Source organism: Lygodium microphyllum, chromosome 8 (assembly GCF_053477565.2).
Source record: "Lygodium microphyllum isolate KBCC chromosome 8, Lygodium_microphyllum_v1.1.10, whole genome shotgun sequence".
Taxonomy (NCBI): domain Eukaryota; kingdom Viridiplantae; phylum Streptophyta; class Polypodiopsida; order Schizaeales; family Lygodiaceae; genus Lygodium; species Lygodium microphyllum.
In genome coordinates this window covers 65,702,301-65,846,479 of record NC_141142.1, presented here as the reverse complement: position 1 = coordinate 65,846,479, position 144,179 = coordinate 65,702,301, and the positions used below count along the sequence as shown (strand labels likewise).

General features: G+C 41.6%; 1 protein-coding gene across 2 annotated transcripts; it reads left to right on the top strand.

Moving 5' to 3' along the window:
- The first annotated feature begins 40,051 nt into the window (after positions 1-40,051).
- Positions 40,052-98,646, top strand: LOC148032403 (putative histidine kinase 6). 2 transcript variants are annotated; one of them, XM_087683051.1, is made up of 10 exons: positions 40,052-40,322; positions 41,416-43,091; positions 43,239-44,216; positions 45,627-45,743; positions 72,072-72,193; positions 73,027-73,252; positions 93,891-93,999; positions 94,325-94,826; positions 95,986-96,628; positions 97,560-98,646. In XM_087683051.1, the coding sequence occupies exons 2-10, from the start codon at positions 42,732-42,734 to the stop codon at positions 97,770-97,772; spliced, it is 3,270 nt and encodes a 1,089-aa protein (XP_087539177.1). In that variant the 5' UTR covers positions 40,052-40,322; positions 41,416-42,731; the 3' UTR covers positions 97,773-98,646. The 2 variants fall into 2 exon arrangements, with proteins under 2 accessions (XP_087539177.1, XP_087539178.1); XM_087683052.1 differs by lacking the exon at positions 40,052-40,322 and having other exon boundaries at positions 40,351-43,091.
- The last annotated feature ends 45,533 nt before the right edge of the window (positions 98,647-144,179 follow it).

Below are 144,179 nucleotides of genomic sequence, written 5' to 3'. Positions count from 1 at the left end.
TCGGCACTTCTTCTCTCTTCATCCTAAGCATGGCATAAAAAACTCTCTTATGCTTTTTCTCTACCTTCGGCTCCAACCCCAATGCCTTCTCCAGCAATGCTAAGTTTAAATGTACCTACACTTGCTTGGCCTTTTCTCCCCTTCCCACCATCACGGTACCACACTCTTAGTCTGGGTTGTATGTCCTGAGGAACTCCACACATTTCGTGTGGTCAAGCTCTTGTGCAAACTTCTCAAGGTACTCTGTGAGGTTGCACTACTTGAAAACTCTCTTGGTTGTTTCCTCCTTGGCCACCACACCCTCTATGTTATGGATGGTTTGAAATTTGAGCTAGTTGTAGGTGCAGTTTCTTAGGGTGATGCGATATTGTGTCCTTTCCTCCTCCGTGAACGGGAGTCGGTGGCACGGTCTTACTGCGGCATCTTTCATTCATATCATGAACCCAAGTTTTCATTAGTGCTTTCAAAATAATAATTTGCTAGAAAAGAAAGACTATGTGTTTATTGAATGAAAGAATTAAAATCCAATGTAGATTCTTCCCTTCAGATCTGACTTTTTTTCCCTTTATTTCAAAGTTCTCGTGCCATTTTCCCTACCTCGCTCGTTTTTTATGTGTTTATGTGTTTGCTTGATTTTCCTTGGTTTTGGTTTGATTCACCTTACCCCCCTCCCCTTTTCCAGCTTGAGAAGAATCCTTCCTAGGATTGAGGTCTAGGACTTACCTGCATAGGAGTCAAGTATAGAAATTGGGATTGTACTCTAACTGAGCTTCGTGGTCTAGATCAAAGGGTCGAATGCCTACGTGTGTGATGTATGTGAGAACATCTGTTAGGAAGTCACCGGAATCGACATAGCTAGCAATATGTAACTCTTCCTCAGTCAGTAGGCGATCGAGGTAGGGGTGTCCTTTGATGTGCTCTTCCATGGGTCAGCCACAAAGAGTGGTTAACACTCTATATGAGGTTGGTGTGATGTAAGTGGGGTTGTACTCTGTTGTTTTGATTGCACAACACTGCTCAGCATTGGTCATTATTTGGCATCCTTCAACTTCCCATTGCAATCAAAGAGTGTACCAGTGCCTTAAGAATGGGGATTCAGTATCAGCAAGTTTTGATAATTCTGCAATTTCTTGGTCAGTAATGGCAAAAGTGGTTTTTTTATCATAGGACATGATGAGGCGCTGTTTGATGGCCTGCTCTTTGGATATCTCATTGGTGAGCAATTCAGCAGCAGAGTTAGAGGCTTTTGCGAATGCAAATTCAAACGTCTCCCAAGAACAAGCCATCGTTCAAACTTCATTTGCAAAGGATTCTTGTAGTAGGCCTAAATCCAAGTGATCATAGCTCAGAGCTAACGACATGAAAGTGGCATCGAGTCATCTAATGCAATCAACCACATCCTCCTCTATGTCCTCAGCCAGATCAGCGGCCAGTGTTAAGAATGATTTCCACTCATAAGGGGGTCAAAGGCCTGTTGGCGGTTGGGGTTTGATAGAACTAGAGCCTTTGACAACAAATAGTTGCGGTTGCGGGTGTTCTTGAGATTGCGATTGGACCTCTTGAATTAGGGATGGGGTAGTAGTAGTGGCGTCTAACAGACTGCTACTTTTGGTATGGATCAGGGAAGTCTGAGCGGCTCTATCGGGTGTTGATTCATGTGACACTGTTTGTCATTTGGGCCTGATGCCAGGAGGCATATTCCACGGTGGATTCTGTGCCACGATGGATTCCGTGAGGTTTTACGATGGATTCCGTAAACTTAGATGACCGGGGCTCATACACAAAGAGGATTCTTTGTGCGAGAAGTTGATGGGGACGCCTGTCCTTTTCGGGCGTTTCATTAATTTAGTGTGTACGTGGGTGATTCCATAGCGGGTGATTCCGCAAAATGCATATTAAATTAATAAACGTTTATGAGTTTAGAGTGCGCACTCGTAATAAATTAAGGTTAGGATTTATTTCTAACCAGTTGATTTATTTATGTAGCTGACGACTGCTAGGTATTCACTTTTGTCGGTTTAATTGTATTATTTTACTAACGATTGTGAATGCTTCAGTTGATGTGTAGAGATAGCAGTAGTGGCGGAGGAAAGCATCGGAGACTAGCGAGTATTCGACCTTTGGATTATATTTTAATAGGCGCCACGCCTATATTTTGTTATGTCTATTGAGACATCGATTATTGATTATTATTTTGTATGCGCCTATGCGCACGGATATGTTATTTCTATTTTGGACATTGAGATTGGGCGTGCCAGACTCTATGGGCACCATCCATTAGCTTTATTTCCTATTTTTGTAGAAAGCAAACTCAAAAGCTAAAAGCTTGTCATATTTTTGTAAATTGGGCTATTATTGAGCATGAAGATGGAAATATACATAAAATACATGCTTTGTGAAGCGTTCACACAAGGCATGGGGGAGATTGAACCCAATTGGTCTCTTGCTTCATGTATGATGCCAGGAGGCATATTCCACGGTGGATTCCGTGCCACGGTGGATTGCGTGAGGTTTTACGGTGGATTCCGGTAACTTAGATGACCGGGGCTCATACACAAAGAGGATTCTTTGTGCGAGAAGTTGATGGGGATGCCTGTCCTTTTTGGGCGTTTCATTAATTTAGTGTGTACGTGGGTGATTCCATAGCGGGTGATTCCGCAAAATGCATATTAAATTAATAAACGTTTATGAGTTTAGAGTGTGCACTCGTAATAAATTAAGGTTAGGATTTATTTCTAACCAGTTGATTTATTTATGTAGCTGAAGACTGCTAGGTATTCACTTTTGTCGGTTTAATTGTATTATTTTACTAACGATTGTGAATGCTTCAGTTGATCTGTAGAGATAGCAGCAGTGGCGGAGGAAAGCATTGGAGTCTAGCGAGTATTCGACCTTTGGATTATATTTTAATAGGTGCCACACCTATATTTTGTTATGTCTATTGAGACATCGATTATTGATTATTATTTTGTATGCGGCTATGCGCACGGATATGTTATTTCTATTTTGGACATTGAGATTGGGCGTGCCAAACTCTATGGGCACCATCCATTAGCTTTATTTCCTATTTTTGTAGAAAGCAAACTCAAAAGCTAAAAGCTTGGCATATTTTTGTAAATTGGGCTATTATTGAGCATGAAGATGGAAATATACATAAAATACATGCTTTGTGAAGCGCTCACACAAGGCATGGGGGAGATTGAACCCAATTGGTCTCTTGCTTCATGTCGTTCATGCTTTTACATTGTTTTTTGTGCAAAAAGGTAGAGTTCATTGTTCTTGGGGACCTTCCAGGATTCACTACGTGAGCATTCTGCGACCGATCTACGCACTAGTGGTATCAGAGCGGAGCTGAGATCAAGAGCTTCCAATCGCTACCAAACTCGGGCGAAGGCGGAGCTCCAGGAACGATCGGGCTCTACAGTCAATCTCATCGCGAACCGTCAATACAGGCAGACTTCTGGCGATCAAGAACCCCTGTTTCTACTATCAGATCGCGAAGGACCAGGCTCTGCAGAGGCGAAGGACCACACATCCATCTCCTTCATCAAGTCGTGGTTATACAGTGAGAAAACAAAAATTTCATCTCTTATTTCTCATAAGTTTAAGCTTAAGTTAAGCTTAGAAGAAGCTTAAGAAGCTTAATAAGCTTCAAATTCACATCGAGCTATCAGAGGAGGCCCGCGTTTTTCGCGCCGTCACGGAAAACGGCCCCCCCCCCCACGAAATTAGTCGACAGCCATCTTAAGCTTTTAAAGCTTAATCACCTAAGTCAAGCTAAGCTTTCTGCAAGTCACACAGGGCAACAAAGTCACCAAACTCCGGGTCCTGCGCATCAGAAGTCAAGTTTTGCAAGTCAAGTGGAATCAAATCCTGCAAGTTCATCAAGTCGGCCTAAGTACTGCAAGTCTGCAACTCTGTAAGTCTGCTAAGTCTGCAACTCTGCAAGTCAGACTAGTCAACTTAAGTCAGAACTGACTAGTTGTCAAAACTCCTAGAAGGCTTGTTCCTACGCAAAAACTCTGAACTGGAAAGTTGTTCGTGGCAAGGTGTTCTACCTGTCTACAAGTATGTTGAAGTACTTTCAGCAAACGAAGACGGAAATATTGCAGATTTTCTGAAAATTGAGAAAGAAATACCAAAAAATACATAGCCTTGTAACCCCGAATTTGAGCTACGCTCATCCCGCTAACCTGATTTTGAGTGAGAAAGGTTTATTGAGTTTTACAGGATGATGACACCACATATGGATGATCCTATGACTGAAGAAGACTTACCTGAGCCTACCATGGAACAAAAGCTGGATCTAATCATGTTAGAATTGGAAGAAGAGCGAAGGGCTAGGCAAGCATTGCAAGCGCAATTGACAAAATTACAAAGAGCGTCTACCGACAAAGAAGAACCTCAAGCTGAAGATTTGATTCGACGTACCATCGACGCCACTCTTGAAGCACAAGCCATTCGCAAGGAATCCAAGATAAGTAAACGAAGTTTCAAATTTTCGCACTTTCAATGGCATACGAGAAGGAAAGACTGTTTTATCATTCATTAGTCAGTTTGATGACTATTTCCATGAGGAAACTTATTCAGAAAAAGATAAAATCAAGTGTGTTACTAATCATCTGGTAGACAGAGCATCACTTTGGTGGACTGTAGTACGCAAGAGCATAGAATGTCCTGCTACTTGGGAAGATTTCAAGAAGAAATTCATGCAGAATTTCCTTCCACCGCAATTTCATGAGAAGGCTATCAAGCAATGGGATTTACTTCAACAACGGGATCGTGAGCCTATTCCACAGTATACAGAGCATTTTTGGAATGCACTCCTACAGCTACGCATGCTTGAAGACGTACCAGAGATGACACATAAGCGGAAGTATATGTCTGGACTCCTTGGACATTACTACGCTGAAGTGAATATGTTCAAGCCTGCTACCCTTGAAGACGCCATCTCCTTAGCTCACGACACTGAAGATAAGTTACGCAGAAGAGACAGACGACCACAGCAATTCCAAGCCAATGGTAACTATGGATCTAAACAATTCAATTCCAATTTTAGAAGGTTTAATCCAGGTCGTTTCTCATCACCATCTTTCCGCAAGAATTGGGCTAAACCACCTGCATTACCATCCAATGTCAATCCAAATCCTAAGCCTATTCCACAAGCAAATCCAAATGTACCCAGACTTCCAGCCATTGCAAATAATGTAACCAAAGCCAAGCCAATAGTATGCTATAAATGTCACCAGCCGAGGCATCTCGCAGCAAATTGTCATTCAAAGAAGCCACCAGCACATATCAACTATCTTGGAGCCATGGACGAAGACGAGCATGAGGATATGCCTGATTTCACTGAAGATGAGGATGATACTACTACTACTTCCGACACTTTATCAGGTATGCCTACTCCACATTCATTATTGACTATGAAATGTTTGGTGCATGGAAAGGAAAGAACTATCTTGCATGATGACGATAGTACTCATGACTTTATTTCAGTAAAATTGGTAAAGGAATTGAAATTAGAAATTGTACCTACGCATTATCGTATAAAAGCTGCATTTTTAGGCACTAGGTACAATGGCACACAAGAAGTACAAGATTTAGAGATTCAAATTGGTTCATACATTGAAAGAAGAAATTTCTTAGTTGTCCTATTACAGTCAAGCGACATTATTTTAGGAATGCCTTGGAGACACCAGCATAATCCAAATATAGATTTTTCCACACACACAATAAATATTATTTTTCAAGGAAAATCCATTACATTATATGGTATGCATGCATCTAATATTTTTCCACTGCTTTCGCATACTCAAGCAAAACGTGCACTACGCAAGAGTACTAAATCATATCTCATTTGGGTGAATGAATTGCATGCAAAGGAAAATCATATGCACCCTAGGCATAAGGAATTTCTTGCATATTTTAAGGAATGTTTTGCAGAAGACCTACCACCAGGCTTACCACCTTCACGTCCAAAAGACCATAAGATTGATTTAATCCCTGGCACACAACCACCTTGCAAAGCACCATATAGGCACAATCAGATAGAGCAAAAAGAAATCCAGAGTCAAGTTGAAGAATTACTAAATAGAGGCTTGATTCGACCTAGCAGTTCTCCATTCGGTGCACCTGTACTCTTAGTCAAGAAAAAGAATAATACCTATCGTATGTGTATTGACTACCGAGCTTTAAATAAGATCACTGTAAAGAATATGTATCCTATACCTAGAGTTGATGACCTTATGGACAAACTGCAAGGATCTTTTATATTTAGTAAAATTGACCTTAAGTCTGGATATCATCAGGTGAGGCTAGATAGATCTGATATATTTAAGACCGCATTCAGGACACAATTTGGCCATTACAAATTCTTAGTCATGCCATTCGGATTGACTAATGCACCTGCTACTTTCAGTAGAATGATGAACCGTATCTTTCTGAAATATCAGTATTGTGTGATTGTTTTCTTTGATGATATTTTGGTGTTTAGTCAAAGTGAAAAAGAGCATTATGAGCATTTATCATTAGTTTTTCAATTACTGAAAGAAAATCAATTGTTTGCAAATCCTGAAAAGAGTGAATTCTTTAAGACAGAAATAGAATATTTAGGTCATATTGTATCAAAAGAAGGAATTAAAGTTGATCCTAAGAAAATTGATGCAATATTGCATTGGCCTGTTCCTAAAAACGTGCATGAATTACGCTCATTCCTTGGTCTTGCTAGTTTCTATAGGAAGTTTGTACGTAATTTTTCATTACTTGCTTTACCATTAACCAAACTTCTCAAGAAAGGAATTGTTTATCAATGGACTGAAACTTAGCAGAAATCCTTTGACTTACTGAAACGTGCATTAACCAATGCCCCTGTTCTACAATTGCCTGACTTTAATAGACCATTCTTTCTAGTTGTGACCGATGCTAGCGGATCAGGAATAGGAGCCGTACTAATGCAAGACAATCATCCAATAGCATATTCTAGTTCTAAGCTGAAACCCTCTGAGCTCAAATATTCCACTTATGACAAAGAACTATTAGCAGTTGTACAAGCATTAAAACAGTGGAAACACTATTTAATGGGTTCAGAATTCATGATAAAGACCGACCAGCAAAGCATTAGACATCTACTTAGCCAACCCCAAATTTCTGACCGTCATATCAAATGGGCTTCCTTCATTCAAAGTTTTCATCCTATCATTCAATACCAACCTGGAAAAGAAAATGTAGTTGCTGATGCATTGAGTAGAAGACCTGCAATTCATAATATTTCTGTCATATCTTTTGATTCTTTGATTGCTATGAAAGATACATATCACCAGGATATTACTTTTCATTCTAATTGGCAAAAATTAGTTCAAAATAATTTCATTCCTGTTGATTCATTGTCATATAATGATGGATTTATGTTTTTTGAAAAGAGACTGTGTGTTACTATTCCATTCCGATCTTTTGTTTTGAATGAAATTCATTGTCCCACATATCAAGGTCATAGAGGTATCATATCTACATTACGCATGTTAACTGAAGATTTTTATTGGCCGCATATGAATGTAGATGTATCTAATTTCATTTCTGAATGTTTGATTTGCCAAAGAATAAAGAGACATCATGGTAAACAGTATGGATTACTAATGCCTTTGTCTATTCCATCTAAACCTTGGGAACATATTTCTATGGATTTCATTACTGGTTTACCAAATACTAAATCTAACCATGACATGATTTGGACAATTGTAGATAGATTTAGTAGCAAGCATATTTCATTGCATGTAAGAAAACTTTAACAGCATCACAAGCAGCACAGTTATTTTTGAAAACTGTTTTTTACTAACCATGGATTGCCAAAAGTGATTATTTCAGATCGTGATTCTAGATTTTGTAATAATTTTTGGATTACACTATTTTCAAATCTAGGCACAAAGATTGATTTCTCGTCTGCATTTCATCCAGAAACAAATGGACAAACAGAAGCCACAAATAGCACCATTCTAGATCTTTTATGTGCATATACTATCTCTAAACCTCAAACATGGGACACTCATTTGCATTTATTATAGTTTGCATACAACAATACACCGCACACATCTACAAAGAAAGCACCTTTTGAAGTCATTTATGGATATAGATTATCTACACCTGTTGCATCTTTGTCTAATAGAATACAGAGTGCTGATGATATTGCTACTATGCATAATAGTATTTTTAATGAGGTTAAGGATATGATTGCTAAAGCCCAACAATAATATACCAAACAAGCCAACAAGAAAAGACAAGCTATGAATTTCAAAATTGATGATTATGTTTGGCTTAGAATAGAAAAGCGTAGACTGCAAAGTGTAGATAGACATCCAGTTGTTAAGTTAGCTCCTAGATTTTATGGACCCTTTAGAATTATTCATAAGATTAATGATAATGCATTCAAGTTAGAATTGCCATCTCATTGGAAAATTCATAATACATTTCACATTAGTTTATTGAGACCATTTAGAGGCCAATTACCTATCCACCCTGTTTATGAAAACCCACCTTTATTAGAGGAAGAGACTGAAATACTTGAACCAGAAGCCATCATAGACACTGACTACATGACCACTAGAACTGGCCGAAGGTATTCTAGATATCTAGTAAAATTTAAGAACCATCCTATAGAGGAAGCACAATGGATGCACGCTAGAGACTTAAATGCTTTCCTCACTCTGTTAGCTCCACATTGAGCTAATAGCAATTGAGGTCAATTGCTATCCCACCCCAGGGGTATGATGCCAGGAGGCATATTCCACGGTGGATTCCGTGCCACGGTGGATTCCGTGAGGTTTTACGGTGGATTCCGTAAACTTAGATGACCGGGGCTCATACACAAAGAGGATTCTTTGTGCGAGAAGTTGATGGGGACGCCTGTCCTTTTCGGGCGTTTCATTAATTTAGTGTGTACGTGGGTGATTCCATAGCGGGTGATTCTGCAAAATGCATATTAAATTAATAAACGTTTATGAGTTTAGAGTGCACACTCGTAATAAATTAAGGTTAGGTTTTATTTCTAACCAGTTGATTTATTTATGTAGCTGAAGACTGCTAGGTATTCACTTTTGTCGGTTTAATTGTATTATTTTACTAACGATTGTGAATGCTTCAGTTGATCTGTAGAGATAGCAGCAGTGGCGGAGGAAAGCATTGGAGTCTAGCGAGTATTCGACCTTTGGATTATATTTTAATAGCTTTACATTGTTTTTTGTGCAAAAAGGTAGAGTTCATTGTTCTTGGGGACCTTCCGGGATTCACTACGTGAGCATTCTGCGACCGATCTGCAAACCAGGGCCGATAGGCTTGTTCGACTTTCTTGGGCATATGTGCGGATGAGCTTGATGGATATGGGTCTTGAAAGCACTGCGGCTTCTAGCTTTGAGGTTTTATGGGGCTTGGTGTGACCAAACTTGAGGGCGGCATGCGAGTAGTGCCTTCGGCCATGCGGGCTTTAGGGATCCATATCCAGGCATTTCCCTCATAGTAGTCTTGCGCACGCAAGAGGGCTTTAGGGACCCATATATATGAGGACGTGAGCGTCAACTCCTAGGCGGCAGTTGCGGTTGCGGTTGCTTGGGCCTCCATTGAAGCCTAGGCTGTTGAACCTTAGCCTTTGCTGCTGTGAGCAGTGATTCTAGAGATTTGGTGGGTGGTGACCGAGCACTACCCCCCTCCTTAAACTTGGCTGCTAACATTTCTATCGGTGGTCTTGCAGCCTTTGATGAGGTCGTGCAGCCCTTGCTGAAGGCTATAACAATGTGAACATTGCCTATGGCGAGATGGATACGTTGCGATTCATAATCAACATTGCAGTGAGTTTGCTTCTTGAAGGTTTGCCCTATCAGCGATTCCGTGCCTGCGTCTTCAGGGTTTGGCAACACATAGAAGATCATTGGTATAGTCTCAGACTCGATAGAAGTGGCAGCCCTGCACTTGCCGAGAAGTGCGTATGAGCAGCCCCCATATGGGCTTACTTTGGCATTGGTGGGCTGTAGTGGTGGTTTGCCTAGTTGGGTCCAATGATCCTAAATTAAGACATTGAAGTCTGCTCCCTCGTCGATCAAGGCATTGAGAGTGCATGCTTGCTTGGCAGTGATCGTGATGTGTAGGTATGCAGGTTCTATGGCTTCCTCATCCTCATCACCCATTTCAGTGATCGTGGCTACTCGTACTTTGATAGGGGGTTCTAACATTGGTGGCTCATGTAGAGGATGCGTGGGAGGGTAGTACTTCTTGACACGACTGCCATTGAAGAAGCCTATGCCCTCGCCGTCTAGAGTCTCGAGCTCAACGTTGCCAGTTCGGCTGATTGCACAAACTTTGAAAGGTCCAAGATCTCTAAACTTCATTTTCTGCTTATGCCCTTTAACTGAGTACAGGAGTACTAAGTCTCCCTGTTCAAAATCTCACTGCTTGACGTGCTTGTCAAACCAGGTCTTGCGTCATGCCTTCTCACATATGAGTGCGTGAGTGGCTAGAAGACGAGTTTTCGAGAGGTGTTTGAGCTCAACCAGGCATTGCGTCCATGCCTCCTTTCCTTCCCATCATTCTTGAAGTGCTATTCTCAGGCTAGGAATGAAGAACTCTACAAATCCGTAGGTCAACCTAAAGGGAGTCTTACCGACAGCTGTTCTATAAGCTGTAAGGTAAGCCCACAAGACTGCCATGAGCTTGTTATCCCAGTCGCTGCGCGAAGCAGAGACTACTTTGGTTAGGACGTTTACAAGAATCTTATTCGTGGATTCCACCTGACTGTTTGCTTGAGGGTAGTATGGAGAGGATTTTTAATGGATAATTAGAAAGGCGGATAGAAGATGCGCTATTACTTCATTGATGAAGTGTGTGCCCTGGTCAAATCACTGACTAGTTCGATGGGGCAGCCGAATTGTGAAATCACCTACTCCCACAAGAACTTAGCAGTCATTCTAGCATCATTCTTTCGTGTCGCTCTCGCTTCTGCCCATTTCATTAGGTAGTCTATGGCCACAATGATGTATTTGACCTGTGAATATTGTGTAGCTGGACTAATGGGTCCTATAAAGTCAATTCCCCATTTTTTGAAGGGTTGTCGTGCAATGATTGGGGTCAACTCCATTTGATCCTTGCAAATTGGAACCTTTATCCGCTTACACTCGTCACAATGCTTAACGAATCGTGCTGCATCACGAAACAACATTGGCTACCATAGTTGAGACTGCAACACCTTGCGGGCTGTCGTGTCTGCGCTAAAGTGCCCACCAACGATTCCACTGTGCGCCCCTGAGAACACATCGTGCATCTCATGCTCTCACATGCATTTACACAGCAGCAGTCCATCTTGCCCTAGTCGATATAGCTGGCCTGCTCTATCAACTGGTAGGGTTGGATCTTGAGGATGAGTCGCCTAAGTCTTGCATTTTCTATCGATCGCTCAGGCAATCCGTGCTCAAACACTTGGACTATGTCATCTGCCCAATATGGTGTTAGATCAACCTTAAATAAATCTCTCTCACTGGAAAGGTTAAAGAGATGGGTGTCTTCATCGGCAATGCCTTCTCCAGTAGCCTCTCCTGTGGGGATGCATGACATATGGTCAGCCATGTAGTGTTGTTTTCCTTTCCGTACAACTACAGAGAAGTCAAACTCCAAAAGCAGAAGAAGCCACTGAGCTATGCATCCTGTAGCGCAAGGTTTATTCACTAGATATAGCAAGGCTTGATGGTCCACAAAGAAGGTAAAGGGTGTAGCCAATAGATAATGTCGGAATTTCTTCACAGCAAACACCATGGCCAAGCCCTCTCTCTCTGTCGTCGAGTAATTCATTTCTGTCTCAGTGAGTTATCTGCTAGCAAAGCTCACTGGGTAGTCCATGTTGTGTTCACTAGGTTGGCACAACATTGCCCCACATCAAATTTCAAGGCATCGATATGCAGGTGGAATGTAATGGTCCAATCTGGGGCTTGTAGAATCGGTGTTGTGGTTAGAGCCTTCTTCAACTCTTCATATGCTCGTTGGCATGCTTCAGTCCATTGACAATCAGCAGCTCGTATAAAGGTTGGCAATCAACGCGTGATTCAACACAAACCCCCAATAGTATCACGTATGGCCTAAGAAGCATTAAACTCCCTTATAGTTGATTGGGGGCGAAAGATCAACAATAACCCTGACTTTTGAGAAGTCAGTGGAAATGTCATTCTTTGACACTAGGTGCCCTAGGATGCATCCATGCTTCACCCAAAACTGGCACTTTAAGGGGTTTAGGGAGAGACGATATAGGCAACACCACTCAAAGACTACTCGAAGTTTGTCTAAGTGTTCTCTCCAGGTTGAGTGAGCACACAAGTCATCTACGAAGACTTCCAACTCTTTGCCAAGCATGTCTTTAAATATGGCACACATGAGGCATTGGAAGGTGGTGGGGGCATTAGTCAACTCGAAGGGCATGACTATGTAAGCAAAGACACCCCACTTAGTGGCAAAGGCAGTCTTATGCCTATTGGCAGGATGCACTTGCACCTGATTGTATCCCGAGAAGCTGTCCAGAAGACTATAGGCTTTCTTGCCAGCCACTCTTTCAAGCATGTGATTGGTGTACGGCAATGGATAGTTGTCCCTCTTAGTAGCAGCATTCACCTTCTTGTAATTGACACACACTCTGATTTTTCAGTTCTTCTTCATGACAATGACTATGGGTGATACCCAGTCCGTGTGCTCAATTTCGTAAATGAATCCTGCTCTCATCAGCTTGTCAAACTCTTCCTTGACCGCGTGAGCGTGTTTTGGATTCATAGGGTACAGTCGTTGCTTGATCGGCATAGCATCTGGCGTCACGGGTATATTATGAGTCACTACACTCGGATCTAACCCCTTGAGCTCTTCTAAGGACCAAGCAAATACGTCTATATACTCTCGCAAGAGAGTGACAAGACATTTTTCCTCTTCCTCGGTCAAGTCATCGACAACAATGAAGACTGGTCGGGGTGTCTCCCCTTCCTGGGCTAGGTTCACCTCCTTGACCTTGGCTGGTCTCTCAATTGGTTCACTCATTTGCCCTTGATATTTGGCACCCAACAGGATCACTACCCTATCCCCTTTCTTGAATTTTGTAAATATTTTAGGGAGGTCCTGCAGTTTTCTCTGTTTTTCCGTTCATGTGTCCCTAGGTTGTTTTATCCTTTCCTCTTTCAACCATCTGCACCTCAAGTGGACGGGTAGGTCCCCCTTGGTGCGTCTGGTCTTGGCCGGCCTAGGTCGCTATCTGAACTTACCTCCGACTCAGAGTCGAACTCCCCGTCTTTGCTAGAAGAGGTGATCTCCCCTAGTCGCAACTCAGATGGTGACTCTGTCCTAAGCACTGGTGTCATACCGGATTGGGCTAGGCATGCTTGATCGAAATCTATGGCTCCTACGTGTTCCAACCAGGTGCAATCACAACCGATGCGCATGACCCCTCACTCTATCCGGAAGACACTCTTTTTCTGCAGCTTGGAGTCTACCCGTATTTGTTCTATTTTCCATCCCTCAGTGTCATATTCTACAGTATCCATCTCACCCTCACTTTCGTCACTGAAAGATCGGCAGTCTTCATATTCGTCGTTGGAGTCCTCTTCATCAGACTGCTCATCGTCTCCTAGGTCTTGGTATATCTCTTGTCTTTGATCAGGGATTAGGGCCCAGTTGTACATAAGGCTCAAGTCATGCACCCTGGTCCATTGCCACTTGGGTTCATCTAAGAGATCCTAGAGTGGTTTGAAGTTTGCTGCTGGATTGCCAGCTAGCTTGCCTGTTAAATATTCCAGAATATCCTAGGGTTCCCTCTTGTTATTTGGCACTTGGAAGGTGACAGGTTTAGGTCTCCCCTGAAGGGTTCCTGCCATCATGCAAACTGGTATGGAGGGTGCGTCTTTAGACTTACCGATTGTCTTGATGGCTTGCTCGTATGCCTCATGATCTGAGAATGGCAGGTTGATTGTAGCAAGGACATGCATCCAATCTCACTCGTCCTCTGGGCATGGAATATACTTGGTCAAGGGTCCATAGGACTTCTTGACTTGAGCGTTCCCTTTAAGCATCGCGGAGATGGCATCCAAGTCGACTGGTGAGCTCTTCCAGGTGTCCATCTCTACCCTCACAATGTCTGTTTTATTGCCAAGGAAGATTAAGCCATTACCCCAATCTTCGATGACTCTGGCATTGCGCATCTAGGGTCGGCCTAATAGGATATCGTAGTCCACACCCTTCATGACTATAAAGTCAACCAAGAACTGGACACCTCCGATTTTCACTGGCTAGTTTTTTAGCACCCAGAATGGTTTCACTCTCATACCATTTGCTAGTGTGACATTAAACTTAGCAGCCTCAATAGGTGGGTTTTCCCAAGTTTGAAGCACTGCATAGCTAAGAACACTAACCCTAGCTCCAGTGTCTACGATCCCCTTTCTCGTTGTGTCGCCTAGGGCTAGGATCGGTAAGACTACATGTATCTCAATGCTCTCCTAGAAGGCATTAACGTGCAAGGACTTTGGCACAAAGTGCAGTGTCAGAGTCGATATTTGTGTCTCTGCATCATGGTCGTGCAGATCAGCATCTTGCTCTCGTGATCCTTCAACCCACTGTTTCAGGTCTTGCCATAGGGTGGGATGCTGCTTAAGCAGGTCTCCCAGACTTAGCATCACATGGGTGGTCACCAGTGTGGTAAGGAGGTCGTTGGTTGCTCGTCTCTCTCCTAATCCAGATTGTCCTAGCCAATGGCTGTGACTAATTTGCAGGCCTGCAACATCAAGACTTGCCCTAAGCAGTACTGCTTGTGGTGCAGTCGCATCCCCCGACTTTGGTCAGGGGGTGAGACTGGCGTGCTTATGCTGGAGAGATCATTGATCTCGTCTTCTAGAATGGGCTCAGCGTCCTTTAGGTGTTCTTGGGTCTCTTTCACCCATTCCTTCACTTTCTTTATGGCCTCTAGTTGGCGCTTCAAATGCAACTATTCCCCTACCTTGGCACTTCCCTTTTCGGCTGTCTTAGGGACTGAAGTTTCTACCTCTACATCAATGACCTTCTTTCCAGCAAGGAGAGTAGTAGCACTCTCAGTTTTGAGTGCAACCTTAGCTTCAGGCCTCTTTCTCCGCCTATGGCTCTTCTTCCCTATCGATGCTGCATTGAGGTTGCTAGGCCATGGCAACCTCCTTCATTTGGGCACGAGTCATGACTCGCAATGGGATAGGTGTGGCCTCCCCATCGAGGTTCGACACCAAACAGCCCCAATGGGACAGATGGCACGTTGGTTGAACTCGAAGATGGTTTTCGCTTTGGGCAATCGACAAAGAGATGAGTGATCCCGCACTCAATGCACCTTAGGTCAGCTTTGTCTCTGTTCTGCTGCTCCCTCTCAGGGCAGCGTGATGAGACATGCCCTGGGTGACCACAAGTTCAACAGATGATTGGATCCTCCGTCTGCCCTCCTAGGCCTCTACCTTGTCCTCTTCCATAAGGACTGCGTTGCCCTTGTCATTGTGCAAGATGCAAGGGTATACGTAAGTCTCTTCCTCATTCGTCTCTTCCACAGAGTGGACCGGAGCGTCACTCGGTGGATGGGTCATGTAGGGACCAAGAGGTCTAGGTATGCCTGTAGGGTTTATGTCTATCCTAGGAACAGCCTGCTTAATGTCGTTAGGCGCAAGAAGGGCCAATGGAGTTTCCCTTCTGAAGAATGGCTACGGCCTGTTAGCTAGGTAGGGCTGGCCCTATGGTTGCGAGTATGGAAGTCTTCTTGGTAATCTACAATGCGCGACGTCGTGACCGAACCTACCGCAGTTAGTGCAAGGTCTTAACCTAGGGTCTTGACACTCGACTGGCAAGTGATTTCTGCCACAATACATGCATTGGACGTGTGGGCGCGTTGGTCGTCTCAACATGTCTTGCAGCTTGGCTAACTCCATCTTTACATCAGCCAAGTCTTGGTTTTTCTCGGTGGCTTTCCCCTTATCTTGGGTGGTTGGGCACCTGATTGTTTGCTAGAGGTTGATTGAGCTCCGCAAGTTGCTTTCTTTTGAGTTTAAGCTCCTGGACTTCTCTCTTTCATCTGGTCGTCAACTCTGATGGCTTCCTCAAAAACCCTAGCTAGCGTGTCTCGCTACAAGCTTGAGTTGCCTGCCAAAGCCTTATATAGTTCCTCATTTTGAATTCCGCTAATGAATACATTTGACACTGCTCTTTCAATTGGTCATACGCCCGTAGGGATTCTCTTGAAGAGACTCCTCACGTGGGTCACGTAATCGCAAATGTCCTCATTCTCCTTCTGCTTGACATTCATCAGTCACATTAGCAGATTGTCGAAGTATCCAGGCTTAGCAAATATCTTGATGAAGAGATTCTTGAGGCCGTTGAAGTTGGTTCGCTCTACGGCATCTAAACTTGTATACCAAGTCCTACTCTTGTCACCTAAGCAGAGCTCGAATGCTTGAGAGCGCTGAGTCAAATCGGTGAGGCTGTTGGCTTCGCAGACTTGCTCGAATTGCTCTACGAAACTGTATGGATCATCATGGGGCTGGAATTTGTTGAGATGCTTTGCAACGATTGGGATTTTGGATAGGCTCTTGGAGCCTTGGTTTGCTCCTAATCCTGCTAGCAGTGATGTCGCTAGTGTTGCGGCACTTTGCTCTACTGGTGTGTTATCTAGCAGTCGCTTCGTGAGAAGCTCGCTTAGCGTTAAGTCTCCTTCTAGGGCTCTCTTGTGATCACTTCGGTTTCTACCAGCTAGGTTCACAGCACCCGCTATACCTCTCACAATTCTATGCTTTGCCTTTGGCAGGTTTGCATTTAATAAGTCAAGAAACTCACTCAAATAAACAACTCAAGGAACCCACCAATAGGAGAAGACCCAAAGACATAGATAGACTATTGACACACGGAGTAGGACCAAGCAAGCGGTGCGAAAGAGGTGGATTTGACAAGCTTACTCAACCTGATTGATAGCTTGGTGGAGCAGGAGAACACGACAATGGCAGAAGAAAACCTAGACTGCAGGTCGAACGAGGAACTTGACTTAGGAGTCTTCCCAGAGGTGATTCAGCAGAGCTGGTTAGTAGCTACGATGCACACACCCGGTATGAGCACCGCGGCAGGACAACAGATGCCATCATCGTAGAGGAGAGGAAGCTAGCCCACAAGGCACTGCAAAGCATAGTAGAGTACAACAGAGACCAGTCAAGTGCAAAAATTCAAGGTGAGTGCGGCAAACAATATTTAAGAGTCTTACGCACTCTCGCTTTGTTTTAGGCCTGATAGGCTTGTCGATCAATTCTTTGGCCGCCGTCTTGACATGCTTTTCGATTTTCCTGCTACGTTGCCTTGCTCGCCCTGTCAGGGTTTATGGCTCAATGGATTGTCTCTAGGACTCTAGGTCTCGCAACAGCCTACACAAGCTGCTATGCAACTGTGCCTGACAATTTTGCCTATTCCTTGAGCCAGAATCGAGTTCTGAGCGTCAAGAGGACTTACAACAGGTTGTGTGGCTGAGCTCTAGCTAGGTTTGGTCAAATTTCTGGAAAATTTGGAAAAGTCCACACTCAGCCCAACTTGTCCGAATTGCAAGGGCTAAGTGGGTGACTCGGATGGGCCGAGGGCCGAATGGATGACTCGGACAAGGTGGACTCGAATGGGCCGAGGTGCTGACTCGGACTGGCCGAAGTGGTCCACTCGGACGGGGTCACTCGGACAGGCCAAGGCACATGGGCCGAGGGCCGAATCAGGTTTGTCAGAGGGTCGAGTTTTGCGTGGGCCAAGGGCCGAATTGGGTTGCTCGGACGGGGGCCAAGGGCCGAGTGGGATGGTTGGCCGAGGGCTGAGTTTGTAAGTGGGGCCAAGTGATGTCACTCAGACAGGCCAAGTAGAGTTTTGGGTTGAGTCAGCCAAAAGACAAAGGGCTGAGGGCCGATTCTGGGACTCGGCCTAGAAACCGGTTGCTTGGATGGGCCGAGTTGCGCGCGATGAGGCAACGCCGAGGTGATTTTGATCGAAACTGATGATTTACTTAATCATTTCACACACAACCTTCTAGATCACAACTAGGGTACAAGGGAAAGTGATTGATATACCTGAAGCGATCGGTAGGCTCTCCGCGACAAGATCGAATCGATTCTCCGCAGGCTCTCTCTCTCTCTCTCTCTCACTGCAAGGGTTGAAAATGAGCTCTCCCTTGGCCTCTTGGCTCTTAAACCCCTTCTCAGGTAAGGTTTGGATGCTCCCAATCACTCACTTGCCGACATTAAGCATCCCAAGCAATCTTTTTGCCATTTTTTGCATGATTTGTGCCCTGTTTTGCAACGGTAAACCCTACCCTTTTCCAATTCGATTTCCTAATCCTAACCTAGGCTAAATGCAACAAGAATAGAAAGCAAAAAACTGAAATGATTTCTCCATGTTTTCCAATCATCAAACAAACAAAATAACCCAAAATACTTACTTGCTTTGAAGATTAAATAACCCAACTTCCTACCTATCTCAAGCTCTAGTTCGGGGATGAATCCCTTACTTCGATGCTCGATATAAGGCGCCCAAGTGCTCAAGCTTGAATCCGTTGATCCTGGCAAAACGGAACCAAAATGTAGAGGGAGCCCATGCTCAATCTCCAAGACCCACGGACCGCTTATTGTTTCAAGCATTTCAAGCGAGCTCTAATGGCTATCTCTCACCCAACCAACACGCCGTCGATCCTATGAGTGTAGTGAGCTTACCTTGATGCCGAAATGAGTTTCCTCCTCTATCGCACACACCGGTAGCTCCACGATCCTAGATGCTAGCTCAAGCATCCTCAAGCCTCCTCCATCTCCAAGCTCCATCCACCATAGTTGTGCGCGTAAGAAAAGAGAAGAGAAGATAAGATAAGAGAAGAGAAGAGAAGAAGAGGAGAGGAGATGGTGAAGAGCTTCACCCTCTTGATCCCTCATTCCTGCACACTCACTCCCTCACACTCTCACACTCCCTCTCTCAAGAGCACACAAAAGCAAGGAGAAGAGAAGAAGAGAAGAAGAAGAGAACTCTTGTTAACCACACACCAAAAGAATGAGCTTCCATTCACTTTTTGAATTTTATATACAAGCCCTAAAATCCCATGGGCACCCATCCCTTTTTTACATGATTGGCCGTTGTGGCAAGGTCCTTTCTCTATTTCCCTCTTCTAGCCCTATGCCTCTAGCCTACACCCGTCTAATATTTTACAATTGGCACAGGAGGGAGCCTAGCGCTCTTTTACAAGAGTTTTTAGAGCTTTTTGAGGCGCCTTTCATTTAAAATTGTGTTTTTTGCCCTAGCTTAGCTTTAGAGGCCGCCCTCATGTCTTTGCTCTTTTTCCATCTTTTTTCCGCTTTTTCCTTCATTTCTCTACCATCTTTCTCCACCATATCGACTTCAGGTTAACACATGTTTATCATGAGGAGATGCTTGCCTTGTCTATTTTCCAAATTGATATGCTTCACACACTTTTGGCATATCAGCCACTTTAAATTTAGGTAAGCTCATCATAATTTCATGTGATTGCATATTTTTCAATCACTACATATTTACATGGCCAAAATGTTTATTGAAAATGTCAATATCATCCATAACTCTTGTACCTTGTGCAATCATAGTAGCCTTTATCTTGGATACATTCTTGTGATTAGCTAATTGTCATTATATTAAAATAAAGGATTGTTTTCATTTCTTTTGTATGCATAATCTAAAGGCATGAAACAAACCAATGCTAATAACTAAGTAATTAAGAAAGCTAGTTGTATATGTCCATACTAAATGTACTATGATAATTGGAAAGTTAAATATTTTTTGGATGTATATGTTGGAAGCAGGTGGATGACTTCCCCTTGGAAGTTGTCTTATGAATGGATGGACTTAATCAATTGAGTGCTTTTTGAAATATAGGGTTAATATTAAAGTTGAAGCATGACCTGCCTAGGTTTTATACCATAAAACCCTCTTAGTGCCATTTTAGAGGACTAGAGTGATATTATGCCTTTTAGACAAAGGGGTTGATGTTCAACTCTCCCTCATCTCTCACTCTCATTGAATCAAGTGAGGTGCCAACATTCTTCAAGTTTTAGTTATTTCACATAAGTGACTCTCTTAACTTAATGCTAGCATACTATTTAAGAGATTGAAGTTGAGTTAATAGGAACATAGGTCAATTATTGTGGATCAAGCCTAGCCCTTCCCTTGGGAGGTAGTCTGAGTATAACATCCTAATCATCTAAGCCCATGTCTTCCATGGCATTTAGGCAGTGCTACTTAGGATGAGCGACTTGGCAAATTAAACATGGAATGGTTAGAGCAATCGAAAACAATCAAGATTTCAAACCTCACATATTTTTCCAAACCCTAGAGTACTACAAGTTGAGCAATATTACAACCTACCTACATTAGAAGACTCCAAGCTCAGAGTATAAAGAAAGTGTAGATGCTAATCTTGAGGTTCTAGACCCAACCCCTAAATGGAATCGAAGCCTAGCCTTCCTATACATTTTAGAAGAAGACACACATGATTTATCAATAGGATGTGGAGTGTGATGCAACCAACCAACAAAAACCAAATGGTCTCCCAAAGTTGTTCGAGGGGTTCAATAAAGAAGATAGGATTATAATGATGCTTGGTAAAATGAGGCAAGTAGAATCCAACAAACCCATAGAAGGACTTTCCAAGGTCAAGGAGATGAGCCTTGAAAAGGAAAGGGAACCCCCTAATCGTGCTTTCACTATACAGATGACCTTAATGCTAAACATGAAAGCAAGATTATCAATTTACTCACAGAATATTACAATTTGCTTGGAACTATACTAGTTGAAAAGGAGTACCTCCCTAAGCATTCACACATACCATCCCTCTCAAATCTCATGCCAAGCCAATGAAACAAGAAACCCAACGAATCTATGTTATGTACACCGTGCTCATCTCAATAAATGGATATGCTTCAAAAAGTAACTCTCATTTATGAGATAGAGCATATTGACTAATTATCACCTATCATTGTGGTACTCTAGAAAATGGCAACGTTCAAGTATATATCCACTACAAGAAAGTAAATGCTACAACAAAGAGAAACCATTATCCACTACCCTACGCTGACTATATGATTGAATCAGTGGTAGACAAGGAAGCCTATAACTTCCCTAACAAATTCTTAGAATAGAATCAAGTACAAGTCCATTTGGACAATAGGTACAAGACTACTTTTACTATAGAATGGGGAGGGAGTATTTGTGTGCAAATTAGTACCTATTGGGTTGACTGATTCTTTGGCCACCTTCCAACACCACATATTACTATCTTCAAAGACATCCTAAGGGAATGGATTGAGGCATCTATGAATGACCTTTGTGTCCATTCCCATTGGAAGAAACACCTTGAGAAATTTTGACTTGTCTTTGAATGATGTAGGTGTAGTACCACTTATCTCTCAATTTATTAAAGTGCCAATTTTGAGTAAAGCATGATATTTTTAGCTCATGTCTATTTAAGAATGGCATTGCAACCAAACTAATAAAATCAAAGTGATAGTGGATCACCATCTTCTACCAATTAGAGTGATAGTGGATCACCATCTTCTACCAATTAGAAAGGAGTTCACTGCTTCCTAAGGCATAGTGGATATTACATTCACTTTGTTTGCATTCACTTTGTTCTAAACTATGCTATCATTTCAAGGCCTTTAAAGAAGCTCCTAAAATTACTTAAGAATTGATCAAATAATGTGAAGCTCCTTATGAATCACTAAAAAGGCTCTTGTAATAACACATAACGTATGATCCCTAGATTGGATAGTCGTGTTTTATGTACACATTGATGGTATTGTGTCAACCTAATGAATAGAACATTCAAATTTAGGAAATTTTTACCGCACCAAGGGGGGTCACTATGTAAATCATCTAAATCATATGCATTCGAGGTCTATTTAAAAATACCCTTATCTATGAATTTTTTCCTAAATAAAACATACCCCTTTTGTATTCAATCTATGAATAAACTGTTTATAGGGAACCCTTTTGTATGCAAAAAATGTGTAAAATCATATTTAAAATTTCCTTCTTTTGAACCAATGTGATATGCAAACATATTTATGAGTAATCCATCCCCCAAAGCATTTTTGCTAGTAGAGAACTCAATGAGGCTAAGTTGAATTATTTGACAACTAAATGAGAAGGATTGGGAATGGTTTATGTTGTAAAGAAATTTTGATATATTACTAACTTGAGACATCATTCACCTTCTTTGTAGACCATAGCCATTGTTGTAATTGGTGAATAAGCCATGCATAATAGGCCAAATCACTTAATGGCTTCTATTTCTACTAGAATTTGACTTTTCCATAGTCTTGTGACAAGGTAAAAAAGGCTAAATATCTAATCACAGGACTTGAATCACAAGTGGTGAGAAGGTGACTATAGGTGATGATAATCTCTTTGATAGTCGCTTAATTAGAATATAGTAAGAGGCTCAAATTTTTAAAAATGAGTTGATATCCTATTAGGGTGATGGTATTGTTAATGTCCTTGATAATAATTTACTAGAATGCTCAATAGAAATGCTTTCACCTATCTTTTGATCAAGATCCAACCCTACCAAATGATTCTAAGATAACTACTAATTGGGACATGATGGTCTTCTTCAGATATGTGTCTATGAGCATGAGATTGAGAATGTGCTATGAGAAGTACATAGAGGGATAATAAGTGGTCACTTTGATGCTACTACCATTGTCAAGAAAGTGTTATATTCCCAATTGGGGTAGCCAACCTTGTTCAAGGACATGACACATTATGTTAAATGCTTGATGAGTATCAAGATACAAAGCATTCTCTACAAAAGGATAAGATGGAATTCTCTCCAATGATTTCTCATCAATCCTTTGAAAGTGACAAATCAATTTTGTGGGACCCATTAGCCCAATTTCTCAATATTCTCAAGTATACTACATCCATGTGGCAACAAATTATATGGCAATGTGGAAAAAGGCTAGGGCCACTTGCACAAACCAATCTGTCAGAAAAGGAATAGTTCATCCAGGTGGACTTAACATGTGTCTCCTTTGCCAAAGTTTTTGCAATCATTGACAAGCTTGAGTAGCACTATGCTATTGCTACACTTTAACATGACCCTACATACTATAAGATCAATTCTCTTCACTCTTTCATACTTCAACATGACCCTACATACTATGAGATTACTTCTCTTCACTCTTTCATTCTTAATTACAATCTAGTCTTTCATTCTTAATTACAATCTAGACTTGGCACTCGAGTTGCATCATCACCAACTCTTGCATAAAATCCTAATTTAAAGGAAGAATTACACATTGTTATTTGCCATGCAAGATCTTTCTTTCTTTGAGATCTTACCACTTATCTTTGTGGCCTAGCCCCTTTGACTTGGATGCTTTCACAAAACTAGATACAATCCAACCGTCTACAATTGCTGGCTCCCTCAATCCCTTTCCCATTAACATTGTATAGTTTTCACTTTTACTAGTTTCATGTATATAATTCCTTACTCTTTTGCTTAAGGTTTGCATACACAAAGATTGCTTGACTTTCACCTATCACTTTTGTGAGCTAGGAAGCATTGCAATTTTTTTAGAGGTAGGAATATATTGTAATATTTTTTGGGAGATGGTAGAATCTCAAATCCCCCTAGCATACATAGTTGCATCCCAAGTACCGGTTTCCATTTGTATTCACAATCCAACAATGCAAAGAATTTGATCTTCAACCATTGATGTGGCATGTCAACAATTTGAAGTTCCAATTTGTTAAATAACTTTGAGAAGATTATATACAAAAATAGCATGGCAAAGAAGTGCATGGATCAATGGAAAATCCAAACCTATGCTAAGGTAATCATCAAACCTTTCCACATGTGTACTTATGTAGTCTCTATTTGCAACTATGATCCTTGCACCAAATCAAGTCTAAGATAATGCTCAAGAAGATAAGGAAAGAAAATAATTATAGTTGAAGTTAGATGATAAGGACACTGTGAAGAGTTCTTGCAACAATCAACTCAGTCGCTACTACAAAACCAAGAAAGTAGAGAGTAAGGGAAAATTTGCAAGATATTGTAGCACTACAAGACCAAAATGTTGCAGTTAGAGCTCAAGCTGAGTAGAACTCATAGTCCATATAGAGAAGGAAAGAGAACAACTAACTACTCTCACAATGAAGTTAGAGGAACCTCTTAAGCACAATCACAATTGAAGGTAGCCTTTATAGGTTTCCAAAGCACTATTGAAACAAGCTTGACTAGAGTAGTTTCCCAAGTAGAGGAAGAAACTCAAAAAACATATGAGGAGATAATTCAAAGATTTGCTACAAACTTAGCAAAAACCTTGCATAAGTCAATTCAAGGTGCAAGTGGAAGTTTGCAAACATGCATTCTCCTCGGAATAGAAACTATACCAAAGGGCCATCATGATAGCTTCTATAATATATGATGTGGAGGAATTGAAAGAGCGATTGGGCCTTGCCACCATTGCCATTGAGAAGCTTGATTTTCGTAGAGTACAAGATTTTGACCTATAAGCTTGCAAGGGAGAGATTAATGGATCATCTACACCATGTAGGATATAATGATTAGGAAAACTGAGGGAAAGGGGCCTAACTATTAGCAATTATCATTAGTGGTAGGACCATCATTGACTATGAAATTACTTGAAATCATGGCACCCACTATTGACTGTTGATCCTATGGATTTTGATGAACCATAGGATGGATATGAAGAAGAGTTTCAAAGCTCACTGGCAAGAAGCAACAAAAGTGGTACTAGATGCCCAAGAGTGCTACAATTGCATGATCCAAGTTTTATGGGATTTCACTTAAAAGGTGACAAAACATATTCTTGAGTTCCAAACAATAGAGGAATAAGAAGAAGACCTTGTGAAAATATCAAGAGAAGAAAAAGGTTGCTCTAGCCTTTGACTTTAATGTCTACCAATAATCCAAATTCAAAAAAGCTTTACCCTTGAGAATAGTAACGACACCCATCAAGGTAGGGCAAATAATAGCAAGGAATTGGTTGGGGATAGAGATGCTCTTAATGAAGCTTGCAAACACCATGATACCAAGTATAGAAGAGGATGTCTTGCAATGAGACCACAAGATACATGGATGCTACAACCAAAATGGCAATATGTTATTCTCAAGGTAGATGATTATGCTTGGTTCGCTTTTTATTATTCACTACCACATGAATGGGCTAATGTACTTTATTGTCTCTATCTCTTAATACGGCAAGGACCATAACATGAAACTTCATTGGAAGTATGCTTTTCCCAACATCAAAACACAAAAACATTTGAAATTACTTACTTGTTTTAGCCAAGGGGTTTAAAACCATCATTTAAGAGTTTCATCAATGATCACCACCTGCAATTATCTTCAACTTCTAGTAAAAATGTTGTAGGAAGCATCCATCCCACATGAGGATGGTTTACCAAATTTTTAAACAAATGTTAATGTTAGGATTGATCATGTCACCATGGCATGGCTCCATCTACATGTATTATACATACCTACTCAAAGATATGGTCAACTATCACTTTGTCTACAATTCACATCCTTTCTACCTAGAATCTTTTATCAAGCTATGTGATTAGTGAAGGAGCATCTTAGTAGGCATGTTTGTCACGCATCCAAAAAAGATAATAAAAAGAAAAAGAGAAAAAATGTTCCATGCTAGATAGATACACTCATGTTTTTTGGACATAGGGGTGGTCAAGTTAGGTACATCTAGTGGCCATGCTTGGCCTGTTCCATCTCTAGTCCCCCTAGCCCCTTTATTCCCCGCTTCATAAACTCAAGTCACATCAAAGGATGGACAACCTACTTGCTCATAAGACCTATCATGTTGAGCTTTACACCATACACTTACCATTACAACAACTAGGTTCTTAAGTATGGGACATCATTCCAATATTTATTGGAGTTTGATCCATCTCCTAGTTGCACTTGCACAAACACAAGCACAGTAAATTAGACACCTACAAGGAGAGCACAGTTGGTTGTAGATACCACTAAAGATTTACATAGCAGACCCATCAGCATCAATGGACTAAATAACATTCTATCCTTCATTCATACTTCTTCTTTGGTAACACCACATAATGGCAACATTCATTACTAGCTATTTCATCTTCCATACCATTAGCTACCATTCTTTTGAGCACCAAGCAAAGCAATAGTTTGGCCTAGGGGAGTGGATTAATCCTATCTAGCCAAAAGTACTCCCTTTCCAATCATCATCATTATCATTCTTAGTCGCAACATTCCATAGCAAGAGGGCCTCTCTCTTTTGTGTGAAATTGAGGGGAATTCTACACCCTAGTAGGTGCAACCATAAAATCTATAGTCTCCAATGGCTTCCCTCCCTTCCTCAAATCCAACAATGGCCTCAACCTTGGCCCCACTTTCCACTTGCCCCCCCCCCCCCCCTCTCTCTCTCTCTCTCTCTCTCTCTCTCTCTCTCTCTCTCTCTCTCTCTCTCTCTCTCTCTCTCTCTCTCTCTCTCTCTCTCTCTCTCTCTCTCTCTCTCTCTCTCTCTCTCTCTCTCTCTCTCTCTCTCTCTCTCTCTCTCTCTCTCTCTCTCTCTCTCTCTCTCTCTCTCTCTCAAGAGTGGGTTTTAATATTGAAGCAACTTTTAGTTGTATCAATAAAATTAAAAGCACTAGCTACATCCAAGTTTCTTGTGTTTTACAATCCTAGTTAATTGTGTTGGTGGGGACCTAAGTACTTTTATGATTAGCTACACCCTAGAACTTAAACTTACTTCATGCAAGCATGGGTCATTAGGGATCTTGTAAATTTTTCATAGGAAAATTAATATAAGAGGAGGTATTTATAATTAGTTATATTTTTAATATGTTAAATATTTTTGTCTTTTTTTCATGATGCTATGTAATGTATCTCATTTTTCAATTACAAACAATTTATTATGTTAGGCATTGGAATTCTTTAAAGTTGTAATCTCTCTCCCATTTCTATAGGCACAAGGCAATCAAGAGGGAGAAGAGGATCTATCAATATCAAGTGTCTAATGGTTCTAATGAGAGTAGTGGAACCAACGATAGTTGATCCAAGAAGGAGTCCATCTATGCATGGGACACACTATCTTAGAATGTAATTATTTATTTTTTTCTAACACAAGCCAAAATTTGGCTTTCAAGGTCTTATGTATACCAATGATTATTTGTAATGCAACAACAAACATTTTTTGGCATGTTTGACTTCTCTTGACTTATGATGCAAACCAAATTTTGGCTCCAAAGGTTTATCTACACACATACAATTTTATAAATGCAACAAAGACTGTTATTCTCATTCTTATTTTATATTCATATTGCGCATTTTATTGTGTCAAGCTATATTTTTTTATATGATGGATTTGATTCATATAAACAAAGCTCAATGTGTGCAACAGAAGGGGAAAAAATAAACCAAGAGTTGCTCACCACATTTACATATGCATTTAAAACCATGTAAAAATTATAGGTAAAATCGTGTTTAAATGTGTGTTTGAAATCATGTGGAACTTGGAACCAAACATGTCTATAGATGCATGTCTTCAAATACAATTATAATTGCAAGTGTAGGTGCACTTGTAATTTTTTTCTTACTTCACAAAATGCATTTATTTGCCCACCTATAGCTTTATTTCCTTATAGTGGAGAGGTAAGATTTCATAATATTATGGCTTAGCATTATTAAGGATGTGCAATGTTGTTTATTTCAATAAAGGAAGCTAAAGTCCATCACTCCATATAGCCATGGAAAAGTTATTAGGATAGTCAACACTAATTTTCTCTGAATTTTCCTTGTGTGGCCACTTGCAATTAATTTGCTTACGTTGTACCATTGTATATAAGTAAGCAAACCTTCGAAATAGAAAACCCTTTTTAGCCAAAAAGTTTTAACAAAACCAAAAGTTGCTATCATGTCCATTTGACATTCTTAACAAGATTTGTTTGTATTTATTAGAAAAGACATAAAACCTACTTGATTTGACACATTATGGGTATCCAAATAGCTTTACCTCATGATTCTAGTTATCTGAAATCGAATGGATATGGAAAATGTTTGATGTGTTCTTATGAGATTGTTAGAAAAGCCAAACATTGTTGTGTGAAGAGAAAGGGAATCATGTTAAATTCAATAATACGATGGGAACCCTACTTCACCCACTTTTCACATCTATAACATGCACTACATTAACACTCAGTCATAAATTTGAGAGCTTACAAAGGATGTGCAAAATGGATTCTATTTTGCTTCTAGCCTCTCACATGTATATTAAAAATTATGAATGCAATATAGTTTATGTAGCTTGAGACATTGCAAATGTAAATATGCTTGTTTGTGCATGTGTAGCTACCTTGTGTATCATTTTGGTTATTAAAGAAAGAGTTTAAAGAAACAATAAGTTGCTTTTGATGAACCTTATTATCATTTGCACTAGCTTTTCAACATTAGCTCATGACTACTATCCATTTTTGCACAAACATGCAAAACTCATATGAATGCAATGGTAAAAAATGGAAAAGTTTTGTTTCTAAGTTGTAACCATGGAGACACAATTTCATTCAAATTTGTGCGAGTGAGAAGGCATTCAAGATGCACGTGCACACAAACACACACACACACACACATGACTTGTCTCATGAAAGAACACTTGGATGTAAGTTCTTAATAAAACTTTAATCTTCTTTGTGTTAAGAGCATTGGCTTATGCGTAAGCATTTTGTTGAAGAAAATGATGGGCTAAAAGGTGAAGGTAGATGTTACTTTTGGAAAAGAAGGGGATAAGTCTTGCAAAGATGTGTTGCTGTATAAAAGTAGGCACCTATAGCACAAATATGGGACACTTAAAGCGGGCATCTAACGAAGGTAAGGAAGCCAGATGTATCTAGCAAGCGATATAATTTTTGTTGTTGATATTGACACATTATGTTATTGAATTTTGATTTTTTAAGTTATGTCGAGAATTGTAGTGGGAAGAAGCTCGTTTTACTTTTCTAATGCATTGTCAATCTATATTGCAAAACTAGAGAGGTCAACATGGGAGAGAAAGACGTGCTATTTTATTATGTCACATTGTCAAAAGTTGGTGAGATGCTAAAAGATGTAGGGATGTGAATGAGACATGGAGCTATATTTTATCATCTCACCTTTCTTCTATTATACTTTGGAAGCATGTCATTATCTTGACATACGAACATTATCACTTTGCAAAGAGCTTGTTAAATATTGTTGGAAAGACTAAAGGTACTTAATATATGAAGTCTCCATTATATATTATTTTTTTGAGCACATCTTTGTCTTTTAAACCATAATAATACTTGAAACATAGTGGTTATGCACATGTGATGCAAATCACCTCAATAGCCATGTTAGCACCTTTAGTTCTTGCAATCATGTTACCTTATGTAAGCTTCTTAATATGTTTAACTCCTCATGAAATGATTTTGCCAGTATACCATGTGTTTTTCCATATGAGATGTCTTTAGAATCCCCATTTAAGTCACCACCTTAAACTTAGGTACTTTGTGAGAGTTCTTTCCACACGAAGTTGGGCCCCTCCACCTCTATTTAATCTTTTTTTCCTAGAATTTCTTCATTGCCCTTCTCTTGAGCATTATGTAAAAAGTTTTGAAATCAATGGTTTGTTTCAATCTCTATTATCTTTACCCTTTTCAATGTTGTTAAGTAGAGCCATTGGACCAATTGATTCTCTTATGTATTGTGCATATGCTGGGACCCTTTTAGATGCCTCCTTTTGATACTACTAGTTGCCGTTCTCACCCTTTCCAAGGGACCACAAGGCTTCTTCTTAATCCCTTGACATTATCACCCATTGGTTATCATGTTGATTTATGTCAATATTGGACTTATGGAGGACTTCTTCTATAATTCCCAAGGGGACTTATTCTTTATTAAGTGCCTTCATGAGATTATATAAATGTGTGCACTCATAGTTTAAAGGAACCAATCAATGACAAAGTTCTAGTGTTTAAAATATATCAATTGTGAAATTATGTATACTCATACTTTGTATCAAGTTAAAATGATAGGTGGAAATAGTGGAGGTTACACCTTACACAAGTTAGCCAAGCTAAGTGGATTATTACACATTGAGATAATGATTATGATAGGTAAGTTCACATTCATGCTAGGTTTTATTCTTCATAATAAGGAGGACATTAGAAGCATAACCTTTGGAGATAATAATATGTCTTTTGCAAAACTAATAGTACGCCCTTCCAATCCCTTAAGCACCAAACTTGCTTTTTATTGTAGTCCCTCATTTGAAAAATATGGATTGCCATTTGAACTCTAAGGGTTAATCCCACCATTGTATAGTGATTTCTACATAGAAAATCATCAATTTGATTAGTAAGACCATGTAAAGTCACATCCAAACAAAAGTGTGTTGAAAGTTAGGCAAAACTTTGCAATTCATGAGGTTAGCTTCATTGTTGTTAAGTTAGGAAACACTAAGATGCTCAAATAGGCGCATCTATATGAATGAAATCTGAAAAAGAAATAATGACTATCCTTCTCATGCTAATTATCCGAAACAATTGATGTGGTGGATGTTACTTGCATGATAACAATTATTGAGAAACTTTAGGGTTATTATCACTAGGCAAGATCTAGAGGATTACAATTGACATGTCCTAATTTAAAAATTATGAAAATCCATTTCTTTAGAAAAGTTATCAAATATCATTATTTCTATCACTCTTTAAAGCTATCACACTAGAATGGGAGCACATGGATACACCATCAATTATGCGTAACTCATTATTCAACATATTATAAAATGTAGTTGTGAATGTAATTTAGTGATAATGTAGAATATATAAGAAAATAAAAAATATAAGAATACCCAACATCTCTATAGGTGAACACATAACTCCTCTCACAATCTCAATGTTTTTATCTTCAATTATACAAAGAAATGCATGCTTAATATATGAAGTTTGTCATGTGATAGAATGAAAATTGAAGTAAGAAAGTACACACCAATATGTGATATGTGAAGTGATGCTAGCAAGTAATTGAGTTCACATCGATATGCTACCACTAGAAATGACAAATTAATTAATATTCCTCAATATAATGAGTTATAGATTGAGATGTCTTGTAGGAAGTTGTTCTATCATTGTATTTATTGTAAATATGCTATTGAATGTTGAAAGTGGGCTACAACTTTCTAATCCACTTGGAAAGAAATATGGTGCTCCTAGCTCTCTTAGGTAGAAGATGCTCATGCACATGTGTTTGATTCTTCGTTTTACATTATTTACTATTCCTCTAGGTTTCAAACATTACTAGAAGGGATAGTTTATATTTTGAAGCATATGTTAAGACATGTTTTTGTTGATTGAACAATGGAAGAGCATTGAGCAATCAAGTAGAATTTTACGTAAAGGTATTATTTTGCAAGGGGTTATTGGCAACCTTAGAACACCTAACTTGCCACAAAGATGCATAGGATACTTATCATGGGATATCCTTTGGTAAGTAATAAGAGGTTAGAGTATCACTGGATTATCTTCTTACAAATAAGAACCCAATCAAGAACCCTAGACCTCCTAGAGGATCACAATGGTGTGTAGGGGCTAGTCAAGCATCCTAGACCTCCTACAAGGCTCACAAATGGTGTGAAGCACTACTTTGATCAGTGTCATAGAGTCCAAGGGATGAAAAAGCCCGTGAGAATAGGTTGGCACTAACTAGAGAAATTACAACTTTTTTGAAAGCATGGGGGGGCATCCCAATGAGAAAGAAAGGATAACCCAAAGAGGGGGATCTAGAGGCAAGCACAAAGAGAGTGTCATGTGAACAAGATGGAATTTGAAGATATGAGGCTTGAGGAGTGGTTCCATGAAGACAAGGACTTGCAAGAAGGGGTTCTAGATGATCATGGAAGGGCACTCCCAACTTATGGATTATAATAGCTTGGTATGGAGCACAAGACACCAACCTTAACCCCAATTATTACTCTTTTCTAGACACTAAGCGCTTGCTTGTGAATTGCAAGGAGAACAAGTAAATGCTACCCATGATTGTTCACATGATCAACTTTCTAGTGCTAATCACCTTTGTTACATCATGCCCTAGCATAAGTTTTGCAACATATCTAATTCACGATAAAATATTGCTTTTCATGGGCTAAAAATGTTCATTCGCTACATTTTTCTTCTTCCCAATTAAAAGTTTCATGCTTGCTCTATTAGAAGTCAAATGAGAATGAAAGTGTGCATATCTTCATTGTAACTCTAACTTCTTTATTGCAAAGTCTCAAATTGGAATGTTCCTCACTTTGTCCTCAAAATAGAAACATGATAGAACTTATAGTAGTATGCATAGTTCTCTAGAGGCATGTATGTATACTTTGCAATAGGTGAAGTCCTTTAGAAGCAAAGTCAATCTACAAGTACCCATATTAGGCTTTAACAAAGTTCCCTTGAAGAGCATATGGTAGGTTCTATTTAGTGGATTGTGGTATGCCTTTTGATGTTAAGAGATTCATCCACAAAATTTATTTGGCTTGATGAACAATGGATTATTCAATAAGATAGAACACATGAGACATGAGCATGAAGCGTGTTTTTATAAGAACCAACTAATGTTAGCCCTAATCCATAGTCACCATTCCCTTGTAACTAGTAGTTGCATGATGGGCCCACAAGGACAAGGTTCCTCATAATAAAAAGAAATTCCCATATCTTGATCATCAATCTTAACATGCATCCCAAAATTTGTTCCACATGTGTTACTATCATTGGTTGACCCATGAGAAAGAAGCTAACACCATCTATCCATTAGAATGAGCACCCAATTGAGCCACCAATGATAATTTTTTACTAATGTAAAGAACATTCAACTAAAAATGCCTCCTACACATCCATGGATTATTGTCCATTTTCTTTTTGAGGATAAATAGTCAATTCGATGTCTTCATGGTGATTGTCATGCACCAATAAAGCCTAAAAGGAGTTGGAGAGGGGAGCCATAAGAACCTCATTGACTGTGTGTACACATACGTAAACATTTGGAATTCTTTCTTTTTGTGATTCATTTTATTTCTAATTAATAACATACTTGATAGAGCTCAAAGGATGTCTAATGTTCAAGGTTGTGAAACCAACTTTTTCACTTGTATCCTCTTGGGAAGGAGATTTGTGTAGTACTATACATGGTTTCTCTATATCTTGAAATGCATTCTTCAAGCTCTAATTAGGTACACATTCAATGGTGTGATGGACATTAGAATTGAGGTAGTCCCTTGAGACTCGTGACTAGTTCATGCACTTTATTTCTCACTAATATGGGTTATCAATTTGGCTCACAAAAGTAACATGGTGTGTATCTTTTTTCATGGTTGGATCAAGTTGGCATAGGCATCTTTGTCCCTAGTGAAATCATTGCTCTTGTAGCTCTCATATCATCTTGAATTAGCTACATGCATAGGCAAATGATCTCTTAGTAGATATTGGCATCTTTAAGTTCTTGAAATAGTGCAAACAAACAAGATTTATAACAAAAAATTCAAGGCTTATGTGAGAATAAATCCTAACCTCTTCATTCAAACACAATTGAATTTTTTTCTAAGCAATTTATTAAGATCACCCTTGTCATTTGATATTTTGAGGTAATACATGTACAAAATACTCACTTTTTAAATGATTGTCATATTTGATGTTAAAACATTTAAATGCTTCAAAGAAGTAACTTGTCTCACTACATGTTTGCCAACTAATATCCTAATGTTAAATGGAAGTGAGATAGAGATCATGGAGTTGAGGCCACTAAGATTATTAATTTATTATAAGATAATTAAGTTTACTTGAGCTACCACCATGTGGTGGCTCACTACATGCATGCAGTCTAGCTTGATAGTGCTAGAAATGTAGTGGCTATGGACTATTTCAAGGTTGTTTATGACAACATTAACATGATGGTAGTTGAGAAACACATGTGTGATGACCATAGGGCCTTCAATGGCTGGGAGCTCATCTCTATAGTCAATGGGAGCAGAAAGGTATTTGGGGTTCCTATCATGTTCTCTTTGGCTAGAAATAAACAAAAGGTATGCAGAGATTTATTGTGTGGGTTGTATATGTGTTTCATTGTAAGCCACCATCTAAAGAAGAAATTTTTATGTTGTTATAGTATACTTTCTAGTTAAAAGCCACACTAGTGTATTGTTATTTTATTGGGAAGGGGGCAAGCAATGGGCAACACTCAATAATAGATTGGATACTAGAAATGTCCTACTAACAAGAGAATGGAATAAATGACATGTCATACAGCTCAAGGTGCATGCTAGAAGAAGAAAGACTTAGATGGGACGAGTTAGTACTAGAGCATGATTTTAGGGATCTCATCTTTTTTTTAAATAATGTTTTGGCATAATCAATATGGAGGTGGTTTAAGTTTAGACATGTTATATGCTAATCAAGATGCTTGGTGGGTTAGTTTAGGTACAAGATGAGGGTTCTCTTAGACATTTTGGTTTCTAATTGTATCCCTTTATATTGTACCTTTAAGGTTAGTATTATAGGAAGGTCATCTCATGGTGTCCCCCCTCCCCCCCCCCCCCCCCCCCCCCCCCCCCCCCCCCCCAAAAAAAAAAGGTTTAACACATCCTTTTTTAGGTATTCTAGATTCACTAGGCAACTAATAGAATTTTGGTAGCTAACTAGCTCTTTGAACACCCCCTTGATGTTAACTAGTCTAGATATGTTGATGCCAAATCAGGCAAGCCAATATACATAGAAATTGTCAAAATGAGCTGCTTTGAAGATTTATTAAAGATAGATGTGTCACATGTTGAAAATTTGTTCTTTCAAATTGGGAGATTGCTCAAAAGCCAGCTAAGCCTTGGAAAATTTTACTTGATCAAGAAAACTAGTTGGGGTCTCAAGATCATAGAGAGGGATTCTTAATTATTACATTTTATTTGATTGTCTTCCTTTGCATATGGCCCTTGCACTAGTCTAGCTCAACATAATACTAGACTTTTTAAATCCATATATAATAAGGTTTGAATAAGTGAGGGGATATTTGGAATGAGTATGCACAATATTCATGGGACCTAGATGGGGCAACATGTCACTTTGGTTCTTTGGAGCCAAAGTTGTTGGGCAAAATAGGTTGCTATAAAAGATGAGGAAGGGTGATTGGCCGATTCCTACAAGAATACTTAAAGGGCATCCTCTCAAGCTCATTGCAGTCCCAACATGCAAGCTTTTATGGAGATGTTAAAAGAGGAGAAACTTTCTCAAATCAAGTAATGTTCATAATGTGATGGTTTGGCAGACTTGGGGAAAGCACTTCCTTGAATCAAGTTGAAAACTTGGAAGAAGAGGATCAAGAGCTTGGTCTAATGCTCCCTCTACTAGGCTTAAAGTGGTTTTGTGGAAACTTGTCATGACTAAGTTTCAAACCAAAGATAAAGTAAGGAAGATATTGGACACCTCCCCCCTTTGCTCTCTTTGTAGATGGAAGGAGGAGACCATTGTGTATCTTTGTTCAAAATGCGTAGAGGCTAGGCAAATCTAAAAGGTTTTGGGAAAATGGTTAAAGTTGGCCATATTCAAAGAGGAGAACAATTTGAAGATAGCATCATTAGGGGATACTTGTTTGGGTATGGATGATGATACCCTTAATGTTGGCTAGATTTAATGGAAAGATCAATGTGAATACAATATTATTTGGGGACTTGTTTGGGTATGGATGAGGAAACCTTTAAAATAGGAAGATCAATGTGAATACAATATTATTTGGGGACTTGTTTGGGTATGGACAAGGAAACCTTTAAAATAGGGAAAATAATTAGATTTGTGACAATCAAGTTTATTTGAAAATGGAGAAACTCTTTATCTTTAGGGAGATGCCTACAATTGATACATTCTCTAATATGAAGATTCTTGTTGTTTTCAAGGGCTTAAGAAAGAAAGCCCAAGTGTTTGAAGTTTCCCATAAGACTAGGATATATATAGTTCCTTATTCTTGAGTTTAGTTTTTTTTAGCCCTAGTACATCCGATCAGGATGTTGTAAACACTTTATCTTTATTAGCACAATTTTGCATTATCAAGTAATGTGCTTCAAGTGCTAGCAATATACCCTATTGAGATCCATTTGACAAGTGATGAAAATAATGTATTGAAAACAAATAGATTACCTTAGGATTGCATAGAGGTAAAGACTTGGATTATACTATATACTCCATGACCAAGTACTTTGTCAAGTCATCAATAAAACAAAATCTTCTAAGGAATGCATAGATATCCTTATAGTGGCAACGTCCTTGGCTAATAGTTTACTAAACTAGTTTTAGTGTTATCTAGTAGGGCCATCTATTTGAACCTCTATGTTGTTTTAACTAGGATACCCTTTCTAACCAATTGTCTTGTAATTTGAGAGTTATTGAAACTTTCACTTTTTTGTATGGCATGTTTTGATGACTTTGAATTGTACAACGTCTACCTTTGTAGAATTAACCATATCATATATATGTATTGGTCTTAAAAAGCAACAGATGACTTCACGGACATTCGATGACCAACATGGGGAGGGAGTGCAAATTTAAAGCTCATGAGTCGACGTGACATTGAATATTTATGAGGAATATGAAGAATTTGAGAAGCTAAGCTGATAATGAGATTAATAATCAACCATTATGAAGGTTCACAACCAATTTACAATTTGATGTTGTGGTGCTTTTGAATGTGTCATTTATCTAATTAATATCGAACCAAATAAATCTTTATTCTTGTTGCTCTCCACCTTGATTCTAAGACCAACTTGCTTTTACATGATTCGATTTTGTTTGAGAAATTCTATTGTTTTGTCCAATGTAGGATTTAATGTTGTTTGGATTAGTCATATTCAATGCTAAATTGGTCACCTCATGTTAGGGCAAGAATTGCTTTTGAAATGCCTTATATAAAGTTTAGTTTGGCACCTCAAAAGGACATGCAGACTTTGTAGGTTTTGATTGCTCTTGTCCTATTGCCAATGGCAAATATCTTTGAGTGTCTTGGGTTATGAATGCATTGGACTCACATAAGGTGGCTCAATCAAGTCACATCACAATCTCCTTGCTTCATCTATGAATTGTCTTTTCTATGTCCAAGCAAAAGCATTGTGCACCTGCAATATTATCAACAACTTGAACATGTACTATTTACTCCAATACTCTAACTATTACTAGGAGTTGAAGCTTTCACTCTCAACTATGGAATTACTATATGTGACCTAGTATAATAGTAGGACTTACCACATGCACAATTATGGCCACTGAATTGTACAAAGTCAAATCCTTCATGTAGGCTAGAACTTTTGTAAGGTGTTTACAACATAAGTTCGATACTCTTGTAAGGTGTTCACAAGGATGCTGACATTGAGAGAGAGAGAGAGAGAGAGAGAGAGAGAGAGAGAGAGAGAGAGAGAGAGAGAGAGAGAGAGAGAGAGAGAGAGAGAGAGAGAGAGAGAGAGAGAGAGAGAGAGAGAGAGAGAGAGAGAGAGAGAGAGAGAGAGAGAGAGAGAGAGAGAGAGAGAGAGAGAGAGAGAGAGGAGGCCAAATTAAAGTTTTCATGCTTTGTATCTTTAATCAGTTTAGAAGCACATTTTCCACTCATTTGGGAGAGTTGAGCACACATATGGATTGAAGAGTTTACAATTTGATATGAAAATTTAATTATTGATTCAATCACATGCTTAGAGTCAATAAAAAGTTGGCCTAAGACTCACTAACTTTAGACGTGTATTTTGTTTAGTAGTTGGTTTTTGAGCTTACAAGACTACGATGAGAATATGAGCTCTATTCCTATCTTCTATTCCTTGAACATCTACACTCCCATGACTTAATAAATATCTTGTAAATATAGATGGACATCCATGTCTAGACTAAACTATTTAGATATTACAAGCTTGGTAATGATTTTAAAATTAGTGCAAAACATCACAACTATAACCATGTAAAGAAGGTAATTCAAGGTGCATCCAAGGAGATTAAGCCAATTTTAAGTGTGACCAACACTTGGAGCAAAAGTCTAACTAAGAAGTGCAAAATGTGCCAACTTTATTTGCACAAATGTCTCACTAATTATGGCAAACTTTTTTGCACAAATCTCTTGATATTAAGGTCACCTAACAAAGATTGCCGTGTTTATTGGAGCAAGTTGTTGAAACATGATTTATCAACAACTTGTTTGCTGTTACTATAATAAAGCAAACTTGCACATATTGTCATACTTGGAGCGACTTGCAAATCAACTGTTATAGAGCAAAAGTGTTTTTCTTATCAATGATGCACACACATTGAGAATAAAAGTTGTATTTCGAGGTTCCATTACCGTATTTTACTCATTTGAACACATTGTCAAACATTGCAAGCTATAAGGATTGCAAGTTTCCATTTCCCACGTTACATGGACATGGACACGCACCAACCCTCTTCTCACATGAAGTCAAACTTTGTAAATCTCTTTTTCTCCATAGGATTTCAAGATACATATTAATCAATGAACAAAATGGACTCATCTAGGAGTCAAGCATAATGGCTTGAACATTTACATTCTAAATTCACATCTCATGTGTGGCTTTTTCTTAACATGTCCTTGTCTCCGTTGGTACGAACTAGATCCACGAAATAACTTATGGTCATAACCATGAATCATTTCCACACACACACACACACTCTGTGTGTGTGTGTGTGTGTGTGTGTGTGAAGTATACACACCCGCAAACCTTCAACTACATCTCATAAGCACACTTGGGATCTTACTTATGTGATAAGATTGTTTGGAATTTTGAGCAACAATATATCATGTTTGTCTAGAGCTACATGCGCATGTTGGCGCCCCATCCAATCCTTACCCCCCCCAACAAAAAAGAAAGAAAAGAAAGGAACCACACACCCACACCACACAAAGCCATATTCTTTTTTCCTCCTCCATATTGTGTGTATATATGTGAAACACATTGTGCACAAAAGGAACTTACATCATCCATGTTTATGTTCATTTCCCCCTCACTCCTCTCTTCTCAAATGCACACAAAACAATGCAAATAAATCTGTGTGCCATGGCATGTGTGCACTACCATCTCCTTTATCCATGACTTCAACGTTACACTAACCACAGGAAAGGAGCTTTGCTTCTTTGCCATGCCTACTTCTTCTTATTGTCCACTAACTTTATCCAATGTGGGCGGCTTTCCATGTATCAACAAGCTTCTTCCTTTTTCAGTTTCTTTGTGGAGTTGACAAACCAAACCCAGACACACACTCACTTACTCTCTCTCTCTCTCTCTCTCTCTCTATATCTCTCTCTCTATATGGATACACATGAAAATTACTATATGCATATACTTATGAGATATATGTTGGGTGGCATCCTTATGGTAGTGATGTGTCCTTAAAAGGGCTACTTTATGCACATGCGAGAATCTTCCAAAGCCTTTTTATTTGAAGCTCATAAGCAAAGGGGGATTAAGGAGTGAGGCCAAGCTTTGCTAGATAAAACAAATCCCTCGGAAGTTGCCCCCCCATCTCCCCCCCATCTCCCCCCCCCCCCCCCCCCCCCCCTCTCTCTCTCTCTCTCTCCCACATCCAGACCCGTACATATGCATGCACACACATACACATGCGTGCAAACCCGATGCTACTAGAGACAATTAAAAAAAAGAAAAAACCTGATTGGGTTTTCCTCGTGTCTTCCGAGGTGCCCACAAAAACAGAGGCTTGCGTATGCTTACCACTTTCCTCCTCTTTTCGGGAGAAATTTACCATTAAAAAGCGATTTAATATCTGGATCTGGGGGGGCTTAAATTTAGAAAATATCATTGGAGGATCTGCACTCGGGCAAGGTATGACGAGGGCCCTTTCCTTTCTGTTGTTTCGCGGAAAGGCCGCCCAATGGTGGCCTTTTTAACATAGCTTTATTGATTAGGCAGCTAATCTCTCTGCTTAAGGCATTAATTAGCACTATATCCTAATCATGGTTTATGATATGGCTTAGTCAGGACTGTGAATCTCACAGTCTAACTAATAGTTGCCGCTGTTTTTAAAAATTATTCGTATCCTTAATCCCGACCTTTTGTCCAAACCAATCAGATTTTTGATTCTGGCTATCATTGGGTTTTGTCATTACGGCTCTAAACGTGTCCTCCCTTCTCGTTTTTTCCCTCTGCAAATGTTGCTAACAAGAAAAAAAAGGAATCAAACAGCCTTTTGATGTGCTCGATGCAGACTTCAGGAAATTTGTAGCTGTAAGTTGCTTGCAAGAGCAGGGCTTTCTAATAAAATTCTCATCATGCAATTGAGCGATTTTTGGTTTCGGTCGTTGATATGCTCACACTCTGTGCGTGCGTGCGTGTGTGTGTGTTGATGGGTCAAGCTCCTTTGCCCTGCCCTCTTTAGGCAGCCTGGATCCTGCAGCATCCCTGCTCCCCACTCCATCTTTCTGAGCTTGTAAAACAAGAATAAATTGCCTTCGCCCAATTCATCTTTCTCAGCTTCAGAGAGAACCCAAATTTTCCCTCTTCCGGAGAAAAATGTGATCCATTTCATTCATTTGTAGCTCCCCTGCTCCTCGCTCCATCTTTCTGAGAGCTTGTAAAACAAGAACAAATTCCCTTCGCCCATTTCATCCTTCTCAGCTTTAGAGAGAACCCAAATTCTCCCTCTCCTAGAGAAAAATGTGATCTATTTCATTCATTTGTAGCTCCTCTGCTCCTCACTCCATCTTTCTGAGCTTGTAAAACAAGCACAAATTCTCTTCGTCCATTTCATCCTTCTCAGCTTTAGAGAGAACCCAAATCACTCTTCTAAAGAAAAAATGTGATCCATTTCATTCTTCTGTACAAAATTCTCCCTTTCGCACTAGTAATTTCATCTTCTTCGGCTTTAAAGAAGACACAAGCTAACCTCTTCTAAAGGAAAAAATTTTGGCCCTTTTTTCTACTTTTAAAAACACACACGTTCTCAGGGATTGGCACCCTCATTTTGCATGCATGCTTCTTGTTGGGTATTGTGAAAAGAAGAAAAGAAAAGTTGATGAGAGAAGAGACAGCGGTGTGAGGCCTTTTAAGATAGTGGTGCTACTCTGTGTGTGTGTGTGTGTCTGTTTGTCTGTTTGGGTTTGGTGTGCCTCCCTGTCTCCAGTTAATTATTTCCGAGCCTGTGATAAAGAATCTCATGATTTGCATGCTCTCTCTTCTTGCACGGTTTCAGTATGCAAAGACTGAGTTGAGGAGAGAATCTGCAGTTTGTCTATGTGCGGTCTTTAAAGAAAACAAAACAAAATTGGGGAATAATTCTTTACTCTTTTCTCTTTTCAATTGTGGATCTTTCACAACACAGGGATACAATTCAATGGTTCAGGAGAGTGAGGAAAACAGGTTGATTTCTTGATCATTGTGGAGAAAACAGGTTAGACACAATTGAGGTGGTTGTTCTCGGAAAAAGAAAAACAGGTTGCCATCAGCTTTGGATCAGAGCAGGAGCTGGTAATTCTGGCAGCGTTCAAGCTAAGTCTGCAGACGAAATGCCTGCACTGGGCATATATCGCACACCCTTGTACGCACTGGACGTCTGAAGATAGCTGAATTCCGAGTGGAAGACATGGGTTGATCAGCCTGAGAGAATTGTCTAAATGGCCTTCTATTTAAATGCCAGCAAGTAGGGAGAAGGGAGAAAAATGAGAGACACTACAGAGAAAGACAGAGAAAAAACAAGGCTTTCTTAGAAGGAAATGCCTGAAGAAAGATGGCGCTTGCCCACCTTGCAGGTCTGCTCGGAGACGCAGTTTGATTTGAAAGCTATCTGGTCATGGTGCTCCATGAAGCCATGCAGGTGGTTCTCCTGGAACATTACGTGAACGCTCCTTCACTTCAAACTCGATGCTGTGCCAGTTCAAACTGCTATCATATTCTATTTCAACATTGAATATTGATCCCAACAACCAACAGATACCTTGACTGAGCATTTGAATAAGGTTGCTACAGTTGAGAGTGTTGCCGAGCCATTGTGAAATCAGCAATGACAAGAATTTGACAGAGTCATTGTGCATCCTTCCCGCAATTGGCATCTGTCCTCCATCCAACCATTTGTTCTAACTTGCTCGTCCTTGCTGCTGTGTTTTTTAGCAGAAAGCTGCAGACCATGCAGCAACACAAGGATCCTGCATGCTATTTCCAAGTTTGTGAATCTGGCCCTCTTTCTCAGATGCTTAGTGAACTCCATTTCTTCCATAAACCTTCTGCAGGTTTCGACTATATTCCACACTCCTACAGTCAAGATCAATACTTGCACCAACTCATGTGGCACCGTGCAACAGAGGCTTTGGGCATTATGGTGTGATTCGCATCTATTTGAAAAAGTTTCTGGCTACAGCTAAAGCTTATGGTAGTTTAATTCATTAGACAGCAGGCACCGATCTTTTCACTTGAAAATCCACTTACTGGTAATGGTTGAGTTTCTCCCATGTCTGTCACATGATAAAATTTCAACTACAGACATCGGTGTTTTTGAATCTAGTCTGTGATTGATGAATCAATAAATCTAGTTATGAATTCTAGCCTCACAACTTAGACAAGAAAATTTCCCACTGAAGACATTTACGCAAGGCTTATGGTTGAGTTTCTGGCTGCTGTGCAAGCTACAACCATACAACAAACATGAATGAACTTCAATGGGGATCACCAAGGTGGTTTATCATAAATCTCATCATTGCTGCTGTGTATATTGGAACTGGAGAATTATCTGATACGCTGTCATCACTAAGTTCTCAAGCATCTCCAATCTGGGCTCCATCTGGTGTAATGGTTGCAGCAGTGCTGATATTTGGCTATAGGGTCTTTCCTGGAATCCTTTTTGGAACGATTGCAATAAATGTGAGATACTTTTCAAAGCACAGTCCCAAGTCATACTGGCCTGCATCTCTTGGATTTGCTTTATTCTCCGCATTGGAATCCTTGTCGTGTGCATGGTTGCTCAAAAACCCTTTGAGCTACAAGAATGGTTGCTTTCATTGGAAGGTATTCTTCCTTCTCAGGCTTCAACTTGGTATTTCCTTCTCTCACAGCTACAACATAGATGCTAGCAGTCAGACCTAGTTGGACCTCAGATCTACATTCAACAAGTGGCTTGTTTGCTTTGACTGATTGTCTTTATGGTGTGTGCAGGAATCCAGAGATGGCACCGTCACTGTTGATACACTAAATGATGCATTGTGGCTGTTCCTTGTAGCACCTTTCACAGCATTCATTGCTGGAACTGGCAATGCAATTGTGCTTGTATCTTCTAGACTCTCTACATGGAATCACTTCATGGACATTTGGCCGACATGGGTCCTCGGTGATCTATCAGCCATTCTCTGCTACATGCCCTGCATTCTTCATATTTGGAATCTTTGGCATCAGGATTTCAACACCTTCTGCTGGGGCAGAAGGAAGCCAGTAAAAGCTTGCCTACTATCTCAACTGAAGCCAACCTCTGAAATCAGGTCTCTGCAAAGAGGTTGCAAGTCTTGTATTGATCCATATTCATTGAAATGCAGTTCACCAGGTGATGAGCACAAAATTCAACTTATTAATTGGGAAAGGTCTCTGAACATACGAACAGATGAGAGCACAGGGATAAACAGAAGAGAAAATACTACTGTACCAGTAAACAGGTTTATTGGTAATTACTGTAGCAAATGCAAGGAACGTTTTTCTGTCTATAGAAGCTCAAAGGGGTCTCGAGCTAACTTGGATAACCAGCTTGAAAGGGGCAGCCAGCATTGGGTGGAGGATGTGAGTCGAGCAAAAGAATTGCCTATTGCATGTAGTCATGATCCTGACATTGTCAACAACCAGCTAGAAGTACGAGAATTCTCTATTCAGAAGTTTCTGATGCGACTTGCAGAGTGCACTGTATTATTTCTTCTTCTGGTTGGACTATGCATGCTTATCTTCTTCAACATTGGAGCTTCAGCAAATGACTTTGTGCAGCACTTATCTTATTTGGTTTTTCCTATAGTCATCTGGGCGTCATTCCGGTTCAATCGTGTTGGCTTACCTCTATCAGTTGTGGTGGTAGCAGTTATAGCAAGTAGTGGTACTGCACATAAACATGGACCACTCTATCACAGCAGTAGCACTGACAATTCATTGCTTCAGGTATGAAATTTCTTTCTGCATACCTGTGGTCACTATTTGAGCTACTTTGTAAAGACAACTCATTCAAGCATGCATACACACAATTTTCAGCTCTTGCCTGGAGTGTGCGATATTTTGAAGAGTGTCATTACAAATATGTAAACCCCAAAATCCCATAATTTTAGAGGACTTGCTACATCAGTTGGTAGTTCTTTAGTTAGAGACACAAGAACACGATTATCTGCTGATCAGTTCTGTGGCATTTGATATACACTAGCAGCTACCTTTATCTCTCTTAGAAGAGCGCATTAAGCATTTTACTCTCAAGACTTCAGTGCTATCAAATGTACTAATGTGTATATGATCACTAAATCAAGATATCAAAGCAATCATCTGCTCAATTTTAAATGTTCTTGGGATTGAAGACAACCCCTGAGATACATGGCTAAAAGATTGTCCAACAGGCTTGATTGAAGTAGGAATAGTGCTCCTTAACTTTGATACATGTTCAAGGAACATCGCCTGAATAAGGAAGGACATAAAATTTGTGCAACAAACACACAGAATTGGTTTTTCCAAAAACTATAGGTCAAATGCTTGCCAAGCTCGAGCCCTGGCAAATTGCCTAAATCACGAATGACAAAAATGTGCAGCAAACACAGAATTGGTATTGCCAAATTTATGGGTCAAATGCTTGCTGAACTCAAGCCCTTCCAAAACTTCAGGCTAATGCCAGTACTAAGCATCCTGTGGCAATTTCCAAACTTTCTTAGTTTGATGCACAATTTTTGTCATTACAACATTGGCAGAGACTAATGTTAATACTAAGCATCCTGTTGCAATTTCCAAACTTTCTTAGTTTGATGCACAATTCCAGTTATTACAACATTGGAAGATTTTGCAAATTACAAACCCCACCCCCACACCCACAAAAAACCTTCCTCTCCCCCCCCACTCCTCTGCCCCTCATATAGCAAACAAAACTCTATAGTCATGTTTACATTAAACCTTTGTCTCCGATGGCTAATTTGAGATTTTGACCTTTCAATCTAGATAGTAGATAGCTACCAATTCCACTGTCATATTTGAATGGCAAGTTTTGGTTAATGAAGTGATATTGTCTGTAGAAAAGCAGTTCTAAGCATATGCTAGTGGTCAGGTTAGGCCTTGTTTTTTCTTTATTACTTTAAAGAAGTTGGTTGGTTGTCTTCATGTGGTTATGAAAGAGAGATTGCCAAAAAGTTCGTGTAACTGTACTTGTAGCATGAGTGCGGGCCTTTTTCTTATCAATTTCGAGTTAGGTAGAGGGAATATATAAGGCATAAATACTATTTTGTATTTAGATGGGATCGAGATAGCTTACAGATAAGAATAAGCTACCAAATTGTCTTTTACACTGAGTGGTCTCAATGTGTTTCTAAAATTTTGCAGGTTCAAATGTTTGTTGGTGTTTTAGCAATGGTTGCAATTACTCTGGCTGCAATTGTGCATGACCGAAAAGAAATGGAAGGAGAGTTGAATGAGATGAATTCCACTCTTGAAAGCCAGGTATTTTTCATCTTACATGTACATCAAAGCATTCTTTACACTGTACCTGCATGCATAGAGAAACTGCACTGGAAGTTTTTGTCTCATTCAGAAGCTTGAGGAAAGAATAATAAGATGCATTGCACTAAAAAATTGAGGAAAACACAGAGCAGGAGAGAGAATTGAGCTTAAGTTACTGTTTTTCCATTACGCAGATTGATTACAACAGATGATGAAGATCATGGAACTAGTGTCATCTGATTTGCAAAAGCCAACAGGTTCCTTAAGTAAATACCTTTTGAGAGCTGAAACTTTATACATAACTTACCGAAGTTCTCATAACATCCCCTCCTGCTAACTTTCTGCTGGTGAGAGGGGAAGACAGTTACTGGTACCCTACCCGCCGACCACAGATCAACAACTCTGTGAGCATACATAAACACTCCTAACATCCAACTCTTCCTCCTGACAAGAATACCTCAAGCTCAAAAACGCCAGACTTATAGGTACAGTACTATACATGGGAAACAATCACTTCACAGCATAGAGACAACAACTCTTGAGATCAAAACATGAAAAATGCAAGAGGATAGAGTTCAGAGAGAGTATGCATCACTTTGCATGGGAGCTCAATACCATTGAAGTCCCCTCACCCCTCATCATCCCCCTTCCTCCTGTGAGGTAACGTTAGGGTTTGCAGAAGGGTGGAATGGACTGCTCACAAGATATCCTTTTGTAGGAGACTTTTGGCATTTGTCCTATTGTCATATAAAATGCCATATTTCTTTCATGATTCTTTTTAGGGATCTTTCTATCTAAATTAGGCTGAAATGCATAGTAATTTTCCATCAATGGAGGCCTTTAATTTTACTTGCCCAACATCCCTCTGAGGCCCAAAAAGGTGCCCATGGGAAGAGGGAGAGTGTAACTCTGCCCTTATGTACCCAAAAGTGTAACTCTACCCTCATGTACCCAAAAAGATCCACCCCAAAGAGACTAAGGCATTGGACCATGGGTGTCATGACGGGTTACCCAAGGGCCTACAAGGAGGTGATGGATATCTTCTCTTTTGAGTAGCTCTGATACCATGTTAGGAAGCAGTAGGATTTGCAGAAAGAAAACACAGATGTGTATGATGACTAACAATGACAAAAACTTAGAAACTCAAGGAAATGAATGAATAATGATGAATGGGATACAAATTACAATGGCTGTCCATAGCATGTGATGATGATAGACTAGGTGCAAATGTAGCATTTGATGGGGAGCTGAATGCCAAACACAGTTGTTCGATTGCTGGGCAGAAGCTGGAAGAGGTGGAAAATTGCAGTGTCCCAAAATACAAGTTTGGAGATGGGCAGCACCACTTGTTCTCCCAAGGTCAGGGTGGCAGCCTATTCTTGATGGGCAGCAACCTGTAGATGTGGCAGAGGCAGCCTCCAAGGATGATGACAGCTTGCAGGATCAAAAGCAGGTGTGATGGACCTCCAAACACATGTGCCAGATCCTAGGTGGTAGCTGGAAGAAGGGTGGCAGCAAGCAGCAGAGAGAACACTGAACAGCTGGCTGAGGAAGGGGGGGCAGCCACCAGCAGGGAGAAATCATGAAGGTGATGATGAATGATGAGGGAAAGGATATGAATGATCAAATAGTAGGGATGTGAAGCTCTTGTGGAACCACAAGTAGCCAACAGCCATTATCTCAGAGAGAAGCAGACTGCAGAGATGTCCAACAACCAAGCATTGTGCTTTGGCAAGCATGCGGGATGGGTGTTTGAAGTTGACGATTGTAAGAGCCAATGCCCATAGGAGTTTGAAACAACACAAGTTCTGCCTGCCAGTGACTTTTAAAAGGTCACATGGGCCAGATACGGTCTTGTTTACCAAGCAACCCCATACAGACTCTCTCCACAATCATATAGAGCAGGTCTTCAACAACACACTGGATTTTTCTGCCACAGAATTGGACTCGTCTCCACAGTCCATTCTATAGAGAGGAAGAGTGTGGTTGTTGAATACCCTCATCTCCAATCTGCTCCATCAAGAGACAGTGGCTGTTGGACACACTCATCTCCGCATTCCAGTCCATCAAGAGACTGGTTATTGGAAAAGAGTGTCTAACAACCACTGTCTCTCATAGTGAGTGGACTGCAAATCCAAAGGTTGTGGTGAGGGAAGCCGCTGTACTTAAAAATAGGAAGGAACCTCCATAGCAGGTTGTATCGGTCTCCAAAAGGGCTTATTCTCAGTATCTTTATGTGCTTGAAAGGACTGAGCATGCATTGCAGGCCTCTTTTTGTCTTGGGCAGAGGAGAGTGGTAGAGGAAACATTCGGAACAAGTTGCATTTGTCTTCATGAGGGCTTATTGAAAGTGCCTTGATGTGCTTGAAAGGACTTAACGTGCGTCATAGGCATCTGCTTGCCTCGATCATGGTACTCCAATAGCTGATGCAAAACAAATATAGTTGTCCAGAATGTCACATTAGCACAAGGGGTGTCTTTGGGAAGGTGCATATACTCCGGTGGTGTAGGGAACAATGGTCGATGATGACAAGCTGTGGTAGAGTGGGGTGTCTAACCACACTAGGATCACCTAGTGGTCAAGAAATCAACTTGTGGTGAGGAAGCCATAACACGAGCTGGTATTGCAATAGGTAGATTGGAAAAGTGGGAGGTGGGATGGCAGAAGAATGTTCTTTCCCAAATGAGAATGTGGCAATTAAAGAATTTAAATAGAGTAAAGGAATTTGAGATGTCAAAAGTTAAATCACATTGCTCTTGCAAAGCCCTTCTCACTCACAGAAGATCTAGCATCTTTAGCTCAAGAACACCTCTGCTCTAATACCTTGCGAGGAAATGGTAGGGTTTGCAAAGGGATGGAATGAACTCTCCACAACATATGCTTTTATAGGGCTTATTTGAGCATTTGTACTATTGTCAAATGTATATCCTTTTTCTATAATAATTCTTTTTGGGGATATTTTTATGGAGTTAAATTGGGAAAAAATACAAGGTAATTTTCCATTAATGGAGACCATCGTTGCCTAAAACAACATTTTGGGCCCCCTGAACTGAAAAGCGGAAATGGCCGAAATGTTTTGGAACCGAAACATTGAAGTCATCTATAGTGAGAGGATGCATGGAGTCATACAAAGATTTGCTCAACTATGAAGATTATACTCTTGCTAGCAAATATTAGCTACTAGATAGTGAGTGTAATTTGTACATTTGGGAATGTAAGTATCTAATTATGTAAAGGCTAAAGTAGTAGCTTGTAGTTATATTTATATTTATGTTTACATATTTATATTTATATTCATATTTTTCAAGTTCATGTTTCCCTACCTTCACATTTTGGACTGAGACCAAAACTCCATTTTGCGACTCTGAAATGTGTTTCCATTTTTTCGTTTCTGAAGAGAGGAGAAGAGCACAATGACCTGAAGTATGATATATCATAGGAATGAAACATGGGCTTTTGTATGAAGGAAGCGAGTATCTTTACATCTTGAGGATGATCATAAGAAGTAGAGCCGGCTTCTATGGTGTTTTCTAACATCCATGTCCTAACAGCACTACCCTCACCTAGCTTACATTTCTTTGTGTTCAATTGACCTCCCTCTTTATGCAATCTCTGTAATGCTTATTGTAATTTCTGAAATGCACTTGTAGAGCATTATAGATGCACATGGCATCCATAAAGATGCGGATAAATCTACCCAAGTAGGGCCCAAGTTGCAATCCATCCCTTGGTAAAATGCTGTGCAAACATTCAAGAGACTGAATGGCATCCTCTTATATGCGAAGCACCTCCAAGGCATACTAAAAGTAGTCTTTAATTGACCCTCCTTTGCTATAATTGTTGGAAAATGGCTAGAAAATTTATTGTAGAATGAACATCAGTCCCACCGTGTTGGGGATTTCACCTTGGAATGGCCAAGGGTAGTGGTTTCTTATGGTTGTTACCTTCCAACTTGTGCAGTCTGCAACACCTAGACCTTGCCACCCTTCTTGGGAACTATGAAAGTGGGAGAAACACACTTCATGTTGTCCATTGGAAAAATACAATTTGCTTATGAGAGGTTTTTCATTTTAGTTTTCAAAGCTTCCAATCGCATCACTCCAACCCTTTACAACTTATAATTAGTGGCAAATAAACATGGAAACATGCTACACGTGCTTGTATGTTCTTGTAGCTTTGAAGGATTAAGGTCATAGTTAGCATGCTTTTAACATTAGTAGTTGTAACATTTACCTCTTGGGATTGTTGATGTAGCTCCAATGACGCAACATGGATTCTTAACAAGTTTGGATCTGTTTGCAGTCATGTGTGTCTTGCACAATCATCTCCTACCATGAGCCTTAGTTCAAGTGTTAGATGGGCACATTAGGAGCTCTAACACTCAATCTTGCAGACTTGCTTATGAAGGTGCTTCCTCAGGCTTTACTTTGACAGCATTCCAGATCCCTTAGCTGTATGCCCCATCCAGGATCTAAGAGGGGGTGTTAGAGATTGCCATCCCCCTGACAGGCAGTCATATGCATTCGCGAGTTGTCTTGTGTGGTGGAGCAGGCAAGATATGCATGTGGTAGATTTTTGTGCAGTTGCAGTAGGTAGAACACGTGGTAGTCTGGTCGTACAGTAGGTGATGTTAGTAGGTGCAGTAGTTTGTAGTCATCGCAGGTGCCATGTGGCACAACAGGAGTAGTTGGCCAATTTTTGTGTAGTGGCCAATTGACCTGCATTATTTTTAGCATTTCTTTTGGGCTATTTATTCTGCCCAGTCTCCACACACTTTCATATATTCTGATCATAGGTTTCCAGATTATTGATCGTGGAGATTGCTGCACATACTTCGAGGTTCATAGCCCGTGAGATCTTTGAGGTGGAGACGCATGCAGACATACACTCTATGCCCGTGTACATATCTTCTTCCTTATACAACATTCTTCATTGCAGATTTTCTATGTTCCAGTGTCTCTTTCTTTCTCTCGCTTCTCTCTCTGTTCACTCTTAGTCTTGGTCACACGCTTCCGCAGCTCTTCACTCTGACACTTAGTTACTGTCGTGATTCCCTATCAAGTGGAGGATCCTCACATTGATTCCGTGATGGTGTAAAGAAATATTCTAACATAGAAACACAAATAACAATCATACGACAACACAGACTGATAAAAGAACACAGTTAGGGCTAGGGTGACTCAGAGACAATGAACACAGTGAATAAATGAAATGATATGACTACTGAATATACAATGCTCATGCAGTAAACACACTGTGCAGTGAATGAATATTGAACCTTGAACTCCTGTATCTCAAGGATTAGGGCAGGGGTAATGAGCTAGAGAGTGTGTCATACTCTGAACGGATCTTGAATCGCAGCAAGGCAGCCTCCGGATGTGGAATACCAACAAATGCAGCCAAGGAAGGCTGGATTTGATGCAAACGACAGTGCAAGAGAGAGAAAGACAAAACGTAGACTGCAGGAGAGAGAAAACAGCAAACACAAACGGTGGAGAGAGAAAATTGTCAAATGTAGTTGTGAGGAGAGAGAAAATGATGGCGATAACATACAGGAGAGAGAAAACTGTAGCGACAGCAGTCAAGAGAGAGAAAACTATGCTGGCGGCAGCTGGGGCCTGCAAATGCAGTAGTATGCTAATATGGCAGGTTGTACGACAATTGTTCAGGTGGTCAACAGCAGTTGCTTGGCTGGAAACAATAGCAAATGGGAGGTGGAGGGTTGAAAATAGGCGCCTTTATAGAAAGTTTGGGCCCTCCCAAGTGGGTTTGTGCTTATGAGACATAGACACTCTCTAGGAACACATTTCTTTTAAATAAACAAGGTTTCTTCATTAATTAAGATTGTTTTGGGACTGTTTTAGTAAAGCTAATGCATTTTTAGCTCAACATTCCCCCTTAGGCCCAACAACAGTGCCACGAGAAGGAAGGCTAGCTAAGCTCTTTTTCTTTATATTTTACCCCAAGGCATCCTATCCCAAAGTAGCTAGAGCATTAAATAAAGGGTGCGCATCGGCTTCCCAGTGGCCTACTAAGACTATAGAGGTGATGGTTATCTTACCAAGGGAGCCCAAGTGATCACCCCAGAGAGGATAGGACATCGGACAAAGGGTGCTCATTGGCTACCCAGTGGTCTGCCAAGCCATAGAAAGGCGGATGGAATCAACTATGGACTTTTTTTTTTTTGGAGGGCTTTTTAGATTTGATAGATTTAGCATTAAATGAGGGTTGTAAATCAGTTCTCGTCCTATTAAGTATCCGTGCCCCAATATGGGAGAGTGATAAGGGATGGTTAGATCCAAGACCTTCACAAAACAAGCATACTATCCCTACCATTACTGGGTGTCAGTGAAGAAGGAAAATGGCTAAGGTGTGGGCATAGCAAATATGTGAAGCAAGCAAGACAAGCTAGGGAAAAATTGCCTTGGAGATTGCCATGTGCAATGCCATGAATATGGTGGATCTAGAGTCGACCACTCCAAAAGACCGAAAAGGGATAAATGTGCACAGATGCATGTTCACATTAACAGAATGCCAATGCATGGGATAATATAAAGGGAGATGCAAGATTTCATGCTCACGCAAAATGCAATGCAACGGTGTCACTTGGGCAGGGCCCTCGTAGGGGAATTGTTCACTTCCCAAGTGCCCTTTTACAATCATATCATCTTGATAGTGCGGATGAAGTTACAAATGTCCATAATACAATACAAAAGAATAAATGAATGTCTAAAAAAAACTGTAAGTATTATCACTCTCACTATCAAGAGAAGAAGCTGACCCCTCTCAAACTGGAAGGGAAAGCAAGAGGGAAGCAACCTCTTTCCATCAATTTGAAGAAGTAGAGGAGGGTGTACCCAAGCCAATCCTGGGTAGTAGATACTGAAGAACCGGCGAGTTGACCGATTTGGTCAAGATGTCTACAAAATTATCTAAAGAAGGCACAAACTCTAGGTGGATAGTGCCTAGCTCCATCTGCTCTCTGGAAAAGTGGAAGTGGACTCCCATATGCCGCGTCTGTGGTGTGATGATTGGATTGCCCGCAAGGGCAATAGCACTCTGGTTGTCATAGTAGACAATGGTGGGAGAGTCACAAGGAAAATGAAGTGCTGCCTGTAACAAGCGGGATACACACCGACTAGGGTTTAGACACCCTGTTACAGTGACCGGGATATTTAAGGTGTAAGAGCCCCAGATTAGGACAACCAGTTATTATCAAAATCACACTCTTCACCTTCATCTCCAGCTTCCATGGCTTCCTTCTCATTTCTCTCCTCATTTCTCTCTTTCTCTCTCCTCTTCTAGTCTTCTTCCTTCTTCTTCTTGTTTTCTTTCTCTCTCCTCAGCTCTCTTTCTCTCTCCCCTCAGCTTCTTTCATTATAAGTGGTATCAGAGCTTCAGGCTTTGGTCATTTTCCTCTTTCCCCTTTCTTCCTTTTCAAATCCCAAAAACCCTAGTTACTCAGCTTACAGGTACAGGTACAGCAAGAAGGACTGTAGTTAACTCCAGCTTTTTGAAGCAACTAGGAGCTATGGTTGGAGACTCAGACATATCTAGAGGTAAAATGGTTAAAATAGCAGGCCGTCACTTCTTTTCATGCAAATTTTAAGGGTTCTAGGCCAAGTTTAGAGTCCCAGGAGTTGGAAGAGGGCAAAACCTCAGTTACTTTTGCCTCAGCCCTCTTTCTCTCTCTTCTCCTGCAAGCTGCCAGCCCAAAGAAATCCCAAGAAACCTGATTTGAGGGTGCTCCCCGACATCAACCAGCCCCGGGATCTCATCCCTAACCTCCCAAGCTCCAGATCAAGAGGTGGACTGGGGGGATTTGCTGTCCAGGAGGCCTACAGGACAGCCCCGCAATTTGCGCTTGCTGTCCTGCGCCCGCCCCCCCCCCCCCGCCCCCAGCCCTCCTGCCACTTCCCCTCTTGCTGCCCTCCCCTCCCTGCCACTCCAGGGCACTGCTCCAGCTCCTTGGTCCTCCCCCTTTGGCATCCTTGCTCCCAGGAATCAGCTCCCATGGTGGACAGCAGCTGGGACTGTTTAAAACAGTTTGGGGCAGCCATGGATTCTCCTAACTGAAGCTTCCTCTGACCTGGAGAGCTCAACCCCACAACCCCTTCAGCCCGTGAAGGATTCCTCTTGCCTGGATGAAGCCATTGAGCTCAGTATGCATGGAAGCTTTGTGGGCAGCCATGAAAGCTTCACTTGAAGCTTCCCGTCCTTGAAGCTCAAGCTCGGGGATAAGCTTGGGAACCTTCTTCATTAGCAAGAGCACTTGAAGGCTGAAGCACTCTTCCACGGATGCCCAACCAACAACCGGACTTCATCAATGGAGCAAGCGGCATCATGACGATTCGGGTTTCAATGGTCATCATAAGCATTAAAGAGCTATGCCACTCTGATCTTAATCTCTCAATTTAGCCACTTGCTGAGCTTAATCCATTGTTGGAGAGATTCAAGATTTCATATAAGCATCATACCTCTTCCCGGGATTTCATTGTAATGGCTGACATTAACCCCTACTTTGTCTTATGATCTTGGAAGAATATTAGCCATTGTAAAGTGGGTAAGTAGCAGCCAGTGAGTCACTGGACTGCCAAGGTAACCCCTACCCCAACCCTCATCATTCCTTGCATCTCATGAAAAGGCCCAATGTCTCCTTTCCAATGGATCTCATGCTGATTGCTAATTAAAAATGTCTGCCATGTATATTCCGGTTGAGGAAAAAGGCCGATGCCAGGCGAGATGGTAAGACAAAAGAGAGGTGACCCTCCCTTACCACTTAAGACCCTGAAGGGGTGCACAACCCGGCCCGGGGGGGGAACTTTGCCCACCTCCCGGTGATCCGAAGCCCAATACTTGTTTGCAGGTGCAGGTACTTCCATAAGCCACACTTCCCTACCCCAATGATCCCTCTTGAATACCCCGCAATGATAATGGCACCCATGTATGCCACTTGAGGTACATGCAGTCTACGGAGATGTATGGCAGTGAATGTACTTATGCATGAATGGCATAGTTGATGGGTATGCAATGATGCTCGGGATTATGCTCAATATGTTCAGGATGCTATTGAGGTGTCAGATCAGGCCTCTTGATCTATGCTCTATCCATGTCAGACATTGGCACTAAGGGATAGACAGTGTTTTTGGTCACAGTCCTACAGGACTGTCACAAAGATCCAATTGCAGAAAATTCTGTCCTGAATCTGGGGGTAAACCCTATAGCTCATCTCAAAGAGGGCTTCGTCCCCTCCGGTTTGAATAAAAAATCTCCCCAATCGGAGTTACGGTGTGAAAGTTATGCCCATTTTTGTGTACTAGGGTCACTGTGGACAGGTTGCAGACCGCTCTAGGACAGCCACTGTAAAACCCCTACAGAAAATTCTGATCATTTTCTGTCATAAAGGTTAATAGCTCATCTCGAAGAGGCCGTCGTCCTCTCCGACTTGAGCCCACAGCCTCAGCAATTGGAGTTTCCTACTAAGAGTTACACCCTTTTTACTGACAGCAGGTCCTGTGGACTGCATCCAGGTGGTTGGCCAGAAAGGCAAAAGCAAGGCCCAAGAGGAACTCCAAAGGGAGATTAGAGACTCCCGGACCTCCATGAATGAGTAACCAAGCTCAACGCAAGATTACCATGGTGATATACAGGAGGACATGCCTGAAACGGACCCGTATACCTTTCTTAATCACACCCTCTGTCAACATGAGCTTCGTCATATGGAACACCACAATGATATGGTCACCAACCACTGCCAGATGATGTCTAAGTTTGATGAAGCGATTGGGCACATGGCCATCTCAAACTCAAAGACCCAATAGACCTTGGAACAGGCTCATTGCTCTTGTTGCTCAGTTAGCGACTGCTTCATCCCAAGAGAAAACCAATGACTCTAGACACGAGTCTAGATGCCCTCCACATCAGGAACCGTCGCATGGACCACAGGGTATACTTGGCGCTAAGGGAATTTCCCCTTCTACCTATGAGATCGGGGAACCCTCTCACATGCATGATGAGTCCCTATTGAATTCCCCTGTCCACCATGCCGGCAACATTCACTTGAGGCCTTCCCCTACCCTGGGTCAAATTTCACCCGCTCTACCTAGGAGCCCCCATGCACCACATATGAATCAGCCCCATCAAGGACAATATGGTCTAAATGACCAGCCTGGCAATCATGGATAGCATGGCTATAATGGACAACATGGGCTAAATGCACCACAAGGGATATATGGACAGCAGGGCATGTATGGCCACTACGGGATGCATGGACAACAAGGATTTCATGGGCAGCATGGCCCCTATGATTTGCGTGACAAGGTCGTTCTCACAAAGTATAATGGGCAATCTTCCTCACCATCTGACCTGGAAGAATGGACGTCCAAGTTGGAGTCCTACTTCAACATCTACCCCCGCACTGATAAGCAGAAAATACTTTTTGATTCTCTCCACTTAGAAGGTTTTGCCCACACTTGGTGGCGCTATATCAATCGGGAGAATCGGTAGTTCATTGATTGGGAAGATTTCAAAATGCATATGGTCCAAGTTTTTGTGTCCCCTGTGGAAAAAGAACGGTTGGCAAGAAGACGGTACACTCTTGACCAGCGTAACCTCACTGTACGTGACTACACTAATCAATTCATGAACTTGACCATGTATGTGGAAAGCATCACTGACGATGCTAAATTGCACAAGTACATCTATGGGTTGGAACCGAGTCTATCAGCTGATGTCATGGCCCAAAAACCCACTACACTGTTTGATGCAATCGAACTGGCTGAGAGATATGCAAGAAAGTACTGTAAGAATGAGCATTTTCAGCAAGGTGTTGGACCTCTCCGCATCCCTTCACAATCAGCCCCATACGGAGGTGGTTTTCGAGGCTCTTCTATGCCTAATAACAGCCCCAAAGTACCCACTTACCCCGCCTTCCATGCTGAAAGAAAAACTGGCACTTTTGGGATAGCATCGGGCTCTATGGCTGAAAATCGGTATGCTGGAAATAAAAGTCCACTGCATCACCTTCCCATGGATCCAGTAGTCAACGGTTCATCTTCCTAGATGTTGTCAAAGAACGGAAAGAAAAGGGCCCATGCTTTAAATGTGGAGATAAGTACACTGCTGATCATGCATCCAAATGCCCCTACAAGTCAGCTAAGGTCAAAGTTCATAGCATGTATGTTATGGAAGATTGGCACAATGAGGAGGATGACCTGGCCATTGATCAGATTGAGCCCACGGAGGATGTTGATCGTGAGCAGTTTTATGACCTGGAGGATGGGTTTCCCTTTCACCTGGGTGGTGCGCCCTCACAGATACTTGATTTAACATCCCACCCATCTCCCACTTCCCTTTGCTCAATCTCCTTGGATGCTTGGACAGGTTTGCGTAGCCCCAGTACCCTTCGCATTCAAGGCAGTATCAATGGGAAGCAAGTTTTTATCCTTGTGGATAGCGGAAGCATGCACAGCTTTGTCAATAAATCAGCCATTGATCAGTTGAAATGTATTCCTATGGCATTACACCACCCCTTGAAGGTCCAAGTAGCAAACGGAGAAGAAGAAATCAGCACACATGTATGTCCCGCAGTTCCCTTATGCTTGGCTGAAAATTACGTGGCACTAGTTGATCTGATTGCCCTAGATATGGGCCCCATTGATGTTGTCTTGGGCTGTGATTGACTGAAACAATTGGGGAAAATTGCTATGGACTTCTCTCAGCTTTACATGGAGTTTATGATGCATGGATAGCCTATCCACCTAGAGGGAGTTCAAGACCATGCTGATTTTCAGCTTATTACAGCAAAGTAACTCAGACGGGAGTTTAAGAAATGCTCACAGATCTTTGTTTTGCAATTAAATAAGGACAATTCTGATTAGCCCTCCACAGTATCATATGACTATGCCTTGCAGGCCTTACTTGAGGAATACAATGACTTATTTTAGATGCCTACATCCCTCCCTCCCAAGAGACAAGTGGACCACCCACTTGACCTAGAGTCCCATTCCAAGCCAGTGAACAAACCCCTCTATAGACTCTCCAAGTGTGAGTGTGAAGAGGTTGCAAAGCAAATCAAGGAGTTGCTGGAGATGGGTTTCATCGAACCGAGTTCTTTCCCCTATGCATCCCCTGTTCTCTTAGTCAAAAAGAAAGATGGCTCCTTCCGCATGTGTATTGACTATAGAGATCTGAACAAGATTACAGTGAAGAACCGCTACCCCATCCCACGGATTGATGATTTGTTGGACGAGTTAAAAGGGACATGTTTTTTCACTAAGATTGACTTGCGCTTTGGCTACCATCAAATTCATATGCGGGCAGGAGATGAGGTCAAAACGGCCTTCCGGACTGATCGTGGACTTTACCATTTTCTTGTGATGCCTTTTGGGTTGACTAAGCCCCTGCCACCTTTCAAAGCCTCATGAACAAAATCCTACAGCCCTTTTTGTTCAAGTTCGTGCTTGTTTTCTTTGATGATATCCTCATTTACAGCAAGTCATATATGGAGTACTTGATACACGTTCGGAGGGTGTTTGACATATTGAGAGAGCATCGACTTTTTGCTAAGGAGAGCAAATGTATATTCATGCAGACATCTGTGGAGTACTTGGGACACATTGTAAGAAAAAATGGTATACAGGCTGACCCCAAAAAGGTGCAATGTGTTAAGGATTGGCCCACTCCTTCCACCACCACCTCCTTGGGTGGCTTCCTTGGTCTCTCCTCATTCTATAGATGCTTCATTAAGCACTATGCCACCATTGCAACACCTTTGACTGATCGCTTGAAAAAAGAGTCATTCTTTTGGGATGCCACGACAGATCATAGCTTCAAACAGTTAAAGGACGCGCTTACTTCAGTCCCCATCCTTGTTTGCCCTGACTTCTCTAAGCTCTTTACCATTCATTGTGATGCCAGTGGCCAGGGTATTGGTGCAGTATTGTTGCAAGAGTATGGTGTGATTGCATTTGAAAGCCGCAAGCTTGATGAGAAGGAGATACAAATAAATGTATACGACCAAGAGATGTTGGTCATCCTCCATGCCATCAAGAAATGGCACCACTATTTGTATGGCAGCCGTTTCCAAGTGAAAAGTGATCAGCGAGTCCTCCAATACTTCTTGACTCAGTCTACTTTGACTCCTAAGCAAAGGCAATGGGTGGCAACCTTACAGAACTATGACTTTGGCATTTCACACAAGCGGGGCAAGGATAATATTGTGGCTGATTCTCTCTCTTGAATGTGGGCATGCAGAGTGTCATCTATCTCAAAATTGCACAGTGATTGGGTTGAAGAGCTCTAGGAGGCTTACTTGTTAGATGACCATTTCAGCCACATATTTTAGAAATTACAGCATGGGGTTATGGCTGAAAACTCCCAATATCAGCTCAAGCATGGCCTTATTTGGTCCCATGGCAAGATTGTCATCCCACACACTTCCCCTTCACGCAGAAGATCATGAAAGAAATGCATTCTTGCCCCACTGCCGGTTACTTGGGTGTTTTCAAAACATATGACAGGATTGCCAAGAGCTTTCATTGGAAAGGCTTATGGAGGAATGTCAAGGACTTTGTGACCAAACGTGTTCCATGCCAATAGAACAAGGATAGTACGCTCAGGCCCGCTGGCCTCTTGCAGCCTCTCCCCATCCCTGACGGGAAATGGACTCACATCACAATGGACTTTATCACCGATCTTCCCGTGACTAAGAAAGGGTGGAACAGTATCTATGTGGTAGTTGATCGCCTCACCAAAGCTGCCCACTTTATCCCCACTAAGGTCCAATATACTGTCTCTCAGGTGGCCACTCAGCTCATGGAAAATGTCTTCAAGTTGCATGGCCTACCATAGGTCATAGTACATGATCGGGATACAAAGTTTATGAGCAACTTCTGGCAGACAATTTTCATCTCCATGGGGACCAAGCTTGCTCCATCCACTGCATACCACCCTCAGATTGATGGCCAAACTGAGAGAGTGAACAAATGGCTTGAGACATACTTGAGGCACTTTTGCCATGATGTACAGCACAGTTGGGATACGTGGCTTCAGTTGGCTGAGTTTGCATATAATAACTCCACACACACTAGCATTGGAGTTTCCCCTTTTGAGACCTTATATGGGTATAAGGTTTCCCTTCCTACAGTCTTGTTTAGTGATAAGATCAATCCTCAGAGTCAAGCTGAATTGGATCGCATGCAAGCTTTACTTCAGCAATGCAAAATGAATCTTCAGAAGGCCCAAACACACATGAAACTCTATGCTGATGAAAGACGCAGGCATTTGGAATTCCAAGAAGGGGAATTGGTCCTTTTGAAAGTGCCTAAGTTCCGCTACTCCACTCTCAAAGAGGGAAGCAGTAACAAGCTAGCCCACCGCTTCTATGGCCCATACCGCATCCTGAAGAGAGTTGGCGACTTGGCCTACCGCTTGAAACTCCCCCCTACCACCAAAATCCACAATGTGTTTCATGTCAGTCAGCTAAAACCCTTTGTAGGCTCCTCAGTGGACTATGTGGAAGAACTTCCTCCCATCGATGAAGAGGGCATCACTCAATATGTTCCTGAAGCAATCATTGGGCAGCGAGATAAGCACTTACGATCCCGATCCATCAAAGAATACCTCATCAAATGGCAAGGCCTACCCTTGGAAGAAGCCTCTTGGCGCCTAGCAACCATCCTCGATGAATTTCCCTACCTCCGTGAACCCCAACGGCTGGAAGACTAGCCAGTCATGACCCAAATTGCCCACTTCCTGCCCGTAGACTGCACACTGTTTTAGAACAGTTTTGTACTTACTCAAATCCAATGCATGTGCATTTTACATAGGCTTAAAGTACTTGTCATAAGCTCCATTTTGACATATAGTACGCCCCATTTGGAGATACCTATCAAAAGTTATGACCAGTTTACTTCAGCCGACTGGTCCAGGACTGCATGCTGTCCCTAGTCTCTCCACACCTATTCTTCATTGTCAAAGGGCTCTGAGTAGAACTCAGCAACCCTCTCTTAGCCCACCCATCACTCCCCTCTGTTCCCCCTTGTTTTTGAGGGCAAAAACCTTTCGAGTGGGGATGGATTGTAACAAGCGGGATACACAACAACTAGGGTTTAGACACCCTGTCACACAAACTGGGGTATTTAAGGTGTAAGAGCCCCAGATTAGGGCAACCAGTTATTATCAAGATCACACTCTTCACCTTCATCTCCAGCTTCCATGGCTTCCTTCTCCTTTCTCTCCTCTTTCCTCTCTTTCTCTCTCCTCTTCTAGTCTTCTTCCTTCTTCTTGTTCTCTTTCTCTCTCCTCAGCTCTCTTTCCCTCTCCCCTTAGCTTCTTTCATTACACTGCTAGTAAGCTCCTCAAGTGGATGGCCTCGGTGGTGCAATCGAAGAGAGCCCTATACTAAGCCTCGGCCATGGAAGCTGCCATTGTCTCCTGCTTACGACTGGACCAAGCAATGGGAGCTGTGCCCAAGGTAAAGAGGTAGCCGCCATGGAAATGCCAAGTGTGAGGATCTCCTGTCTAATTAGAATTAGTGTATCCTTGCAAACATAAACCAGAACCATATGTCAGGTCATAAGAATAAGTATACCGTAAATAATGCAACACACAAAGACATGCAATCCAATGTGACATCCTAGGTGCTGTGAAATACCGACTGAGTATGCTAACTGAGTAAGCTAAATCTGGCCGAGTGTGAATTATCCAAGGAAGTTTTCCTACAACAAATCGATAGGTATGTGCATCAAAGGACTGACCTAGGGTATCCTTTGTCAAGTGGACAGTAGGATCAAGAGGTGTAGCCACTGGCCGTGTCTGATCCAAAGTGTGCTGTTCCACGAGTTGAAGTGTGTACTTTTGCTGCGACGCAAAAATACAATCCCTAGATCGAACTACCTCCATTCCCAAGAAATAAGACAACAAACCAAGGTTTGTCATCTTGAAGGTAGCACTAAGCTTGGCCTTAATTTCTGCTATGGCAGTAGAATCTGAGTGTATGATAAGTAGGTCATCAACGTACAACATGATATAGCTAAACCCTTGTGTAGTAGATCAAACATATAAGTTCAGGTCATAAAGGGGTAGAGTGGTATCCGTGAGTCTGTAAGAACTTGTCCATCTTGTGGAACCAAGACCGCGTGCTTGCTTGAGCCCATAAAGAGCTTTCTACAAGTGGAATACTTATCCATAGGGTTTCCTGAAGGAAAACCTGGTGGTTGCTCCACATAGACTTCCTCCTCCAAATAACCATTGAGGAAGGCACTCTTGACATCCATTTGATATATCGGCCAACCGTTGTGAGCGGCTAGTGCGAGAAGTAATCGGAAAGATGTCAACCATGCAATAGGGGCAAAAGTCTCTTCATAATCAATGCCATGCTTTTGTCGAAACCCTTGCACTACAAGGCGAGCCTTGTGCTTGTCTAAAGTCCCATCAGCTTTTAGCTTGGTCCTAAAAATCCACTTTGTTCCGATGACTTTCTTATGGCTCCACCAATGTCCAAGTCTCATTTTGGTCAATACTCTCTAGCTCCTTCTCCATGGCCTCTCACCAAATTGAGGGTGCTAAAGAGCCTCCTGCTATGTATCCGCTTGCTCAGAATGCGCTATGTAATCAGTTGTAAACAATAACACAAATGATGTCCAAGGAGCAAGTTGGACAGATCTTCTAGGTCCCTTTAGAGTGGAAACCGGTGGTAAGATCCTCAAATCTCGCATGGTATGTTGGTACCAGCGAGGTAATGGGTCTCACGGAGGGGACCTAGGAGCTGAAGAATTTGCAAGAATGTCAGGAGCGGGAAGTAGACCAGGCTCAATAGGCACGATCTCCGATGATGTGGAAGGAGGAATTGGATTGGAATTTGGTACAGAGAATTGCACAATATCCCTCTCGTAAAAAATGGCGTCCCTCTGAATGATTACCTTATTTGTCCAAGGATCGAACAAACGATAGACTTTCGCTTCAAAGGAATATTCGACAAAAATAAGGAGATCAGCTTGGGGAGTGACTTTCCTATCTTATCATCAAGTGTGTGTGTATAGGCAAGACACTTGAAGACTCTGAAGTGGGAAATGACAGGCCGAGAGCCAAAGAATGCCTCATACGGGGTCTGCTGAGGAAGAGCCACAGTCAAGACCAGTTGAGGATGTACATTGAAGTGTTAACAGCCTCGACCCAAAGACGCTCAAGGAGCTTTGTTGTGAACAACATAGAGCATGCCATTTTGAGACTCCATTCTGAGAGGGGGCGTTGGTAGAGGTGAGCTACGAGAGATGCCATGCTGTTATAGAAACTCAAAAAACTCGTGGAAGATAAACTTACCACCGCTATCACTCCTCATGCAACCAACACGACGTCTAGTATAGTTATGAATCAGCAACATCCAAGCAGAAAAATATGTGAAAGTATTTGACTTATGCTTAATGAAGTACACCCATATGTATCTAGAATGATCATCCACTATCAAAAAGAAGTACAGTGCACCGTTCAAGGCAGCAATGGATGTCGGCCCACAAAGATTAACATGAATCAATCTTAGAGGTGCCTCAACATGATATGTGTATTGCTGAGAGAATGGGATATGGTGCTGCTTCCCAAGTTGACATGCTTTACAGATATCTTGAGCTAGCTTTAGGCGTGGAAAGCCCTCAACCAACTCACGGCATGACAACTCATAAAGAGAGTCATAACCAAGATGCCCTAAGCGAAAATACCAACGATGCTTATTGTTCATAGACTCCAGAGATGTGGCTAAATGCCTAGAAGCTATGGAACATGAAGCCCTCGGCTGTTGGCTTGGTCAGAAAATGTATCATGTGGTATAGGCCATTAGGCTGTGCCTTACTGCGAGCAATCACTAAAACAGTTGAGAGTCAATGACCTGGACTGTGGTCGTTGTAAAGAAAACTGCTTGCCCCAACTAGCAAAGCTATTGAATAGATAACAAGTTCACCCCAAGTTGAGGGACATGGTATACATTGTCCTACGAAGTTAAATCCAAACCCTTATTAGTGGCAAAACTAATGCAACCGTGAGCTTGAATCTTGATTGAGGAGTTGTTTCCTATGTGGACTCGCCTGGCTGCAGGGGCTCGGGTACGGAATATGTCCTCTATAGGAGTCATGTAATGGGTAGCTCCACTGTTCACAATCCAAATAGAAGCTCAAGTGCTCGTCGATTGTGACGAGTGGGCCTTTGCGGTAACCTCGTTGGGAGGCAACTCATAGATATGAATAAGACTCGCATCAGATGTCTCTATGGAGATGATGTGCTCCACTGTCCACAATCCAAATAGAAGCTCAAGTGCTCGTCGTCGACTGTGACGAGTGGGCCTTTGCGGTAACCTCGTTGGGAGGCAACTCACAGATATGAATAAGACTTGCATCAGATGTCTCTATGGAGATGATGTGGGCCTCTGCAGACTAGTCAAACAAGCCCTCTAGAGTTGAGAACGTTGTCGTTTGAGATGGTTGAGCGGCGGTAGTATGAGTTTGACCTTTTAACTGCCCCTTGCCATCACCTTGCCTTCCCTGTTGGGGGTTGACTGACTGAGGGGCGGGGGTCTGAGACTTGGGTTTTGGTGTTGTGCCTCTTACCTTTGATCACACTTGTCATCAAAATGGCCAGCCATTGACAATGTTGACAATACCTATTCTTTTTAGGTACATTCTACCACCCGGGTTTGAGTTGTGACTGGGAGTTTCCTTGTGAATCCCCAGACTGATTTTGTTTTTGAGTGGAAGTTTGATTTTGTTTACCTTCCCTTATTGCCCCTTCTAAGAATGAGCAACAAGAGCCCCCTCTAAGGTAGTATTCATATGAAATTGATCAAACAATCATGCATAATGCAAGAGCTGACATTCAAATTCATAGAAAGTAGACATGGTGGGCTTGGAAACTATACTTTCCACAAAATTGAAGAATTTCTTGGGGAGTTTGTTTAGAAACAGTGTGACCTGATTGTTAGAGAACTTGGGAGTCCTTGTAGAGGAGAATTCGGCAAGAAGACGCCGATACTCAGCCAACTTCACTTTCAAGTCATCCGGTCAAAGATTTTAAAATTTTGAAGCTCATAGTTAAGATTTATACGAGGAGTCCTATCTCGGGCTGCATAGCAGTTAGTCAAGTGTGCCCATCGCTTTGACGCTAGGTCAAAATGCTGAAGTTGAGAATGAAACTCAGGCAATAAGCCCTGCATCAACTCAACAATAGCGGAGGCATTCCTAGCCTTCCATGAGTGGATGACCTCGTATGGAACAAGTGCGGGATTGGGTTGGGGTCCCAACCCTTGCACAAAATCCCATAGGTTCTGTGAGTCAAGGACATGTCTCATCAGATTTGACCAAGTGGTAAAGTTTGACCCATTGAAACTAGTCTTATCATTGAATATATGCTTGGCTGAAGATGAGGTAGAACCATGAGGTATGAGGAAAGTGGAATAAGATGGATGGGGAGGGTAAGAGGGTGGTAGTAGAAGTGGCTAATAGGAAGGAGGAAGAGGAAGAGGTGGGTAGGTAAAATTAGGTTGTGAGTGTCTAATGAGTGCCAATTGAGGCGGAGACATTGGAACATGAATGATTCCATAAGGTGCCGATGGAGATGGAGGCACTGGGACATGGAAGTCATGCCCAAAGTTCGGTTGGGGCACAACAAAATGACCAAAAGGTCCACTAGTTAATACCATGGAGGCAAGCTGTGGTACCAATTGATCCACACTTGGGAGAGACTGGGAGGGATACTAAGGCTGCAATGATCCTGAAAGTGTGTTAGAAGAAGGTGGAACACCACCCGGCTGAGGAAAGGATGAGGTCCTAAAGGCGGTGCCTATGTTTCCATAACCCCCCGGTGTGATATGCAGTGCAAGATAAGGTGTTGAAAAGGGAATGTAAATGGTGTAAATGGAGGTGCAGAAGCAGCGTAAGAATGTGGTGGGATGAGTGGGTTTTGAATTTGTGGTGTGAAATGTGCAGATGCATTTTGTTCATTTTTACCGTTTAATGATTGAAAATGAAATGATGATGCACCATGCAATGTAGAAATAGGAACACCAAATTCATTTTGGTTTTGAGAAGTAAACTGAAAAGAAGGAAGGGTAGAAAAAGAGGTACCTGGATTTTTCTTATAATCCCCACGACGTATGTTAACATACAAGAATTGGTCCTCAAGAGAACCTTTTCCTTAGTCAATGGACTGTACTCTTTTTTCCTCATGATTTCTACCAGTATATTGCAAAGTAGAAGAAGTAAAAGCAGAAGGAACAAAAGATGAATCTAAAGTACCTTGCACTGGAGTGGACGGAAGAGGATGAAAGAATGGAACATACTTAGGATCTCTTTCTCCAACAGGGAGCCCTATCCCTGAGGGAGGTCTCAACAGCCCTGCAATATCATCAGATTTATGCGCAACATTTGAAGAGATAAATTCATGCATACCTTCATTGAGTAGCTTCTCTTGAAGGGAAATCCTTCGATTGAGCTCCTCAATATTCTTTTGTTTAAAAGCCATTATCACATGATATTCTTCAATGGAAAACTTCTATAGCTTTTCTTCTGTGTGGTCAGAAGTATCTTCCACCATGTCGGAACTTTGTGGAGTAGGTTGATTTGGCCACTCTCGCTCAGTTCTTGGCATAGTTGGTTTTGGAGACTGAATTGGTGTTGTTGTGTTTGAAGTCATTTGAACCTACTGTTGTTCTTGCTTCTGCAAAGAGCTTTCAGATCAAAGGCCTAGGTTTCTTAGAGAGTACCAAGTTTGATACCATGTAAAGAAATACCCTAACACAGAGACAAATAACAATTGTACAACAAAGCACAGACTGATAAAAGAGCATAGTTAGGGTTAGGGTGACTGAGAGACAATGAACATGGTGAATAAATGAAATGATATGACTACTAGATATACAATGCTCATGCAGTAAACACACTATGCAATGAATGAATACTGAACCTCAAACTCCTGTATCTCAAGGATCAGGGCAGGGGTAATGAGTTGGAGAGAGTGTCGTACTCCGAACGGATCCTGAATCACAGCAAGGAAGCCTCCCGATGTTGAATACCAGCAAATGCAGCCAAGGAAGGTTGGATCTAATGCAGACGACAGTGCAGGAGAGAGAAAGACTAAAAACACAGGCTGCAGGAGAGAGAAAACAGCAAACGTAGGCAGTGGAGAGAGAAAATCTGCTGTGACAGGCTGAGGAGAGAGAAAACTGTCAAACACAACTATGAGGAGAGAGAAAATGATGGCGACAACAGACAGGAGAAAGAATTGCAGCAACATAGACACTCTCTAGGAACACATTTCTTTTAAATAAACAAGGTTTCTTCATTAATTAAGCATATTTTGGGGCTGTTTTAGTAAAGCTAATGCATTTTTAGCTCAACAGATGGACCAAAGCCATCCTTTGGGATTGGCTTAACTTTAGAGCTCGATCTTTTTTCTTCATGAATCTGTGGGATTTTGTCCTTGTTCATGTGCGTAGACTTCGAACAATAGCGGAGGTGTGGATGAAGCTCTTTTCTTTACCCATCAAAAGGGTGAAGAAAATCTGGATGCTTTCTGTTGATGATTTCCCTTCTATGCATGATCACATCAATAGGATGGAGGAAATGCGGTATGAGCTTGTATCCCTTGATAGTACAATTTCATCACAAAACATGGCGATGATTCTCATTACTCATCTAGCGTCTCCCTAGTATGACATATTTTGGACCAATTTGCGTAGTTGAAAGACTCGGGAGACTATACTATGGGAAGAGCTAGCTCCACTTGTTTCGGAGCATGAAGAGCGGCTCAAGGAGATTAGTGCCAATGGATCTAGCCTTACTAAAGCTGTTATTGTAGGTTCAGGAAGGGGCAACAAGTAGGACAAGTAGGCCAAGAACAAGAATAAGATACAAGTTAAACACTTGGAGTCTTCTTCGAGCTTTGATACCAATTCAGAGAAGCCTAAATACCCACGTTGTTGGGAGGGCACTCATCCCAAAGACAAGTGTTGGAAGAAATATCCTCACCTTCATTCGGGGGTGAAGGATGGAGCTAAATCATCTGAGCCTTGCTCTACCTCTCCCCAGCAGCACATGAGTCTGTGTTCCTTCACATCCATGAGATGGAAAAGCCTTTTTTATCGGCTCTCTCATCACTAGAGAGTCCTTGGCTCATTGGCAGCAATGCTTGGAGTCATACGATACCTTAAGGAGATTCGCTATAAGATCTTTGTCCATCAGAGGGTATAGTTGTTGTTGGTGACACTTATTTAGTGACTATTAGTGGTGTCGGCACTTTGCCTTTATTGCCTGACCGTACATCAAGCTCAGTTTTGGAAGTCCTACATGTTTCGGAGTTGGGCTTCCATCCCTCTCAGTTCATGGGGCCTTACTAGACTTGGTATGTGGTTTCTCTTCACCTAGTTGGTTGTCTTTATTGAGGATTCTTTTGAAGAAGCCATTCTAGTGATAGGTTGGGAGGAGAGGAGACTATATACACTCCATTCCCCTTTTAGTGTATAGAGTCCTCTGAGGCAGTCTTCCATAGTCGCACCTGTTCCCGATTGTGTGCTACCTATCCCACTGGTTCCATTCCATTCCCCACCATCTCCTTTGGTGGTTTCCTCATACTTTCCATCCCTTTCAAAGGGGGATGATATCGTTGATGCAGTAGTGGATTCCTTGGTCCCTTGTGTTCTAGAGGGGGGTTCCCAAGATCATCAGGATCTACTTCATTGATGGACTTCATCAGCATTAGTACTTCTTTGGCCACTCTTGGATCCATTCCAACTTCTTTAGCCTTCAACCACATCTAGGATCAAAGAGGGGTATTAGCAGTCATATGTGTCTTGCATATTGATCTCCTACCTATGAGCCTTAGCCTGAGTTAGATGGGGACATTAGGAGCTCTTACACTCAATCTGTCATGTGTTTAGATGGAGGAGGCAGCTTTGTTTAGAGCATGAATTTATGTTTTAGTTGGTTTTAGTTGTGTTCGCACTGGGAGTGGAGAGTTTCCAGCACTTTGCACGTCCTTTTTAGTGGCTCGAGAGTCAGTTCATACTGGATAGGGGTGACTAACATTAATTTATTGCAATCTGCATTTTTTGGATGGCAAGTGCATTATTTTATTCAAAGTATGCAGTTCACCATTTTTTTGGGCATTTATGGGCAGCAATTGCCCAGTTTCATTCTTTTCTGGCTAGTTATAATGCTCCCCCACTTGGTTGCCATTATTCTTCTGCAGATCTTCAGCTTACTCTGACATTTGGAACATTTCTCTGTCTTCCTGTGCTGCCTTCCATCATCAGCCTGATCTGGTGCGGCTGTGTGTAGGGACTGATCAGTCCACCTTTGCATTCAGCTTTCATTCAGATTCAGTGCACGCTAATCACTTCATTCCCTTCTTTCATTGTAGTCTCTCTCTTCCCTTCGCTCTCCATATTCATGTTCCTCTTCCATTCTGCACTCTCATAGGATCTACTTTATCAACTCATCCTCAGCATCTTTCTGTTGTGGTAGACCATTCCTCTTTAGTTTCCACCTCTTTGTGTCCTGAATTTCTCTTGCTTGCTCATGATGCTCCCTTTGTGTCTAGCAAGAATTGGCTTCTACTCGTCCTGTATTTGTTATCATAAGCCAGGGTGTCCCTAGTATGATCAAGTACGCTTCCTCCTTTGTGGATAAAAGTCAACCAGGAATTTGATTCCCTGAACCATGATCTTCACATCCAGAATAGTCTGGAACAACTTTTAAACACCTAACTTGTTAATGATTCATGTCATAAGATCTAGCATGCTATTTTCCATCATTACGCATCCTTGCGCATCATGTTCCACACGTGGTACCTTGGGATTGTCAAAGCGATATAAGAACATGGGTAGCATCTTTGTGATCCAACTTTGACTATCATGGCCACCTCTTCTTGCTCCACAACAATCCACAGATGCCACTGCGGAGCAGCGGGAAGCCTATGGGAGAATCTTGAAGATATGGAGAGCCTAGCCACAGAAGTGATGGATGCTCCTTTAAACATACAAGTGATAGAAGAGCAAGGGGAGAGCCTAGTGGAGACTTTGTGCACGTATAATGAGAGGCAGGAATAAAGTGCCGCACAGTACAAAAGTTTCTCGAGGGATGTAAAGACAAGCTATGGCTTGATGAGAAAACATATGTGATCTGATGGTAGTCACATGAGGCCTCACAACCAAGAAAAGCAATTTCATGCCTTCTCAAGTGTTCTAGGCTGCTACAGCCTCCTCAATGGGGGTAGCATTTTTGAGAGGGGGAAGATGGGCAACCACTAGAGACACTCCACCTGCACTCTATTCACACTACTTCATGGGCATACATAATCCTAGCATCCAACCCTTCCTCCCAACAAGAACACCTTGAGCTCAAGAGCTATGTACATAACATCCAGACTCATGGGACAAACTATTGAAGTTGTGAAACAATCACTTCATAGCACAGAGACAATAACAACAATTAAAATCAAAACATATCACAAAAGAAAGCTCATGTGGATTAAAGTGAGTGGTAGATTCTGAATTCATGAAGCTTTCTACATAATAGCATGATAAGAAAAGGCTTATATACATAGGCTGCATAAATGTGGGTGCCCTGAAAGGCAGCCCAAAATTATGCTGGGGACTGCTGTTCTCTCTCTGCTCTATGCTGATAATATTGGGTTACTATCATCATCAAGCACTCTGTCTTGACACAAGGTCATGGAGTTTGATGGACAGCACCTCAAGTGCACAGAAAGAAGAGAAAGACGAAGACAGTGCTGGGGAATCCCATGCAGTTCTCTCTCCTGATGCACAATGGTGCTAGTTGTAAGCTATACATAGGATGGTGGCCTTCAATTTTCATGACCCAAATTTGGCAAAAAAGCATGGGAAGAAGCTATCTTACCCAAGTGCCTGGCATAGAAGCCTTTGCGAAGAATGTAACATGACTAAACACGAAAAACAATGGTTCATGCCAAGTCTATACTTCTGCATAAAACCTTTTCTTTGTGTAAACTCTCTCATCCTAACACTTGGCACAATATGATTGGATACCTTGTGAGTTATTGACATGCACTCACATGATTAATGCCAATCACATGAACACACTAAGGATTATAAATGAATGACTAGAGGCAACTATGCCAGGCACATGCTGTAAATTTAAACAAGAGTCCTAATATTATTGCCATCAATCAAAAGACAAAATCTTGGCCATGGATCTTTGCTTATTTATGTACACTCCTAGTGTGGGTCACTATAGACTGCATTACCAATTTTATAACTTGTAACCCTTCCATTTGCTATTCGAAGAAATGCTGTTGCCAATGCTGATGTTGATGCTTGCCAAGCATACACATTGATAAACTTAAGAAAAGACCTTACTGTCAAGGCACCCCCAAGAACTTTTAAGGCCTGCTTTTTCAGAGACCAGTAACACCAAGGATGAGGATAATGCTGATGAAGCTTAGATAGTGTCCTCATATACATGTGGCTGCACCTACTCTAGTTTTTGCAATCTTTGGCATTCTGTGACAATTACCCCTACCTATAGTGAAGCATTATCTAGGTATGGAGATGATGTCTACTTGGGACTCCTGGGATATGCTATTTCCTGCATTTTGCAAATATATGGAACTATGGGCAGTGGTGGGCATTTCTATCACCTGCTTGGATGCAAGTCTTCATGTCCTAGAGTTGCATCTTGGACTCTAAGATGCTCTGCTGCCTGCACTTGTCTAGCAGATCAAAGGCTGCTGTACTGGTGATTATGAATGGCCTCTTGCGTATGGCTCCCTTTGTCACCATGCACAGTTCTAAAGATAGAAGCATTTCTTCCACTATGAAGGAAATCAAATCTTGCATAGGAAATTACAATAAATTCAACTTGAACAGTTCAGTTGGGTTTGGATATTGGATTATAGAGAGGACATATTTCTACTACATAGAACATGGATATCCCTAGAAAAGCTCTGGAAAGCACACAGAGTACACACTCTTAAAAGTAATGTGGAATATGTAGACTGCAAAGACTGCACATTTTCATGGAAAAGAATGTGGAAAATAAGATAACCCACTCCCAGCATCTGTTTCCATTCCATCAGACAGCACAGTAGTTAGAAGACTAGGAGAGAATTCACAAAGACCACTTTCCTGTGGATCACTGATCTTGTGATTGCGTGTTTAAGTGATCCAGCTTATTTAGGGAGTAAATTTTCTAGCAAGGGGGGAGGCTTTGCCTGTTGTGTTGGTACACCCTGAAAATAATGGGTCAATCTATCTGCAGATGTGGATGGAAGTAGTCTTTAATGCCATTTTGATCTGTATTATGTAGGTTGAAATTCGCACAAAGGAGTTAGAGATGGCAAACGTCAACTTAAGAAAGTCTCAAGCAGCAGCAGAAGAAGCAAGTAAAGCCAAATCTGAATTTCTTGCCAATATGAGCCACGAAATCAGGTAATTAGTTCTGTTTGTTTCTTTATATAATGGCTTCTTACCTCTATCAGAATGTGTACCCAGCTCCGTGCAGTGTGCTTCCTGTTACTATTGTTCTTTTGGAGGTCATGTTCTTTGGAATTGAGAAGCTTAAGTGTGTTGAAATGATTTTTGTATCACAATGTCTTCATGCTATGGTAAAGGCACCATCAGATACATCCAGAAGGGAATTTGAACCCACAGTGAATGGTCATACTTTAGCCACATGCACACATACAAATATGGACTCGTGAGGAACATGTGGCATATAGCTCTCTTCCTCATGAACATAGATGTGGCTGCATGTACTTGTGACGTTCAAGCACTCATGTAAAGCACTGTTAGATATACATACAAATGCTATAACTTGTGATTTTGCTCAATCTTAGATGTAAATACCAGTGAACCATTATTGTCAAAAATATACTTCATGGATCCTATACATGGAACAGTACTTAGAGATCCCCTGCTCAATGAAACATGCCTAATGCAGCCACAGATATATATTAGTTTGTTTTTTGACTTTGTATTGGAGTTATAAAAGTTTGGGTTTATGCACAGGCTGCCATTGTACATCAGGCAGTGTATAAATGGAACCAAAAGCCAAAAAAATTTAATGGGGATTGCTCTTGTGAATACTTAGGGATTTCCTTAATTTTTACAAGATCACATTGGATAATTGATCCTTATTTTCTTGATGCACTTTCAAAGCATGGCATTACGAAAGCTCTTTGCTTTTGCTTCTGGTTTGTCATGTGTGGAGGTTTGCAAACTTAAATTATATTATGGTCTTTTTGTATTTTTTGCTCTTACAGAACACCTATTCATGGTATCATTGGAATGACGTCTTTGGCACTGGATACCAATCTTACGGATGAACAAAGAGAGCACCTTGAAACTGTTGCACAATCAGCTGAATGCCTCCTACACATTGTAAATGCAATCCTTGACCTTGCAAAGATAGAAGCAGGACGCTTGGAATTGGAGCATGTTCCCTTCAGTCTTTCTGGGATCATTGGATCAACTATGAAGATGCTTCAAGTCAGTACCAGTCCTGTATCTTACAGTAATCATGTGTAAAGTGTTCAATAAATAACCGGTCAAAGTGTCTGTCTTTTCTCATGAAGCTACGTTACCAATACTATCATCTCTCTCTCTCTCTCTCTCTCTCTCTCTCAAAAACTATGAAAAACATCCTTATAGTGCTGTGATACCACATCTGAACAAGCTGCTTTTAATGCGATGATATCCAAAACTTTGAAGGCAAATCTAAAAGCTCTAGAGCCTCTTTATTGGGGAGGGCCTCTAGGTTGACAATGCACATCTATCATGAAGAATTATGATGCACTCATTCTTGTAGAGAAGATAGCACCTAGTGCTAGGTGAAAAGCAAGTGGAAAACCTCCTAGTTAATGCAACCCCTGCTCAGCTTTGCCGAGGAATATCTATGCAGGACTGCCTTTGCACTATCTTTGTCTTCAAAAAGTCTCACAAGTTCTTTGGGTAAAGGTCTAGACACCTAGATTCACTGTTTGGGAAGCCCTACATGTTATCATATCCTTTTAGGAAGTCCCATTGCATTGATTTGTAATCCTTGGCCCTTGTTGAAATCCAAAAGGAAAGCAACCACCCTTTGCCCATTATGTTGTGCACATCTAATGGCCTCAAATACAGTAAAACCATTGTTTAGAGTTTTCCTATCTTGAACAAAGCCCATTCGGGCATCTTGAATGACTTTGAGTAGAAAGTATGAAGTTACATGCTGATCATCCTTACCAAGCCTTACAGACTACTGGTCTATAGCACACTAGGGGTCATCCATTATCATGTAGACATTCCTCTTTTAAGAGCTTTGCCCGAGTCCTACAAAACCATTGTGACGTACGCTCCTTCGTTTGAATGCTTTCATGTTTGTTCCACCATGGCTACCAACCATGTGCAGGTTAGACTAGTCCAAAGAAGGGAGTAGTTTGGGTTGGATGGAGGAGATAGGAGCTGAACCTTCTTGTCGTGGTACTTTTAGATAGCAAGAGACAAACTTCAAGAGAAAAGAAAGCTCGTATGACTCTCTCAAGTTTATGTAACCAAGGGACTTTCCTAAAGAACTCTTGTGAGAAGGGTTAGGCACATAGTGAGACGAGCATGGCACTCAATGCTGAATGCATCCAATAATAGATTTCTTTTGTTGACTCAAGCTGGGACACTTGGGGAGGGTAGCTAGACACTGAAGGAGTATGCTCATTGAAGGGAGGTTTAACTTTCCTTTTTTCCTTTTTTTTTGGGGGCCCGGGGGGCGGGGGGGGGGGGGGGGGGGGGGGGGTGTTGTGCAGAGGGAGGGTTGGCATTGTAGCCTATAGGAGAGGGTAAGGATGTAGCATGTGAACAAGAAGGATGGGGAGTGGGGCTAGTGGAAGGAAGAGGGGGGTGCACTGTGGGAAAGGATGCAGAGATGATTGTGTTTTGACCATTGGTCCGGATCTCTGCTGCAATTGTTAAATGTGTTGTATCCATTGCCACAATGCCTTTATCATTTACTTGAAATGCTTGTTTGGATCACCGAACTCTTCACATCTTTGTAAACACCCACAACCATCATGTGCATCAATGCTTAAAGGGCATTTTGCAATATTCACATTGATCCTATGAATGGCCACATTTTTGAGAGGGGTGTGTGCCTTACTTTTGAAAATTTTTGGGTTTGATGCAAAGCTCACAAGCACATAGAATAGACACACAATCATGAGAGAGAGTGTGAGTGGAAGTGCAAGTATACAATATCTCTAGATGCTAAAATAGCACCGCCAAGGGAATAGTCATACAAGGAAAAAAACCCTTCCTTAAAAAGTGCCCATGTGTAAGAGAGCATTTAGAAATCAAAATGACCTAGAGGAACATGATAAGTGTAACAACTTCCCTTGGAGTGAATGATGTGAATGTGTATAGAGTATGGCAGATCAATCTCTAAATGGTAGTAAGCCTAATGCCTTGTGGAAGACTTCAAACTTTTCTCTCAGAAGAGCCTTTGTTAGCACACTTGGCACATTGTCGTGTGTAGGGACATAAACCAAGTTGATCTCTTGAGCATAGAGTCTTTCTTTGACATAGTGATAATGCATCTCAATGTGCTTTGTTTGTGCATGAAATATTGAATCCTTGCAACTGCCATAGTGCTCTGATTGTTAAAGTGGATATGATTGGCTTGTGAGGAAATGCTAGGTTTGGAGAGAAAACATAGTGTATGGCAACTCGCTCAATGGAGCGGGAGGCTGTCCAACAGCCATTGTCTCTGGGAGGTTGAGGGGATGCTGAGGACTATGCCATCCTTTAGATGGATCTCGACAATCATTTAGAGAAGAGAAGCTGTAAACAGCAGGCACAACAATTTGGAAGCAGCACACAAACTAGAGAAGAGCCTAGACTACTCAACAAAGATGTTTGAGGGCTGATGGAGAGGGCAGGCTGTCCAAGAGGACTGTTGGACTGCTAATACAGTGTTAGCAGTCTAGTTAGCTCATGTACGAGTTTGGGATGTGCCAGGCATTATTGGGCATTTTAAGCATTTTTTAGTGTTCATTACGGTGCTTATTTAAGCATTTTATGCTGGCCGACCTGATGCCATTTATGGTATTCTTTTGTCCTTTATATGCTGGCTTCCTCCTCCACATTCCGTCATTCATCACTTGCAGATCCAGTGCATGCCTTGTGGAGAGAGGGAGCTAGTGCCAATATCCACACAGCTAGTGACTCATTGTTGTATGCGATTGTCTCGTGTTTGGTATATGGATTCCATTTCTTGAGCACATCTTTGTGTTCTCTTTTGCAGTGTTCTTGTGTTTTCTCTTTTCCCTCTTTTGTGTTGTGTTTAGCAGTCTATTTCAGCATGCTTTCATACTTCCATTGCTGCAACCACTTCTGACATGGTATCAGATTTCAGATCTCTGTTTCAAGTGTTGTTTTCTGCCGATTACAGGTCTGGGAATTGCTCCTGCAGATAGTTTCTTGCTTGCTGTAACCTTCTCTCAGATTTCCGTTTCAAGTGCTGTTTTCTGCTGATTACAGGTCTGCGAATTGCTCCTACAGATAGTTTCTTGCCTGCTGTCACCTTCTCTCAGCCTGATTATCCTTGTTTGCTGCTAATCGCCTTGTCTTTTACTCTTTGTGGGCTGTGTTTATGGTTCAGCTATCTACATTTTCATTTCCTGCTGTTGTTTCTTGCTGATTAACTGCAATTAATGCCTGACCAATCTGCGTTTTGCTGTACAGCTGCTGTGTTTACTGCATTAGTGCTTTTCCAGACTGAGTGATAGCATTATTCAGCGTTTTTTGTGATTAACTTGTATTACACTGCATGTGAACTCCTGTCAGTGTAGTTTATACTGTGCTCTGGCTGTCCTCTCTCTCTCTCTCTCTCCTCCTTTTCTTTCCTTTATTTTCTCTTCCTATCCTCTCCATATGGCTCCGCCTTGCTGTTCCACTGATGACAAATTACATCGCCTTGATTACCCAACATGGAGTGCTCTTATGAAAGCATGGTTTGTGCAGAAGTGGTAATGGTAGGTGGTTTATGGAGCTTTTGAGCGTCCTGAGCATCCTACCCCTCTTCAAGCTGATTTTGACAAGGACAACTATGAAGCAGCTGTACTCACATGGGATAATGATGATGCGTGAGCATATTCTCTCTTCTTTGCTGCATCTCTAAAGAAGTTCTTTTAGTAGTCACCTTCTATAGGACTGCTCCAACAATATGGGCAAAGCTTCAGATGTTGTATGAGGCTCCTTCAACCATGCATGCAATTACCCTTCATCGACAGCTCCAGCAAATGAAGTTTGAGCTGAAGAATACTATTCAGTCATTCTTGCTTTGTGTTACAAAGGTACAGGACTAGTGACCAGTGCTTTGCGGGCCCAAACGTCATCAACACAAGTGAGTTTTACCCATATGTCCTCATGTTCAAGGAAGAAGAAGGAGAAGAAGAAGCAATAGGATACAAACTCCTCCGCCGAGTCATCCACATCCTCCGACTCCAACTCGGATTCTCTTACCAAGGTCAAGGCCAAGGCATGGAAAGGATCATCTTCTTCAAACTAAGAGAACGACTTGGAAGCCCCTGCCTTCTGCTTTCTAGTGTAGGTGATGCGGTCCTATTCTAGTGGTCTTTGTTTTATGAACTATGATGATTCATTATCATTGTATTGTATCAGATCACCCATGATCTGAGAGAGGGTGTTAGCAATCTTGTTAGCTCATGTGTGAATCTAGAATGTGCCAAGCATTACTAGACATTTTAGGTATTTTTTAGAGTTCATTATGGTGCTTATTTTGGCATTTTATGCTTGCCGACCAACATTAAATGGTGGCTGACCTGATGCCATTTATGGCATTCTTTTGTTCGATATATGTTGGCTTCCTCCTCCACATTCAGTCATTCATCACTTGTAGATCTAGTGCATGCCCTGTGGAGAGAGGGAGCTAGTGCTAGTGTCCATGCAGCCAGTGACTCATTGTTGTACGCGACTTTCTCGTGTTTGGTATATGGATTCCATTTCCTGATCACATCTTTGGGTTCTCTTTTGCAATGTTCTTATGTTTTCTTTTCTCTCTCTCTTTTGTCTTGTGTTCAACAGTCTATTTTTTGTCTTGTGTTCAGCAGTCTATTTCAACATTCTTTCATGCTTCCATTGCTGCATCCACTTTTGACATAGTTTACTGTCATGATGCAGTTGAACAATGTCGACTTGCTACAAATGAAGTGCCAAGAAGCGACCAGCAGTTGAAAGGTTGTGAACGATGGCAATGATAGTGTAGAATAGGTGCTAAGCATGCTGAGGTAGTAGGAGTATAGCTATAACAATAGTTTGAAGGTGAGGATCTATTGCAAATGATGGCGATAGGTTGGATATGAGGGCACTAAGCAACAAATGGGGAGGATAGGCTGCTGTAGATAGCAAAGAGGAGTAAAAAAGATTCATTGATGTTGCTGCAGCAGCAGTGGGGTGGAGTGACCAGTAGGAGGGTGTAGACATTGGCTGCAATCTAGCAACTGAAAATGGGCAACACCTTTGCAGAATTAGTTAGGGTTAGGGATAAGGGGATAGTCACACATTATTGCTTTATATAGCCCATTTGACCTAAAATGTCTCATATCTCATATTTTATTAGAGAATCAGTTGAAATAATGTTTTGGAGCTGTTTAAAAAGTGAGTAAAATTAGCCAATAAAAATGTACTAAATTAAAGTCTAAATTTGTGGCGTAACATTGCCTCTCAAGCACAAACTAGGATCTCTTGGGAGATGGATTCATGCCTAGACCAAAGAGGTTCCATCACATAGAGTCTGTGCTTCATACTTTAAAAATAAAAAAAAGACAAAGATACAGCTTTGTAAAGGGTATCATCATGTATGACCACCTCCTTAAGGTGTCAATGATGAGGTATTGGTGGACATTGTGAATGCTGAAAAGGCGACCTTTGGCCAAGGCCTAGTTTGGGATCTGAAGGTGAGCAATGTGCTACACATGTTCGCTCGATGAGGTAAAAGGAGAAGCATGCTACATAATTCATGGATTTTCATTTGTGGGAATGCCAACTCTTGTAGGTTTTCATCCATTTCAAATGCCCAATGTATACATATACACACAATGCTGATGCAAAGGTAATGCAAGGGGGTGTCAGAGTGCAGCGGTGCAGAAGCGTAGGACTGAGAGAGAGAGAACGCAGAGAGAAGAGAGAGAAAGAGACAGTGGAAGATGAAGATCTGCTGTATAAAGTGTGTTGTATACAAAGATATGCAGATATGTACACGGGCGCAGTGCGCTGGACTGCGTGTCTCCACCTTGACGATGCAACCTGCTGTTCATCTCGAAGTCCGCTGCAGTTTGCACGATCTCCTGTCTGAAATCTGCGAACAGAGACGGAATGTGCACGTATCTCCAGCCTGGAACCTGCGTACAGAAGTGTGTGTGTAGACAGCTGGAAACCCGGCTATAAATAGCCAGAAACTGGGCGATCATAAATGGCAGGTCGGCTACATTAAATGCAGCCGACTGTACTGGTACAGGTCGGACTGCCACGTGGCAGTTCGACTGTATAGTCCGACTGTACAGCCAGTCTCTGATCCGCTAACACCCCCTCTCAGAGCCTGGGCGGGGCAGAAGCCTGAGGGATCTGGAATGTCCCCGAAGTAGAGCTTGGGGAAGTGCCTTTGTAAACAGATCCGCAAGATTGTCCTCCGTCTTGCAGTACTCCACAGTGATGGTCTCATCCAAAATCTTCTCTTTGATAAAATGGTACTGGATCTCTATGTGCTTCGTCCGAGCATGGAAAACAGGATTCCGTGCCAAGGCAATGCAACTCTCATTGTCACATTGCAGCAAAGTAGGACGAGTCTGGGGGCAGCCAAGCTCCTCTAACAATCTCCGAAGCCACACAGCCTCACATGTGGTGGAAGACGCGGCCCGATACTCCGCCTCAGTAGACGAAAGGGCTACCGTGGGCTGCTTCTTGCTACTCCATGAGATAACACCTGCACCCAAGGTAAAACAGTAACCTGTAGTAGACCGCCTGTGGTCCACATCACCAACCCAATCCGAGTCACTCCAACTTGCAAGTACAAGATCTGAACCACCGGTGCCTGCTGGATAATGAATCCCTAAATCAGATGTCCCCCTCAAATACCAAAGTATCCTCTGGGCAGCTTGTCAATGCACCGTCTGAGGTTCACTCATGAACCCCGCCAAGAGCCCAACAGCAAAACAAAGATCAACACGAGTGTTGAGGAGCCAAATCAATGATCCAATCAACTGACGATAGCGGGAAGCATCCGCCATGGGAGAAGCGGAATGGGAAGTGGCCTTCCAGTTCAGATCCATAGGAGTAGAAAGGGTCCGACAATCCTCCATCGCAAAAGAAACCAAGAGCTCCTGTACATATCTCTGCTGAGAGATGAAGATCCCCCTTTGAGACTGATAAATCTCATGGTCCAAGAAGAAATGGAGTAGACCCAAATCCGTCATCGCAAATGTCCGATGTAAAGCTGCCTTCGTCTCTTTGACCTTCTGTGCATGATCACTTGTGACAATCAAATCATCAACATACAACACAAAAAGCACACAACCAACCTTGAAAGTGTGTACATAAAGCTGCGGATCGGCCTTGGAACACCGATATCCCAACTGTGACTGAAGGAACGAATCAATCTTCTCGTTCCATGCACGCGGAGCCTGCTTGAGGCCATACAAGGCCTTCCTCAACCTGTAGACTTTCCCATCGGAAGATCCAAAGCCAGGAGGCTGCTCTACATAGATCTCCTCCTTCAAATCACCATTGAGGAAGGCCGACTTCACATCCAACTGGTAGACAGGCCATCGCCTATGGCCAGCCAAGGCAAGAACAACTCGAATAGTTGGCATACGAGCACTGGGGGCAAAAGTGTCATGACAATCAATCCCTGGGCGCTGTGCAAAACCTTTAGCAACAAGGTGAGCCTTGTGCTTGTCCAAAGAACCATCGCTAAGGTACTTGGACTTGAAGACCCATTTGACGCCAATCACCTTCTTATTCGGGGGGCGAGGCACGAGTGACCACGTGCCATTCCTCTCAATAGCCTCCAACTCAGCTTCCATAGCTTACTTCCATGGTGCGGACTGTAAAGCCTCCTTCACGGAGGTGGGCTCTTGATCCTGCATAACACGGGTCATCAAACAATAGTTAGAGCAAACAAGCTCCGTAGAATGTGCCTGGTGCCGCCGTGATCGCCGCGGACCATCCTGCAGTCCCCACTCCTCAGGGACCCCCTCGATCCTTGAATCACGGAGTGTGTCACGGGCCCAACGAGGAGGAGGCCGGACCTCTCTCTCTCCATCAGCTGAAGACTCTGGGATATCCACCGGTGGTAACTCCTCGGGGGTGACCGGTGGAACAGTAGACTCTGTATCAGAAACAGAATCGGAATCAAAAGGCGTGGGCTCCAAAGGAACTGTCCCGGGAGCCCAACTCTCCCTTGGATCTCCAAGAACGGGATGTTCCTCACCCGCTGCTATGGCCGGAACCTCCACGAACCGCACATCTCGACTGGTGTACACATCCCGCTTGACGGGATCATACAAACGATAGCCGTGGGACTGAGAGCTGTAGCCAACAAACACCTGTCTTCGGGAAGCTGCTTCAAATTTATCACGATGAGCCTTGGGAATGTGAACATAGGCATCACACCCAAAAACCCTAAAATAAGAAACATCGGGCTTAGTCCCTTAGTCCCAAAGTAGGCCTCAAAAGGTGTCATCCCATCAATGGCCGAAGTGGGGGATCGGTTAAGGACGTGAACTGCAGTAGCCACAGCCTCGGCCCACAGAAACTGAGGTGTCTGTCGGTGCTCCATCATGGTGCGCGCCATCTCGATCACACTTCGGTTCTTCCGTTCAAGAATGCCATTTTCTTGAGGAGTGCTGGTATTAGCAAACTCCTGGTGAATACCTTTATCTGCACAAAAATGAGCAAACTCATTAGAAACAAATTCACCACCCTTGTCGGATCGCAAGATCTTCAATCTCCGGCCCGATCGGTTCTCCTCAAAGAGAAGCCAATCCTTGAAGTGGGAGAAAGCTTCTGACTTCAACGCCAAGAAATAGGCCTAGGTCATCCTGTTGTAGTCATTTACGATCAACATGAAGTACGAGCTTCCTCTCAAGGACTCGTTCCTCATAGGGCCACAAAGATCCGTAGATACAAGCTCCATCGGTGAAGTAGATCCCTATGCTGTTTCCCACGAATGCAGGAGACGCATGGTTGCTAGCTCACCACTATGTCCAGCAACCCTCGAACAAGCTGTCCACGTGACACCTCCGAAGATAATCATAGTTTAGGTGACCAAACCGAGTATGCCATAGCTCTGACTGTGTTTGAGAGGTAAGAAGAAGAGTAGAGAGGGTGGTAGACGACTTCAATTTGTAGATGCCGTTCTCCTCATATCCGGATGAGAGAACCTTCCTTGACCCACGATCAAGGACTCGCACCGAATCACTGTCAAACTCCACCAAAAGGCCAAGGGAACAAATCTTATGAACTGACAGTAGATGATACCCTAAACCTGGTACATGCAAGACCTCTGAGGTATGGGTACTACCACGTCCATCTGGAATAAGCTGCATCTCACCCCGTCCTGCAATAGACACCGAAGAGCTATCTCCAATGAGAATCTGCCCACGTGAAGGTCGCAACTGGGCAACACCATCTGATGAAGAAGTCATGTGCTGGGAGGCACCACTGTCAATGATCCACTCTCGAGCCTGGGGAGCTGTCATCGCAGCATCAGAAGCATTCGGTGTAGAGTCCTCAATGACAGCTAGATGAAGAAATGCAGCTGATGAGGGTGCAGCCACCGCTCCAGAATCCTTCGTGTCCTTCTTGTTGGTGTCCTTCTTGTCTTTGTCAGGGCAATCCTTCTTCCAATGGCCGGTCTTTCCACAAATATGGCATGTGGATTCTTTGTCCTTGTCCTTGTCCTTCTTTGACTTGTTATCCCTCTTTTTCTTCTTTTGGTCCTTTCCCTTCTTCTGAGAGGCTTGACGTGTTAGTGCCTCTGACTTGGAAGCATTCTGTCCCTTCAGTTGTTCCTCTTGGTCCAAGACCATAGGAACCAACTCTTTCCACAGAAGAGTGGACTCTCGCCCTGAAGCAATGAGGGCGGAGTAGAAAGCACCGAATCGTGGCCGCAACTAGGACAAGGGTGTGATCGCCATGTCTTCGGAGGAAATCGGCTTCCCTGCATTTTGAACCTGCATCTGAAGCTGTCTAAGCTTGCTGATGTGCTCCCGCAACGAAGAAGACTTGTTCACGGACAAGGTCCGCATCTGCACCTCCAAAGAAACCCGCTTCATAAGGGTCATCCGGTTATACATCTGATCAAGCTCCAGCCATATCTCCCGAGCCACCGTCAAGTGCTCGATGTGAGCTATCACGGCTGTAGTACAAGACAGAAAAAGAAAGAAACGAATCTTGGCATTCAGTTTGTCCCAGTGAGACTGTGCCTTGGCCAACTCCGCACGAGCATCGGAAGAGAGTTTGGACTCATCTCTCACCGAGGGCCGGTCGATCTCCTCCTGTACAAGCTTCGCCAAATCGTAGGACTCAAGGATGGCCAACATCATCACGCGCCAGATGTGGTAATTGTCGCCATCGAGCTTCTGATCTGCGGGAAGAGCCGGTAAGACAAGCACCTTCCGGTCCATGATCGTCTAGAACTCCAAGTCAATCTCTGTAGACATCTTCACCTGTAATGCCTTCACAAACGCAAAAGCAACCCCCTCTGACTGTGAAACGTAGCTTGCTAGGGCTCTTCCGCGTCCCGAAACTTCTTCACTCGCCGGAGGCGATGAAAAAGCAAAACCTGCACTTGAAAGCTGAAAAATCAAACTTCCTCCTTGTCAAACAGCAGTAAACAGCAGCAAATCCACCACCTGGACTCCTTTCTTGCGCGCCCACGCTTGCTTTAGCCTTGTTCTGAGGCACAACCCTCCTGCTCGCCCTCGAACGCTGGAAACGCAGCCTTGGTGTCGCAATGGAAACTCCTCTTCAGGTTGGTTCTTCACTCAGTCAGCCCTTCAACACTGCTCTGATACCATGTCAGAGTGCAGCGGTGCGGAAGCGTAGGACTGAGAGAGAGAGAACGCAGAGAGAAGAGAGAGAAAGAGACAGTGGAAGATGATTTGCTGTATAAAGTGTGCTGTATACAAAGATATGCAGATATGTACACGGGCGCAGTGCGCTGGACTGCGTGTCTCCACTTCGACGATGCAACCTGCTGTTCACCTCGAAGTCCGTTGCAGTCTGCACGATCTCCTGTCTGAAATCTGCAAACAGAGACGGAATCTGCACGTATCTCCAGCCTGGAACCTGCGTACAGAAGTGTGTGTGTAGACTGCTGAAAACCCGGCTATAAATAGCCAAAAACTGGGCGATCACAAATGGCAGGTCGGCTGCCGACTGTACTGGTACAGGTCAGACTGCCACATGGCAGTCCGACTGTACAGTCCGACTGTACAGCCAGTCTCTGATCCCCTAACAGGGGGAACATACAAATACTGGTGCAATGGTTGCCACTTGAGCAATGTGCGGCCCCCTACCTCCCAACACATAAATAACCTTGCAATGTTCGCCCATGGCTGTAATGCATACCAAACGGATTAGTACAAGAAGATATCTTAAGATCCTCAAGGGAAGTCCTAGGTGCATTCCGTAATGTGCAAGGATAACAGTATGATAGGCAAGGTCTGGTTTGGAGTTAGCATTTTGGAGTTAGAAAGCCCTGTCAAATTCTCAACTAAGTGTTTGTAGACATGCTCCTCATTACCTCCATGCCTGCATGCCACCTTGTAATCTATGTGACAGCGTGCCAACCCTGCAATGCAGACCTGCAACTCTGCGTCCCTGACCTGCCACCCTTGCAGTGCTCACCTGATGCCCCTGCAGCACACAGGGAACAGGCACTGCTCCCTGCCTGAGTGCTGCCCATCCTTCCTGCAAGCTCACGCAGTTGCTGTTCTGCTCTGAGGTGCTCAGTGACAGGGAGAGAGAGGGAGCTCCTGCCCCTGCTGCACGCAGGAACCTGCAACAGTCCCAGTCCTGAATCTGCTGGCAGTGGAGGCAGCGACTAGCCAGGACTGCCAGGTTTTCTACACATCAAATGCCTGTACTTGCTGTCCCACATCAGTGACCAGTACATCTGCAGTTCAGCACACTAGAGTCCAGCAATTGTGTATCTTTGGGTTTAGACAATGCAGATCAGATTACTGCAGAAAGCATAATTGCAACCAGTTGTGAGTACACCAAAACCCCTCAAACCAGACTGAGACCTTGCAAATCAGACCACTGTACAGAGAGAGAGAGTGAGGGACAGAGTGACTGTCCAGACTTGTGTTGTGCTGCATTAGTCCAGACTGAAACCTTACCATTTTTTGGATCAGCACATGGCTGGGGTAGAAGGTAAAGATGATTTGGATTTGGATGAGGAGTCTCAGACTGAGGACATTTCCGAAGATGATGAAGGTGATGAAGTGGGCAAACATTGCAAGGAGTGAAGGAACCTACAGATACGACAGTTTTGGAATCCCTGCAATAGGGCAGTTGCCCTCCTTTAGGAGCAAGGGGACAAGTGCCAAGGTGACATATCTTGGCAGGTCATGTGTACACCTTCCTCATAGGCTAATCAATCTTTTCAATATGTGCTTTCTAGCGCGAGTAATCTCATGCATGATTATGCACGTGTGAATGACAGTAAAGCAAGCTCTTTACCAGATGGTGATCCTATGGTGGTTGTCATGGGGACACAAATAGTGTTACGGCAGATTGCTTCCTTCCATGAGAGGGCAGCCATCTTTTCTTTTACAGGAAGGATTCCTTTGGTTCCCTGTATTAAAGCATGGTTGCAGTCCATACTATTGAGTGATGATGCGAGTCAGCCTGATGCTCTGGGGCAAGTGCACGGCCCTCTTGTAGAGAGATCTATGATGGTCCTAAAGGGTTTTTTGAGATTCTCTTTCGTTCTTCAGATGCTCGGGCACATAGAATGCAGCATATGCCGCTTGGAGGCCCATGGAGGAATCTTAGGATAATCTTAGATTGGAATGCTCTATTTGGATGGAGGTGGTTAATTTCCCTTCTCACCTTTGGTGGCTTCTTCCTCTTGTATTGAAATCTCTTGGTCAAGTCTTGGTGGAGCCTCGTTTGGCCTCCTGGAACAGGGACAAAGCTTGCATGCTTTGGGATACCAAACAAACCTCGGCCCAACAAACTTTATTTTGAGGTGCCAAGATTGTATACGTTGGTTTTTGAGCTAAAATGGGAAACTTTTGCAAGTCATTGTTTCAAATGTGGCCAATTGGGTCATTTTGTCTCTGAATGCGATTATGGTCCAAAGGTTTTACAGCATGGTTTGGATGTTGAGGTGTATATGTGGGAGTGTGAACCTCAAGCTTTGCTACAACAATTTGTTCCTCCCCCCACACCTCCGGGTTTGCACGGAAATGCTAATACATATTCACTTCAGGCTGGGCTTGCTGTTGAGTCACAATCTACATGTCAAGATCAAGCAACTAGGGTTCTCCTTGGGTTAATGTTGCTAAAAACCATGCTCGATAGGAAGCTTGTTCGATTCCTGCACATTCAGCTTATGATAATATCACACAAGCTTTTCAACACAGGGGTAAGGGTTCTACTCCAAACCTCGACCACAATTTTCTTGGGTGCTTGCAGCTAGAGTGGTTGGTAAAGGTGCTATTGATTCACTTTGGGGTTTGATGCTCGTGGTAGGCTGTTGCCCTCTTGAGATGTATTCGGTGCTTAGCAACATCAGTTCCGGCCCTATACATCGATTGTTGGATTGTAGAGGATAGATCTTGTGGATGTGATTTGTAGTGAAATGGAGAGATTTCAAGCTGTTAAATTAGTGGATGAAAAGGGGAAATTGGTGATCCGGTAGTTTTTCCCCTTTTTGTTTGTCATGAAACTTGCCTTATGGAATGTCAAAGGATTTTTGTTGGCTATTAGAGAATTGTTTTTGCTAGTATTTGGGGTGTTTTTGGTGCAATGGAGCATAAGCAACACTCGTTGACTAGTTCCACCAATGTTTATAAGGACTTTATTGTGTTCTTTAGTGGTTGGGTTCCTCATAAATCTAGAGTTATGTTGGTTGTTCAATCTTCGTTGCAGCCTTCATTTGTTTGTTAGGATCTTCATGGTAGATTCTTGATGGTGGAGATTATGTTTGAAGGGAAGAGTTGTGGTCGGTGGGTGTGTATGCACCTAATACAACTTGAGACGATCGTTACTTTTGGGATGATTTAGAGTCCCTTTCCATGGCTCTTCAGGGTCTTGTTATGGGTGATTTTAATGTCTGTGTATCTATGGATGAGGCAACTTCACCTCACTTTGATATGGATGGCCCTGAGCATCAAGCATGGGATGCTGTGGCAGAATTGGCTTTGAAACAAGACATGTGGTTGTGGTTGCATCCTTATGAATCTGGATTTACCTACCGATCTCTTCAATATTTGGACACTTGGGCCAATCTGGATAGGATGTACATTTGCTAGAGTGATTCCTTTCTTCCAGTGGTGATTGACATGTGGGTGGAGTGGCATCATGTCCTCCTTGATTAGTACCCCTTGGTTTTGGAAATGATTCATTGGCCAGTGCATGCCTTCAAGGATATGCTTGTCCACTTGCCTTTATATTTTAATTGGTCCTTTGAGTTGAATGATTAGTTTTTCGGGTGCATGCAGCAGCTGATTAATGCATGTAGCATGTAGGTACTATCCGGGGGTATCAATGCATGGCTGGTTTATAGGGATAATTTATGTGTGTTATCTCGACAATATGGTATTCAACATGCATTTTCTTTTCGAATTGTAGTATATGCACTCTTTATTGCAACATTTGGTTAGCATGCAACAGGTTGGGGATACCTTGGATTGACTTGATCACATGTTCTGAATGGCTGAAATGCAACAGGTTGGGGATACCTTGGATTGACTTGATCACATGTTCTGAATGGTTGAAATGCAAAGTCCAAGCTCTTCAAGAGGAGGAATATACTAAATTTAAATTGCTGGCTTGTTTGGATGTTGTCTAGTCAGCTCATTGATACATTTGTGACCTCATTTGAAATCAGGTTAAGGCTGAATGGGTGGATTTAATGGAAGCGGATATTACTGAGGAAGAAGTAGAGGAAGTGCTATCCCATTTACCACGCAGCAAAAGCCTTGGTTGGGATAGCCTCCCTAATGAGCTATTTTATGTCAATGTGGAAAAGCTTAAGGACCCATTGATTTGCCTTTGCTAGCATGTATGGAGATCTGGATCAATGCCTTCGGATTGGAAGATTGCAACTATTTGTTTGTTGCCCAAGGTTCCTTCTGTTGAGCTAAAATATGCATTACTTGCTGATTAGCCTCTTAAATAGCCCCAAAATACACTAAAAATGCTCTTTTAGAGTAAAACCCTAAAACGGGGAGCGGTTCGAGAGAGTTCAGTGGAAACCCTAATTTTTGGGGTACCCTTCCACATCTATAAATAGACAGGCTGCCCCCATTTAGCAATCATCCTTGTTTGCAGGTTACACCAGCCCACACACCCTTTGCTGCTGTTGGCACCCAGTTTCTAGCCTGCAGCCCGCCTCCATCTGCTGTCCAGCCATCATTGATTGCAGCCATATCATGTTCAACCTGTCCTTTGCTGTAGGCAACAGCTCTCAGCTGTTGGCAACTACTCCAAACTGTCCCAGATTGCTGTTCAGCCTGCTGTCCATCATCTCCAGGGTCAGCCAGCCTGCATTTTCAGCATTGCAGGCCTTGACACTCTCAGACACTGTTTCAGCCTGCTGTTTACAGGAGACTGTGCACAGTTTCCAGCCCCTGATCATGGTACACTGCTGCGTTTACCAGTTTCCAGCCTCCAGACTACTGCGGTTTGGTGACCAGCCTGTTGCCATATACTATTCAACACTTCTATACTCTGACTGGTGGTCATAGACTTGGGATCTGTCTTCAGTGGACATCACACTCCGACATCGCTCTGCCCTTGAGCACATTGTACACTCTTACATTCATTTACAGCATTCATTCACTTTAGTTGAGTTGATGCAGGGATTGCTTCCTGAGTTTCACTCTCAGTTGTAGCACTTCCCACTCGCGTCAGAGCGTTGGAGTGACCTTCTCGACCGCTGTGCGGCTCGTGATCATACTCGGCGCATCAATCTCGATTTTGAGCTTCAAGAGTTCTCTCTTAAGGAAGGGAATGATCTGAAAGTCAAGTTGGCTGACTATAGACGGTTACTTGCCAGTTGCCCGCAAAATACTTCAATTTCATTCAACACATCATCTCCTAACCTCAATTGCCAACCTTCTACGAGTTTGAGTGTTAGTTTTTGCATTACACAAGGCTGCATAATCAAGTCTACAAGGAATCCTCATCACAGTCTTATTCAAAATAGAGGGGATTGGTTACTTCTTCTTCGGGAGGGAAAACCACCAATGGCAAGAACTCGCTAGACGCGAAGGCAAGCCAATCAAAGGGTGAATCCTCTTCCTCCGATGGAACCAAAGCATCAAGACCTATCTGGCAGCAACTCCCTAAGAAAAGCCGGTTTTGCACATTGCCAGAGAGCAGGCCATGTGGATGAGAAGTGTCACTCCAAGGCCCAAGTTCTTCCATCTAAAAAGCCTCAACAAACCGCTGGGACTTCACAGTCTAGTGGGGCTACGCCTTCCGTTGCTGCCCCATCTGCTCCTCCAGCCCCCACAGCGACTGCTGGCATCCGGACAGCCTCAGCGGCCATCCTTCTCTACTCCTGAAGGATTGGTTGATTGGTCTACAAGTTTCGATCCCGTTGCACTTCATGCATCTATCTCACCTTCCTCCCTACCTCGTCAGGTGTTCCCTTGGTAGAGCCCTGCTACTGGACGTACGCGATGGTGGGTACCTTCTTAGATTAGCATGTCTCTGGGTCCTTTCGGATACCCTAGGTCAGTCTAGCATTTATTTTTCGTACTCTTAGAGTCGAGCCCATAGGATTTTTGTCTCTACATTTTAAGTCTTCCGTTGTATTTACTCACACACACATACACATTTGCATCTTTGCACTTGTTCCTTCAGTTAGATTTTCATTTTAGTTTAGTTTTGTTTTTTGGAGCATCTCACTACTGACTTCTGTGATTACAGACTTTGATCTCCTTTGCAGGTTTTGTTTTCAGTGTAGGGCTAACATGCAGGTTTGCCCAGTCCTACTTGGGCCGGAAACTTGGAATGTGCGCTGTTCCTTCATGGTTTCATCATCCTTGGAGTTTTGCTCTTCTACCAGCATGGAGGCTTCCCCTCCTGAGGCGGATCGTGCAGCATCTCTCTTAATGCTATCATGGCAGCGACTTCTACCATTCTTGGTCTTCGACATTGGCTTCTCCTCCTTGTTGTACCTTACCCTTTGCATTGCATGATTTCATCATCTTTGTACTAGGGCACTTGGACAAGTGAACAATTTTTCCATGAGGGACACTGTCCAAGTGGCACCTGCTGCATGAGCATTCTTCAGCATGTAGAATACTTTGCATCTCATTGTGCAGAGCATCACTTGAGCGGGTCCTAAGCTGTTTCCACCGGCGGCTGTTGTTACCACACCACCATCCTTCTTCATCACATGGATACCCCATCACCTACTTTTCCTCGTCATTGACACCCTGAGTGGATGGGTTAGCTTGCACTGTTTTGTGATGTGTTGGGTGTACTCTCCCTACTTCTATCTTTTGGGTCACTATTTCTCAATCGGTTGTATCCTATAAAATTTACCACACTTATTCCAAAAAAAAAAAAACACACACACACACACACACAAAAGTTCCATGTAGTTCCATCCGCCTTTGTAGGGCTTGGTAGGCCACTGGGCAGCCGATATGCACCCTTTGTCCGATGCCTTGGCTACTTTGGGGTGGGACGCCTTGGGGTACATCAACATCACAATGGCTGGCCTAACCTTTCGGTTCAGTTTTGGGCCTGAGAGGGGGTGTTGAGCTAAAATATGCATTACTTGCTGATTAGTCTCTTAAACAGCCCTAAAACACACTAAAAATGCTCTTTTAGAGTAAAACCCTAAAACGGGGAGTGGTTCGAAAGAGTTCAATGGAAACCCTAAAATGGGGAGCGGTTCGAGAAAGTTTAGTGGAAACCCTAATTTTTGGGGTGCCCTTTCACATCTATAAATAAACAGGCTGCCCCCATTCAGCAATCATCCTTGTTTGCAGGTTACACCAGCCCACACACCCTCTGTTGCTGTTGGCGCCCAGTTTCCAGCTTGCAGCCCACCTCCATCTATTGTCCAGCCATCATCGATTGCAGCCACATCATCTTCAACCTGTCCATTGCTATAGGCGACAGCTCTCAGTTTTGCTGGCGACTACTCCAAACTGTTCCAGATTGCTGTTCAGCCTATTGTCCATCATCTCCAGGGTCAGCCAGCCTGCGTTTTCAGCATTGCAGGCCCTAACACTCTCAGAAATTGTTTCAGCCTGCTGTTTACAGCAGACTGTGCATAGTTTCTAGCCCCCGATCAGTGGTACACTGCTGTGTTTACCAGTTTCCAGCCTCCAGACTGATGCATTTTGGTGACCAGCCTGTTGCCATTCACTATTCAGCACTTCTACACTTCGACTGGTGGTCACAGACTTGGGATCCGTCTTTGGTGGACGTCACACTCCGACATTGCTCTGCCCTTGAGTACATTGTACACTCTTACATTCATTTACAGCATTCATTCACTTCAGAGTTGTGTTCTCTCTCTCCCTTCTTCTGTTTGTGTTTGAGTTTTTGTGTTTGAGTTTTGAGTTTTGCGTTTAGGGTTTGAGTTTTGAGTTTTCGTTTAGGGTTTGAGTTTTGCCCTCTGTGTCTGTGTCTTTGTGTTTCTGTTGTGGTCGTACACTCTATGTGTCCTCAGTGCAAACCCTAGCACTCTTCTTAACACCTTCCCCATGTATATTAAAATAGTGGAGATGCATTTTTGTTATGGGTTCCTTGTATTAAATCTTTACGAAAGTCATAGCCAACAGATTGTAGAAAGTGTTCCCTCATTCGTCCATATTAATATGGTTTTATTAAGGGATAGAACATCATGCATAATATTTTGAACGTTCAGATGGGCATTAATTATGCCAAAGCCTCTAGCTAATAGGATGTTATGATCCAGCTAGATATTGAAAAGGCTTTTGATCATGTGAGCTGGTCCTTCATGTGGCAATTGATCTCTATTATGGTCTTTGTTCTCTGCATGAGTTCTCTTATTGACACTATCAACCAAGTTGTAGTGGATGTGCCTCCTAGAGCATTGCTCCGATTGGATGTCCTCTTGAGTTCATGATAGGTTTATGTATTGGAAATCTTAGGGCTGGCCTTTTCATGTGTGGCTCAATCTATCATGATTAGTATGCTCTCTTATTTTTTACCCTTGCTTCCATGGACCAAGAAGTCATTTTTGGAATTGGTGCAGCCCATTCCCTTTATGTTGTGGAGAAAAATGCAATCATTTGGGTCAGGTATGGATATCTTGGAAGCATGTTATGACTCCAAAATGGTTGGGGGGAGCTACTTTGTTGGATGTTATTCTTCATATGATAGCTCCGAGAATGGCGCTTTTGCAAGCCCTATGTGTACAAAGTCATCCTTGGATTGATGTTGCCAAAAAATCCTATTGAGGAGACTTGTATCTCCCATGGTTGGACTGATGCTGCCAAAAAATCCTATTGAGGAGACTTGTATCTCCCATGGTCATACAATTATTTGGGCATCTTGGTGGCATGCGCTGAATTCTACACGGCCATCACTCATATCCTCAAGAATAGCAAGGCAGAAGGAAGGTAGAAGGCTGGTTCACATCATTAGGCAGGTCATCGCACAACTATCAATGGCGTTAGGGTAAAAAAAGAGTGGGGGGAGACCACGTTCTGCCGGGGTGGGGTCCTGCCTAAGTAATATTTTTAATAGCCTAAGATAGTTGCATGTGGTAATGAAGGTGGGATCGGGACAAGAGGAGAAGTCAGCAATAAAGTGGGTCATGGTGGCATCTAGGTTGTTGCAGGTGAAAGTGAGGGCTTGGGCTAAGGTGGTAGTACAGGGGTTATATATGACGGGTATGTGATGCTGTCATTCCTAGGCAGTCTTGTCTTTATTCTTTCTGTTGCATATGCCAGTATTTTTGGGTGCCTAGAGGCTATGGCCACATCTGGTCAACCTTGCATGGGCATCTTCAGTTGCTTACTCTTCAGTTGACTTCCCCTTGGCAAGACTGGATGTTTGTGAAGCCTAATGACTTTCAGACAAAGTTAGGTAATCAGATCTACCATAAGATAGTAGAGGATAAGAGATGGGTCACTGAAAAAGCCAATAAAGTTTGGCATGCTTGGGATAGCAGAGTGAAGTGGCAGGACCAATTTCTTCATTGTGGAGGTCCAAGATTCCTTATCAGGAAAAAGCTTTTATATGGAGATTGCTTATTGGAGGTCTTCCCACTAGGGATGTGCTACATGCCTACAAGATCTCACGGGGTAGATCCATCTTTTTAACCACATGTGATGAGACACCGATTCACATCTTCAACTCCTACCCTCTAGCGAGATAGATTTGGAGCTTTGTTTCCCATGTGTGGACCTCAGTGACTCAACAGACGCCTATCCATCCCTAGGGCCTGGGCAAGATGCTTTCTTTGTCTGCTTTACAATCAGATCATCCCTGCCTCTTCCATTTTCTCAGATGGACAGCTCTTTGGCACATCTAGTGCACCCGTAATTCTTTCATTTTTGACTTGGCATCGAGTATCCATGGTCATGTAACCCATGTTTGAGGATAACTATTATGGTAGATCTCTTCCATGGTTTCAGCAGACCTGGTCCTCCCTGATGTTGCTGTTCCTTGGCTGGATATTGTTCGTGCTACTCCTATCGCACTGCCTGCGTGATATTTGTATGTGGTCTTTTAGTAGCCTTTTGGCTTGACATGTAAATTGTTATGATTTTCTGGCTGGTCAGAAGGCCTGATGTAAATACCTTTATTTAATTTAAGCTTCTTCACGAGAGAGAGAGAGAGAGAGAGAGAGAGAGAGAGAGAGAGAGAGAGAGAGAGAGAGAGAGAGAGATCAAATGATTTGCAGGTTCGAGCAAATCAAAAACATCTGGATTTGTCTTGGGAAGTTGGACCTGATGTGCCATTGTGTTTGATTGGGGATGCTGGACGGCTGCAGCAGTGCATACTTAACCTCGGTAAGAGAAATCCATATCAAATTACATAATATATAGAAACTGAAATATTGATTGCAGGATCTATGTTGTAAGTCAGGAATCATGATAGAGCACTGAACTCTTTGAGGCTTGAGATTGTTTTCCTTCTCTGTCATAGAGGCTTGGCACTTTATGCATATCATCTTCATGTAACTCTCCAGCTTTCAGGTGTTTCATTATGACATGATCATTGTTTTTGGCAAAGTGGTGAAAGAGGGGTTGGGCTGTTTTGGTAGGATAATTGAGGTTTTGTAAGTTTAAGATGATTGGACTGAGGTCTTGAAATATCTCACGTCTTTTTCTGTAGTTGGAAATGCAATCAAGTTTACGCATGCTGGATCTGTAGCTCTTTCTGCAAATCTATACATGGGTAATGCCCTTGAGGATTTCGGTATAAAAGGCAGCAACTTATGTCGCAAGAAGTACATTGATGAGAAAAGGTCTGAAAGAGGGCATTCAAGAAGTTGGCCTTCAAAGTGCTCCATTCTAAGTCCTGGAAAGAAGGAAGTCAACCGGATATTATCTGTCATTGAAGGCTACCATGGATCTGAATACTGTGAACATTTCAGTAGTGATGCCATGAAAAACAGCAGAGCTCTATTCTCTGACACAAAAGATTTATCAGCACCAGCGTCAACTTCCAATGATGTCATAGTTGAGAAGGTCACTTTGCTGTTCTCAGTTTCTGACACAGGAATTGGAATTAGCAAGGAAAACCAGAAAGAGATTTTCAAGGCCTTTTCCCAAGCAGATAGCTCGACTACAAGGCTGTATGGAGGGACCGGACTTGGACTTAGCATTGTAGAAAGGTATGCAAAGTCAACATCTTTTTGATTTTGTGGTGATGGTTTGTAATTAAGTACTTTCTGTATTTCTAGGTATTTAGCTTTTTGATAGACAGTGATATTGCACCAGTTTGGGTAGGTGCCACGTGTTTAGATTGTTCTGATGAGTAAGTTGGTCCTGTCACATGTACACCTTCAGGTTAGGTTCGATGAATTTTTCTTACCTTACAAGTATGATCATCTTTCTGCACTTCATCTTTTCGAAGCACCTGACAGTTGTAAGGACATGAATTTCCAAGTTAACTGACTTAATCTTTTACTCTCATGCCTGTTACCAACATACACCACATTTTCCCATCAGTGTATGCAAAAGCGGTCTTTCTCTCATGTATTTCTCACACAGAACTATCTCCTTTCCTCAGCAATTTTGTGGTAGGCAAAAAAGATGAGAGAAAACCTCTTTCTGAGCCATTTTGTGCTTCCTTGGCAAGTTTGTTGTGGCCTTACTTAAAGTGACATTGGGTTCTGTCCTCCTTGGGAGCTTTTAGTGGTCCATTCTTGCAAAACAGTTGTGGATTTGCGTTGTTGCATGTCCTATGCCAACACAGATTTTTAGAGACATTCTCCATTTTCTTTTAAAAGATTTTGTAAAATGTTCCCTTGCTGTTCCTGTTTTTCTGGTTTAACTTTTCCTTAGAAATCCTGTATATTTAGAGACATTCTCATAATTCACGTGCTGCTTCTGGATTAATATATGTTAATAAGCATTGTGCATGTTTAACACTGTACACCAGTGTCATTTCACATGTTGCAAGCCGTAGATGTTTCCTAATGCCAGTTTTGTTTGTTTTTTCATGTGACCGTGTAACACATGAAAAGCAGTGTGAGTGCTCTTTTACTTTGTGGCTTCCCTTGGGACCTACTTTGTGGCCTTGCGTGAGACTAGCCTCCAGATTAATTCAGAAGTATGCCAGTCTACCAAACTCAGCTCAAATGCTTTCATGAAGGGATGCTGTTAGGGATTATCTTTTCCAACTTGATTTTATTCCTGAATTCATTGCTCACCATGGCAAAAGTCCTTTTATTCATCACAAAAGTAGAAGTCCATGGTCCAATTGGCTAGATCAGATGAGAACCCTTTTTTTGTTTCAATTTTCACATTGGAAGGTGTTTAAATTCGCAGGTTAGTAGGGATGATGGGAGGCCGAATATGGCTCAAAAGTGAGCTTGGAACAGGGAGCACTTTCTACTTCATTGCATGCTTTGACAAAGGAGATCCATCTTCCTTAGAAAACGGGAGCTCTGAAAATGCATCTCCAAGTGCAGATGATGGATTCACAGAAGCACTTGTCAATCAATCTATCATACATCGATCATCATCACTAAAGTGCAGAAAGACTCAGCCTGATATAAGTACTCAGTCTTCTACATCTGGGAATGGTCTGCTTGATGATGAGAACAGGCTGGTAATTGATGAGCTGGCAATTGAAACTCATGAAAACAACAGAGATGATTTGGCATCAAACACAAATATGTCTCATTATTCTCTCAATAATGGGACCAATGGACATTCAAAGCAAACAGGAGTTCTCTGCCAAACGTTTACAGCAGCAGTGTCCAATGCACCGGATTCAAATAATCAGCGTCTTGTTTTTAAAGGCATAAAGGTACTATTAGCAGAGGACAATCTAGTCAATCAGAAGGTAGCCTGTCAGCAACTGAAGAAGTTCGGCACTGAAGTGGATGTTGTCAGTGACGGTCAGCAGTGTATCAATGCTTTGCAGAATGGACGGGACAAGTATGATCTAATTCTAATGGATGTACAGGTATTTCCAACTGAATTGCAGTGTCAACTTGGTTTCTATTTTCTGTTTTTTAGAAGTCAGGGTGGTTGGCCTCTTATTTGATCACCGTACTCTTTTTAAATATACAGTGAAAGGAGGGTCCTTATACTAGCATCTTTTTTTTGGGGGGCTGCTGGTGGGGGGGGGGACTAATTATGTTACTCAGAAGAAGTCCTGGAATCTTATTTTAGGACTACAACCAAGGTGGTGGTTTTTTTGGGTTGACGGATGCTTTTAACGTCATGGTAGCTATAAAATGAATGCTTAGTGCCTATTTCATTGTCACAGGAAATGGAAATAGAAATGTGAAAGGCTGACATCATTACAATGGCAATACCTCAATACTAGGAAATGGCTGCTATACTAACAAACCTCTTTAATGCATGACAAAATGCCCATAGAGATAGAAGGAAGTGGAGGCTGGAGCATAAGAAGGTAGTCTGTGCTGATCAGGGCTTGAATTTTCATGTAAGACTGACATGATATCTTTCAACATTGATGCAAGCTCAACATGGCTGTTTTACCAAATGTCACATGCCTCAACTATACCCTTACCCCAGATACCTTGCACTTGGTTGAAGGGCCATTATTTTAGAAACTGATGCATCTGCATGTGCAGCTGACTAGGCATTTATTGCCACAAATTCTGGTCAGATAATCAATCACTGTCAGTTTGCACAGGCAAGGGGTGCATGAAAATTGGTTGGCCCTGCATGCATCTGCTGTATTGTGTATGAGTTCAGATACATAGGTTCTTTGTTTGGAGATTTCCTGCAGTGAATCTTGTGAAAGGAACCTATAACGTTCATAGATTGCATTAGGTGGAAGTATTGGCTTTAAAACAAAATCTCTTTGCCAGCAACTTCTGTTATGTTACCTTCATGCTTAAAATGTATATCATCTCTTCCTGCAGATGCCAGTCCTTGATGGTTTGCAAGCGACGAAGATAATAAGAGCAAATGAGCAAGAGTTTGGTTTCTCCAGGAAGCCAATCATTGGTCTTACAGCACATGCAATTCAAGGTTACAAAGACAAATGCCTGGAGGCTGGAATGGATGCTTATGCTTGTAAACCTTTTCAAGCAAAGCAACTTCTTGAAGTAATTCAAACAGTAATGCAACACTAAAGGCTGCCAGATATCAGCTAATGGGAGCAATCCTCTGTCACCTGTTGGTTGGAAGGATAGATTATGACTTCCAATGAAAACTCTTCGGTCGAGTTCATGCTCCATGGTTTGATGCTCTGTAGCACAACACTGACAAATTGGAAGCAATCTGATGAGTGCTGTGCAAGCAGTAGTACTGAAGATTTTCAAGGGACTGCAGCTTCCCCTTTGTACATTAAGATGCATCATTCTTGCACAGCCCATGAAATTGCACTTTGGGCCATAGGCTATCTGTCTGATTATGTTTTTTTATTGATATTGCTTTGGCCAAGGGATCTTCAGTAATGTATGCACTATCTGAACTTTGATGAAAAGCTCCATGGTAAGTGCTTTCCAATGGTCCAACAGAGGGTGTACAAATCTACTCTAGCTGAAAATCTATTCATTGCCAGAAACACCACTAGCAGAACATTAAATGTTCTTGCTCTGTTGTAAGGGATTCTCCACATGAATAGTCAGCCCGGGAGTCGGAAAATTTTGTCAATTGTTACTTTTCTTGCACAGCAAAAGAAAGCCTGTCTGTGCTGTTTATACACAGAAACATGTGAAACCTCATTGATGAGGCATGTTCTTCTATGGATCCTGATGTATCAATACCCGTAATGATGTTCAACGCCACCCTTCTTTCATACAGGTGTCAACAATCTGTGAACTTTTAATGCTGCTTTCCATTGAGAAGTTGGTAATGAAATGCAGCTGATTCACTCCTTTCTTCCACAAAGTTATCTTTGAAATTTTCAGTCACAAGACTTGAATCACACCCAACTGAATCACTTTGTTAGTCACTTGTATTTTTCCCTCCTGTAATAGGGCATTGCATGGCCTTGCAAGGGACATGACCTATTCACTAGAATCTTGAGAATTCTCAAGCAAGATTTCAATCAAGTTGATTCAAAACATTTGACTTTTCCAGCATCCTTGATGAAAGCTATCATAGTAATTGTTAAAAGAAGTTTTGAAGCAATACCAATACAAGACATAAATACCCCGACCCCGAGCCTTGCAACTAATGTAACATCAAGGTTTGTAGTGTTAGCCACATCTACATCCAGGTTAGGGTAGAGAAGAGGTATAAACTTGCAAACTTGCAATCTATTTGAAGCCATGTTATCTTGAGGTACACAAATGTACATCTCTATATTGTATATGTAAACACGCATGCACACATGCACATGCACACCTACACACATAGATAAATATCTTATAGTATACGTAAACACATGCACACCATGCATATGCATTGTACATTGCCAAGCTATGTATTATGTATGGCCAAAAGCCACTGGGACTTGAATAAGAAGAGTTTGTAGCACAGGGAAGAGAAATTCTGTAGAAGTAGAAGGTATGAACCAATAGAAATCCAAGGGATAGAGAAAACCTGACTATCGAATAAATTTATTGCATAAGAGCTTGTTCTCAATCCTTGTAAAGAATATACATTAGCATAAAGACCATAAATTGAGGCTATGGCTCAGTGAAACCCAATTATATTCAGCCCATATGCATTAGAGTTTGCCATACGTGAGATTAAGCAACAAACAATATGTATTTTGCTCCAAAACGGGCCTGAATATGCATCAGAATAGTCTGGTACCTATGCAGCCCAGATAGACCAATAAATTCCTATTCTGGGGCTCCAAAACGCCCTTCTTTCAGCTCAAAGATTCAATCTCTCAATCTACTACAGTAATAGGTGAAGAAACCTCAAACCAGTTCTCAAAACATCTCTCTTTGGGACAGCCAAGAGCAATATTCAGACACAGATTCAAGGTAGATTAGAGAGAACTCTTCATGAATAGCAGTAGACAACCTGTATTCCCCATTTAGAAGCAATCCACAGTAGTCACAAAGTTTCCAGATCAGTCCTCTGTCACACCTCAAAAGCTTCTCCCTGTCATCTTCTAGTCTTTCCCTTGCTTTCTCCTTGATTTGGGCCAGCAACAACTGAGTGCTTTTTCCCTGCAATTTTTCCATAGCAGTAGGCAGCCTGTAAGCGCCCTAAAATTGGGGCAAAAAAAGCAGGATAAGCCCTGCTCTGCATTCACACTACTAACCGCATGAAACACTTGTCCAAGTTCCTCTAGATTGGCCACTTTTCTACCCATAAAATGTACATTGTTCACTCTAATTGACATGTAAAATCAACTTCATGACAGAAGTGCACAAATAGTGTGTATTTAGCATGAACACAAGCAGATCAATCCCATAGGCACATAGCCAAGATATTATCACTATCAGAAATCTCTAGAGTTTTCAACTATTGGACATAGAACCACATGACATCCATCCCCTCTAAACCTGCACATCCTTTGGCGGCATGTGCCACATCTCAGGTATCAGGTTCATCTACAGTATCTTCCTCCTCTTCTTCTTCTATGTTGTCATGAGTAGACCTAGTGTCATGCTCTTCTTCTTTGTATGTGGTAGCATCCCTTCTCTTAAATTATTTGATCCTTTTTCCAACAATTGGTATCTTCAACTTTGTCCTGTCAAGCTCGCAAAGAGAATATATAGCATTATCATGTGATGTCTTACAATGTAAGGACCAAACCATCTCTTTGAGACCTTCCTGATGGTACTGTTCTGATTGTCCAGATTGCTATTATACACAAGTACCCAGTCTCCTTCTTCTATAGCTCTCACTTGAGGTTTGTGTCTCTTATCAAACCTATCTTTGTTCCGTAGCTTGGCTTCCTTCAGTCTTTGAACTACAAGCTCTGTATCTTTTGGTCTCCTTTCCAACTAATGAATCCTTAGAGCTAGCAACTCTTCTCTTCTCATCCCTTCTTCCCATGGTAAGATATTACATGTAGCAGTTACCTTCTCTGTTGGCATGATTGGTTTCTGCCCATACATCTACTCTATGGGTATATATATTATCGTAGCACTATTAGTAGTGTGAACAACCCACAAAGCATATGGAAATAACTGTGGTCACTCTCGTATCTTTTCTCTGCATGCCTTTGCTAAAGCCTTGACAATGAGTGGATGATCCCTTTTACTCTTTCTGTTCTCTTCAAGATTGTATGCCGATGTAAGTGCAAGCTTGATTCTCAACCTAGAGAAGAAATCTCTAGCCTCATCAATATCGAGTTCTCCTTTATCAACTATGATCTTACCCACATATCCATAACGACAAATCACATCTTCCAACAAAAACTTGCATATCGCACTAGTAGCTTTTGTCCTCAAAGCTTGGCCTTCAACTTGATTTATGAAGTCCTCATGTGCAAGCATAATATATCTCATTTGCGATAATCGCATAGGCATGGTCACTAAATCCACAATGCATTTGTAATGCATAGAGAAAGGGTAAGTAGGATGTGAACCATCATGGTGTCTCATAGAAGAATACATATGATAGGTAGTGCAAGTCTCAACAAATCGTAAGATATCCATGTACATCGCTTTCCACTAGTATCTCTCTTTGATATTTTCAAATGCAGGCCAAACTCCTCTAGGTCAACATATAATTTCTCATGAAATTCTTCCATAATCTACAGCTGAGTAGCCCTATCATACAATACTCATAGTCCAGTATCTCTTTTAGACTTTAGGTGATTCCAAAGAAAGCCATTCTTTAGAAAATAGCAACATGCCTTCTGATCCTCTTAAACTCATCATCTGACCATTTTTCCTTTCTTGTCAAAGTACTAATTTATTGCCTAATCTATAGCCATTATCCTTCATAGAACTTTGTAAAAGTTTCAAGTGAAGAGACAGAACATTTATCATCAAGTGTTACACCTGCAATTTTAGCCTTTTCATGATGTGTCATTGTATCCTCTTCATCTTCATACCTTGCTCTAGACATCATATTAGCTAGTGGGTTATTCTTTCTTGCTATATGTCAAAATTCACAAATCATGGATTTAATGTAGGCGATCCACTATACATTAGTGGGAAATTGAGATCACTTTTTGGCCTTTTAATATCATGTAGAGAGAGAGAGAGTGTGCACTCCACCAATGAGAAGGCTTCTGTGACGGAATTTTTTTTTGAAAAATATTTTCATATTTTCAAAATTTTTTGGGTATTTTGGATATTATTAGTTTTATTGAAATGAGTAGAGTAATTGTTGCTTTCCAGCAGTAGAGTGGAGTGACTGCTATTTTTCAATAGTAATGTTTTGCTATCATATTTAAGTCGTTTCTCTTATCGAGTAAAAAAAAGGTGGCAAAAGCCTCTCCTCATTTGAAATCTTTAAGTACTCAATGCTCATTTCCTCTCTCTTACCTCCACTCTGTAGCCTATTGAGTTTCTGTTTGTTTTCTCTCCACTCAACCACACATTTCTACCCTCCATCTTCCTACTCCATGGATGCGTCTTTTTAGTGTAGAAGACCTAGTGTTTCCATCGAGTCCATCGTCACTTTCAATATGCTTGATGAGCAGGACAAGTAGGTTCTCTTGACCATAATGAAGGGAAGTTGGATAATCATGTAGCAAAAAAAGCGGAAGAGATTTTCGACAGCTAATCCTTTTTTATCATGCTGGAAGGGCATGGTAATGGATTTCAGGCTTGGTGGTTGCATGAGGAAAATCAAAGAAGTGCGTATGCAACATGTTTTCATACATAAGGAGCTTCACCTTGAGCCCATTGCCTACAATCTCCCTCTCTATAGACCCAAGCGTTGGTGCATTTTGGTTGCATCTACTTTCTAGTATGAATGAAGATCCGTGTTTCTTATTCACCTTGTAATTGCCAAGGCCATGTTAATAGACTTATATCCATCAAGTGTTCAGGAGTAGCAACCAGTAGAATGTGTGGTAGATGTTTTGGATGTCATCCACGGCTTTGTTGGCAAAGAGCTTTAGAAGGGGAGGACCAAAGCGGCACTGGTTGAGAAGGGCATATTCATTTACGACCATTTTTATATGCCACCTCACTCCAGTGGGAAATGGAGAGCCTTTTCTAGGCTTACCTCTCTAGATTTCAAGAGTAGAGAGTGGCCGTTACAAGAGTCTAAAATAAGCAAGAGTTACAGGTGTAAAAATTTTCACAAGGTGTAGAAATACCTAAAGCTCAACATTTCAAGTAGTCAAAGTAAAATATCCTCTTTTAGGCATATAACCATTTTCGTGGACTTCTTGTCCAGCACTGAAGTCTAGACCTCAAAAACCATATTCCTAGTGAAGTCCCTAGATGCAGATAATACCCTAGAGTTTGTGGATGGAAGCAGAAATACAAGGGTACAAGACAGAATCACCTGCAAGGTGCAAATAGATTTTGTTGTCTGTAAGTATATGATTGCCACTCAAAATTTCATCTTGACATTTTTGTATAGAAGATGACACCATGTATGTGGGAAACTGTTGCCAATAAACAGACATGAGGGAATTTTTCAAAAATTCATTATAAGATATTGATGATTGGTTGGATGGTGAACTTTTGATCATTATGAAGGTAGGGTCAATGTACACATTACCACAATTGATGAGGGACTTGCACAATGATGCCACTAATCATGTGGTGGGAGGGAACTTGCTTGAGGTACTACACCAAACACATACCATACACACAAGAGAACGCTCACTCAAGAACAAATAAGAGAGATGGAGGCCAAAGCGTTTTCTTGTTCGTTTCTTCTTCTTTCTCGCACAATATAATGTATACAAAGTATAGATAAGATATAACATAAAGGAAAGTGGCCTACTAAGTCAAACAATGCCTAAGTAACTATACTAATTAATTGACATTATAACTATGCTAGTTGTAGGTAGGTGCAACAAACTAAATATAAAAAGTGATAAGTTAGTGACTATATAAGGATCATAATGACCACCGACATGCTAAGTGTAGACGCGCAGATCCATCTAGTCAAGTGTTCTATTATCAATGTTTGTACATGTTGAGCTTGCTATCTTAACACTTTCTCTCACACTTAACTGTATCTCTACAACTCCAAGTAAGCTTTCAAAAATTTCGAAGCTTCTCTGCACCCAATGCCTTTGTAAAAATGTCAGTTATCTAATCCTATGTGCTTAAGCCAATCTCTCCTACTGCAAGTACCTTCTCTCTTACAAAGTGGTAGTGCACCTCAATGTGTTTTGTCCTACCATGGAATATTGGGTCCCTAGCTAGCTGTATGTTGCTCATGTTGTCGTAATGAATGACAATTGGATCATCTCCTTGCACATCCAAATCACCTAATAACTTTTGCAGCCATACCACCTCACATGTTGCCATAATAACATGTATATATTCAGCCTCCTTTATACTCAATAAAGCAACTGTAGGTTGCGTTTTGCCACTCCATGTAACTACTACACTACCAAGGGAAAACATGAATCCACTGATAAATATTCTCTCAGACATGCCACTAGTCCAATCTACATCTGTGTATCCAAACACCTATATATCCATACTTGCCTCATAAAAAAGTCCATAATGCAAAGTTGACTTTACATACCTCAATATACATCTAAGTGCATTCAAATGAGTCTTTCTAGCCATCTATATAAACTAAATGACAATGTCAACAATATAACTCAACTCTGGCCTTGTGTAGGCATGTAAATTAGACTCCCTACTATCCTCCTAAACATAGTAGGGCCTTCTATCTCATCCCTATCATAAGTACTTAACTTCACATTTTACTCCAATGGCACTGAAAGAGGCTTACATGTTGTCATACCATACTTTGACAATATATCCAAGCCATATTGCTTTTGGGATAGCCATATACTATCATCACATTTGATCACCTCAATACCAAGAAAGTACCTCAGCTTACCCAAATCCTTCATCTCAAACTTATTCTTCAAAAAATTCTTAACTTCAGCAATTCCACTGTCACTGTTACTTGTAATAATTAAGTCATCCACGTAGATGACTATGATGTCTAAACCTACATCTCCCTTTCTCACACAAAGTGAGTGATCAACATAAAAAATATAAAAGCCAATGTTGACAAGATACTCTCGAATCTTGTCAGACCATACTTTAGGTGCTTGTTTCAACCCATATAGTGCCTTCTTTAAGTTGCACACATATGTGGAATGCTCTAAATCCTCATAACTTACTGACTCTTCCATATACACCTCTTCTTACAATTCACCATGTAAGAAGGCATTCTTGACATCTATTTGTTGCAAACTCCAACGTTTGGCTATCGCCAAAGTAATCGCATATCTAACAGTTGCCATTCTAGCAACTGGACTGAATGTCTCTTCATAATCTATGTGATATGTTTGAGCATAGCCTTTTGCAATCAACCTAGTCTTACATGTGCTAACATAACTATTTGCATTATTCTTGATTTTGTAAACCTACTTACAGCTAATAGCTTCTTGCCCTTAGGCAATGGTACTAGATCCCAAGTCTTAGTGGCTTCTAATACCATCTTCTCATCCATTTCTGTATCCCAATGAGCATGACCAACAACCTCCTCAAAACAAGTGGGCTCAACATCCTCAACCATATTTACTGTATAAGCATAATGGTGAGCTTCATAATCTTCAAAATCAAATATTTTAATAGTAATTTTTACCCTGCTAGACTTACATACCACTGGATCAATCAATGGAGTCTTTACATACCATATACTCTCTGTACACCTAGTGTCCTGACTAAAGGAATACCAAGCTCATCATTCAAACTCTCTGAACCACTGGAATCTCCATCAAATCCTAAATGGCTGGTAGATGCATCATTACTATCCGATACTTTTTTCTTCCCTTTGTCTTTATCAGCAACACTTGTAAATGCATTTGAAGATGTGGGGCTACTTATTAGTCTTCTAAACCAAGGAGTAACTGTAGATGTAGTACCAGATGACGTTTTTGGTCCACTCAGGCTTCATAATTCTTGCTTTTCTTTCAGCACATGACTATCATAATCATCATTATCCAATGCATTACCACTAGATGCATACCAACTACTCGTCTGATAAAAAATAACATCTTACTCACTTTAAACTCACTTATGACGATATGGTTATAACAACGATACTCTTTTTTCTCTAAAGAGTATCCAATAAAGATATATTTTTCAGCCTTTGCTTATTTCATAGATTATTTGACACATGAACATATGCAATATAATCAAACACTTTCAAGTGTGACACATCAGGCTTCTTGCTTGTAAAGCATTCCTCAAGGATCATCCCATGAATTGTAAATGTGGGAGTTCTATGCATAATATAGACATTACTATGAACATCTTTAGACCAAAAGCATTTTGACATATTCTTTTCAGCAACATCAACGCATGTGTAACTTCTGTAATATGTCTATTTTTCCTTTCTGCAACCCCCTTTTACTGTGGGGTATGCTTGTAAGTAAGTTGTCTCTTTATCCTATGAGACCTTAAAAAGTCACTAAACTCATTAGAGAGGTACTCTCCCACTAAGTATCAATTGGCATTATAACTATGTCAGTTGTAAGTAGATACAACAATCTAAATATAATAAGTGATAAGTTAATGGGCATGTGAGAATCATAATGACCATCGACGTGCAAGTGTAGATGTGTGGATCCATTTAGCTAGATAGTCCATTATCAATATCCACAAACACTATTAGGGAATCAGGAAATTTCCCTGCACTTTGGGAACCCCCAATACCTTTATTATTTGACCACATGGTCAAATCTTATTGTCTTACTTAAAGGTGGAGTCTATCCTAAATACTATATAGGCTACCTTTCCAAATCTCACTTTCAAATATATGGATTAAGATTTAGCCATGTGGTCAAATATTTATCACTTATTTGAAATTGAAACTTTGAAAATTTCCAAATTCTCTAATATGATATTCACACATGTTGAGCTTGCCATCTCAACAAATGAAGACATCTAACTTCCTACTTCGTTTAGCTTCAATGTTGACAATAAAAAGGTGTATCATTATTTGTATTATTTATATTGCTTTACATTCACATGATCAAAGAAATTGTTTGGATCACATTATCTCTAACTACTCTCTCGATGTCTGCTAGGTCCTAATAATAAAAGAAAGGAGGTTCACGTGTAAAGAGATAACAAACAATGCTATTCTTCTACATTGCCATTAGCAACCTGATAGAGGTACCTTTGAGGACTACATAGTTATAGGATAGCAAGTGCTTACTTGCAAGATTCAAGGAGATATATCTAAAATCAAGGCTTGGACTATGAAAGAAAGATACATGTCATCATAACCTAAGAAGGTCATCTACACTCAGCTAGCTTCACTCCTATAAAGAGATATAGCTACTACAATGACAGTGACAGAGATAGTCAGAGACAAAGAGTAAGAATATAGAAATAGAATAAAAGTTGTACATACATAAAGTAGAATAGGTTGCTGAAGTTTAAGCGTCACAATTAGCATTTGTATAGCACATTTCCTAGCTCTCAACACTTATTTTGTATTTTGGAATTATTTCATACTTCTATCCAAGACTATATTACTAGTGCTTTTCTTTGTCCCAAGGTACTAAAATTGGTAGTTTTTGGTACTTCCTTAGTACCATTACTATTGGTCTTACTATCCCATTATTGATAGTCTTGGTACTTCCAAGCACCAAATTTGGTAGTTTCATAGTACCTTTATGTGGCATTTGGGTACTTTTTGTACATGATAAATGGGTTCACAAATGCAAGTTCCTTGTGCCTCATTTGAGTAATTTCTCATATCAATGTGTACTATTCTACTTTCGGACGTGAGCAAATCACATAAGAGCTAACTGTTGTTAAGAATGATACCAAATTTGAGTAGCCTATACTATTCTACTTTTTGGGTTGTGAGCAAATCACATTAGAGATAACTATTGTTGAGAATGACACCGAATTTGGGTAGCCTATACTTGGAGTGTTAGAACCAAGTGATACGGGGGCTATCACCCTAGGGAGGTGCCTCTCTTGCTTGGTGGTGATCCATATGGCATTTAGTACACACACGAGGGTCAACACCAAGCAAAGTGGGGGCCCTTGGCCTAGGGAGGGGCCTTCTTTGCTGGTGGTGACCCCCATGATGTTCATCGCACATGATACCCACTTCAATCAACCTAATTATAATCAAAATGAATGAGCCTTTTCACAATTATAGACGCATGCATTTTTCACAAAAGAAAGGGAAATGTTTTATAGGGTTTTGTACTCAAGAAAGACCATACCATCAAGTAATTGTAAATAACAAGTTTAGCAATACACATGAGAACGTTTCCTTTTTTTCCATTTTTTTGTATTTCCATTTCCATATACAAAGTGACAAATGAGGACTGAAAAACTACAATGTAGAGGCCTTGAAGGCCAAGCTCAAGGGTCTCCTCGAAGAGTAGAGGCCAAATCTTTGAGAGCTGGCGAGGTTGTCTCTTGTGAGGGTGGCGGCAAGATAGTCCTCGAGGTTGTCATTGGGGTTGGGGGTGAGGTTGTGGTTGGGCTGGGAGGTTTGACATGCCTTCTCCATATCACATCAAAGAGCTTCCAATCTCTATGGTCCCCTCCCCACCACTTGTTGTGACTCGCTCTTTATAGCTTCTCTCAGTTCAGTCCATTGACAAACATCTTCTATGGCGGCCTCATGAACTTGTATGGCATCTTCCGCCTCTTACTTTTGGAAGTGTAGGCATGCTATTGCAGGTTGCATAGGTTGCATATGTGAGTTTCTAATCCTGCGTACCTCTCCAAGCACTGCTCGGTGAGCCTAGTATCTTATGCGCCTTGAGTGAGATGGAGGCATTGGGCTGAACCAAAGAGGGTCACCATCAAGTGATAGAAGCTGCTACCTTACACTTACAAACTACACACCACTTGGTGTTGACTCTCGAAGTCAATAACACGGGACGATGATCACCACTAAGCGATATAGGCTTCTCTCACAATGGATAGCCATGCACTCCTTGGTGGTGATCCTTGAATATAATAACACAGCATGAGGTCACCACTAAGTTATGGAGGCTTCTTCTAGTAGTGGGTAGCTACACACCACGATAGTTGTTAGGTACGATATGGTACGGTACAATAAAATATGATACTAAATGGTACATTATGATTTTATAAGGTACGGTAGGATATTACTACGAAAAAAATTCTAAGATACTTTTTAAAATAACAAAAACTATAAATCATTAAATGATAGAATACATGTTTAAAGTGGAAATAGCCATTTCATTACAAAATAGGATGAATACATGAGGTTGACTATCGCAGTCGCATGGATTGTGCAAAACATACGATACAACTATAATCTAGTATATTTGATACAAAAAAGAGAGAAACCTATGAATCTATGATGAGGCATCACTATCATCATCATCACCATATCATCAGAACCATCTGAGTGCTCGTTAAGAGAGTCTGAATATGACTCTGCATCAGATAATGAGACACACTCATACTCATCCTCACTGATGAGGTTACCATCATCATCAAATGATGGATCCCTAAGTGGTGACTGTGTAGGCAAGGGGGGGATGTCATCATGAGGCATAGGATGTTAGCTACTAGATCCTCGCCTTACATATGCTTGCAAGCCACTTGAACCACCTCTCCTCGATGTTGGCGGGCGTTAAATCACCATGCCCCTGGTATCACCTACTCGAACTCCTCACCCATGAGCATGCTGATTGCAAGTGTCATGAGTATTTGTTGCTATAAGCTCTCTATAGAGCTCTAAAAAATCATCTCCTTCTCCTTGTCCACCTCCTGATGTACACTCGGAAGAGTGTCGCCCATCAACTTGAATGTATCAATATTCACCTACACAATGCAGAGAGGCACGTAAGATTGTAAATGCTAAAGTTTAAATTGTAAAGTATAAACTTCAAAGTCTAAAGTTTAAAACAACAAAAGTTAAATTTTATGGTTAAATGTTTAAACTTTACTTGCTTCAGACTACCTATGCTCATCATAGCCCTCATCATGCGTAAGTTAGTGCAGCAGTAGATTAGTTGCTCTAACTGTCGTGTGCTAAGCCGATTGCAAATCTTTGTGTGAATGAGAGAATAGGCACTCCAATTTCTCTCACATGCACTCGAAGAGCAATCTTGGGCAAGGGCCCTCATGGCTAAGGGTTGAAGGGTCTCCAATGTGTATCCAAAGTTTTGCCACCAAAATAAAGGCTTCATAATTGACTCTCTCCTCCAACAAGTGGGAGAAGCAAAAGTCACATGCCCTCTCTGATCTGCATAGCATCCTAGCTCCCCCAGCATTGCATTGTGGTCATCCATAGGGACCATACGAGTCAAATAAGCAAGCTGGTTCGAATGCAATTCTCTATCATCCATGACCGCCAGCAACTTGTAGGCGGGATGTACCAATGTAGCAAAACCATGGATGAGCTTATGCAGCCATGCCCATCTCCTCTCTACTATCTCTAAAACATGTGCACGCTGTGTCTCTGTGATCACTATACAAGCACGTGCCTCCATTAATGCCGCTCTAAGAAAGTAAACAAGAAGGCCCATGGTGGACCCCTCGCAATCACTCATATGTAACACCCTATAAAAGGGAGTTACGACAATGATAATGGCATGGAATTTTCGCCAAAATTGCTCATTAATGCACAAGCGTTGCATGGCTTTGGCCTTTTCTATCTCATGCTCATCCCATTCATTCCATAGAGTGGACATCAGTGTCTGGTGCAAGGTGGCTAACATAAGATGACCGGACCGCACCTCATAAAGGCGCTCCAGCAATAACCACATGTAAGCAAAGCGAGTTGAAGAAGGCTTCTTCAACTCTAGTGTTCTATATTCATGATACATCACAAGCACCTTTACCTTTACCGTGAAGAAGGTGGCAATTGATGTAGCTTTGCGGACCACCCTCTTCACCCACTTGAGCTTCCCAATGTCCTCTATGAGCAAGTCCAAACAATGACTTGCACATGGAGTCCACACAATTGTGGGAAACTCAACCTCAAGAAAACGGCCCATGCACTGACAAATTGATGCATTGTCAGTAACAACTTGCACCACATTTGAGGGGCCCACCTACAACCACAATTTACAAATTACAAGTATACTAACAAATTAACAATACTTGGAGGTTAGAGAGAGAAAGAGAGAGTTTAGCCTTTCAAGTTTCAACTTTCAAGATTCAAGAATGAAGAGAGATGGAGGTTGGGAGGTTGGGACACCTAGGGGGAAAGAGAGAATCAATATATATATTAGAGAGAAATTAGAATAGGGAGATAGATAGCTATGCATAAATCAATTATCACAATGAAAGAAAGTGAAACAAATTTAAAAGGCAATATATACCTCAATGATAGCTTGTCAAATTTGGTGGTAGATGAATGTGCCCATCATTTTCCTCACCCTCTTGCCAGTATCTATGGCCTGCAAAAAGTAAGTGCCGAGTGGACATGAGACCAGTATGTTGATGATGCCCTGTTTCTTATGATCACTCCATTTGTTGGTGAGAATGGAGCAACCATATTTTATCCATGCAGTCGGAATAGGATTAAGGGCTCTATCAATCCTCTCCTTCTCTTCATCAATATTTTTCATCCTCATGTCATTGTATGTGACACCGGTCCATTCTTCACATGGACCAACATTGGCAATGGCTTTTACCATCTTCTTCCATTGCTCTTGCTTTAGGACATTGAATGCAAGATTGCACTCAATCACCATGCATGTAATTTCAATGTCCGCAAGTCGTTTCCTTTCTCTAAGAAAGGAAACTGATCCACGCACATGACCGGGAGCTTGAGAGAGAGAGAGGATTGTCTCTTTGGCATTGCATGAGCCTCCACTCTTTGTCTTTTACCGGAACCGGATGTAGATGTGGAGCCCCCACCACCAATGTTAGAGACCTCTCCCACATCGGTTGAAGATATGCCCACATTCAATACTTCCTCATTAGTAGGCATAGGAGTTGATGCCGATAAGCCACTTTCTCCTCCTCTTGTGGTTTCCCCTGTCATCTTGGTGAGAATCTCCTCTGTGATGTTTTGAGGGATTTCCTTGCATGGAGCAACTTGCCCCGCGCCTTGGAAAGATGTTGGAGAAGCCGAGTTGCATCACTTGTATAGCACTTCCCGCAATACTTTCATGTTTAATGGTGGGAGTTGGACTTCTTTGTGTCCCTTTCCACATGGATCACGTGCAAATTGAAGGCCTCGTGCTTCTCATGAGTCATGGTGCCGATGACAAATAAAGAGGCTTGGAAGAGAGAGAGAGAGAGAGAGAGAGAGAGAGAGAGAGAGAGAGAGAGAGAGAGAGAGAGAGAGAGAGAGAGAGAGAGAGAGAGAGAGAGAGAGAGAGAGAGAGAGAGAGAGAGAGAGAGAGAGAGAGAGAGAGAGAGAGAGAGAGTTTGTGAGGTCGCGAATGGAGCCGCCGGTTCCTGTCGCCCTGCGGTCGCCTGGTTCTCCACGTCCTGCCGTCGCATCGCCCTGTGCCATCGACGACTGACGACCTGCCTGTCGTCACCTCTCGCGCGTGTCAGCTTCGTCATTGCCTGATATTCCGCCTCAGATCGTCTGTCATTCGCGCCCTGTCTGCACCGTCGATGCCTACAATTCTGCACGCTTTCGCCCGTTGTTTGCGCCTTGTCCTGCGCCGTCAGCGAAAACCCTAGAGCACTTCAGTCGTTGTTCCTGCCTGCGAGTCCTCATCCTCTGCACCCACCTGAACGTCCGTCTGCACGCGGCCGCCTATCTCTGGAGGTGCAGGTTTCCTCGATGCCACTCATGCTTAGCAGGTTTGAATCGTCCCTGCCTCTTTTGCAGAGTCTGAATGAGAGCCGTTGTCTCCTGTTCCACCTTCTGTCCTATGTCCTGCTGCCTGTCCCGTCCTGTCCCCTGCCCGATCGCACTACCACATCACCAATTGCCCCGTTGCCTTCGTCTATGCTGCTGTTTGCAGCGTAGCTTGCCTGTGTGTGTCCTCTTCTGCCGAGGTGTCCAGCTACTGTGAAGCCCCACGCCCATCAGCTGTCAGAGAGACAGCGTCTCGGCTAGAGTGCCCACTGATCTGTTCAAAGAAAAAGAGAGAGAGAGAAAGAGACTGCAGCTCTTCACTCGTCGGCATACGCAGTGATACAATATGGCTGGTTTGGATCTGGCTTTCATAGACCAAACGGTGGCAGCTCTTGGTTCGGATTTCGATACCGAGGAACCAGAGGATATGATTCCGTGCACAGAAGAGGTGCCTCCTAGTCCTGACTTCCACCTTGCGGACAAACGCACCAAGCATACTTTGGAGGAGCCAATGGATCATCAGGATCGGTCCTATGCTCAGGTTGCTTCTGATTCTGTGGACTCTCAGGAGGTTGACTGGGAGCACTTGCTGGAGTTTGCCAACACTCTGCTTGGCGATTATGTTCAACATAATCAGGAAACCTTTTTTGATTCTGCACTAAAGATGTTCTGGAGGCCACTGTGGACCCGAAAAATGTCTTACGCTCCTTTTCAGTGTTCTATGAACGCGCCGTGATTCTCTTCTTCACTGGGCGGATCCCACAACTTTCTTGTATTCGCCAGTGGGTGCACAGTCTGTTACAAGGGGAATATGTGGAAGAGATTTTTGTTGGGCCCCGGGGTTTTTTTGAGGTGCTGTTGAAATCTCAGACGCACCGTGATGCTCTTCTATCTAAACTGCCTTTGTTTATAGATCGCCGTTTGGTCCATGTTGTGCCATGGCGCCCAATGGCAGATTTTCAGTGTCTGCTGCAACGTGAATGCCCAGTTTGGGTTGAAGTGGAAAACTGTCCAGCTATCTATTGGCCACTGTTAAAGGACTCCATGGCCGCTGTAGGCACTGTTCTGGTCCCTCCAAGCCTGAGGGTTGTCAATCGTAACCGTTTGTGTATGCTATGGGGTACTGCCAGGAAAAGGCCTGCGTGGTTACGCCTTAATTGCTCCGGCATGCATCCTTTACACTTTTTTTTGAAATGGGGAAATTTTGTAGGACATTGCTTTTCGTGTGGTAAATTGGAGCATTTTATGGCCGAATGCCCAGAGAAGCCCCATACTTCAGAACCTGAGCATGTTGCGCTACCCATGGAAGATATGGTGTGTGATGCTCCGTCGCAGGATGCCACCCAACCATCTAAAGTATTGGATAAAGGTAAACAACAGGTTTCGGGTTTGGATTCCCGTGCCAATGAATGGGTCGATGTACACGGGTAAAAAGGCAACAGGTCTGTTGCTGGCATGGTGGATACGGTGCCGGTTTCCTCACAAGATTCCATGCGTACTTATGTGCGCAGGAAAGAGATGTTGTCTTCAGAACACTCTGCTCCAGTTACGGTTTCTGTTGTTTCCCGTCAACAGCCCACAAGGAGAGTGTATTCGGATGGTCCAAAGGGTCCACCTGCTAAGTTGGCTTTTGATACTAGAGGTAACGTCATTACCCCATGGGATCGTCGTTATCCCCGTTCCAGCCCCGAGACAATGGATATGCCGTCTACCTCCAAATCTGGTCGTCCGAACTCTTTTGCAGTACTAGTCGACTTTTTGGATGAGGGGGTCCTGGACATTCTTGCGGACAAGGTCAAATCGAGGCAAGCCGTCCCTCGTACCTGATTTTCTTTTTGAATAGACATGAAAATAGCCACGTGGAATGTGTGAGGAATGTGTTCTCGTCATAAGCAACATGCCATGTGGACTGTCTTGAATGAGAATTGGTGGGATGTTTTGTGTGTTGTTGAGCACAAGAGTCACAGAGAAGCAGGTAAAGTTGTGGATTGCCATGGCTTTCGTCTGTTCTATGCAGGGACACATGCCATGCATTATTTTGGTGTGCTCATGATTTTCCATGAAAAATATTAGCCTACTCTTATTAAAAATGATGTACATGGCCGCCTTGTGGTAATTGAAATTTTATTCAAAGGAGAGATCTTATGGTTACTTGGCCTCTACGCTCCGAATGATCCTTTATCTCACCGGGAGCTTTGGCATACCTTGCAGGCTTCCTTGTCACTTGGCAGACATGGGTTTTTTGATGGGGGATTTCAATATGTGTGTTGATTCTTCGCAGTCCACATTGGAGCATTCAGTCATGGACGCACCAAAAAGTCCTATGTGGCATAAATTGGCTCTTGCCGTTCTTAAGCAAGATCTCTGGTCATGGCTACATCCTTCTTCTACAGGGTTCACTTACCATTCGGCCCAGTATGCAACAACATGGTCACGGTTGGACCACATATACATAATGCAGAATGATGATTTCCTTCCTGAGATGCTCGAAATGAAAGTCCTGCAGCAATATGCCTTGTCGGACCATTTTCCTCTCTAGCTTGAGCTGCTAGCACAACCCATTGCACCTTATAAGCAATTTCTGGAGAGACTTCCTTTGCGTTTCAACTCGTCTTATTTGAAGCATGCAATCTTTCACGGCTATATGCAGCAATTGATTGATAGATTCCTATTGGATTTCTTCTCTCAGGGCACTGCTTCATTTGAAAGATTGCTCTCTAATGTGCAGCGGGTGGCTCGGCAGTATGGGATCCATCATGCATCTCTTTGTCACCGGCGGTGACAAGCAGTAGAGGACATGTTGGCTTTGGTTCGTTCACTGCTGGTGGACACTCTAGATGATGAATTTCTGCTATCACTGGCAATGAGTGTAGCTGATCTTATTAAAAAATTTCAATTGAAATCTTATCAGCAGGACAAATTGCAACATCTGACGGAGACTTTGCAAGATACTGTGTGTCAAACTCATAAGTCCTTTCGAGCTCTTCATGCCTTTCCTGCTCGAGAGAATATGACTAGACTTCAGGATGTAGAAGATCGAATGGTCCTTGATCCGCAGACTATTGTCAACATGTGTAGAAATTATTTCATCGACCTTCTTGGTTCCACTTCTCCACCTTCACGCCACATTACTCATGCCCATTCAGTTTTTTATGATCTGGTTAGCAATTAGGTTCCGCAGGACATGCAAGCTACTATGGAGATTGATATTTGTGAGGCAGAGGTTATGGATGTTCTGTTACACTTGCCCAAGGATAAAAGTCCTGGCTGGGATGGTCTCACCAATGAGTTCTTTGGGGTTTTTTCTACCCAACTGGCGAAACCATGACAACTTTGATTCAACAGGTGTGGGAAACGGGGATCATGCCTTCCTCCTGGAAAGAAGGACTTATTAAGCTGCTTCCAAAAGTTCCTTCGCCATCTATGTTGAAACATTGGCGCCCAATTTCTTTGATGGGTTCTATGTATAAAATCTTTTCCAAAGTAATGGCGAATTGGCTCCATAAGCATCTTCGTGCCATTGTGCATCCTCTCCAATATGGATTCATTAAGGGCCGAAACATTCTGCACAATGTATTAAATGCACAACTGGCGATTGATTATGCAAAACATTCCAATCAGGAGGTTGTACTGATTCAATTGGACCTGGAAAAGGCTTTTGATTATCTGGACTGGTCTTTCATTGCAGAATTTATGTCTGTTATGGGCTTTGGTGCCCGGATGTCTTGTCTGATTTACACCATTAGTGCTGCGGCGTCTTCGCGAGTCATGCTGAATGGAGGCGTTACCAAGCCATTTGTCCTCGCCCGCTCTGTCAGACAAGGGTGCCCTTTGAGTCCTCTCTTCTTTGCCCTTGTGACTCATCCACTTCTTTCGATGTTATCTCATATGGTAGCTACTACTCAGTTGGCTAGATCGTTGCTTCCTTCTGGACAACACTTCATTAGTCAATCCTTGGTGGCTGATGACAGCTTCATGATTCTGCGTGTGGACAAGGATAACCTTCGTAAAGCATTAGATGTTTAGGCTCTCTTTGGTCAGGCTTCCGGTCTTCACATCAATCCTTGGAAATCGGCCATTCTCAGTTGCACAGAGTCGGATTTGCAGTCATTGGACTGGCAGGGTATAGTTATTCCCCGTGGCTCCATTGTCAGGCATCTTGGTTACCCTTTGGGTGTTGATGTTCCCCCAAAGTAGCTACTACAGTGGATCTCACAGAAACTGTCGGCTAAGTTTCTATATTGGAAGTCTCAGGCCTGGCCCTTCCATGTTCACCTCAAAGTAGCCCAGACAATTATGTTGCCAATGCTTACATACTTCTTGCCCCATTGTTGCCCTGAACTACTACTACACTGAATACTATTACTCAGTCTATTCGCTTCATGTTATGGAAGAAGGATTCCCTGCATGCAAGCATTTCTTGGATTTCTTGGTCGCATGCGTGCACCCCCAAATGCATGGGTGGAGGGGCTATTTTAGATGCCCAAACTCATATGCTCGCACTCCGTTGGTCGCTTTTCCGTGGCATGTGCTCGGATCATCATCCGTGGGTTGTTATAGCCCGTTATTTTCTAGATGATCATGGGCTTCTGCATGGGAATACCCAAATCCGGAGTTCTTGGTGGCATGTTCTCAATGCTAATTCTCGGTTCTCCAGTTCTTCCTCATCCCTGCTTGCCCATTTGGTATGTTCCTAGCGGCTGGTCCTTCGCAAGGCTTAGTGGCATCCAGTAGAGAATCGCCTGACTACTAATTCTTTTCAATTGGAATTGTTGGCAGTTTCGCGGTTGCTTTCGTGGGAAGGTAAACACGAGCTTTGACCAAAATTCGACCAAAATTCAACCGCATGGCACGTTTGGGATTAACTTCAGTCGCGCGGATGCCACCCTAGCCAGTCGGAATGTCTTGATATCCTTTTGTACAGCTAGAAGGCGTTTCAGGATCCCTCGTGGATACAGGCATTTATGGGAACAACTTTTGATGATTCTCCAGAGCAGACACCCCTTTCCTGCCCTTGCTTCGGATCGTCCCTGGTAGGACTAGGACTTGGCAGGCCGGTTGACTTTAGAAAAGGCTTCAGCTAACCAGGTGTATCATCTTATGATTAAAGATCATCAATGGCTGGTTACTAAAGCTAATACTTTATGGGGATTGCGTAAATCCCGGTCATGGTGGAGGGCAACTGTGATGGACGACTGGTTGAACAAGACACCCTTCAAATATAAGGTCTTTCTTTGGAGAATGATGCTTGGTGGTCTTCCGCTTGCTTCAGCCCTTTCCAAACGCCGAATCTCCAGCGGCAACTGTTTCTTTTGCACCACTAGTGTGGAATCCACCCGTCACGGATTTATTTCTTGCCTTGTCATTAAGAAAATCTGGTCATTCTTGTCGGCCGTTTGGCGAGCGGTGGTTGGTTTAGCGCTATGCCCGTCTGATTGGGTTTTTGTGCAGCCCAAATACCCCACACCGACACAGCCACATATGAAGATCATGTTTCACTTTCTGCGATATTGGGGCTGCTGGCATAACTAGACCATTCATAATGCTTTTCTTTTTTATTTTGCCTATAATGTTCAGCGGCATATTGCTAGGCTTAAGGGCCTCTTGTACTGGCAGATAGACCTTCTCCGGCACTCTGATATGCTCTCTCGGGAGGACTTACATCCCTGGCATATGGCAATTTCCTCTACATCTTTGCCATGACTTTGTAATTCTTAGGTCATCTGGTTCTTGTAAAGAGATAGTGTCCTCTTTTCACATGATGGGGTATACCCATTGTGTATCTTGTAATCATGAAAACTTGTACTTTCTTCGTAATTAATACAATTACATTTTACGAAAGAGAGAGAGAGAGAGAGAGAGAGAGAGAGAGAGAGAGAGAGAGAGAGAGAGAGAGAGAGAGAGAGAGAGAGAGAGAGAGAGAGAGAGAGAGAGGAGATGCTTGAGTCTTGAAAGTTGAAAGAGAGGGAGAGGCTCGAGGGTTGGGGTAAAGTTGAAAGAGCAAGAGTGAGAGAGAGGGGATGGGAGATGAGATTTGAGAATGGCAGATGCTTTGATAGGGTGCGGGAAAGAGGGGATGGGAGATGAGAACGACAAATCACAAGTCTATTCAAGATCCAAGAGAGGAAGATGAGAATGGTAAATGCTTGCTGAATTGGTGTGGAAGCATGGAGGAGCAAAGCACCTTTTGTAGATGAGAGAAGGGTCAATGTTCAAATAGTCAAACTTCAAAGAGGGATCAATGGTCAAAGAGGGTTACTAGTTGGATGGAATCCATGGAGGGTGGGTGGGGGGGAGGGAGTGCATAACTAGAAAAGGGGGTGGGATGAGGTATCCAAGGCTTCCCGCTCCCCCAAAAATTTAAAAAGTGCCACGCAGGTAGGTGGAACGCGTGGGAGTAAAGGCAGAGCGATAGGTGGCAGAACATGGGACTTGGGACGTGGGATGCCTAGGCAAGGTGGCCAAAAAGGGCCCAGTTTAACATATGAATTTGTACATATATATATATATACGTACCATACAATATCATATGGATCGTACAGTACAAATAGCTTGGTATGTCATATAGAGACAACTATGCACACTACTTGGTGGTGACCCTTGGAGACAATTACATGGGAGGAGGGCCACCACCAAAGCCATAGAGGGTTCCCCTTCCAAAGGGTGGCTAATGATCCTTATGGGAGATAATGTTGTGGCCCATCGCTGCCACTGGGAAAAAAGGAGATAGAAATTAGAATCCTAAAGAGAGGTGCCCCTCTCATTATGAGTCTATCATTTAAAGAGGGACCATTGAGTGTATATGTGTCATTAATGGACACGTTTCGTCTTTTCACTTGATTCATCTTTGACTTGAGTTGTAGCTTTCTAGCCTTGGTATTTACTTCAAACAACCTTTCCAAAATCTTCTATGCAATAGCAAGGGTTTTAGATTTTTGCAAATAGCCCATCATGCTATTTGTGACATTGATAGACAGCCAATACATGACTTTACTTTGTTTGCTCCCAATCTTTCTTAGCCTTTAACTATTCTACAGTAGCATTTCATGCAAGAACTCCATGTGCTACTGTCACATCTTCTTCAATGTAATTCCAAACACCTTTACCCTTTAAGAAAATTTTCATCTTGGAATTCTATGCAGGATAATTGTTCTTATCAAGCTTCTCATTGACAATTTGGTTGAAGTTGTCAGACATTTTGATAAATAGAAAACCTTGCAAAAACCTACGATCTGCAAGCAAGCTGATACTAGGTACTCCACAACTATGACATAGTATTTTTTATTGACTACACAATAATAATTGCAATTTGCAATGTGTATATAATGCCTTTTGTTTCTGTAACCCAACAAACACTTGAAACCTTATAGATTCAAAATTCATAACCTATTCACTTGCAAATAATGGAAACAATCAAAACTATAGTATACCCAAAAACTATTATTGAGATCACTGCAAGTCTAGAAAAGAGGTCGAAATGACCTTAGATGCTAATTTGCAGTATAACATTGTTCTTTCTACTCTTCAAGTTTCAGTGCAATCGAAGAGTGTAGCCCTGCCAACCTTAGGAGCCTCCTGCAGCTATAACCTAAGGTAAATCAAGCAAGGTGGAAGAGCTTCTTACCCATTGCTTACTTGCTTACTTTCATACTCCAACACCTTTACCTTAGCCTTTAATTGAGATCCATGTAGTTGTGGGGTGACTCTCATACTATGAAAATAGATCAAAGGAAAGATAAGTGAAGCATCTAAGAGCATACACACACACAAGCAATGGAGACTTGAGCACAGAGAGAGATAGGGATGAAATCTTCTCCTTGTTCTTTCTTTTTCTTCACACAAAAAGAACTAAGTCTATAACATGATAAAAGACCAATATGAAAGTACCATAACATATGCACTCAATCACTAAGTGTGAACCTGTCATGAAAGAAGAGGTGACACAATAAATATGGTAGAACTAAGGATGGACTATGTAGGTGTAGTCCAACTATAGAATCATTGGTGTATCCTCATGTTGATCACCTAGTACGCAAGTGAATAATATTGTGCCACATTGCCAAAGCACGTAGTGGATGCCAATTCATGTAGAGATTGATATCTTAAGAATCATTTGGTTTTGACCCTTGTGTGCACTGAACATAGTATGGGACACCACCAAGCGAGGGAGACCCCTTACTAGGTTGGTGGGAAAAAAACATCGCTTGGTGTTAACACTCCCTAGCACTTGAATATAGTATGGATCAACACTAAGCAAAGCAGTCATTTTCCTAGGCTTAAGAGCTTCCACATCACTAGGTTTTGACCTTTGTGTGCACTGAATGTTGTATGGGACACCACCAAGCAAGGAAGGCCCCTCACTAGGTCAGTTGGGAAAAGAGCATCACTTGGTGTTTACCCTCCCTTGCACTTGAACGTGGTATGGGTTACCACTAAGTGAAGGAGGCTTCTCCCTAGGCCTAAAATCTCCCACACCGCTTAGTTTTGACTCTTGTGTGCACTGAATACCATATGCACCACCACTGAGCCAGGGAGGCCCCTCACTAGGGCGACGAGCAAAGAGTGTCGCTTGGTGTTGACCCTCATGTGCACTTGAACACAGTATGGGTCACCACCAAGAAAAAGAGGATTTTTCCTAAGCTTAAAAGCTCCCTCATTGCTTGGTTTTGACCCTCATGTGCATTGAACATAGTACTGGGATACCGCCAAGCGAGGGAGGCCCATCATTAGGTCGGTGGTCAAAGACCATTGCTTGATGTTGTTGAACTCCTTAGCACTTGAATGCAGTAGTACGTGTCATTGCCAAGTGAAGGAGCCTTCTCCCTAGGCTTACTAGCTCACACATCACTTGGTTTTGACCCTTGTGCACTGAATGTAGTATGGGACACCACCAACCCAGTGAGGGAGGCTCCTCATTGGGTCGCTAGGCAAAAAGTATCACTCTTGGTGTTGACCCTCCCTAGCACTTGACTATAGAATGGATCACAACTAAGCAAAGGAGGCTTCTTGCCAGGATTTAGAGCTCCCACATTGCTTGATTTTGACCCTCATGTGCACTAAACACCATATGGATCACCAACTAAGGGAGGCCCCTCATTGGGGTAGTAGGAAAAGAGTTTTACTTGTTGGTGTTGACCCTCATGTGCACTTGAATATAGTGTGGGTGGTACCAAGAAAAGAAGGCTTCTCCCTAGGCTTAATAACTCCCACATCACTTGGTTTTGACCCTCATGTGCATTGAACACCATATGGATTACCAAGTGAGGGAAGCCCCTCATTGGGGTAGCGAGCAAAGAGTGTTGCTTGGTGTTGACCTTCGTGTGCACTTGAATGTAGTGTGGGGCACCACAAAGAAAAGAAGGCTTCTCCCTAGGCTTAACAATTGCCACATCACTTGGTTTTAACCCTCATATGTATTGAACACCATATGGGTCACCACCAAGCAAGGGAGGCCTCATTGGAGCAGCAGGCAAATAGCATTGCTTGGTGTTGACCTTCATGTGCACTTGAACACACTATGGTTCACCCCTAAAGTGAAGGAGGCTTTTTTCAAAGCGGTTTGTTTAGCTTGGAGAATAAATCATTTTTTTCTTTTGGATTTTCTATTGTACATAGGAAATATGAAGATCGAGCTGGTATTTGAGGATGACTTGGAGGAGACCTCAGATGAAAAGCTATATATGTTTCTCTATAATGGTGGTGCTCACTTCCATGCTCCTGATGTGTCATGTATGTTCAAGTCACTACTTCCTATTGAGAGATTATTGGGCTCATTTAGCAACATGCTAGTTGAGTAAATGGAGGAATACCAAAGAATCGTGTCATCTAGCACGGTGACCATTGATGTAGAGGAATGCATTCACTTGGATAACTTTGTGACCCACAAAGTCGCCAAGAGAAAGTTAGCCAAGGTGATGGATAAATTACTTGCTAGTGCACATAGGGGCACAGAGGAGTGCCCAGCACACTCAAAGAGGTATCGTCTACTACACTCTTCCTTTGCATTCCTTTGCTACTTGCATCTCCTATTAGATGGGAGTGACTTGCAAGGGACTTCACAAGCACTGTACGTTGGTAGGAGACAACCTTTTATTACTAATAGAGAAATTGAAGAGGTAGAGGAGATTGTAGCCTTTGACGTAAAGGAGGAGAGAGTAGAGGTTGCTAAGAAAAGGCAAAGTTTTAACAAAGCCCTAGTTACTATCCCTACGGACCTAAAGGATATGCTACTGCTTGATTCATATGCCAAGAAAGGAGGAATGCCTATCTTTTGGTTGCCTACATTTGTGGTGTCAGATGACTAGGACTATGTGTTGCTAGCCGACATTATGAGTTCACTAGACATCCACAAGGATTACAGTCTCGTTGAACCTTGGTCCAATTTAATGAGGCTAGGCAGTAGTAGATGATGTAGATTTGCATCTCTTGGTTGATGCTACAATCAAAGATCCAAAAATAGACATTGTGTGAAGAGATCCTCGAAAGGCTTGAAGTGGAGGCCAAGACGTATGAGCAGCAGCAATGGCCTATACTAAAAAGGAAAGACGGGCAATAATGCAAAGGCTCCGCATAGTGAATATGGGACATCATGAAACATCATCGCCACAAGAATCTAGGGGTGGCACAATCCCTTTGTGGATGTCACATTTGCTTGAAAGCAACGAAAATCAATGGGTATTTAGTCTATGTGCTCTTCTTATTCTTAGTCTACAATGGTTTTTTTCTTCTTTTCTAAGAATGTATATTTGGAAGTAGATGCTAGTTGATAGCTTCCTTACGTGAGCAAGGGGCTCAAGGACATTGGCTGCCAGCAGCTCCAAGACAACAAGCCATAAAAAAGATGCAGCTCTTTCAAAATACATTGGAAAATTGAATCATGCAAAGGTACATACAGGCAAATACACTTTCAAGTGATGTATTATAGAGAAAGATTGTGTATTGATTTGAATAAATGACTTTTTTGTTACATATTATAATTTTTCATAGTGTTTATTCTTCAAAAAATGCAAGGCTCTCTATTTTTGCACTCAAGTTACTGATCAAGTTTTGTGGAGGATATGCTCTTCTAGTAAATGTAGAGAAAATAATTCTAGTCGAGAAGCAACATGCATTGTGGGTGTTTGGCATTGGATATGGATGCCAATCTTTAAGGGTCCCTATCTATGTATCCTATGCCACTCATGTCATTGTAGCAGGGGTTTGAGAATCATGCAACTTGCATCCTTATGCAAAATGAGAATTCTTGCAGTGGAGGACTAAGTGTAGGGTTCTTATAGTGTGTGCCCCTCTAGGAGTGTTGGCTATAGTGTCACTACCTCCAATGGAGTTAGCACCACTTATACATCTCCCAACCTTGAGGGATGAGGATAAGGAAATGCCAACAAAGAAGATGAAAGTGACCCCTTTGAGCCTACATAGCAAGGAATGAATGCTTGCTTATCTTCTCCTTGAGCCCTGTATCTGGTCTTGTCTCTCCTTAGAGGCCAACCATTGTAAAAGCTTTTTATTTGCACATGAGTTATTGTATGTTTCTGGTCTCTTTTGTTTCGATCTTTTTAATGCAAGAGCAATGTTTGAGCTTTCAAACATCCTTTTTGCTTCTTTTAACCTTGTTCTATGTGCCAAATTAATATGTAAAGCCAATGGAAAACTTCCAATAGGCTGTTGCCTTTTGTGCATTACCACCATGTCTTGAATGCCTAAAGTATTTGGTCCTTGCTGTGGTAACGAGACTTCTCCATTCCTTGGGTGGACCAAACTGACAAACTTCCATATTGCCTTGCAAACCAGAGATTGGAACTATAAATAATATGTTGCACATAAAAAAATAGATGGAATTAATTAAGTGCTAAGTAGTAAGTTCAAAGTCTACTGAATCTCCATATGAAGTTTGAAAAAACTTAAGTGCTATCTACTTGATCGTGAGTTGATTCCAATCAATTATTTGTGTCATTTACTTATCATCTACCTTGAATAGAGTGAGTTGGAGTGTTGGGTATCCCATTCCTAGAGTGGGTCAAAACTAAGCAAAATGGGCACCTACATCAGTGAGGAAAGCCCCCATATCGCTTGGTAGTAACCCCTTTTGCAAGTGTCATTGAAGCCTCATATTTGCTTTCCCTTTTGCCCAAATTTTTTTATTTAATCGAAGGAATTTCCTTACTATATAGTGCCATCCACTATCTTTAGGATTTTTCATCATCATTAGCTAACTGTCATCTAGCTTGCCACATTGCCAAAGGTTGTTGCCCACATGCGTTTTTATCTTCAGTGCAGATTTCTTTTGTGTTTGCTATCCAGACTAGCTGCCTTGCTCTTAGGGATCACCTGGATATTAATGCCATCATCACAGCAACACCTTTTTTTTTACAACCCAATAGACTGCCCTGCTATTTGATAGTCATTTGGAGCCAAATAAAAAATTACTGGTCATTGTTTTCTCCCTAGGCATCCTTCATGGAGGTTTTGAATTTGTTGAGAGCATTCTTGAAGGCTTAGAGATCCTTAATGGACCAAGGTGTTTTATCACAATACGAGAACATTGTGTTGAAGAAGACATTGGCTTCTTGTTCTTGCTCTTCCATCATGCCCATGGTCTTTGATTCAATTGTGTAGTGCTTTCCATTGGTTGTAATGAATGAGAGAAGAATCTTTTTTGAGCTTGCCATGGAAGCCCAAAAACCTTTTTGCCTTAACCCCACCTATTAAGGGTTTCTTGGGAACACTATTTCCATTTTTGGATATTTGAGCATCTGCCTTAATCACAACATTCTCCTTATGGAGACTAATGTTTGACAAAACCCTCACAATACTCCTGATAGCACCATCCTTGGCCTTTTGGGATTACAATTTTCATGCAAATCGAATGCACAAATACAAAATTTACTCAATTATTCTACACAAGGCATGCAATGTGCACATGTGGATGTTTGTTAAAGGGATATCTAGAATGGCCTAAAATTTTGGATATTTGGTGTGTCTATCAGGTGCCTTGTTTCAACTAGTAGCATTGCACTCCTTGGCCATGGCCATGTAGTAAATGCCAGGACTCTTAGTAGTAGAAACTTTTGACATATTATACATGCACTTTAGTGTCTTTAAATATGTAGCCATGTGCCACTCCACTTTATATCGTGAAAATCCTTTGAGACTTAGTTCCTCCCTTGATTGTTGAGCACTTTTCACCTTGGGAATAGAAGTTTGTTGAAACACCTAGTTCATCAACACGTCAAAATATTTTGTGCCAACCTAAAATGCTCCCAACCACCACATGTCTTGCTTTGATTGCACGCTAAAGTGCACTCAGTTCTCCGAGCCTTCAACCCCCTCAGTACATGGCTAAAGATCCTTGCTCATTAAAGCGATAGAGACTCTCTCCATTTTCTTGCCCTTCACGATCTCAATTTTATCTAGCTTGATAACAAAAATGGTAACCCCATTTTCTTTTGCATGCTCCAATATGTAAAACCAGATCATTACTATTTGCAATGTCTTGAGGTCAAATAATATATTGTTACAGCTATCATAGTTTAGCACTCTTTTCTTTCCAGGATAGTTGTCTATGATATGCACGGGCTCACCAAGGACTTCCAAGACTTGCTAGTTGATGTTGCATCTTGTTTGTTGAATTGAAGATGGCTTTGTCAACAAATACCCCTTGATCCTTTTCTTTTTTAGTGTCTATTGCATAACTTTGAAGGGTTGGGTGTAGCTTTGTCTACTAATCCCCACCCTGTCCAGGGTGCTTTGGATGTCCTCTTTGTCTAGGCAAGACCCATTGTAGGAACTTTTCAACACACTATTCATTGGCTTTCTTAAACCTCTTCTCATTCAACGTGCTCCTTTTTACAGCTTTAGGAGGAATGATGTTGCTATAGGTTTTTGATGCTTTCTCCACGTTCCTCATTGCTTTGTTTGGATGGAGAATTGCCCTGTCAGTTATTACAATGACAATGTCACACATATAAGAGTGGATTTATAACATATTCACAAAATGATTGCTTACTTTGGACTTGATGTTCCCAACACAAAATAGAATAATACAAGTAGTTTAGGAGGGTGAGTGACCAACAATTACTATATTCTTGTTATTCTTCTCCTGCAACCTTCTCTTTCAGTCTTGAGAGTCTTAATATTCTTCAGAATTCTCTACCTCTCATGCCACTCGAGCATCATTTCCTTCTGCTTGGCATAGCTAGGTTTTGAGCTTCCTTATTTTTTCTTAGCTCTCCTTCGAATGTTTCATCATTATAGCTCTCTCCTAGCATAACCACTAGCTCTATAGCTTCAAAATTTTTGAACGCCTTGCTAGATTCTGTGTATAAGCTAGAAGACCTTGGCTACCATCTCAAACAAACCTCACCAATGAAGAACATGATGAGAATGGAGGGGTGCTTCTCGTTATGGGATCTGCATGATACAACCTGCCATTAGTTTGGATTGATATTCTTTCTACCCTCTAATCTCATTGCCTCCAGTGCGCTTGATGTGTTTATAGGCACCTAGTTTCTCTTGCAAATGGGTTTATACTCATCTTATGGATCAATATGGAGATGATATTGATGTTTATGGCCAGCCATATTTACAATAGAGTTACAATCGGTGATACATGCTTGCAATGTTGATGTAGTTTAGAGTTCTTGAAAACATAGATTTGAAAATGGAGAGGGAAGATTTTGAGAGAGGCATTGAAGGGTAGCCTCTATATGATGGCAAAGCATTGAAGGTGGTGCATGTGACGTCTTCAAAGTTCTTCATCAATGAATAATAGACAATGAAAGTATCATGGCAATAGAATTATTTGGTGGCACAAAACCACAAGCCTTTGGTGAATTGTGTGTAGAATAGACCAATTGATGTGGCAAGGCTAGGAGGGAGGGGTCAGGGTTAGGACTCAACATCTCTCTTTCTCTCTCCTCTTCATTGCCACAACAAAAATTGCCATAGCTTTCTCTCCCTCTCTCTCCATCAAAAAGTTTCATGCATGGCCTGCTCTCTCTCTCTCTTTCTCTCTCTCTCTCTCTCTCTCTCTCTTAGCAATAGGCATCTCCATAGCCTATACTCTCCTAATGATGGATAATCCTAATTACTATGCTTTTAGAGAGCAATGATGACTTTGAGCTAGTGCATCCCATGAATGTTGGTCCAAGAACTACAATGCAATGTTGCAAAGAACCACTGTCGAGACAAAAAATGGGCTTGACATTGGCTCTAAGGCTTTAACTGACCACTATGCTCAACCAAATCACCCCACACCCTCGCAGCCAGGAGCATCTGTAGGCTATACACATTGATCTAACTTAAATATGCATTTTTACTATTTGTAGTCCAATGGATCCCTTTCCGATTCCTCATCATAGGGAGTACCCAAACATATCAGTGTCTAGCACACACACAAAGGGCACCTCTCATCTAAATGTCACACCACTATGGCTCTCCTACACTTTGGGGATTGACCCCAAGATGCACCGTTTAAACATATAGCACATATGACACATGTCCTCTCTTATCATCGATCGTTCTAGGAGATAGTTTGTATCCTTATTGAATAAGTCTCCTAAAGGAAACAAATCACTAACCCTATAGCTTGGGACTCCTCATATTCTCAACGCAGGTCAAGATTCATAGAAGCAGGTGCTATGCATTCGGATATATATTTCTAATACCATGTAATGAATGCAATGCAAGAGTGGATGATTTTTCATGCTCAACCATTTTATTTATTCAAAATAGTATTGTGACGGTACACAAAAAGTTCTCTTCATGCTTTTCATACAACTAGCGTACTTGTGGCGTTGCATAGGAATAGTACCGAGCATACTCATGCTATGAACCCTTTAACTTTTAAGAAAAATGCTTCCTATATGTAAAATGCATTATAAAAATCAAATTTCATTCTATATTTAGCACTCATGACCCCTCATCTACCATTTAATGTTATGCTTTCGGTGATAGGAATGAACCTCATGTCTTAGGCCCATCATACATCCAAATACATATTTATGATTTTTTGTAAATTTTTGGCACATAAAAACTATTTTTTCCCATTTAAAATCCATTTTTCTTTATCTTTCTTAATTTAAGGTAAATCAAACAAGGTTCATACAAATTTTCATTCCATATGCACTTCATTTGGACCATAAACTATAAAAAACAAGAAAAATTTCATCATAAAATAGATGTACCATTAAATTGCATTTTTTGGGCCACAAAAATTGAATGTGTGGATAGTTTTCAGACCCACCATCGATCTCTACATAGCACAAAATATCAGTTCTCAGCATCTTGCAACAATCTGAACAAGCATCCTTCATCTCGTTCTTCTCTTGCTTTCACCAGCATGAATAGCCTCTTGGAGGGGAGAGAGAGAGAGAGAGAGAGAGAGAGGAGAGGAGAGAAATACTGAATTCTGATCTCCATAACCAAGCAACCATTGTTTGAGTGGAGAGCGGTGATAGGGAGCACGAAAATGAAAGATTAGGCTTGCATCTTCAATTGTATGGGTTACTTGTTGCCTCCAAATGCCCCTCTCCCCACAATCATGATGGGGCCTTCAACCTTCAGCATGTTCGGGCCCTTTGAGCCCCCAAAGGCCCATGCCTTTTCATATCTTGGTCAAATTTGACCCATTAGCCTCTAGCTTCTCCCACATTCGGCACCCGATTCCACTTCTGAAAAATTCTGCACGTCTGTCTTGAAGTACTGAAATGTCGGGAACTTGTCATGCTTCAATCTAGCACTTGGAAAAATTATGAAAAATCCACAGCCACTATGAAAGTCAGTCTTTTGAAGTAATCTAAATTCCCATCTTCCATAGCTACTTAAAATTTTCGGATTTGTATCTTCCACTTTCGTCTTAAATTTTGCTTTAAATTTGCATCAGTTGGCACTTATGCAACATTTTTTGGGTGTTTAAATCTGCTCTCAGCTATGGGGGCAAAGAAACATAGAAAGGGATCCTGGCACCATTGTGAGATCACCAAAAATAAAGTTAAGGGATGACATTTGCTCAACTATGGCATGGATCTAGTGTAAGCAAACTCAAGGTCTCCTAGTGAGTGAGTAGCAAAAGGATCTACTCCAACCTACTATTGCACAAACAACCTCTAGCTCTACAATGGATGTACATTAGGGGAGTATACCTTTGGCATATTTGGTTGGATAGACATGCTTCGGTCTTTTCAAGATATCACAAACCTCTGTCACATCTAATGTTTGATTTTACTTTGCAAGGAGTGTACTTGTTTTTAGTTTTGCTCATGAAGCTCACATGAAGACATAGCTATCCACGCACCTAGATGATCAAATGTCCATATGATGATAGGGCTTTGAAGCTCACAGGGAGACATGGCTACCTATGCTAGCAGACTATCAAATGTCCATGCGATGATTGGGCTTCCTCGAGTTCTTTTTCTTTGAGGTCTATTCTTTCTACTTAGTGGTTTGTTCTGCCTACTCAGTGAGGACTCTTATGCCAAGGGTTCTACTTCCTAGAATCTTTTGTGTCAATTAAATGTGCAAAGGTTCAAGATTTCAAGGTTCTATTTTTTCTAGGTGTTATGAGGCTGTGTGCGTGTAGACATGCACTAAGTGTAAGCCCTACAACCACTGCCTCGACGCCGAGAGGACAGATGATCTCTTTGGTAAGACCACAAAAAACATTTTGTCTTAATAGTGAGATAGGTCGGCAATATAGATGAGGGATAAGCAATCACATCGTCACTTGCATGATTACATATAGTTAGTTATAAGATGAAATTTGGGTGCCATGTAGCAACTTATTAGATAGTTGTGTATTACATGGAAAAAAAAAGGGGATGAGTACCCAGTATTCAACAAAAAATTTACTTTATAGCACAAGAACTACATGAGGAGTATGGCCTAATCCTTGAGGGAAAGATTACTTAGGACTTGACCGATGTTGATATCTTTGACAAACAATGGCTCATGGTGTTCAAGATGCAACATTGAAAGAATGCCAAGATATGCCTGAACAATCTATAGCCTGAATTTTTCAAAGACTGTAGACTACTCTTCCACAAGGTTTATCAGTCTCCCCATTGTGTGGGGAGATCATGACAAAGTTTGCTAGGTGCTACACATTTGAGAGGTGTAGACTGCAAAAGAAGACCCTTCCATGCATAATATTGCATGGGCAAAGTTTGGGGTGATTATGCTAGACATATGCAAAAGCAAGCCTGGAGGGCTAGAAAAGAAGTTGTTCAATTGGAGAAAAACCAAAAGACTAACTGCATGCAGGGTGCAAGCAACATGTGCACTAAAGAGGATAACATCTTCATGTCAGAACCTTCTGAACTAGATTACATTTTGGATTTGTAGGGCATTGCTGAGAGGGTTTTAACAAGCTACATGAAGAAGTTGAGTAGGTTATATGAGTTGAGGGCATATCTCCAACAAAAGAAGGAAAGCTTATTGATGGTTTGGGCTTCAACGCCATGGCTAAGAGAATTAAGGACAACATTACCATGTTTGAGCAACACCTAGAGTAGCTATACCAATAAGGTTTGCATGATGCTAAAAAGCTAAATGAAGTGGAGGGCCCCCCATCACTTGGTAGTGACCCTCATAATGACTTTTTTGAAGGACTTTTTTGGTAGTGGCCCTCATAATGACTTTTTTGAAGGACCCCCCATCGCTTGGCCAAGGAATCTCCATTGCTTGGTACTTTTTTGATATTTTTAGTACTATTTGGTACTTTTTATTTTTCAATATCAAATATTATTTAGTACTCCTCATCCCTTGGTGGAGGACCCCCCATTGCTTAGGGGAGGACCCCCATCACTTGGTACTATTTCAATATTTTTGGTATTATTTGATACTTTTTGATAATTTGAATATCAAATATTGTTTGTACTCCCTATCACTTGGTGGAGGACCCCCCTATCTCTTGGTAGAGGGGTCCCTATTGCTTAGTGGATGTCTCCCCATCACTTAGTACTTTCCCATATTTTTGGTATCCTTCGGTCATTTTTATTTTTGAATATCAAATATTAATTGGTACTTTGTGTACTATTTGGTACTTTTTACACACTTTTATTGCATATGTTAGATTGCATTTTGCACCCAACTATTTGTACATTTTGATACATTCTGAAATATTTTGGTATATTTTTTGTGTATTTTGGTACATTTGATTTAGCTTTTGGTGCTTTTTGAAAATATTGGTACTATTTGGTACTCTTTGTTGATGACATTTTCATGTTTGTCCTGCAGATGGAATGTGATTTGCTCATGTCCAAGAGTGAAGCGGCTCAGGCCTAGAGTGATTTTCTTAAAATGTTGATTATAGAATTGGAGGAAGTAGAAGAAGGCTCGGAGTAGGCATGACTTTACTCACTAGCATGTTAAGTGTCTAACATGGAGGATATGCGAATGATTCTATAGCTAGACTATGTCCACATAGTCCACTCTTCGCTATAGCATATTCATTGTGCCATCTCATCCATCCTTAGGGAGTTCACACTTAGTAACCACATGTACATATGCTCTAATACTTTCGCATTAATATTTTATCATGTTATAGACTAAGTTCTTTTGTGTGGATGAAGGAGGAGAAGAAGAAGATTCCAGCTCTACTTTTTTGTGTGTTTTAGTATCCATCATATTTGTGCTCTTATTTTGCTTTACCTCTCTCTTCTATTATCTATTTACATGGTATTTGAACAATTCCATGACTATGCAGAGCTTAATGAAAGGGTAAGGTAAAGGTGATGGAGCATGAAAGCAAGCAAGTAAGCAACATATAAGAATCTCTTCCATCTTGTATGATTTGCCTTGAAATATAGTTGCAAGAGGCTTTTGAGGTTGGTAGTCTATATTCTTTGATTGCAACAAAACTTAGTTCTAATCTAAGGGTGTTTTGGCCTTTGTTCTAGTCTTGCAAGTTAATCAAGAGCAGTTTTTGGGTATACTGTAGATTTGGTTGTACTTTTCATTTACAAGTGCAAATATTATAGACTTTGAATCTATAAGATTTTAGGTGTTTGCTAGGGTACATACATAGAAAATATCTACATACAGATTGAAAATTGCAATTATTGTTGTGTGATGAGTGAAAAAGATTGTGTGTTTTGGTTATAGTGCACCTGGTATTGGCTTGGTTGTAGATTGTAGGTTTTGCAAGGTCCTTTGTCTCATCTAAATTTCTAACAATTTTAACAAAATTGCTAATGAGAAGCTTGATAAGAATAATTATCTTGCTTAGAATTTCAGGATGACAAATGTCTTGAAGGACAAAGGCATTTGGAACTACATTGAAGGAGACATGGTAGTCGTACTTCAAAGTCTTTCAACAAAATGCTACTACAGAACAAATGAAGGCTAAGAAGGATTGGGATTAAGCACAAAGTAAAGTAATGTATTTCCTATCTGTGAGTGTCATAGATAGTATGATATGCTATTTGTAGGAATCTAAGACCTTGCTATTATATGGAAGAACTTGGCAAGGTTGTTTGAGATAAACACAAAGGCCAAAAAGTTGCAACTCAAGTCAGAAACAAATCAAGTTAAAAGAGGGAATGTGTCCATCAATGACTATGCATTTAAGATCAAGAGTATTGTGGAAGCTCTTGGATATATCAATGTAGCAGTTGATGATGATGTTGTGTGAGCATGTTTAGATGGCCTTAGAGATGAGTGTAAGAGTTTCAAGTCATCTATGAATATATGGGGTGATATCCCTAACTTTGTAGATATGATTTCTATGTTGATACTTGAGGAAAAGAACCTTGGCTTGGATTCTTCTCCTTCTCCAAGAAGGAGCAAATTAGAACATGCATTTTACTCTAATATGTAGATGTTGTGTAGCCCAGGCCAAGGCAGTGGTTGTGGTCAAAGTTATGATGCATGATAAAATAAAGGAGGATAGTCCTAAGAAAGGGAGAGCCAAAGAGGGAAAGCTACAAGTTTCAATCAACATTAGAAAAATCCTAGTGATAATAGGAAATGCTAGCATTGTGGTGAGAAAGGCTGTATTTCTAGTAATATTTCAAAAATAAGATTGAAATTAGAAAGAGAAACAAGCACCAAGGTAATTATGCTTCCACTTAGCAGAAACAATGATGACAGAAGTGGAAAGTTCTTGGTCATGAAGCATTTTATGAATATTATGATGGATAATTATTCATCAAAGAATGATGTATGGTATGTAGACTCAAGTGCCTCTAACCACATGACTTTTCATCAAGAGTGATATAGGGAGATGTGCAATCTAGAGTCTCTAGGCTATGTGGAGACATGGGATGATACATCTCATCCCTTTACTCACATTGAAATGTTTTCTTCAGTATCCAAGATGGTAAAAAAAAGTACTTTCTTGGTGTGTTGATGTACGAAACATAAATACGAATATGATTATGTTGGTCAAATGGTGGATCAAGGGTTAAAAGCTCAATTCACATCTAATGGTTGTTATATAGAGACCCTAGAAATGGTTGCAAGTTGATTGCAAAAGGTAAAAGCATGCTTGCAAATTGATTACTCTTGATATAGGTATACCTAAAATCAATGTTGCTATGCCTGCACAAGGTTCAAGTGTTGTGGTTGACATTGAAATTTGGCATAAGTGAATTGGTCATGTAAATACAAGGTTTGAAAAATATGCAGTTCAAGATAGATTGTGAATTGTTTATCAAAGTTTAGAGTTGAGGGATGCATAAAATATGTGTAGTATGCCAATTTGAAAAGTAGATAAGACATGCATTTCCACATGAAAAGCATGTATGCAAGAAGCCAATTGAGTTGATACATTCTAATATATGTGGTCCTACAAAGACTACAACTATGAGTGGTTGCAAGTACTATGGGTGGGTTCACACTTGTACTGTGGACAAAAGGGTGAAAAATCCCCTTTTCCACCCATCTACAAGGATTTCCCAAGAGTTGTCTACCATTTCATTCACATTAGTGGTGGACAAGGAAAGGAGCCCATTAGGGCCAAAAACGCTTCAAAAATGGCACTTGTAAGAAAGTGATTAAGTTGCTAATTAGTTGAGGTTTAGGAAGAATAAAACCTCTAAATTTGGTTGTCCAGATGTAATTAATGAGAGAATATTTGGCTCATTGAAGAGGCCGGCCATTAATTGCCCTCATCTTTTAATCCAGGTCAGGGGTCACCTTTTCGGCCGTTTATTGTCTTGGAACTCGAGAGATTTTGTATTTTCGAGATTTTCGTACGAACTTTGCATTTGTTTGCTCCCGCGTTTTCTTTCTATACACTATTCTCTTTTACCATTCCTTTTGTTGCACTTGCTTCCTACCACTGTGAGATTCTTGCTCGGTTCATTTGCTAGAATGTCTAGCAATACTACTTCAAATAACACAGGTGTAAGCACACGTAAATACAAGCTATCTATTCAGCTAGATCCGACTTACAAATCTTGGAGAAGTATACATCATCGAGTATTGATAGATGAGATTGAAGCCAACAGGTTGCAAACACAAGGAATGAAGCATATAGATTTGTGGGTGGATGGAAATATCTATCCCAGGGATCCTTCTACAGGTAAACCACCTCCTTTTTTGAATGTCCATGACTATATAAGATATGCTGGAGAAGGTTACAATGGAATGCTTGGCTACTGTATGAGGTTATACTCTGCATCTTACACATATATAGCTCAAGTGCACGAAATGAAAAAAGAACTAGAAACTACACAAACAAATATTTTAGAGTTGACAAGTCAGATTGATATTTTGAAAAATGTTAACAACTCATTGTAGGATAAGCTAACACGCTTGAGAGAAACTCCAGTAGGATTTAGAGAGAGGAAGAGACCATTAAAAAATATAACCAGCTTGTGTGTGAGAGCAAAGAAAAGGAGACTAAATCTTACAAAGAAATATGTCTCTAACATACTAGGCATAAATATCCGAGAGAATGAGGAAAGAATCAAACTTTTGAAGGAAACCATGAATAAGAAAGACATTTTGAGGATTCTTAAGTCACCAGAAAATGTGGATTTGAGAGGTCCAACTCTAAGAGAGTTAGTGAAGGATTTAAAAGGCACAGTGAAAGCAAATGAAATCGTAGAGACATGTGATACTGTGGGTATAAGTCGAAAAGGTTATCGTGCTATCTCTGGATTATGGTTTAAAAATCTTAAACGCAATAGGGTAACTACATTTGGATTGCCCCGAGCCCTTGCAGTTTCGACTGCAAGAATTTCCATGAATCGCAAGATTCCACATGTTTTTGGACATTACATTCACATCGAAAGGTCTATGTCCTATGAAAAACAAAAAAAACAGGCAATTTTTAATTACAATGAGTTTAACAATATATGGGTTGATCTAAAAAAGGTGCAAATTGCAATGGTTCACATGTATAAAATCACAGTAGAAGAAAGTTATGGTGTTCTAAAGTTTGCCTTGAAGTTGGATGAAGCACAGATTCAAAAGGGATAGAAGATGGAAAGAATTAGCATTTGCCTCATGAACATGCCATTGGACCATGGCAATGGCAAGGGCAAAGCTCCATTGCATAAGATCCAATCCGAGATGGAGATTTGGTGGATTGGTGCAGCCCAGGTACCAATTGAAAATCATCAAACATTGAAATGGTTGTTCAACCATACAGGTATTCCAAATATCATTAAGTCTCAAAGTGAAGGCGAAATGTTGGTAGTTGATGGGGTTGGTAAATTTAATGTGGAATGGCATATGAGTGCTGATTTGAAAACTATCAAATGTATGCTTGGAATATGTAATGGTGCAAATGCAAAATATCCTTGCATTTATTGCATGGAAAGTATTGGATCCAAAGATTGGAGTAGTTTGCGACCAGTAAGAAGAGCCCCAAACAGAGACTCTATAGATTTGAGTAAATTTAAAAACATAGAAGACATCTGGGATCCCATTCTTTCCATCTCTCTTAAGAATGTTCATATTTGTACTTTGCATGCAGAGATTAGAATAATCGATAAGCTTCTCAGGTTGCATCTTGACTATGCATATTCCATTAAGCCATTATCTTTATCAGATGAGTGTATTGATAAATGCGAGGCATTGCTATCGAAAATGGGATTTCATGGGGGCCAAGTTCACTTGAGAAAGGATCCAATAGTTTCAGGAAAAACAAGAGATATCTTGGCCGATGTCTCTATGGGAGGCTCAAAAGCTAGACGATTCTTAGGAAACCATTCAGGAAGGCAGGTGAATGCGGCTTGGGAGTGTTGGAGAGAGTTATGTGAGATCACAACAAATGTTGCAAGCACGCCGAGGCTTGTGTTTCTTAGAATGGAGGTCTGGATACACCTTGATGTTTTTCTGAAACTCCTCAGGCAACATAAGACAACATATACATATGCGGAAGAGTTCAAAAGATCAATCACAAAGCTTGTTCATGCGATAAAAGAGGCATGGGGAGAAAAAGATATCACTTTTTATCTGGTAAATTAATAATTATTTAATATGGGCTTATTTTGATAGGGTTTTCAATTGGTATAAAATTTGTGTTACTTTGTATTGCAGCATATTCTTCATATTCATGGACCTTTCTTTGTGGAGGAGTATGGCCCCTTAGCAACTTATAGCAACCAAGGCATGGAAAAATCCCACTATCAAGCACGCACAAGTTATTTTCAAAGCACAAGGCATGGGGGAGGAGTTACAAAAAGCAATGCTTTGGAGGAGCTATTCAACTGGTTTTTTCGACGACAACTTCAAAGAATGCAAATAAAAGACGACAATGACACATGAGCAATCGCACTTCTATATATAAGAAAGAATATATACAAAGCTAGTTTTCCAAAACTCTCACATTCTCTTCCTCCTCAGGAATCTTTCCTCTATATCGTAGAAATTTTTTTCTCTTGTAGCCAGCTATAGATTTTACATCAGTTCGGTCTGCAGCTAAGGCATAGGATGAAAACGCCAAAAAGTATCCTGCTCTAGAAGCAGAGTAACCTGGACCGTAGCCAAAAATCCTAATTGCTGCAGTCTTTTCCAAAAACATTACTTTGTGGGCATTATATTGTAATCCTGAGAAACCTAGAAGCCTTGTAATAGCTTTAATACAAAGTATTGGCCATGCTGCATCCTCTGAGAAACTACTATGAAGTACAAAAAAGGAATCGGGGTCAATCCTAGCCAAGTAGTGGCCGAGTGCAATGTCTTTGGTGGTGTTACTAGCAGCTCTCGATCCTTTGCCACACCCCAAGAAGTTATCTGTATTAGCAATCTCCAACTGCAAATAAAACCCATACTGAATGAGCATGAAATGTAAACCTACCAATGTGTAAATGCAAATTCAAAATTATCTTACCACTTGATTTTCATCGTACTCCAATTTAAATGGATTCCATAAATTAATTGATGATGCTGTCTCATTGGTGTTAGTCAATTCTTTAACATATTCAGGCTCCTCTCTTCCAAAATTGGAAATCCCGAGTTCACTTTGAATGCGATCGAAGTCCTCATCAGTAATACTCAACTCTTTCTCAGCTTCTTTGGCCTTCTCAAAACAAAGAGAGAGGGCCTCACCAGCATCAATAAACTTATCATCTAGAGTTTCTTTATCAAGTTTCAGAATCTCTTCCTTTGATTCATTTTCTGTGTCAATTATCCCATTTGCAGCATCAGAAGCCTCTGCAATAATTGCAAGACAATAATCTTCCCTGAGATTAAAAAGTTTTTTAATATCTGACAGTAAAATGTACTCCTTGTCCTTGAAAGGTATATATGGTAGGGAAGGAACGAAATGGTGAGAACTCTCATCAGGTTGAGGGTTTGTATCTCCTTGGCTCTCCTCAATGATAGTCTCAGCTTTGAAGTGAGCAACATCCAAATTCTCAGCAAAATAGAAGCCTCAAAATCTGTATCTACAACCTCCTTTGTTTCCTTTTCATCTACTAGATCATCTAACATGCAAAAGCTGGCAGACTTTGCTTCTTCCAACTGTTGCTCCTCAGCTTTCACAGGGTATTTGACAAGGCTGAAAACAATAAAAGTAGTAGATTTTCTCATCATCTTGCAGTTTTTGGAATGAGTGCAGCAAAATATGTCTCTTGAATAAAACCTCTCCAGAGAGTGGGCCCTGCACTTTTTAGTAAATACTGACTTCTCATTTCCTGTTGACCCAATGGGAACATCGACATATTCAATTGTGCCAACTTCAACAAAAGGACCTGCAAGATTTTCAAACTCCAAAAAGTCCTCCACAATATATTTTTCACAAGATTTCAGAACTTTGTCAAGTTCCCAATCAGGATTAAACACATTTTTCACAACTCCATAGAATGAGAGATCCATTCCATTCTGAAGCATAAAATCAAGTAGCCTATCTGATGGAGTGATATCAGTGAGCTCTGATACTCCTTGACCTCTTACTACCGACGTTCACTTCCTTGGAGATGTACTTGGCCTTCTCACACTGGTGGCAGAGGATGGAGAGGAAAAAGAATCACATGTTGATGCCCTTGAGCCTTTTGAAAGCCTTCTTCTTTTACCAGTTCCTGGATAAACCTTGGATCCTAGGAATTCTATAGGTTCAGACATGTTTACAACTTCTGCCGATACGGCGCGATAAGAGAGAAACGAATCAGACGGATAGGCCCCCTCGCGCCGTATCGGTGATTCCAGTAAGAAGCGCGAACGCCACAACGGTGGTCACACGAGCTTGGGCAGAATGAGCTTGAGAGGAGAGCTGAAAGAAGACTCTGCAGAACCTCCAAAACGACGCAAAGAGAGAAAAGCGAAGAAGGCAAACAGTCGCCCTCGCGCCGTATTAGCAATACAAACAGAGCTCCCAAAAAATCGAAAAAAAACGTACGGATAAGGAACACACCCTTATGTAGGCGCGTAATTATGCCACCTGGCAGTATCCGTTGGTTTCCGACACGTGGCAGTAGCCGTTGGCCAACACGTGGCCGATAACCACGTGGCAAAGAAGTGGACCGGTCGTTACTTGACACGTAGCATACGGACCATAAATGCAGATACGTGGCACAATCAGCGTCGGACACGTGTTCGACACGTATCATGATTGACGTGGGTATATAAGTGGTGATTTTTCCTACGTGTACACTTTTCATTTCTCGAGCTCTTCCCGCCTTGCTTACCGATACGGTGCGATTCAAGACTTGCTTCTTCTCCGTTTCTTAACTCTCGCATTGTATCGGTTCTTTATTCGCTAGTAAAAAAGAGGTATGCAGATACGGAGCGAGGGCGTCCGAACGTTGTTCTCGTTTCCTCCATATCGCGCCGTATAAGCAGTTTGGTCTCACCAATACGGACCAAGTCTATTGACATTCCACTTTTGTCACTGCCAATACAAAGCGAGGGCGTCCATACGCTATGTTCGTTTGCTCCATATCGCGCCGTATCAGCAGTTCGGTCTCACCCTTGTGGCATTGCCAATACGGAGCGAGGGCGTCATTACGCAGTCTTAGTTTTCTCTGAATCACGCCGTATCGGCATTCTGGTGTCCAATACGGAGCGAGGGCGTTGTTCCATTGTGCTCGTTTTGTTCATATCGCGTCGTATCGGAATTGCTCATTTCGTCCCTTTTCGCGCCAATTAGCCTGTTTGATTTACTATTTCTGGAATTGTCATTCTGGTTGTTATTTTTGCATTTCTAGATGGCAAGGACAAAGCAAACTACAAGAAGAGTGTATCTGGATGGGAAGGACAGTGGGGGTAAAAGAAAGTTAAAATTTGATGAATCTGAGGAGGAGCCCTCTTCCAAGTTTACTGAAGCTGGTCCATCACAGGCCCCAGAGCATTTTACAACAGAAATCCCCCCTACACCTGGTGTTGGCCTTACATCTTCTATAAATGTTTCTTCTCCTGAAGTTGAGGAAGCAAAGGGTGATTCTTGCCCTGTGAAAGACTCATTCCCTACAATGGCACCTGAGGCTACATTTGCTGAAGCTACTGAACCTCCCAAGCCACAAAAGAGAAAGAGGAAGTCCAGGTTCTTCTATATGCAGAGATGTTTCAGTGAGATAAGGAAAGCCCAGAGAGCTACACAGCATGTCATTCCAAAAGCTGCTTTTATAAGGGTCGTTAAAGAGATCTCTGATAGATTGTCCCAAGCGGCAACTGTCTCTGGTCTAAATAAGAAGTGGCAACTCTTAGCCATTCTTGCCCTGCAAGAGACCGCAGAAGATTTTGTTATTGATTTCATGAACGACGCTTACATTGCTGCCGCCCATGCTCATAGGATCACCCTTATGAATAAAGATTTCAGCATCATCAGTAGAGTCAGGTATAGGTTTGACAAAGTGTTGAGGCCCTTGCCATCCAATGATCCCCAAAATTGTCAAGGAAAGAGAAAAAGCTAAATGTTGAGGATGTTACTCACCTTTACCCTACAAGGGGTGCCACCCATCAGGAGGCTTTCTTGAGTGAAAAAAATCAGGAGGTGCTTGAAATTGAAGACGATGTTTACAAGAGGAAAGCCGCATTACTTGCTCCCGTCAACAGCGAGAGGATGGGCAAAGTGTATGGGCAGATTCTTGTGAATGTCTCTGCAAAACCTGAGGAGGAATATCTTAGTATATCTCCCGAGGACAAGCCCATGTTGGAAAAAAGGGATGTCCAACTATTTAACTCCGTGGTTTTTTGTTGCATAAGGTAATGTTTTTTTTTTTTGCGTAAGTTAAGTCTTTTTGGTTCAAGTATATTTTGGATGAAATTTGTATTGAATAGCTTTTGCTATTATCTGCAGGGCATTGGTCTCCTCGCTCACTCTCGATATCCGAAGAACCATATACATTGTTGATCCACTTCTCTCTGTGGAACTTTTTGCAAAATCTGGTTCTAATATTTCACCATTTTTTCGTAGCTTCGATAGTGTGACAAATTACCACATCTTTTTCCCTTATGTAGAAAGGTATTTTTCTTTTTCTGTAGAGGAAAATTTATATTCATTTGCTTTCACCCTTCTACTCACCTCTTTTATGAATTTGCAGAGGGCATTGGAGTCTCATCTACATTAATTGTCTTTCAAGGGAAATTATCTTTATGAATTCTCTCAGCGGTGTTCATGGTCAAGCACGAATGTATCTTGAAAGAAAATTACTTACTTTGATTTTATTTATAAAGAATATTTTGAACTTACAAAGCTTCCTTTTGCAGTGCTGGTAGACTCGTTTCTACATTTTTGGATACAACATACGAGGATCTTGCTGATCCTCAAAGGCCCTATACTTTTCTTCTACAAGAAGTTCCATTGCAAAGCAATGCGCATTCTTGTGGATGGAGAGTAATCTCAAACATTTGCAGAACAATGGATTCAAAGTTGTTACAAATAGAAGGAGTGAATGTAAGTTAATTTCATTTGATGTTTGTGCAACCCTTATCATGATTTCTTTTCACTGACTTATAACATTTATTCTTAGAGTGTAAGGACTATCCCGAATCATATGTTTGGTGGATAAGGGAGAGATGCATCGAGCTGATTCTGGACAAGGCAATCACACCGTATGATCCTGACTCCCCTCTTCCTCCCAAAACTTCAATGGCCAAGGGCACAAGCAAGGGAAAGGTCAAGGGAAAGGGTAAGGACAATGGCAATGGTAAAGGCAAGGGCAAAGGCAATGGGACCACTGCTGCAGAGTCTAAGAAAAAAGGAATGCCAATGCTCTCTCCTCTTAAATTTGATCCATCCCCTCCTAAGCCCCAAGAAAAGAGACTACCTGTAAAGGTGAATTTTTTTCAACAATCAAAGAAAGGCCCTGTGAGAAAAAATATCTTTGAAGAAATCGATAAAGAATGAAAATAGTAAACATAAGCATACACGAGCCTTATTATTTTAGCTTTGTACATTTTTATGCAATTTTTGTACCTCATTGTGTAATGAAAATTTTCACTTGTAAATCGAATGTAATGTACATTTTATTTATACACATTCGAAAGGCAACTTGCTTCCTTATGAGTTCCCATTAAAAAATATCTTAAGGACAGTCTATTAAGATAAATTCCTGCCAAGTTTTTCATTCTTAAGGCTCAAAACTCACAATTATGGGAGACAAACAGCTCGTACAAAAGAAAGAGCGCTCGGCTCTTTTACCAATTGTTACACCATTCACTTTGAACTTATATCTAGGGGATGTATTGTCTAGCAATTCCAAGGTATCCCTCACATCTTTCAGACTCCAATTGGAAGTAACATTCACCTTCTTTACTTCTTCATGCGGCAAAACGTGCACCGCAAGTTTATATGGTGTGTAATCTATATTGGAATCCAAGGGAACCCAAATACCCAATCTTAGTTTGTATCTCCTGTAATCAAAGCCCAAAGCAAGAGTTTGGCGAGGGATACTGTAAGCCAAAGCCAAGGATTGAGGGCCTGCACTGCACCTCAAGATATCACCCTTATGATCGCACTCTCTAGATTTCCAATGTGTCCCTATAGTGTTGTCCAAATCCTCTTCCGAAAAGTTTCTACTTAGCCAAGATACCTTCGTTCTTTGTAAATTTGCTGTTTTGAAGCAAGCCACGAAGATATGGAGGGGTACAAACCATGATAAACGTATTTTTCTTGAGATCCTTCTAGCTGTCATGGACTTTTTAATATCCTGAGATATTTTGAATTTGAAACTCTGCACCGTTACCTTGTCAGGAATCTCCCAGTTTAGAGATGAAAGACTTGGCAATGGCAAATCTTCGATATTCCCATACCTATCCGTTTTAGAGGGAACCACATACTGTGCATAATATATAAAAACCTTGCATTCACTATAAAAAGACACAGTTTGATCGGCATAAATAATGTCTGCCAATACCTTATGAATGGCATGGAAAGTCCCACTTAGGCTTTCCACAGGTTGCCATTCAATACTTGTTGACGGAAAGATATCTACAATGACGAACCGTTTGTTAGAACTTGCATAAATGGAAAAGAATTATATACGTTATTCAACTTATAACTTACAATGTGTTTGTTGGGGAACACGTTCGTTTGGAGGCAAGTGCATATCCTTGGCCATGTAAACATGTTGCACCTTGACAAACCAGCCTTCGGGCATAATTTTGAAGGCAATGATACGCCCCTTCCAGTGATGTTTTATATCTTCTCGTTTTCTTCTTTTCACCTTATGAGAGCCCTTGCAAGAAGGCAGCATGGTAACCCAATCGTTTACAGCAAAGGTTTTGGGCTCAAAATTTCCATCTACTCCCTGGCTATAGACTGTGCAAGAGTGTATTAAACGAGAAGGGCGCCTGGAGGAAGCCATGAAAAGAAAGAAAGCGCAGAGAAAGAAGCTCAAAGAGGGGTGAATGAACTAAAAAGTAGCGCCAAGAACCCAAATGAGTATGTATTGGGCGCCAAAAACAATATTGAAAGATCTCCCGACTTTCAAAAAACTCATTATTAATTTCATCACATCTCTGTCATGTATTTTGTCAGATTTATAAGTAAATAACGTCTTTGGGACTCCAAAACATGTCAGACTTTAGGGGTTTTGGCTAAAAAAGAAGAGAGAATCACGAAATGGACTCCACTATCTCTAAAAAAGAGGAGACAAGAATACCATATTCTTGCACACGTGGCGAACTCTCTTTGGCCCTTTCCTTAATCCCGTGATTAACAAAAGTGCATTTTTTGAAGCGTTTTTGGCCCTAATGCAAAGAGAAGACATGGCATGAAGGAGAAGTATCCGTGCTGGGCAGGCCGGAAGAGAGGAGCAAAAACTTGGCCATGACGTGTCAAAAAACGCCCCTAATTTTTTTGGCCTTCCACCATGTGTGTGGACATATAGTTTTCCATACTGAAATTT

Excerpts from the sequence above, each read along its gene's own strand:
- LOC148032403 (XM_087683051.1), top strand. The coding sequence starts at position 42,732 with ATGAATGAACTTCAATGGGGATCACCAAGGTGGTTTATCATAAATCTC. Across the intron at positions 72,194-73,026 it reads AATATGAGCCACGAAATCAG|AACACCTATTCATGGTATCA; the intron begins GTAATTAGTTCT and ends TTGCTCTTACAG. Across the intron at positions 96,629-97,559 it reads TAATTCTAATGGATGTACAG|ATGCCAGTCCTTGATGGTTT; the intron begins GTATTTCCAACT and ends CTCTTCCTGCAG.